This window comes from Manacus vitellinus, unplaced genomic scaffold (assembly GCF_001715985.3).
Source record: "Manacus vitellinus isolate BGI_N305 unplaced genomic scaffold, ASM171598v3 scaffold_62_pilon, whole genome shotgun sequence".
NCBI lineage: Eukaryota > Metazoa > Chordata > Aves > Passeriformes > Pipridae > Manacus > Manacus vitellinus.
Genome location: NW_021940704.1, coordinates 1,727,022 through 1,867,347, shown reverse-complemented (window position 1 = coordinate 1,867,347; position 140,326 = coordinate 1,727,022). Strand labels below are relative to the sequence as shown.

General features: G+C 44.8%; 5 protein-coding genes and 1 non-coding gene across 9 annotated transcripts; 4 read left to right on the top strand and 2 right to left on the bottom strand.

Annotated features, from left to right (window-relative positions):
• Window positions 1-4,445: 4,445 nt before the first annotated feature.
• Window positions 4,446-14,559, bottom strand: MAGT1 (magnesium transporter 1). Its single transcript, XM_018083340.2, is given in 11 exon segments — window positions 4,446-5,928; window positions 6,841-6,931; window positions 7,394-7,468; window positions 8,582-8,645; window positions 10,030-10,119; window positions 10,447-10,587; window positions 11,037-11,177; window positions 12,124-12,241; window positions 13,103-13,272; window positions 14,459-14,518; window positions 14,521-14,559. Coding segments are annotated over 11 exon segments (1,002 nt in total). The 5' UTR covers window positions 14,557-14,559; the 3' UTR covers window positions 4,446-5,912.
• A 1,672-nt stretch (window positions 14,560-16,231) lies between these two features.
• TRNAL-CAA lies at window positions 16,232-16,348 on the bottom strand. Its single transcript has 2 exons — window positions 16,311-16,348; window positions 16,232-16,277 (listed from the first exon to the last, which is right to left on the bottom strand). It is a non-coding gene; the product is annotated as a tRNA-Leu (tRNA).
• A 187-nt stretch (window positions 16,349-16,535) lies between these two features.
• On the top strand, window positions 16,536-18,878 carry LOC103764942 (cytochrome c oxidase subunit 7B, mitochondrial). Of its 3 annotated transcripts, none has more exons than XM_018083247.2 (3): window positions 16,536-16,663; window positions 17,997-18,121; window positions 18,679-18,878. In XM_018083247.2, exons 1-3 carry the CDS (start codon window positions 16,627-16,629, stop codon window positions 18,751-18,753), a joined length of 237 nt encoding a protein of 78 aa, XP_017938736.1. In that variant the 5' UTR covers window positions 16,536-16,626; the 3' UTR covers window positions 18,754-18,878. The 3 variants fall into 3 exon arrangements, with proteins under 3 accessions (XP_017938736.1, XP_017938734.1, XP_017938735.1); XM_018083245.1 differs by having other exon boundaries at window positions 16,612-16,663; window positions 17,964-18,121; XM_018083246.1 differs by lacking the exon at window positions 16,536-16,663 and adding an exon at window positions 17,019-17,049.
• A 7,534-nt stretch (window positions 18,879-26,412) lies between these two features.
• ATP7A (ATPase copper transporting alpha) lies at window positions 26,413-48,915 on the top strand. Its single transcript, XM_018083300.2, has 22 exons — window positions 26,413-26,548; window positions 29,463-29,952; window positions 30,689-31,420; window positions 32,761-32,967; window positions 33,973-34,136; window positions 34,776-34,937; window positions 35,547-35,623; window positions 35,796-36,021; window positions 36,444-36,677; window positions 36,966-37,057; window positions 37,467-37,594; window positions 37,745-37,899; window positions 38,165-38,299; window positions 39,141-39,335; window positions 41,215-41,397; window positions 41,694-41,907; window positions 42,561-42,707; window positions 43,171-43,313; window positions 43,603-43,806; window positions 44,381-44,498; window positions 45,027-45,129; window positions 45,483-48,915. The coding sequence occupies exons 1-22, from the start codon at window positions 26,441-26,443 to the stop codon at window positions 45,757-45,759; spliced, it is 4,494 nt and encodes a 1,497-aa protein (XP_017938789.2). The 5' UTR covers window positions 26,413-26,440; the 3' UTR covers window positions 45,760-48,915.
• A 10,018-nt stretch (window positions 48,916-58,933) lies between these two features.
• PGK1 (phosphoglycerate kinase 1) lies at window positions 58,934-70,510 on the top strand. Its single transcript, XM_008931839.3, has 11 exons — window positions 58,934-59,112; window positions 61,577-61,627; window positions 62,310-62,465; window positions 62,574-62,718; window positions 64,855-64,958; window positions 65,675-65,794; window positions 66,746-66,860; window positions 67,155-67,334; window positions 67,884-68,061; window positions 68,328-68,426; window positions 70,057-70,510. Exons 1-11 carry the CDS (start codon window positions 59,048-59,050, stop codon window positions 70,095-70,097), a joined length of 1,254 nt encoding a protein of 417 aa, XP_008930087.1. The 5' UTR covers window positions 58,934-59,047; the 3' UTR covers window positions 70,098-70,510.
• Window positions 70,511-73,392: 2,882 nt separating this feature from the next.
• On the top strand, window positions 73,393-135,917 carry AMOT (angiomotin). 2 transcript variants are annotated; one of them, XM_018083312.1, is made up of 13 exons: window positions 73,393-73,562; window positions 99,112-99,277; window positions 101,724-102,642; window positions 108,994-109,447; window positions 111,221-111,365; window positions 112,729-112,821; window positions 115,458-115,603; window positions 124,973-125,122; window positions 126,637-126,827; window positions 128,725-128,847; window positions 129,495-129,727; window positions 130,560-130,784; window positions 131,827-135,917. In XM_018083312.1, exons 3-13 carry the CDS (start codon window positions 101,771-101,773, stop codon window positions 131,925-131,927), a joined length of 2,733 nt encoding a protein of 910 aa, XP_017938801.1. In that variant the 5' UTR covers window positions 73,393-73,562; window positions 99,112-99,277; window positions 101,724-101,770; the 3' UTR covers window positions 131,928-135,917. The 2 variants fall into 2 exon arrangements, with proteins under 2 accessions (XP_017938801.1, XP_017938802.1); XM_018083313.2 differs by lacking the exon at window positions 73,393-73,562 and adding an exon at window positions 85,328-85,798.
• Window positions 135,918-140,326: the final 4,409 nt, after the last annotated feature.

Sequence of the window (140,326 nt, the reverse complement as noted above, 5' to 3'; positions counted from 1 at the left end):
ATGAAAAAGGGATCCTAACATGAGAATAAGGTTTGAGATAAAGGTGGAAATGTTTCCATCTCCCAGCAGTTATTCCAGTAGACAAACCCTGACATTGCCATGAGGTTGTCAAAAACCAGATGGTAGAAGCACACTGAAGTCCATGTGACAGATACCAAGTGCATCTGTGGGGAAACATTTTGCCCACCCCAGGCCTCCACCCAGCTAAGTTTGCCCAGCACACAGGACCCCCTTCCCCCAGCACTCCCACACTGCTGCCTGCTCCAGGATTCACAGCTCAGTTTTCAGGACAAACCAAGGGCCACTGTAAAGTCTCATCACACCGATTATTTCTTTTCATAATGATAGTAATTAGTTTTCTTAAGTACATATTAGCCTACTTTTAAGGAAAATGGCTGAAAGACATGTATAGCTATAAACTGACAAGAGAATATTTTAATAACTTGATGTGCTTCTGACCTAGAAATACAAACTACATATATATCTTTTGCACATTATCTGTGATAAAAGCAGCATAATTAATCCAGACCAATAAAACACTATGCCTAAATTAATTTTGTAGGAATGGACAAGATCTGAGCTGTTAAATGGAACAGATTATGTGCAATGAAATTCCTTCTCTATTCATCAGACAGAAAGCATGACAAAACTGAAACCAGATGATGCTCACTGAGGGGCCTGGGTTTGCTCTTTGTTTTGCTGTTACTCTATTCCCCTTGGTAAAGCTCAAAGTGACAGCATGGAATCAGTTGAGCAGCAGTTTGTAGCTGACAATTGAACCTTTTCAGCACTAGAAAGCAGCAAACATCAAGGCCCAACACAGAAACCAAGTGCCAGTACTTTTCCAAGTGCTCTGTGAGAATTATTTCTCGCAGCAGATGAAAGCATGTGTAAATTTTTACTTCTTAAACCTAATTTAAGCCTAAATGGTTTTCCGTTATCAAGTGGATATTTTTAAAACCAGACTACCACAAGCCACTGCCATTAAATCTTGAAGGAACACTATGGATCATTATTTTCTCCCAACAAAGTTTAGCTACAAAACGCCACGAGATTTGGCATAATCTGATGTCCTGGGCAGCACATCCAAACAGGCACAAGCCATTCAGGCATCTGATTTTCTTTGGATGTTCCAAATGCTTAGGAAGTTCAGCAATTGACTTTCTTCAGTACTTTGATTTGTCAGGAATATAGATGTCATGGTTTGAAATAGCCCCAAAATCCAATTCCCTAGCTCCATTCCTCCTCCCACATCTCAACCTAATGTGAGATGGGTTTTTTCAGACAAAACACACCAGACTCAAGTGGGGGAAAGGGAAATATATTACAATGACTGTACAAATAAATACCATATCACATTATACACATGATCACAAACTATCTCTACCATGACATATGTATTTACAGTGGATCAGATCTCTTCTCCCCTCCAAATAAAAGTCCAGGAGGGAAAGAAGGACAGATCCCTTCCAGTCCTTAAGCAGCAACATCTTCTGAGGCAGCAGTCTGTCTGTCTTCTCCACATGCAGCAGCTGATAGCTGGCTTTCTGCCAGCACTCACGAGGGAGGTATTCAACCTCTCTCGGCCCCATCGCCTCCAACCGAGGGGTCTTCCGTGGGCTTCGTAACCCCAGACAAGGTCGTTTCACCACGTCATATCACGAAGACACAGGGGGGTCTCCGTGACGGTCTGGTATCTCCAGGAGACTCAGCTCCTTGCAGGGCCTCTGTGCCCTGTCTCTCAGGCTGCCACCGTGGCAGCAGTGCAAGGGGGGGAAGAGCCAAGGTCAACTCCCCCCGCATTCCATCTGGCCGTCCCGGTCCAGCTCCGGGACGTCTTTTGAGCTTCTCAGCTCCTCTCTCTCTCCAGTGCTGCATGTCTAAAACTCTTCTCCTTAATAGGAGTCCATCTCCCTCTTTTCTCAGAGGGATCTCAAAGGAGTTTGGGGGGCTGGTACAGTCTTACCCCAAACTCTGTCTCTCAGGCTGCTGGCTCTCTTTTTCCCGGCTCTCCTTCCAGGAGTCCTTTCTCTGGTGCTGCATGTTGCTTCTGCTGCTCCTTCAGTTCAGGTTCTTATCTCTGGCTCTCTGCCACCGTTTCTCTGGTCAGTGCCGGCTGCTGCTCTGTGCCCATGGAGAAAACATCTCCCGGCATAACCACAGGCACCTAGCCCAGCTTTATGCTGTTCCAGGTCCCTGCAGCCCCCCAGCCAGGGGCTGGGAGGGCCCAGAGGGCCCAAGGGGCTCAGAGCCCCTTCCTCGTGGCTCTACAACATGGCCACCTCTCCTACAACAACCAAAAACTACAACTCATCTCTTCCGGTGAGCTTGTGATATGTTTACATTTCTGCAGGAGCGCCCATTGGGCAGAACTTCAAAACTTCCAGGGGTTTCCACCCCTTGGGGTCTACCACTTAATTTAGCCTCTGGGGGAAAACAAGATTCAAACCACGACAATAGACTAGGAATCAGGAGGTCCCTGCTGCGTTTACTGTTACACAGTTTTAACGAGGCTCAGAACAAGCCTTGCTGTAAAATCATTGAAGAGTCGTGACCATAAAAGCACCTCCATTTTTCTCCTGAAGCCTCTAGCCAGCCATCCTCTCATTAAGACACGGATGGGCCTCCCGTTGCCTGCCAAAGAGCATAACTTGCTCTTACCCTCACGGCTGACTGTGAATCTTATCCAGTGACTGCGCCTGTACCCTTGGCCACAGACACCACCAGCCAGGCGACTAATTAAGGTTATTTGCATGAGCATCAAGAACAGACTGATGCAGAGCTGAGCACATCTTCCATCTTGCTGGAGGACTGAGCAGTTCTGCCCCTGAAGAGCACCTGCTCAAGGAGCATGTTAAAGGATTAAATGCAGGAATGACCACTAGGCACCACCATCATGGAATCATGGAATGGTTTGGCTGGAAGGGATCTTAAAGCCCATCTCATTCCACCCCCCACCATGGGTAGGAACATCTTTCACTATCCCAGGTTGCTCCAAGCCCCGTCCAACCTGGCCTTGGACACTTCCAGGGATGGGGCAGCCACAGCTTCTCTGCCAACCTGTGCCAGGGTTCATGAAGCAGCACATTCTGTGCTGAACACTAGAATGGTCTGAAGACAGGAGCTTACAGCAAATTGTACATAATGCAAACCATTACACAGATTAATCCAACTAAATTTACTGTCTTTCCTTGCACTTAACCCAGAGAACTCCCTAAATTATTTCTAGCTATTATTCCGAAATATCTTTTGAATACCCCACAGTTCCACCTCAAAAGCAGAAGAAAGTAGCAATTTCTGAGACCAACCACAGTAACGAAACCACACAGCTCATTTTCAGCTACAGAATATGCCATTTCCTCCCTTTAAGTGTTCTCTCAAGGTGAGCTTTCAGGGCATTTCTGAGCTGTTTAATGACTCACCCTCTGAGGAGATGGCCTCAGCAATACCCAGCTTTCCCACACCAGATCTCCATTGCCTCATCCCCCTTTGTTCTGCTGGTCCAGGCTGTGTCACACTGACCAGTGAGCTGCAAGAGCCAGTGTCCCAAAGAGTCACTCCAGGCACCAATTAGAGCTGCCCATTACCTGCCAACTGCTGCACAAGTCAAATTTTTCCAGAATTCATCCTCTACCTGCTACCAGTCCTGCACTTGGATCTTCTGCTCCACTACCACACTTTTTCCTTCCTCTGTGCACTTCAGTTTCAGCCTAGAGAGCAGAAAAATTGTTGGAGAAAGGAAACATTACTTTCATCTCATATGTCAGCATGGAAAAAGAGGAAAATCCAAAACTCAGTGTCTTGACCACCTTAAGTGGAAGGCCAACATGACTTCACCACTCACCTGGATGATGTGCAAGTGTTTGACCCTAGTCAATGTATGACAAGATGGTTTTAGAGGGACAGAATATATTATGAACCATGTCAGAAGAATTAGAAACAATTCTGAAAGTTTTAGAAAAACTATTACCTCCTTAGAAAGAGACTGTAAGCCACTTTCACCTGTACTGCTCATGACTGCAGTACCACCAACCTAAAGGTTTACTGGGAACATTTTACCAACAGGGCAGGAAAATAAGCCACAGGCACAGCAGTACCAAGTTGTTCCAGGCAAATTTACAGTGCAGAGATTCCACCTCCAGAAACACTGTTAGCTGATCTGTCTAGGCCTCCAGGAAGCCAAGATTTTCACCACAGGACAGCTGCCAAAGACAAGTCACAACCATGCAATCTTTATGCTATTAGCTGGCTACATGAGCAGCTCCCTGGTGTTGAGATCCTGGGCTGTAATTTTCCACACAAACGCATCCATGCCACTCACACTCCCCCCATTCAGCCATCCTGGGGGTCTTTATACACTCTGTTATCAACACATTGAAGCAATAGTGGAAGAAAAGAGGTTGGTTTGATTTGTTCTATGTTAAAGTTCAAAAGACACAGGAGCATGGATTAGACTAAAAAATTTTATTGAGACTTGTCCAAAATCCAGCCAGGCACACAATTTATCCATTCCACTAAGGCTTATCATTCTGTATGGCATAGAAAAATGCATCTCAACAAGTTGAAACATCAAACAACTAAATTAGTGAAGTTAAGGCACTTGAGATGTGTGTTAATTTAGTACAACTGCGTAAGAATAACATTCTACTTGGAATGATATTGTCCTTTCCCAGAGTCAATCTAAAGCATCCAAATTCTGTAACCCCTTAAGACAGGGGAGAGGAAGAAGCAGGAGACAAAAGTCTCATATTTTCTAGTAACCTCCAAGGCCACCACAGCCTACAGAAGGAAGTGTTACTGAATCAGGCTGCAAAGATTTCCCGTAGCACACGTGCAGTTTGGGCTGAGGCACAAGGTATTCTTAATTCAGGAATTCTTAAGGCAAAATATCTTTGTAAGCTGAGAGAACAAAAGGAGAGAGCAAAAAGCACATGCATTCAATTGTAAGGCTAACAAATCTGTCCTGGGGGAGCAACATTTATCCTGGGACACAAACTGCTCTCTCCCATGTGCTCCCCAAGGGTAAAAACTTGGGAGAAAATGAGTGGAAAATGTAAGAACTGACACAGAGACCAGAAATCTGGTGTCTGTTGCTTTGCCAGAGCTCTGAGCAGTAACTTGAAAGCCAGTTAGCAACTTTTAATTCATGCCACACATAGCCAGTTACCTTTGTAGTTTTGGTTTGTATTTTTGAGTGTTGGTCAGCATAAGAACACTTTTTTCAGCTGAGACTCAGTTTACAACTTAAACATTGCAGTTTCAGCATTTGGCAAAAAAAGTTTTTAATGAATAACTGAATTATTAACTCAGTTCTACCTACTGAAAATTCTCCCTTCATCTGTGAAACAACCTCTTGCATCATACAGCAGTTAAGAACTCTTCTCAAAAATGAGACACAGCTCTAGGATATGCACATTCCACACTGGAATCTGTAGTATGCTCCAAGGGTTGCACACAGACTGAAGGAAAAGATTTCCAAGTACATGATGGTGTTTCCTCAACCATGAAAAGGCATGACAAGAGATGCTGCTGTCACCTGCTAGGTACAAACAGGAAATAAAGTGATAAATATTTGAGGGGAAAAGCAACAGATTATTCCAGTGAATTTAAAGTCCTGTTTCTAGTTAGTCTATGGAAATGCAGTTTTAAGCATTAAATTTTGAATTTCACTAGAAGTAGAGTTGCTTAAGAAGATGTAAAGCTTATGAAAGAGAGATTGCATCTTCATACTCTGTGTCCTTCAGAGCAAATTGCTTGTTTTATTTAAGGCACTACACGTGGTCTTTGGTTCAGTGTTTCACTAGCTCGTTCAGTGTAAGCAGAGGTAGCACGAACCACACATTTAGCTCTTCCTTCCATCACACCCAGCTTCAGAGCCACCACCTTCCTGATGTTACAGACTCCGCAATCCTTTAGCTCATTAGGAAACTGCAAGAACAAAATAACAAACACTGTTATTAATTTTGTAAGAAATAAAGGTGTGCAACATTCCACTTAGCTGTCATGTATGCCAAGAAAACCAGAATGAGAAACTGGGCCTGATGCAACTACAACAAAAACAGCTGTGAAGTTGCTCAAAAGTGTGTTTTCTAGTAACTGAAATACAAAGACATCCACATCTTCCCTACAACAAAGTTAGCAGGAGTACAAAACCATTGCACAAACCAGAATAAAAGCTGACCAGTTATTAAACAGGCAATAAGTTCAGCCCTTTTCTGGTCTTGAGAAACATATTCATGAAATAACAAGTTTTATTGTTTAGATATTTTTAAATAAAAACCAATTTCTCATAGAAAAGAGATATCTGCCTATGAGATTAGTCTTCCTAACAAATTAAACTCCTAGCAGAAGGTGAAATGATTAGAAGCTGGTCCCTCAGCATGTATTTATTCCTTCAAAATGCATAAAAGGTAGTAAGTACACTTAAGATATCTATACTGATCATATATGTATATAAAGCAGCCAATTAATAGTATTGGACTCTCTACAGAAGCAATCCAAAATGTAGGAAGCTTTAAAGCATCAAGAAACCTCCTTGTTCTCACAAAAAAAGGATTAATAATCAAGATGAGAGAAAAGTGGAGGTAAAAAGACACTTCTTTTTAGTATAAACTGGCTGAGATACCATTATGAAAATAGAAATATTTTATTGTATGCAATGACGTGAAAAGGAGAGTTCTACAATCTTTCCTTCGGCCAGACTAAAAAAATCACAGTATCCACTAAATTCTGTTATTTCTGGTAATTATACCAACCAGTACTGCTACTCTTTGAGAAAGAAGGGGCATTTTTAAAAGAGTGTCTCCTCCCAAAGGAGGCCCCAGAGCTCCGGTGCCGTACCTGTAGGGGTAGCCGTGGTACTTGGATCTGAAGACAGACAGCAACCAGCTGAAGAACAACACCACCAAGCCAATCCCAGCAATGCACATGACTGCAAGAGAGGCACAGTGAGAGGGGTAACCTGACAGCTGACCCCACAAACACCACAGTGACTGGCGTTTTCAAAAGCCTCCCGGGATATTTACAGATTTGGCCACATGAGGCCTCTCTCAGAGTCATTGAGAAAAACTAAATTAATAACCATTTGCTTTCAAATTCCTTCTGGAAATCAATTTTATACAACTGCTTTAAGAAAGAAGTCCCCTCTTCTCTCCCCTACTAAGTAAAGTGCTGCAAAGCATCTTTAGATCTTTCCATCTGCCAAGTGGGCTTGGAGTTTACCTTGCAATTTGCTAAGCAACTCCAAATATTGTCAAAAATCCAAAGGATTCTCTCTGGCTTAGGGGTGGAAAGTGTAGAAAACCCCACAGTGCAAAAGCATTTCTGTTAAATAGCATCTCAAACACCTTTACTGATTATGCCTTCCCTCAGAGAGAAAAGTATCAGCACTTACTCTTTCTTTTCCCCACATCCATGTCAGAAGTAGCAGCTTCATGGAGAAGGACCATTCCTAAAGTAACACCACCATCTACAAACACTGTTTAAGGATAAACCAACAAAGTTCAATAGACTCAAAAGAATACATTCCTAATCTCCTAAATTCAGCTCCCACATCATACCTGGAGCATTAAAACTCACTGGAAAAATAAAAGACTTCTCAGCCAAACCAGTAACTACGGGGGGAACAAAAGCAATGGAAAAGTATTCATGATGTCAACTTTTAAGAGAAGATAAATGTAAAGGTTAAAATACCAACTGGGAGGTCTCAAGGAAAAAATTAAAACTGTGCATTTATTATCTCAGCTTGTAATGAAGCAGCAACTCCTTTCCAGAGAGCTCGGTCCACTCCTACTCCACTGGAAAATCCCCAAAGGAATTCAGCCTCTGCATTTTACTCAGCTAACAGAACAAATTAAACACATACAGTATTTATTCTAACAGGTTATCTTTCAAGTGGCAAGATTTCTCTTCTAATTCTTCCATTAAAAAAAAATTAAAGCTTGTAAAATTAAGGAAGTGCAGATAACACAAAAAATCTGACATTTGCAAGGAATGAATCTTAGCAAAGCAAAATAGTGAATCCAATGGAACAAAAGTCAAAATTCCCAAAGATTTCATTGCATTTCACTACAGATGTTCAGTCACGAGTCTCCTCTTAATGAAAGGAGAAATATTTATCATTGACTGCAACAGGACCATGAAGAAATATTTCCATTTCAAAAAAAAATCCTGATTTGTTAGCATTTGGTTAGTAAAGAAGGTTAACAAATTGTTAGTAAAGAAGGTAAGCAAAGAAATAAAAGAAGAAAGTTCAGTAACAGAGGAATGAACTCGACACCAAAGCAAAAAATTAGTGAGACATGCTCAGAGGAACAGAATCTTCTGATTCCACAAAGATCCGTATTTTTAAGGCTGTATTCAGTTTGGTGATTAAGCAAAAAGTGGTGAGAAAGCTGCAAACATTTTTGTATTCAACTGAAAGATGACAGGCACAGGAAAAACACAGCTGTCAATGCAGAAAGGCTCTACAAGCTCCTGCATCAGTAGTGGGTGCCAGTTACAGCCATGACAAAGCACCATAGGAAAGGCAGCAGCCTAAGTGACCAGAAAATCATCCACGTGCTTCTCCCAGGAAGGATACTGAACAGCAGGACAATGTGGGTTTCTGCCACAAACTGGGCTTGGCTGCTTCCATGGATATAATTCTGTAAGAGACAGAGTAACTGAATTTAGAAAAGACTGGGGTCGACTGACATATTAATAACACCTACAGAGCCTGGCACTGGGTTCTGCACGTTTCTGTCAGGAGACAGTGCAAGGTGGAGCACAAGCAACTTCACCAGCTGAGCGCTGGTTGTGGGGGGAGTTGTGACAGCATCAGAAATCCCCTTTCTGTTAACATGGACAGTCAGCCTCAGGCACAATTCGGATTATGTGCAAGTGCAGCTACTGCCTTCCTGGTCCAACTCTCCCCTCAGCTGGGCAAATGCCATGATCAGGCCCTGCTGCCCCCGTGGGGATCCAAACCTGCTCCGCTCCCGCCTCAGATGCTCAGGTTACACACACTGGCACTGAGCTGAGGAGCAGTTCCCACGTGAACCCGCCTCGCTCGGCTCCAGAAGGGAGCATTTGAAATCTTTTTCATGGCATATCAAGAAAAGAAACATCACCACCAATGCCCCTGGAGCTTCATTCTTCAGTCTCAAGAAAGTTGAGAAATGATGTAAACAGAAGAAACAAAAGGAAGTGTTCTCAAGAAAACACTTGAAATGAGAACTTCCACTGAGTAATTTGGCTCAGTTTATTTACATTAATAGTTTACTAACCAACTGGGTTAACAAACAGATTGAAATTTGTGAAAGAATACTATTTTTGTATCCCTTATGGCAAGATCTACATTACTGTTTGTGATGTTGTACCTAAGCAGGAAAAACAAGGTTTGATAAGCAGTTCCACTTTCCATGGAAGAATAAAGAGGGCCTGACCCACCTAACCAGCCACAAAAGGATTTTTCACCCAATTAATTCCCTGAGTAAAAGCATCAGTAAAGCCAGTATGTGAAATGTAAGCACCTGAGGAGATGCAATGCTCTCAGAGCATTCTGACTACTTCTACAGTGCATCTCATCCTGTATTACAAACAGAACAGGGCATTTCAAATTATGTTAAAACGCATTTTTCCCAAGAAAGAAATTTCACAATCTGAGGTCACTAAAAATTAATTTACCTCAAGAATCTTGAAGAAAGATGCTTTTAAATGGAGGTCATTCAATGAGTGTACAGTAAACATGACCAAGTTGAAGATAAAATTGGCAGGCTCAGCAATAGGACTGTTTATCATGTAAGACTTGACACAAACACCTTTATTTTGCTGTTAGCAATTTAGAACTATCACTTCATCATGGAAGGTGCAACATACACACAAGACATATGTTGATTTGCCTTGCTCAGTGCAGCAGAGGTGAGCCTCTCTCACTCACAAAGAAAGAAGCCAAGTGGAGAATTTGCACTCTGATTTGTCTCTTAGTATCAGCCTTATTCTACAGAAATACAACAGAAATACAGAAAAGAAAATAAAGCCAAGACTCACCACTTGTCCTGTATGGGGGTTCTTATGAGCATAGGGGGGGCCTCTAATGTGGTTCCACATCTGGCCTGATGTCATTGCCAACACAAAACACTAAAAAGGAAAGGAGAAACACTATTTCATAAGGAATTTTTTTTCTAAATTTAACCCACTATCTTTTCATTTCATGCCAAAATGTACTGGTTTGGAATACAACCTTAGGTTAGACATGGTCCTACCTTTTATTTGTACAAAAGGCATCTAATCAAAAATACACTGAGCTGAAAGGACCAAGATCAAATAATCAGTCTACAAAAAAGTAAAATTAACTACACCTCATTTTCCTCTATCACGTGTAAGCATCTTTAAATACAGAAGCTTTTGAAGACTTGAATGCTCCAAACTGACGACGAGAGACAGACAGGAGCTGTGATGACTCACCAAAGCAGCAAAAGCCCAGCCAGTTTTGTTGTAGAGGAAATCCAGGTTGCTGCCCCGCAGGTACACGAGGCCCCCGATGACAGCCAGCAGCAGGCCCAGCATCAGCGGCCCCGCGTAGTTCGGGGGCCTGATCACACGGATCTGAGCAGAGCACAGCGGAGTCATTTCCTCTCAGTAGGATTATACACTACAGCTGCACTCCTGCCAACAAGCCTCACAGCACATTGGAGTGGAAAAAGCATCATACACGCACATTTTTTTATATAATAATTCTGACCTGGGAAGTAAGCAATGCTTCTTCCCCCACTACTGTAACTTCAGTGTTACACGCCTTTACTCTGTTAAAAGACTGTTTTTCTTCCACAGGAACAGAAGAGTGAGAAGGAAGGAGATGAGTTTTACCATCTCAAATACAGAATGACACAATGTGAGGAAACCGAAAGCTGCGGTCGTGTCTGAACTAGGTTTTGTAGACAAGAGCCCTTTCGAGCAGCTCATCAGGCACAGAACACAAGTGCCCCATTTCCCAGGTGGCAGTGCAGAGGAAGGGGGAGCTGCAGGGGTGGTGGCAGCTGTCCCTGGGCACTCACGTGGACGTCTGTCCTGTCGGCCACCCAGCGTGCCAGCTGCTCCGCCGCGAAGCCGCGCACCTGCAGCTCGTACGTGTCGCCCCGCTTGGGCTTCCCCTTGGCCGGGAAGTTGATGAAGGTGGGAGCAGAATTCATGTTGAGCTGCATTGAGGAAGTTCACAGGGAATACATGAAAAGGCCTCAGTAACAAAATTCCATTCCACATCTATCTTGCTACGTTGGCACTCACTGAATCAGAAAAATCACTCCTCAATTTAACTGACAATGACTTTTTTTTAAAAAAAAGTAAAGACAGCACACAGCTTGCATTTCTGTATTTCATACTCTTTTTTAATCTGTTTCTTCTCTAAATTCTACTTTTAATAAAGAAATCTGCAAAATAGGAATTCATGATTCTACAAATCTATAAAGGCCATACCTTGATGAATGCATTTTTAATTTAACACTAAGGAAAAAATTAACAGGAATAACAAAAAGACATCCCTCTTCAACTCTCCAGTCCAAAAGCTTCCACTTCCTAAAATATCATTGCCTAAAATGTAGCTTTTAAATAGACATTAGTATGTCTTAAAAAAAAAATTTAACATCTACAAGACTATAATGAACTATTAATGTGACCTACAATTCCAAGTGTACATGGAATGTTCTCACACATTTAGAAAAAATGTGGTAACATAATGTTAATACAAGAGAAAAATGACTGGGTACTTGAAAAGAAATTAGTTAAACCATACCAAAAGCCTAATCTATTATTCTCTACTAATTTAAAAATTGCAATAGCTGTTTTTAACTACATCAGTGCTTTATATCCTGGCTCTTCACGTACCACAGGAGAATTCCATTAACAATCACAGGAGACAAACTCAGAGAAACCAATCCATTCCTTGTGCCTATTCCAGATCTGTCAGTTCTGCTAATTTTCCTGCCAACTCCATGCTCCAGTCCTCTGCTCTCCTATTCTGAGAGTGGCAGCCTCTAACCTTTCATTCCTTTAATTACTGTAACACTCAATTTTGTATACATCTTTACCTTCTTGCCCAGAACCCAAGTTAAAAACGATGTTAGAAGAGAAAGAGAAAGACATTACCATCTGAAACACATCTGAGCCTTCATCAAAATCTACCATAGCAAAAAAAATCTTGTTGGTAAATGCACTGGAATATCTCCAGGAGTTTGCCAGAATCTGGTATTCCTCATCAGCTTGCCTGGAAAACACAGTGAGAGAGATGCTGTATCATGGGTTTGTCCAGAACACAGGTTATAAAGCTGAGGTAGCTGTGCCCACCCACTCTATTAACAGCTGTATCCCCCCTCCCCCCCCAGTTTTCTACTGTTAAAAAGGAAGTTTTACTTTCAGGATTTAAGAAGAAGTTTTAGCTCAAACACTCATCTACAGTCAGGTGAAGCATTTGGCACTGCTGCTTTTTCAAATGCAAGGGTAAGATCTGTGGAGTCCGTGACCACAAGCAGAGGGAATTTCTAATTGAAATGTGAAATGAAACCCAGCTGTTCCTGATTTGTTTGTCCACAGAACACCAAAACATGGCCAGGTGTGCCCTCCTTTCCATGTCAGAGAATGGCAAACCAGTAATTTCAACTGACAAGGTATAAAAATCACCCTCATAGACCTCTGCCACCTCCAGATTAATACAGGAAAGCCATAATATGGTTAAAGATCCAGGAAATTATAACTGTAAATAAATAAGTGCCAAACAACTTCTAGGCTGTATGGTCAGCAGTAATTCTACGAACATTTCTTCAGCAGCTTGTGCCAGGAAAGTTGAGCTTTCACCCTGTCTTTCTCCAGCAGTTATCAGTGTAAATACTGTTTCTGCAATGCAGGGATTATATTTTGTGAGGGAGATAAAACTAAAGATTATGTTGTTTTCTCACATACACATTACACATATATTCCCACACATTAAATTTCAAAGACAATCCTATTATAACTTGCCATTTATATTTCTCCTACACATGCGAAAGTTCAACCCTATTCTTAAATTTCATTTCCTACAAAGCATCTGATGACTTTCAAGTTCTAATTTAGGACTAAATGGAGCCCATACTTGCACACAACACACTGTCTGTGAGGCTGAAGAGCAGTGAACATCACAATCACCGAGTAATTTCTGGGTGGTGCCTTCACAAGGCGTCGAAATTTGTCTCCATTCATTCGGATAACAGATCTTTTACTGGCCCACTCCATCAGCTGGTTCACTTTTTCTGATAACACCATCTGAAAATAAAGTCAGAGGAACATCATCGTTTCTTTTGTGCAGTCTCACAGCACAATCCCGAAGGTTTTTAGATTTGATGTAACAAATATGTGCACTGTATTTCCTAACAACACGGGCCAGACGATGTGAGACTTCACTGAGACTCTGGAAGGCATTCACAGATGCTTTTGGCACTCGTGTCAGCATTCGTATCTCAACCACCCAGTAATGCACACAGAGTTAAGCACTTAGTGTGACACATGCTGGAGAAGTCCCTCAGCTCACTGGTCCTCCCTTCTGCTGCTAATTGCAAGATTTCTTTCAGCTGTACAAACTGCCCCAATCCCTCCGCAGCATTTACTCAAAACCAAGCATCAAACTGTTTCAGATTGCAAAACTTGTCGCAGTGGAATCAACACCAGAGACAGAAGCTCTACAGTAGTAAGCTCAACATCTCATTTTCAGCATTGCTGGAAAAAAAATTTGATTCAGAACATATTTGAGGAACTCAGGAGTGCTCAACACCAAAACATTCCTTAAAAAGGAGCCAACCAATTCTATAACATTATACAAAGATGTATTAGACTGACAGACTCCCAAATGTTACATTTACCATAAAGCACTCCTCTACTCTTTATTAAAACCCTTCTTGAAATAAATACTTCAGTGGAAAAAATCACAAAATATCCTCAGTTGGAGAGACCCAGTAGGACCATCAAAGGGCAACTCCTGGCCCTGCACAGGGCAACTCCAAGAATCCCACCACGATAATAATTATAAAAAAAATAAACTACCCTTCTTTGACTTACAACTTATACAAGATTAAATAGATATAGATATATATAAATAAAACTGACACAAGTATAAACACTTATACAGAGGGATCTTTCCAAACCCTAGGAGTCAAAAGTGTGGAAATAAATTGCACCTTCGTGATTACAAGCAAAGACCACCCATCCTCTCCGCCCAAAATCCCCTGCAGGAGGAAGACAACACTCAAACAGTGCTCCTAACGAGAACCGAAGAACCTGGAATTAAAGACAATCGGTCGCAGCCGCGCCCGCGGGTTCCCCTCAGAGCCGGCCGCGCCTGAGGGCCGGGGGAGCTGCTGTGGAGGCCAGGGCCGCCGGGCCCTGCCCCGAGCCCCCCTGGCCCGGTGGGAACCCGCCCCAGCAGCTGCCCACAGGGCTCCCAGCGGGATCTCACCTCCTTCCGCCTCTGGCCCGCGGCCCCGGGCCCGCGGCAGCCCAAGAGCAGCAGCGCCGCCATAAAGCCAGCACGGCACCGGCACGGCAGGCCGCCATGGCCGCCCCGCCTCCGCCCCGCCCCGCGGCGCGCCGCCCCGCCCGCCGCGCCACTGCCGAGCCGCCGGCACGCGCCGCGGCACCGGCCTCCATTGGCTGAGCCTAGCGGGGCGCGGCGGAGCTGGAGCGCGCCATTGCGAGCCCTGAGGGGAGGGCGCGCGCGGCCCTGAGGAGGGGAGCGATGCGGACACCGCCCCCGGCCCGCCCTGCCCAGCGCCCCTCAGGCGGCACAGCCCGGCCGGGGCCGCGGGGCAGCGCTGCACACCGTCCGTCCAACCCCCCGCCAGCGTGTTCTGAACAGGTGACACAGTGTTGTCCACAAAAATCGGATTCGTTACCCAGTCTGCAACAAGCCAATAATGACGCGCTCGGGACAGACACTGGTTATTTGTTTCAGAGTTGTGCGAGCCTGGGTACCAGCTGGTATCAAGCACCCCAGCTATCAAAACTTTTTACTATTTATACATTTTAGCAAAGAAATGAATCAGTGTTCAGAGGCTACAAGTTACATAGTCTCTTATTAATTAATATTAGTTAATTATTCTCTCACTTCTCATGCTAATTAGTCCACATGCTCAGTTTTTCTCTTCTTTTGGGTTGGTGGGTTTCTTAGCTCGGTGGTCTGTGAGTCGGTGGCCAGGATCTGCCCCTGCTGCAATCACCCAGTCAGAGCTGATGCAGCACAGTTGCTGAGTTGGGTTTATTAGTTTCTTCCTTTTCTTGAGAATTCTGCCAGATGTCCTTGTGGCCTTGTGTAAATTCAGTATTCTTTGTTCCCACTATCTGTGGTACATCCTTCTTCCGAAGCTTTGCTAACTTCCCCACAGGTCTGAGGTCATTGAAGCATGTCCAGCCCTAGACTTTAACCATGCAATTCTATCAACAAGTAATTTTCTAACACCTGGACATCACTTACAGGTTGTTGGCTACTCCCTGTTTCACGGATTAAATCTCCCTTCTTGTTGATTAGGCTTGAAAGTATCCAAAGATCAAACATCAAAGAACATCCTTGCTTAAGAAATTTTACATATTCCACATTTTGCAACATCAGGAACTGTCCAGGTGGGTTTTGAATGTGTCCAGGAGGGGAGACTCCTTGCCCTTCCTGGGCAGCCTGTTCCAGTGCTCTGCCACTGTCAGTGTAAAGTTCTTCCTCACGTTGAGGTGGAACTTCTTGTGTTTTAGTTTATGACCATTGCTCCTCGTCCTGTCGCTGGGCACCGCCAAAAGGAGTCCAGTACCATCCTCTTGGCACCCATCTTTTTTTTTTGCACATCAGTAACTTTGTAATTTTGACTTTTTTTTTCCAAAAAAACCCCCAAGACCAGAAAAGAAATGTTGAATAAAACTCCACAGAGCTTAATTAGTAGCTCCCCAAAAGAGATGCACTTGCTTAATCTTATATATGCATGTATTTGCTGGGTTGCGTGTGACAAACATTGTTAAAATTGTAACTGCTCTGGGGTATTCCTCAGCTGGTGTGCGGTGGGTTATGGCTCTGAAACAAGAGCCATGGAGACACGGGGATTTACTCATGCTTCGGCTTTTATTTGTCTATTCGAGCACATTCTGAAAATTATTTCCGATTTCTATTCGCACTAAAATCCTTGACCTTAGCAGTTCGGCACTTTCACGTGTTTAAATTCACACCTTAAAAATAGGAAACAAAAAGTGGTGTCAGAAGTGGGATTCGAACCCACGCCTCCATACGGAGACCAGAACACCCAAACCCGCGGCGGGAAGGCGCGGAACGCCTTGAGTCTGGCGCCTTAGACCACTCGGCCATCCTGACACTGCGATAACTCCGTCCGCCGGGACTCCCTTACCACGCTTCTCAAGGCCGCGCCCGCTTCTGTGTCCTCCGGCCTCTTGCGGAGAGCCCGTCCGTGCCGGGGAGGTGCCGGGCAGGTGCCGCAGAGCCGCCGGTAACCCGCGCTCTGTCGCGGCCGCGGAGCTGCGGCCGCCCGCTGAGGAGGAGCTCGGCGTTACCCACAGGCCCCCCCCCCCGCCACTTCCGCCGCGACCATTTTGTTCTTCAGCGCCGTGAAGGGTACGCGCTCCGCTCGCACCATGTTCCCCGTGGCCAGGGCCGCGCTGAACCTCGCCGGTAAGGACGGGGGCGGCTCTGGGGGTGCGGGGGGTCCCGCAGGGGGTCTGCTCCGGGTCTGTGCCCTTCCCCGTCAGGACTGTCCTTCACAGCCCCCGGCTCGCTGCGCTCCCGGGAGGGTCGTGAGGGCACCTCAGGGGCTCTGGCGTCCTTCGCCTCCTGCTTTTTTTTTTCTTTCTGACTCTAGTTGGATTCCCTTCCTCGGCGGTTTCTTTTTCTTGTAACTGGAGGCACATCCGGATCTTGTAACCTGAGGTGAACAAAGCATAGTCAATACCCATCCCTTAAACTCAAGGTTAAAGTTACCTCTTCAGTGATGCAGATTCCCCAGTGCTTAATCTGGTCCTCGAAAATCTGGTCCTGGTTCATGATGTGCTTAGCCCTAGGTATTTGCACTTAAAGTAAACGTGTGTCGGTAGATATTCAGGCTTTTTTATGTTTTAAAAAACCCTAGTGCAGCCTCATAGAGCACGCGAGGGCTGTATTAACGTGATGTGTATCGCCATCATCTTCTCTGTTGATGGCTGGGTAGATGCAGACCACTGACCTGGAACTAAAACATTATAGTTTGTAAAGTCTGTCTTTATGCACATGTCCCTATCTCATCAAAGACTTTGTACACAACTATAAACAATATCTCTGTTTTGTAGCTGGTTTGATTCCTCACTGTTGTCTTCTCCTTAATAAATGTAGCCTTTATAGTGTACATTTATGATGGACATCATCTGGAGATACTTTTTTGTATTTTATTCTCTGTTATTTACTTCATGCCCACAGTTATTTCCACTTCCTTCTTCACCTCCCTCCCCTCCTTTAAAAAATGCTGAAAGAATGAGGAAGGTGTTACCCATACCTGCTATATTCAACCCCATAATTGGACGGTGAATTTCATCCTGAAAATGCTTATATTAGTTCCCATACTGACAGGATAGATATTTATATATGGAAATCTGAAAATGTTATGTGCTAAGCAAAATGTTTTATGAGAGAAACAGTAATATTTAAAAAGGTACTTCCACACTGAAGGCCCAAACAAAACATATCGATGAAAAAGGTAACTCAGAGGATTGGGTTTTTTTACTGGAATTAGATATAAGAAATAACTTTCTAGTGAGAAATTGAGAGGGCTAAAAAAAAAAAAAGTAAAGGATTTGTGCATATTCTTTGTTTCTGAGTCATTCCAGAGTTCTAAGTCCAAAAGATTAATTTTTTTTCAGCTTTTTTTAGTCTTTCAATGCTAATGCTTTCCTCTCTGTTGGTGGAAGATGAGGACTGTGAATGGTTCGAGTGTGTGTTTTAGTTGATTTCTGTGCTTCTCTTCATCATTCCTTAGCTCGTGGCATCCAGCACACTGCAGTCAGACAAGCTCATCGCAAGCACGAGCCGAACTTCCACGATAAATACGGAAACCTTGTCCTCCTTGGTGGAGCTGCCGTTTTCGTCAGCGTCTGGGGATATGTAAGTTGGTTTTTGCACTAGGCAGTTGTGACTCCAGCTGTAAACTTCAAAGGTATCAAGTTTCATGAAGGCTTACTTGTTTGAAATAAGTTAAGTGGTCAGAATTTAGGAGCTTCTGCTGTAAATGGATAGGGATGTGATAGAGGTGAAAGTTGTGTTAGTTCACGTCTTGATTTTGAGTTGTTACACGAATTTCTGTGTCAGTCTGTTGCCTGATTTGAAAATGTATGAGAAACACAAGTGATCTCTGTTTGGCTTGGGATATCTAACCTACACAGCTACGAGTTTTAGTAGAAAAATTTCTAGATTAAAATACCAATATGGTGATGGGATTTTAAATTCCAGATTCTTTGTGCTAAAACTGGGTATTTTGAAAGAGAAAGCTGAAATATTTAAATACTGTTCAATATAAATATATTCCACTTGCTTTATTAGAAAATTAATGAGGTGTTGTGTTCTAATACAAGAAATCTAAACTGAAAACAATAGAAATAGCCCTCTTTTGGAAGGTTTCCTTAATTTCAGAGTTAGTAATCTTGGGTTTTATGCTCTTACAGGTGCTAACACAGCTCGGAATGGAGTGGGGCTTGTCACCTGTTGGCAGAATCACTCCAAGAGAATGGAGGGAGTAACAGCCTCTGCTTCTAATGAACTGCTCTGAACTTTCACTGAGAAAATGGTCCTGTAATGGCATTTGTTCCCTGATTACCACTTGTGCAGTGGCATTCCTGGTCTAATAAACATACCTAGAAACCTGTCTGGCTCTTCCAGGTTTCCTCTATGCTCAGAGTCTGATGAAGTATAAGAAGTAGTGTAAAAATTTAAAGTACTTTTAGGTAATCCCAGTTGTTCCTGTAAAGTTCACCAGTGGATTAAGGAAAAATCCAGAACTTTGCTGAGTTGGCCACTTGTGTGTGTAAATCAACCTCACTGCGTTCTCACTGCAGAGTGCACATCCCTTTACCTCTGGCTTGTAATGACAAAGCTGAGATCCCTTTTTTTTCAACAGAAGGACTCTTATGTCTTGAATCACTCTGTCAGTAATTGCATCTGTGGCCTCTGAGGTGTGAAGAAACTAAATTCAATTTTGAGTCAGGCTCCATGGAAAGAGGCAGTTTTGAGAAATGTGACTTTCCTAGTGAAACTCTTACGGAATCACAGACTGGTTTGGGGTGGAAGGAACCTGGGAGCCCATCTTGTTCCACCCCCCTGCCTCTGCATTTAACTTCTGTGTAGGGTCAAAGTTATTAGAGAAATGAGGTGGAAAAACAACAGTTACTGGTTCATGCTGGTACTTGATTATCAGAGAATCTCAGGATGGTTTGGGTTGGAAGGGACGTGAGAGCCCATCCAGTCCCACCCCTTGCCATGGGCAGGGGCATCTTCCACTAGCCCAGGTTGCTCCAAGCCCAGTCCAACCTGGCCGTGGGCACTCAAGATTTGTTAGGAAATAGATCTGAGGTGTATGCAGACTCTGTAACCTCCGACTCAGTGTGAATCCCTGCAAAGCACCAGGGTGCTGGTTTTCATACCGCAGAGATGCGTGAAACGGCAGCGTTCGCTCCTCGGAGACTGGAACGGGGGTTCCTCGCCGAGCGCTGCTGCCCCTGCCGAGCCCTCCCTGGCCGAGCCCCGGGCGGTGCTGGGCGGCTGCTCCCGAGCGAGCCTCGGGTCGGAGCGGCCCCGCAGCCCGGCCGCGGCTGGTCCCGGGCGCACTGTCGCGACTGGGACACAGCGAGCCGCGAACTCGGCTGCGCCGCCCCGCCCCCGCCGGCACGTGCCGCCGCGGTCACGTTGACCGGGCGGGGAAGGCCCGGCGGGGCCCGGGCCGGGCAGCGGCGATCGGACCGGGAACATCCCGGCGGAGGAACGATGAATCCCAGTGAGTGCGGAACCGGAACATCCTATCCCGACGGAGTTGCGGACCGGAACAGCCCGGGAGGTCGAGATCCAGTGAGTGCGGACCGGAACAGCCCGGGAGGCGTATCCTGGAGTGCGGACCGGGAACAGCCGGGGAGGCGATATCCCGGGGATGCGACCGGGAAGTATCCCGGGGAGGCGATATCCCGGGGTGCGGACCGGGAAACAGACCCGGGAGGCGATAATCCTGGCGAGTGCGACCGAATATCCCGGGGAGGCGATATCCCAGTGAGTGCGGACCGGAACAGCCGGGGAGGCGATATCCCCGGGGAGTGCGGACGGGAATATCGGGGAGGCGATAGTTCCGCGAGTTGCGGACCGGGGGGGCGATATCCCAGTGAGTGCGGACCGGGGATATCCCGGGGAGGCGATATCCCGGTGAGTGACGGACCGGCGAATATCCCGGGGGCGGGGCGGGGCGGGCGGCGAGGCGATATCCCGGTGGTGCGGCCGGGGTATCCCGGGGAGGCGATATCCCGGTGAGTGCGGACCGCGGATATCCCTGGGGGAGGCGATATCCTGGTGAGTGCGGACCGGGGGAATATCTCGGGGAGTGCGGACCGGGGGGGCGATATCTTGGGAATGCGGACCTGGGACTATCCTGGGGAGTAGGGACAGGGGGGGTTATCCCGCTGTCCCGGGGAGTACGGACCGGGGCGGGGGATATCCCGCTGTCCCGGTGGGTGCGGACCGGGGGGGATATCCCGCTGTCCCGGGGAGGTTTTCCCGGCGCTCCCGCGGGCGGGACGCGGTGCCGGGACACGGGGGGGAGATGGCCCGGGGAGGGTCCGAGCCCCAGAAGCCCTTGGCTCGGGTGGGGTCTGTGCAGCCCGCGGAGGGGCCGTGGGCTGTGTGAGGTCTCCGGTGACCCCGTCCCGGGGCCGTGTCCTGCCCAGCCCTGCTCAGCCCGGTGTGCCCGGCTGGTCAGGGAGCACCCACATTCCCTTCTCCTGGGGACGCGGGAGTGGCTGGTGCACTCTCACCGGTGCTTTCGAAAAGGCCCCGTCCAGCTCTTGGCGGTCGGCAGAGCAGGACTGGTCGGGAATGTGCGGGCACACGGAGCTTCTGCTCCCGGGGCCTTTTTTTCCGGTTCTGAGCTGCTCGACTTGTCCCTCTGAAACATCTGACCTAGCGTTTTACCTTATGTCACCTTATGCCACCTTACGATGGCAGCACTCTGCACAAGTACCTCTTTTCCAGTGTTTTCATTAAAAGCATAGTATAAATGTTCTGGAAAAGAGCAGAAAGTTGTCTGTGATGCTTTGGGGTAAAATCTTGTGAAAATGAGCAAGAGCAAAACAGCTGTAACTGTTGCCTCTCTGTGTGCCTGTTCTGGAAATTGCACATAATTAGTGTAAAGTTGCTTAAAATCTTCCATGCAGTCAGCAAAGATTGTATTTCTGTACTTAAATACTTGTCGAATTGTGTTTCTGGAAGTAAATAGGCCAAGACTTGGTAATGTGGGAGGTAGTTGTGTGTATTACAATGCACTGTGTGAGCACAAACACAATTTGATTGGAAATTAATTATTATAGTGTATTTCGTTATAGAGAAAAGTCATGAAGGTGTTTTACTTTCAAGGTGGCAAATCAGGGAAGCGAAAGTTAGCATTGCATGTCATTTACTCTTTTATTCTTATTTTCACTTGTATAATGCATTTCACATTGTTCTGCCAAGTAGTTTGAGGCCAAGCTGAAGAGTGAGAAGTCCTAGTTGGCCTTAGTATGCTCACATAACAAGAGCTTGTACATTATATTCTACTCCTAATACTTGCTGTGTTTCTTCCAAGGGAACATTCATGTTCTCCAAAAATCTGACTTGAAGAGGTAGTGGAAGCTTACAAAAAAATAAAAGGATTTGCAAAGGATTTGTCTCAAGTGCTATAAAACTCCTGCTAGAAATGAAGCAGAATGTTTTCAATATGTACTTTTTTTCCCCATGCAGTTTGTATAGAAATAAATTCCCTGAGAGCAATTTCCATTGTCTGCTGACCAAGCAAGGCTTGTTAGAGTCTTGAGCAACATGAAATGCAGCCTGTTTAGAGAGTCACGTAGCTCTGACATTTATTACAGATGCACAGTTTCTCTCTCAGTGATTAAGCCTCGTATATCCATGAGAGTATCCAGAATATCTCCTATCTAGTCATGCTTTCAAATGGCTCTGTTTGCCCATGAATCCTATAAAATCTCGTTCTGTGTTGGATGCCATCTTCTGGAGCACTTTTTAAGTCCAAGTGTGAGATGATGCAGCTTTTTCTTTCTTGCTGCCCTTTGCTCTTTTCCACAGGTCCCTGCAGACCTTTAGGAACAGGCACCTTTTTTCCATTTAAAGTAATTAGTAATTTAGCTTTCTGCTGCCATTAATATAGTGAGCTAAGTAGCACTTGGCCATTTGGAAATTTAATAAAATCCAAAGGCTGTAATTAAACCTGACAGATTCTGTTTCTGGTGTTTGTGTGATATTTACCTCTAAGTTTCAGCAGCTATAAATTACATATAAAAATATAAAATCTAATTATATACAGAGAACTTTGGTGGAAGCTGGTGCTGTACTCTTAGCCAGAAGTGTGGTGTCCTTCCCCCTTCTGTGTCCCTGCTGATCCCAGAACAGAACACTGTGCTGCCTGGGTTAGCTCGGATGTGAGAAACACCAAAGTGTTTTTTGTGGGGTTCAGTGGGACTCTGCAGTTTTACCAGTGTTGTAACTTCCTCTTTGTGTTGCCTCTTTATGTTTTCTTTTAATTTTTTTTGATAGTGTGGGTTTATGAATTACTTACCTCTGACTTCATCAAACTTATTTGCTTCAGATATTTTACTTACAGTGACTGCTGTTAGCACATCCCCAAAAAATATTGAGATGAATATGAGTGTCTCAGTCACCTTGTGCTTTTTCACTGTTGAAATTTCCTTTCCGTAGGAAGAAATTACTGTTGGAAGTAGAAGTTACTTCTTTCAATTGCTTCATTCTTCGTAGAAACACTAGCTGAGTTTCTTCAAGGAATGAAACTAAATACAGAGCTGTTAAATTGTCAGGGGAACTGCCATTCTTTGTGTTGTCAAATCCTAAAATGCTTTACTAGTTGATGGTTAAGGTGTTTTATAGATGATCCAATGCCTTGCTTAAGATAGAACCTTTATTTTTCTCTAAAACACATGCAATCCATAACTTAGCTTCTAACTTAAAAGGATATATCTGTGATAACTTTAAATTTACTTATTAGCAGTCATTTGCCTTGAAGTCAGTAGTTGAGACCTTTGGTCAACTTTTAAAATACTTCTCAGCACCTGCAAAGCTTTTCAGATGTTGAAGAAGTTTGTTGGCTGCTTCAGCTGCATCTGCCAGAACCATAACTGTCCTTTGTAGGATGGGGTTCTGTTTTCAGATAGTGAATATATATATATATATATATGTATAAAAAATGGAGTGAGGAATCACACAGATGGAGTGATGGATGGCAAGAGTGAGGACACAGCGTGTTCCAAGTTCAAGCAATTGCTGTGGTATCCATGGATTGCTGCACAGTCTCATGCAGATCTTTTGACTTCTACATCTGCTTTAATGTGAACTTGGTAAAATATTAACACATACAAGGAAAACTAGGATTAAATACACCTCTTGTGTGCATCTAGTTATGGTTTATTGGTGCAACAGATATTTTTCAGTCTGCTTAGTTATGAATTTTCTTAATTTCATGCTGTCAGGAGGAGGAAATATGACAAAAATATTCCTTTCAAGTTTCAGCTGAAGTATTTTTTCCAGGAAGCACTTCTGAGGGAGGCAGAGCATTAGAAATGGAATGGAATATGACAAGGTACTGCCTCAGCTGTAAGCATGTATTTAACTGCTTGTCCTGGGCATTTTGTAAGGGGAGGGGGAAGGATGTGTGTATTTTTAGAGTCACTGTTAAACCCTATACTTTGTTCCAAGAACAAGATTTCTTTGAAGCATCAGGAGCACTGGAAATTCAGGCAATGTAGTCTTCAGAAATTTCATTAAAGCTGTACAGAAAACTGAGATTGTTAATGAGCTGGTTCTTAATTCAGTGTTAATAATATAATGTGACTGATGTGAAGAGGCAGTAATGCTCTCAAATGGCTTATTTAGATTTGGACATGTCTCATTCTTTAGAGAACAGCCTGTTTTTAAAATTAATATAAAAATTGTTAGCAACTTTGAACAATGTCAATAAAAGTCCCTGTTGGTCGTATTCCCCACCAGCAGGGAGCTGTGAGTGATGCACATGTCACAGACAGCCAGGGTGGTTCTGAACTGAAAGTCAGAGAACAAAAAGAAGAGACAACTTGGTCCAACAGAGGAATTCTGTTGGTGGAAGTTCTGGATTCAGTCCTGGTATTCTGGGGCCTTGAGGGGTAAAAAAGGAAAATGAGATTTGCCTTTTTTTCTTTCCTTATGTCTTTCTGCTTTTTGCATGTTTGAATTGCAGTATCTTCCAGGACAGGGTATTCTCTGCTGTGTTTATGAATGAACAGCAGAAAGGCAAGGAAGCAGACTGAGAAAATGGAGGAAATACTTTGTGCATACAAACTGTGATAATAATAGATAGGGAAAAAGTGTGATGTTATTTTCACATATGTAAGCAGTTGGGTTTTTAATGTGTTGGTGGGCATTTGGTAGCAGTGCTGATGGTGAATGTAATCTCTTTAACAGTGCTGGTTCACTAGCCACAGGCTGCTGTTACTTCCTCATAGGACCTCAAAAAAACTTTAACGCAGTATCCTAGTTTCTGTAAAAATGAATATTTTTATGCTGTAGTTTGCCAAAGAACAGGCAAGTCAGCAGGCTCTGCCTTAGAGCTGTTTCCCGGTCCTAAAGCATCATCTCACCAACCTTTGATTGTTTTAGGTAGCAACTCACAGTTACAGTATTTCCTTATTTTTGTTTTCCAAATACAGTAATTGTGCAAGTTGTCAGGGCAGTTCAAGTTGATCATGTACCTGAAGTGCTTTTAAACTCCTGTCTATCCAAAGCTGACTAGAGGACAGGCTGTCTCTGTCTGACAGTCTATTGTGTCTCATTTCAGTTAGTCCTGTGTGCCTGGTTGTGTTCACAAAGTGCACTCTAAGTCAAGTACTTCTTGCAACTTTATTTGCACTTCAGGCTTGTGGGAATATTCAGTTTCTCCCAGACTGTGGAGTTACAATGATGTCTTTGTTTGCTCTGTGTGGACTGAGAATTCCTTGGGGAAGAACTGAGGTAATCAGGGAGGATCACATTTCAACATGACATGAAAGCAAGTATTTTCTTGGGTGACTTACAGAGTTTTTTAAAGTACCTCCAAGTGTGCAGATGAGTCTGAGAAAGGACCTGCTATATGAAATTTGCTTAAAATACACTCTTCTGCTGATTGATAATTCTTGTGTGTCAAGTGACAATTTTGTATTTCTGTAGTGAGTGAATATTTACATACAAACATTTGTGTGTGTGTGAGAAGTGAGATCTGTAATAACTCTTCAGTTGTACTTGTCTTATTTCTGTTCTTAGCAGGGTTGAGATGTATTTCATCTATTGAAAAAGTCACTAATTCCCAGTTTTATACTGTCTTTGCTCCTTGTTTATTAAGTTTCAACATTTAGTTTTGTGCATCAGGGAGGTAAAACCTGTTTCTATGATGAAACTTCTTGTGCTCTTACATGGTTTGCAACACAACTCAAAGTGAAACCAGAAACTCCCAGACCTTCTGTAACAGGGAACAGCTTGGAAATGTCACCAAGGAGCAAGAAAACTAATTTTACTCAACATTGTTGATGTAATTTAGTTTTCCAAGATAGGTCTTCAGGATAAGAAAAATGAGTTAAGCAGGTCTTAACTTCAGCTCTTCAATTAGGCATCACATTGTGCTGTTGATTCCATTGCAACCAGACATTAACTGTGATCATTTTCCTGCTCACTAACCTCTCTGTCATTGGAAAAATAATGCAAATTTTCAAAATGCTAAGAAAAAAAATCTGAAAATCATTTCTTTTACCCTCTTTCTCCTTCAGTCACTAAACAGTTTATTCATTTGGCAAAAGGAGTCCTTTGCATTAGCTGTTATTTCTACAAATTAATTTCATTTAGGTTCAGTAATTTTTTCTGGGCATGTTTTTATGAGAAAAAATAATAATGATACTCTTCAGAGTATCTTTCTGTACAGCTTTGCTCATATTTTAGTGTCTAGTAGAGTTACATGTGGCTAAGTATGACATTTGTTAAATCACAGACTCATGGAATGGTTTGGGTTGGAAGGGACCTTAAAACTCATCTTGTTCCAACCCCTGCCTTGGGGACACCTTCCACTACATCCCTGTTTTCATTTCAGTCTTTGTGAAATGATTTAAGAACTAATGTCTTACTTGTTCTTAGCCAACAACAATGAGAGGAGTGGAGTAGGAATTCACAATGGAGGCCAAATCCGTGGTCATCGGTGTGGAGGGGATGACCTGCAATTCCTGTGCTCAGACCATTGAGCAGCATGTTGGGAAGATGAATGGAATCCATCACATTAAAGTAAGTAATACTGCCACTGTTTCTTACAAAGCTTTGTTCTTATGTGAGACACCATGATAAAATTTCGCACCAAGGGAGGAAAATAATGTGAGAAGAGTATATTCTGAATGTGTCAGGGGAAGCTGATGTTGGAGATCCATTAGTGTAGTTCTGGTATATAAGAGAAAACAAGTGCTTACTTTCCTACAGTGGGACCTAAGTCATTATCTGTTGCTCTTAATTAATTTTCTACTTTACATTTAATTCAGTATTGTGGAGTAAAGGGAAAAAAAGTAAAAAAAGGCAAGAACAATAAACTTTAAAATAAAATAAAGCAAAAGCCCTAGAACTTGCACTGGTGAAAAAAAGGGAGCTGTCCTTGTCCCTCATACTGCACAAATGTCAGTATTTGCTCAAAAGCCTACAGGCCTTTTCTGTCCAGCTGATGGTGCCTGGAGGTCACTTGCACAGGCTCAAACATGCTTGTGGGCTTGAGGTGTCCAGTTAATTGGGGGGCAGTTGACTCACCGTGAAAAAAAACCTGTTCTGTTGTGATCCGTGAAATAAGAGTAGCAGGAAGTCTGGATAACACAGGAAAGTCCTGACAGGTCTTAGAAGTTTCCTTTCCTTTGTACTGTCCATGAGGAAATGAGAGAAAGGGCAGCAGAACTGTAATCTTGAACTGCCCACGGAGCTTAAGGTTTGCCCTAATCCAGGTTTCCTTGACCTATCTTGAGTTTAACTTTTTTTCTTAGCTCAGAGGAGAGATCAGTATTTTGTTAGTATTTTTTTTGTCATGGGCAAAACAATGGACTGTAGAGTATTCCAGAGTGAGCTGATTATCCCTACACGGTACATAATTTTACAGTAGATTTATTGATGGAAACAATTTAAAAGCTGGGAGATTGCTGTTAATTTTGTGACCCAATCTGTGGTAGAAAGAACAGTCTTATCAGTATCAGCAACAGAAAACTGCAAAGTTTAATTATTGAGTATCTATGTTCTGAAAACATGCCATAGCATTGCATGGTGGTTGATTTTACTCCAAAGAAAGCACTATCTTCCTGGTTTCATCAAAAGTTAATTTCTATTTTAGTAGAAATGCCTTTGACAAATAGTTTTCTCACAGGACTGGGCACATTATCTTAGTTTGGGCTGATGTGATCATTACCTGTAGCTGGCTTTGAAGGGTTCATTGTGGTGCCCTTTCCCTGCAGAGGCAAGAGATGCACTGGTTCAGTGCAGTTTCCTTTTGCCTGAAGTAGATGTTCCTGTACACACGTGGAAATTTTGGTGAAGAGCAGCAATATTTACAAGACACATCATTTTTCATCTTCCTTCAGCTGTAGTGGAGCTTTAAGGTGGGTCTGTGCTCTGCCAGCAGGACCTTGGAGCATCTCTGTGCGTGGTGAGATCAGTCACTGGGTGTCTGCTGGCATGGAGTCACAGGAGGGCTAAAAGCAGCCTGTAAAATACCCCCAGATAATTGGATTTCAGAATCCCCACTTTCTCCTTTTTCTAGCAAAAAATGTAATCTCGTCAGCCTTGTGTTTTCTCAGCTATTTCTGAGAATATACAGTTGACTTCAGATAGAAGAGGGAGGAGAGATTCAAGACAATGTGCATCTCATACTGTCTTTTACATAAGGAATGAAGCAGATTTTTAGAAGGACAATATTAAGAGTTTTATATTTAGATTTTAAGGTAAATACCTTATTCCAAAGCTGAACACTGTTTCAAAAACTGTATTACAAAAATGTAGTCTGAGTAGAACAGGACTCTAAGAAACATTAAGAGGACATATTTAGTAATTATCCTCTTTATAACATCAGAGCTACTGTTCAGTCAGATCATTTGACTCAGAAAATTCTCTGAGAACAGTAAAACAGGATTTTATTTAGTAATTATGAATAAGGTCAGCAAGGGGTGGGAATGTTAGATGGCTAATACAGACAAACAGCTGCTCTTTGATTATTTTACCTCCAACTGCAATGAAACCAATAAATGTCCATGTTTCTAATTCTACGAGGGCCCATAACTGGGACAGAAATGAGGAGAGGTGGTTTTTAAAATGATTTAACTGGTCTAATTTAATCATGACTGTGATGTTTAGGCTGTACCTCTGCCCAGAGGAAAGACAGAATTGAATTGGTAATGTGTGTTGGGCCTCTGGCAGGCTTCGTTTTTTCCTTTTGGAAACTGCAATTATTATATTTGATTTATCATCCCTTGGGAGAAAATTAAGTTGAGGATATTTGTACCATCTAATGGGAAAGGTTAATACCAAATCAGGACATCTCTGGATCACCAAAATGTACAGAGAGAGGAAAAACAGCTTCTTTAATGTTTGTCATATATCAGATTTCCAAACCGAATTTTGTTCAGTGCAGTCTGATGCAGGTTTGTGCTCACAGCAAGTTACCAGCCTGTGCCTCCCATGCCTGGAAATACTGGGCTCCTTCCACTGCTACTTAAAGCTGTGGTTTTTTTCAAAGACTGTTTGCTTCCATCCTTGTAGCCTGAGGGTAATTACTGCTAACTGCATTAGAATTACTGTTAACTGATTTGAATTTTTGCTGTGGGCTCTTTTGGGTTCATCATCATCATTCAGGAGAATTTGGCTCTGGAAGTTTCATTAAATGCGTTGGTGCTGTCTGGTAAGTAAAAGTGGCCAGACAGACTTGGAAAGGATTCTGAAACTGGGAGTGAGGAAGGGGTGGGATCTCTTCTTTCCAGCCCGGCTGTTGCACAGAAGAGAAGTCACTCAGTGGTGGCTGCTGGTATGGCTTTGCTCCTCAAGGTGAGGAGTGAGGGATGATTTTACACTGGCCAAGTGTTACTAATATTTGCAAGTAAAAGCAATTTCTAGTCCCATGCAGTTTTAGTAACTCTTTGTATTGCAGTTTGCTAAATTGTTGTGTTTATTGCCTCCCAAGGTCTCTCTGGAGGATAAGAATGCTGTCATCATTTATGACTCCAAGCTCCAGACTCCAGGGACACTGCAGGAAGCCATCTATGACATGGGATTTGATGCTACACTGGCTGATTCAAACCCACAACCTGTTATACCTGACACTATTTTCCTTACCATCCCTCCCCAGTCAGCCCTAACACCCAGACAGATCTGTACCATGCTGCTGAAGAACAAAGGGATCCTGGATGTGAAAGTCTCCTCTGACCAGAAAACTGCAGTGGTGACTTTCATTTCTTCCATCATAAATGGCAAACAGATTATCCAGACGGTCCCAGGAGTAGATTTAAATATCTCTGCAGCAGAGGGGACCCCTGGAAGTTGGGAAGATGCGGTCTGGTCTCAGGCGAGCAGTGCTGTGCTGCGCCTGAAGGTGGACGGGATGACCTGTCACTCCTGCACCAGCACCATCGAGGGCAGGCTTGGAAAACTGCAAGGAATTCAGCGGGTTCGAGGTGAAACCTTAGTGTATCTTCATGTCATTTGGCCATGCTGTTCTTTGATGGCATTGTGGAGATGCCTTGTGTTTACGTGAGAGAGCTGAGTGTGTGACTGTTTGTGGTACTGGCTATTTAGTTACACGTTTAATTTGAACTAGAAGTGAAGAAATGGACCCAAATTGTGGGGAGGCTGTTGCTGTTACATGTGTGACAGTATTCAGTGGTTGCTTTGTATCTCAGTTGGGAGTAGTTGTGCTCCATAACTTTATTACCAGTTACAGAAATCTCTGATACAAGATGTCGTTTTTATATTTTAATTAATATTAATTTATCTTTTCTGTTAAATTAAAAATTTGTATTGTCATGTATATAATTGTATCTAAAAGGCAAGATCAACTTATCTGTATAATTAGCTTTGGCATTAATGTATTGCCACAGAACCTAATAAAAGGGTAAATTTAATAAGTACCGATGCCATTTGTGAAAGTCCTGGGGAAAGAGCAAAAAACTGAGGAAAAGAGGAGTTGAAAATTATTGTAGTACTAGACAAAAAAATGGTTGAAGAACTAACTTTTGGTATTTACCAAACAAATGAAATCTCCTTTCTGTTGCATTTGCTTCTATGACCATTTAAAGTGTTCTTGGAAAGCCTTGACAAGACCTGTTGATGTGCTCGTTATGTTTAGGGCAGTAACACACACTTTTGTTCATTTATTTTATTGGTTAATTTATTTTATTGGTTAAATTTCAGTGTCTCTGGACAATCAGGAAGCTGTTGTTATCTACCAGCCTCACCTAATTACAGCAGAAGAAATAAAACATCAAATTGAAGCAGCGGGTTTCGCAGCATCCTTCAAAAAGCAGCCCAGAGCCCTGAAGCTCAGTGCCATTGACCTGGAGAGGCTGAGGAATGCTCAGCCCAAAGGCTCTGAGCCAGCACAGAGGGAAAGCTCCAGTGGGACTGGGACCAGGGCAGTTGTGTTCAGAGTCGATGGGATGCACTGCAATTCCTGTGTCCTCAACATCCAGGGCACTGTGTCAGCACTCCCGGCAGTCACAGGGGTCGTTGTCTCGTTAGAGAAGAAATCTGCTGTTATAAACTATAACCCAAACTTAATTAGCATAGACAGGCTGAGGAAAGCCATAGAGGCCGTGTCTCCTGAGACGTTCAAAGTCAGCCTTCCTGAGGAGTGTGAAAACCTGGCACCTTTCCCCCCGCTGGCGTCTCCCCTGAAGTCTCACGCAGCTCTGAAGGATCCCAGCCAGCCACTTACTCAGGTTGTCGTGATCAGTATTGAGGGGATGACCTGCAGCTCTTGTGTGCAGTCCATCGAGGGAGTCATATCCCAAAAGCCAGGTGTGAAATCCATTCATGTCTCTCTCTCGAATGGAAACGGGACTATAGAATATGACCCGCTGCAGACAAGCCCAGAAGACCTGCGGTCCTCAATAGAGGACATGGGATTCGATGCCTCTTTTCCAGGTAATAACATATTAAACTTTTAAATTCAAAAGGATCGTCCATTTTTTTAGCCTTTGGTACGACCCAGGATGAAATTCAGCAGCTGACACGCACTTTGTGCTTGCCAAGCTTTCTGTCTTCTCTGCCACTGAGATAATTAGAGATACATGCACAACCTTTAATGCATCAGATTAATTAAAATAATTGAGATGCCTGGAAATATAAATGTCAGATATTGATGTTCCATGTTCCTATTTGCTGCTTTATAATATTCATGGCATGAATATGGAATTGTAGCTTTGCTAGCTGTGAAGAATATTATGGATTGCTGTGCTGAAGTTTCTTTAATGCTGAATTATCTAAGTCTTGGCTTCTGTGGACTAACTAATGAAGGGAGATTCAACCAGGCTCAGGCATGACTGAGGAGTGACAAGAGTCTGAAGAGAGTGGACATCACTCAGAATGTTAAAATTGATGATGCTGTGGGAGAACCCTGGTCAGCAGCTCAGCACCAACCACCCACTTGCTCACTTCCCCATGGTGGGAGGGGGAAGAGAAGGGTATAAGAGAAAAACTTTGTGGATTAGGTAAAGGTAAGTTTAATAGGGGAAGCAAAAGTTGCCCCTGCAAGCAAAGCAAGGAATTAGTTAATGACTTCCCGTGGGCAGGCAGATGTTTGTCCATCCTTGTGGGTTGGCTGTCCTAGCTGTGCCTCTCCCAGATTCTCACCCCCACCTCCAGCAATATGAAGAGAGGCTTCCTGAGGGAACAGGGAAGCTCCACCTGTTGATTCAGTAAGATTAAATATCAGTAAATACAGTACATGAGCTATTTTATGGCTATAACTGAAGAAGTGGTTGGGTGCTCCCATTTTAGTTCCTTTTGCGCTGCTCCTGCACAAACACAGCATTCCCTGGATTGCTGTAAGGAGCAGATGTCTCTAGTTCCAGAGCCCTTCTCTAAGGTCAAAATCACTGACTTTGCTTATGAAACATGCACTTGCTTACAGATTCAGCTTTGTGCTCCAGGTAAAGTCAATAAAATTGTGTGTAAAACTAAGGTTGCAATGCAGACATTCCACTTACAGCCTAGAGAAGAGGACAAAGGATGTGCAACAGAACAAAGACAGTGAGGAAGTGCAAAAGGAAAACTGGTAACAAACCAGTGAGTTAATCAGTGGCCCAACTCTTTGTCTTGTTTTCTGTTGCTGACTCTGAATCCACAGACAGGTGGGTGGGTCTGACTGACAGGGCACACACAATTTCCATTTTCAGTGTTAAGTGCAGAGCAGTCTGTAATGCCAGCTCACACCTCATTGCAATGGCTGCTCCTGAGGTCATGAACTGCAATCTCCTTTCCAGCAAAGGCAGAACTGCCTGTGGCCACAGCTCAGCCCTCACCTGAAGCACAGCTGGACTCTCACAAACCTGAGCCATCCTCCAAAGTGCCCCCAGCCCACCTCGGGAGGCAGGAGACAAAGACCATCTCCAAGTGCTATGTCCAGGTGACAGGAATGACATGTGCTTCGTGTGTAGCCAACATCGAGAGGAATTTGAGAAGGGAAGATGGTAAGATGTGTGTCAGTGTGAGCTGCTACATTTCTGTTTGTTTTGGAGAATCCACCTGGCTTTTGCACAGCGTTTTTCATGGCTGGGTTGTCAGGAGAAGGACATTGCAGGTGTTCCAGGTGTGAGAACAGCCTGCTCACCTCTGGCCCAGGGGAGGGGAACAGGGACATTCTTGCTGCTTTATGGACATGCTGACCAGGGACTGCCCTTACAAAAACAGCGCCTGAGTGCTCCAAAGAGTGTAGGGATCAAATATGGATCCTTTTGAAAGGAAAACAAATCTTTCCTACTGGAGGGAGGTGCCCAGGTGTGCAGCTGAAAGACAGAAACAACTGTGTGTGTGCTGGGGAGGGGGTTGTTAGAGGGGGACAGTATTAGTGTGGATTAAAGAGACACAAGTTAATTTTAGCTCTGGCAGTCAGGGCATACCTGTCTGTCTGATTGTTTGCAGGAACAAACAGCTGCATGACTGTGATGTAGCAAACAGTCATTAATGCAGACTGTGTTTAATTATTGTAATGAAGGTAGATGTGTTCCAGGTTAACCTGGATTTTAATTTTGTCATCCTAGAAAATGGATGAATCTAAATCCTTTCAGTGTACAATAGGATTGACTGTTAGATGTGCCCTTTCTCCTGCATGTTCTCCCTTGAAGAAAAGGCTTCTAGAAGTAGTAAATGCAGATCAGAAAAAGATATAGCACTGTGTTTTAGAAGAACTACTTTGGAGTAAAAATAGATAATCTTTTCATATAGCATGGACAGAATGTTTGTAATTAGACTGTTAGAAACATGCCACTCATGGGGAGCAGCAATGCTTTCGTCAGTCACACCTACACTGAGGTGCTGTGGTTGTGTTGTTGGTGTATCTTCCAAAAATGAACATGTTTTTCTTGATTTGCAATATGGTACCTTTCCCAGTTTCAAATTGTGTCATGCCCTCCTGTCACCGTAAGTGCAGGATTTTTCCTAAACCTGATCTGCTGCTCACACATTTTGTTCCCCAGGAATACACTCCATCCTTGTTGCCCTCATGGCAGGAAAGGCAGAAGTGAGGTATAATCCTGCTGTCATACACCCTTCAGCTATTGCAGAGCTCATTCGGGAGCTGGGGTTTGGAGCCACCGTGATGGAAAACTGTGGTGAAGGAGATGGAATTCTGGAGCTTGTTGTAAGTTAGTAATTAAAACCTGACACCCTCAGCTTCTGTTACTTTTATCTACTGGGTGCGCTTGTGCAAGTGTTCCTCTTCCTAAAGTTTAATCACATAATAGAGCTTAATTCACAAAAAAATTGAAATATAAGAGTACCTCAGGTCTGTATCACAAATGGTATCTGGTCCTGCAAACTCTTCTGGCTCACTACTACTACACTGAAGTCGGAGAAATATTCCTGTATTTTTCTGATTTCTCTACTTATTGCCAGAATTTACTTTTTGAAGGTTAGTCTGACTCTGTGTACCCAGCTCTGAGCTTGAAGAGCCATCAGAGCCTTAGCAGGGCTTAATAACCTTGTCTCTATGCTCTGCTTCCTCTAGGAGGGTTGGATGGGCCCCTGAGCAACACGATTTTTGGGAGGCATCCCTGCCCATGGCAGCAGGTTGGAACTAAATGGTCTTTAAGACCCCTTCCAACCCAAACTATTGTGATTCTGTAGTTCATCCTTAGCTGGAGCTCCAGCTCACTGCTTCAAACCCCAGAACAAAGCAATAAATAAGGAAGGATAGTCATAAGGACTTTTCCTGCTTTTTAAGGTGCATTTACCAGATAAGCTGTGGTTTTGATAACAGGAAGGAACCTTTGTTTTTCAGGTGAGAGGGATGACATGTGCTTCTTGTGTGCACAAGATAGAATCCACCCTCATGAAGACTAATGGTGTTTTATACTGCTCAGTAGCTCTTGCAACCAACAAAGCACACATCAAATATGACCCTGAGGCTGTTGGTCCTCGAGATGTTATACAAGTGATAAAGGTGAGAGTCATTCAGGTGCCAAGTCTCATAAAATATCCAGCATCCTTTGAAGAGTTACACACCCCAGAAACAGAAGGGAAGGCTATTAAAGCAAAAAAATAGATCTGTCTTCTTCCATCTGTGTTCTTCTTAGTACAGGTTTTTGTAACTAATACATGTGTTCTGGCTCAGAAATGCTCTGTTACAACTTTGCCTAAAACCTTTAAACAGCAATACTGTAAAAAATAGGCTATGGTAGAGTTGGAGATACCAGCTATAGGTTTGTAGAAAAATAAATCACATTTATTTAAAAATTAATACTGTAGCAGGTGAGAGGTGAAATATGTTTCTTAGCTTTCTCCCTCCATTTCTCTATGTCTGTGCTTCAGGAAAAACCATTTTGGAAAGCCACATTTTAGAAAAGCATTTTATTCTAGAAAGGTTGATTTTTACAACAAATTGCTTTTCTCTCTTTAGAAGGTAACTAAACAGTAGTAACTATTGTATCAGAAATGTTAATAAAGTAAATCAAAGATAAGGCTGGCACCATACCAGTAATCTGGCAATAACTGACCACAAAGTGTATTTTAAAACTGACTGTTCTCTTTTTTATTATACTTTTTTCCTTAGGATTTAGGTTTCACTACTTCCTTAGTCAAAAAGGATAGATCTGCTAGTCATCTGGATCACAAACAGGAAATCAGACAGTAAGTATTCCCAAACATATTTAGATTCTGTAAATATCTTTGATTCTTCTTTTTTAATCACCTGTAAATCTATGGGGGTTTTTGTGACTGTCCAGAGTTGCTGGTTAAAAAGTTCTCCAGCACCTGACTGCAATACAAGTTGTTTTTCTTCTTTCTCTTTTTAAATCCAAAGGTGGAAAAGGTCTTTTGTCGTGAGCTTTGTTTTCTGTATCCCTGTCATGGGGCTGATGATTTACATGATGGTGATGAACAGTCATCCTTCGGATGCTCACACACATCACAACATGAGCAGCCAGGAGAGGGAGGCCCCTCACTCCTCCATGGTCCTGGATTACCAGCTCCTGCCAGGATTGTCTGTTATGAATTTTCTGTCATTTTTGCTCTGTGTCCCTGTACAGGTAAGTGGGATTATGACAACTCCTGGTTTGTTGGGTTTAAACACTCCAACTGGAAGACTGTGAAGAAAGTAAATTTGAAAAGTGAGTGTAATGCTGATGCAAAACGCTTTTGAGGTTGTTACATGCTTTTGTTGTTGCCAAAATAATTGGTGCTAGAGACTGTCCTGGGCAGGGCAGTCACTGCCCAGGGGTTGGGCACCCAAAAAGCACCTGAGGCAGCTGCTGAGCCACACCAGTGGACACGGGGAGGAGATGGGAGTGCCTTAGAGTGCTGTGGAGGAGATCACAGCCCTTGGCTGGAGCTGGGATTTTGCTCAGGAAGAGACAGTGAAGGCAGATAACACAAATCACACGTGTCTCCCTCTCTTATGGAAATGCTGCTGTGTGTGTTACGAGTGTGTGTAAAATACACTCTGTTGCAGGTGTTTGGAGGGTGGCACTTCTACATCCAGGCGTACAGGGCACTGAAACACAGCACTGCAAACATGGATGTGCTCGTTGTGTTGGCCACCTCCATTGCCTTCCTCTACTCCTTCGTTATTCTCCTGGTGGCAATGGCTGAGAAAGCAAAAGTAAACCCTGTCACGTTCTTTGACACCCCCCCGATGCTGTTCGTGTTCATCTCGCTGGGCCGGTGGCTGGAGCACGTGGCAAAGGTAAGGGAAATAAAAATCCCTGATAGCTGCAAGCTGCTAGACTAGGAATCATTTCAGAATGTCATGTACATTTAAAAAATGTCCCGTGAAAAAGCTTTGTTAGGTTCTTTTAACCTTCTTTGCTGTAAAATCATCTTTAGTAACTGAACTAGTAAAAACATGAAATGACTTATTATCAGTCTGTGTTTTCTTAACAGGGTAAATTGCAACACATGCAGTTGTCATTTACCCAGCTTTTTTTTTTTTTTCAATAGTATAGTCAGAAAAATATGAAAATTATTATTCTAGGGTAAAACCTCAGAAGCCCTGGCAAGACTAATTTCATTACAAGCTACTGAAGCTACTATTGTTACCTTGGGCCCTGATAACGTTCTTTTAAGGTATCTTGCTTTGTCATTTGCTTTTTCTGTTGTTCCTTTTTTGCTGTTTATATGCCTAATTCACAGATAAATGTTACCATTCGATAGAACCATGAAGCAAATAACTTCAGATTTGCTGGCAGATAAAAATGTTAAAATGCAGAAGAATTAACACTGCTCTAATTTAGTTTATTGACTTACTGCTGATTTTTGCTGTGATAAGACAATTAGTGGATTTTCTTAACTGGATAGTAAATAAAATTATGATAAAAGTCATAGTCTTCTTTAAAATGGCCTTTTTTCTGTTTTAATTTTTGTATGCATTAGCTGTGTCAAGCAGTGGGATTGTGCTTTGTGTGTAGTGACAGCTCCTTTTGCACTGGGTCACTTCAGTTACATCTCTTACTAAAGAACATTTCCATCCCTCCAGTGAAGAGCAAGTCGACGTTGAGCTGGTTCAACGGGGTGACATTGTCAAAGTGGTCCCAGGAGGCAAATTCCCAGTGGATGGTCGTGTTATTGAAGGACACTCCATGGTAGATGAATCTCTCATCACAGGTGAGCATTTGCTTTCTGCAAATGTAAAAACATTCTCCTTTAGACCAGTGTGAAGAAGGGCAGGTGGAACTGGTGTTCTCACTCTCATGAGGAGGTGGTGGCTGTTACAAAGGTCTGTTTTTCAGCACTCTGCTGTTGCCCTTCCCTCAGGTGAGGCCATGCCTGTGACCAAGAAGCCTGGGAACACAGTCATTGCAGGGTCCATCAACCAGAACGGGTCCCTGCTCATCGCCGCGACCCACGTCGGGGCTGACACCACTCTGTCCCAGATTGTTAAACTCGTGGAGGAGGCCCAGACCTCAAAGGTAGAGCATTGTCAAATTCACATTAGACAGCAGCACACCACATCACTTGAGGAGTGGCTGAGTTTGTTTAGATTTGAATTGCATAATGAAGGTTCTTGCTGATTAAGGACTTTGGTACAGGCTCGTGTGCCAAACCTCCTCCTTTTATGAAGTCAATCTCTAATTATAAACTGTGGCAAGCCAAGTGTGCTGCCCAGCTGTGACTGTGTCTGGCACAGAAGGGAGTAACCATGATGCTGCTGAGTGACCTGTTTCTCCTTCCCAGGCTCCCATCCAGCAATTTGCAGACAAACTTAGTGGCTACTTTGTTCCTTTTATTGTGGCTGTCTCTGTGGTTACCCTTCTTGCCTGGATTATAATTGGGTTTGTAGATTTTGGAATAGTGGAAAAATACTTTCTGGTAAGTAAATCTCCTTAAACACCTTCTGAAATATTTAATAAATAGCCTTACAATTCTGTTAGACTGCAGTGGTTCCCTTTCTGAATTGTCCTTGCAGGCAGTTGCTGACTATTATTGTTCTTGTTATTACAGTTTTACATTATGTATTTTTTTACACTGTATCACTCCTACATTTATACTTAAAGAAAGAATCCACAGTAATTAATCAACTCGTGGAAGTTAGTATTAAAAAAAAAAAGTTAATTAAAAAAATTAAAAAGTTAATCAAAAAAATTTCCCACCATCCATCCCTTCTCTGTGGAGAAAAGAGGTCCCTTATGTCACAAGCTCCAAGTCTGCATCCAGCTCTGTTAGCAGAGCTCTAGGTGAATTCATATTGGGAATCATCTTCATTACAGATGCCAGAGGAGGGTCAGGATCCCAGCCTGGACTTTAGGGTTGCTTGGATCACAGGTCTCTTGGTTCAAAACTACTTCTGATTAGAATTTTTTTACTTTCAGGAAAGCAATCTTCATGTAATATCTGGTTGTGGTTTTTTCCTTACTGTATTGATACAGTATCTTTTATTACATTAGAGGGTGAAAGTTATGGCATGGTGTACCTTGTTTAGGAAAATATCCTATAAATGAAACAGTCATGGGTATGTGCAGTATAGAACAGAACTTAGTCATGAATTTACTCATTACTCTGAGCTATTTTATAATTTGCCCGTGCTTCAGTTTTAATATGAATACTTTAGCTGATGAATTTGCAGGTTTTTCCAGCACCCAGGGCCATGTGCAGCTGGATGTGTTGTCCTGTTGTCCAGCTCCTCCTCTGAGCAGGCTCTGTCCCCCCGCAGGGTTACAGCGAGAGCCTGTCCTCGGCGGAGGTGATCGTCCGCTTCGCCTTCCAGGCCTCCATCACGGTGCTGTGCATCGCCTGCCCCTGCTCCCTGGGCCTGGCCACCCCCACGGCCGTCATGGTGGGCACGGGCGTGGGGGCCCAGAACGGCATCCTCATCAAGGGGGGGGAGCCCCTGGAGATGGCACACAAGGTGAGGGGGGCACTGCTGCGGGGGCCGCCCGGCCCGGGCTCGCCGCTGTGTGCCAACTGCTGCTGGACAGGCTGTGCCATGCCCCAGGGGGCAGGTGTTAGGAGCCACCTGTCCTGGGGTACCTGTCAGTGGGTCTTGGTCCGTGGGGGAAGAAAGACACACGACACACAGTAGGGTGAGGAGACAGAGAGATGCCTGCCTGCTCAGCGTAGCAGGCAGCTTTTGTTGAGATCGCTCCCTCAACTTTCTCACTGTGCAAGTTTGGAGTTGGTTTCCTGCCAAATCTCCGAAACTCGACAACAGGGTCTCCTTCCCAGAGAGGGAAGGAAAAAAAAACGAAAAACCAGGCAGCCAAAGTTCTAGCCAAAATATATATATATTATGTATAAAACAGAGATATACAATGAGAATTATATATATGAATCTATGACCCCAAATAGCTTCCCGAAGTCGAAGGGAAGAGGGGGGAAGGGAGAAGGGAAAAGGATAAAATAGGGTGAAAAGGGACAAATAATAAAACAGATCTACACAATCTAAAAACCCAGCAAAGCTGAAGAATTGGCAAGAGCTCACCACTTCCCTTGAGAGAAAGCAGTACGTCTGGACACGGCCCAGCACTCCCCCCTCACGCGTGGCCGATAACAGCAGTTACTGTAGGCCTCAGCTCCAGATAAGCCAGGCCCAGACAGGGACCACCGTTCTCCAACCTCGCCGGAAGAGAAGAGAGCGAACTCTCTTATCAATGCCTTATTTATACCCTAGGTTACGTAAAGGAATAGCATGGAATACTTCCTTGGTCACCTTCCCAGCTCCTTCCTGGTTACAAGCTGGTTTCCAGGAAGGCCTAGACTGAAACCATCACACTCATGCATACAATATAAACATATTCTTGCAAAAACATTTAGGCATGCAGCACCTGCACTCAGCCAAACAGCTTTAACCTTGTGCTCTTTATAACTCAAGGCTGTGTCCACAGGAACTATCTAATTAGCTTTACTGCTCTCATGGAAAACGGCCCAACACTTTGTAATATTCCAAACCCCTCAAGCTTCAATTGTGGGGCTGCGACTTCACCCCACACTCACCCCAGAAAAAGGAGAGGGGGATAACCCAGGTTCTTGTCAATAACTCCCCTGGGGTGGATTAGAGTGAAACGACACTGAATAATCGGTGTCTGAAAACATATCTAGGTAGGGTTTATTTTAACAGTTTTGTTTGAACAGGTATGTCAGCATTTTGGGTGTTGTCATCTATATTATCTATCATAGGGATAACCTCTGGGGGGAAAATGCATAAGGGAGAGAAAGGAAAGAGAGGATAAGGGTAAGGGAGAGTAAGGGAAAGCAAAGCTGAGAGTGAAAGATGTCCATAGTCACCGCCCACGGGGTCCAGCGATGGGACTTGGGAGTTGCAGCTTCCAGGTCTGTCAGTTGAAGTGGTGGCCTTGATCCATTGGGGGTGGGGGAGGGAAGCCTCCACATTCAAAGAAGTTATGAGTTACTATATCCATGGTTAGTGTCACAGGCCATGCCAGGAGCCTCCAACATCTCCTGGGTCTGTGCTGAGTTCCCACCAGGGCTCTGGCAGAAGGGTTTTTCCTGCCTTTCAAGATTGGGGGGGGGGGAATGGTTTTGATGGGCCATCAGAGGTATGATGCAAAAGTCCTGCAGAAGCCTGCAAAAGTCCCTTGGCAATCCTAGAATGCATAAATCATGAACCATTTCAATCTCTGGAAGCAGGGACCCCGGGATTGTTCTGTGCACATCACTGGTGTCAGTCGTCAGTCCCGTCAGCAGGTTTCTCTAAAAGCGGTGGTTTCCTGAGGAATCTGTACCTTAAAGTTTGTTTCACTGAAAAAAATCTTCCTGTTGTGCTGCAGGTGAAGGTGGTTGTGTTTGACAAAACAGGGACCATCACCCACGGGACTCCAGAAGTGATGCAGGTGAAGTTTCTGGTGGAGGGTAACCAACTACCTTGTCATAAACTGCTGGCAATAGTGGGGACTGCAGAGAGTAACAGTGAGCACCCCCTTGGAGCAGCAATAACCAAGTACTGCAAAAAGGTGAGTTAGTTACACAGGGGAAGAGCAGTTTGTGTTACAGAAGAACCTCTCTTGCAGTACTTCATAAATAACACCAGACTATCCGTACATATGAAGTACTTACTGTATTTATTTGGGAAATCTGAAAATGGTGGGACCACATAAAGCACTTCATGCCATATTAGATGGGTACTCAAAGTTAGATTTTGATGATTCCTTCTGTTTGTTCTAGTGCACTTTATTTTGTGGGCTTTGTAAATAGAACATGCTTTTATATATGTTTAAAAACCTCCTCTGTTTCCATCCTTTTTCTCTAGGAACTGCACTTGGAAACCCTTGGAACATGTACAGATTTTCAGGTAGTTCCAGGCTGTGGCATTAGTTGTAAAGTCACCAATATTGAAGCATTACTCTACAGGAAAAATAGAATGGTTGAAGAAAACAATCTTAAAAATGCAACTCTCGTGAAAATTGAGGAAAATACAGATGAATCAGCGCAGCCTGCTTTGATTATTGATGCTGAGCTACCAAGTAAGTTAATTCTGGCTTAGAGGATAAAATGAAGAATTTTTGCTTTTGTGCCTTTAGGATCCCAAGAGTAAGGTCACTTATTTTTGTCCCGAAGAACTGGGCTGGCATCGAGGCACACATTATTTGGTTGGTCATTAGTTTATTTTGTGCTCACACATCACTCCAAACATTTAAACTAAATACAGTTTCAAGTTATATATTGAATATGGGGCTGGAAAGTCATACAGGAGTTCTCTGTCAGCTCTCTCTAGTTTTACTTTACTTTATCCCAAGTTACCACTTGCTTGCCAAAATTATGTACATTTGCACAACTGAGTGGTTTTCACTCATTGTTAGATCTCTTTCAACTGCACTGGGCTGTTACATAGATATTAGAAGGGCTGAGAGGGGAACTTGGTCCTTTAGTGTTGTTTGACCTGGGATTTTTGGTCCTCTGACATGGTAACTACCCAGCACTGAAGAAATGTTGCTGTCTCTCTCGTCAAGAGCACATGAGGAGTTCAGGAGGGCAGGAATTATTAAGAAAGACTGTTTCTGTTTGAACTCTCTGCAGTGCTATTTCACTGCACGCTGGGAGAACACGGGTGGGATTAGCTGAAGGGAAGCTCCCTGGTTAATCCATATGATGGAAGGACTGTGTTTTCTTCCTTCAGCTACCATGACTTCTCAGAAATACTCTGTTCTCATTGGGAACCGGGAGTGGATGACCAGGAACGGGCTCCTTGTGAGGAGTGAGGTTGACAAAGCCATGATGGAGCACGAGCGGAGGGGCCGCACGGCCGTGCTGGCAGCTGTGGATGGTGAGTGTGGTGCTGCTGCTTTGTTCTGAGCTTCATTTCTCACTAAATACCATGTGAAATATCCCATAAATAGGAATTATTAACTAGTGATGTAATAGCAGTTATACCTGAAGCAGAATAATGGGATGAAAAGAGATCATTAACTAGTTTTGCAGCACTTTCCTATGAGAAAGACCTTGTCATGCCTTTCTTAGCTGACAGGAGAGTTGGACATGAGCATAGAATTCAAAGAGAGCAAAGGGGAAGAGAGGAGAGAAAAGGTGGGGTTTTTTTATTCTGGTTGGATAGTCAATGGTCTGTATTGCTTTAAACTTTGCTGCCCTGATACCTGTTCTTGTTCTGCTTTTTATTGTCAATATTACTGGTTTTGGAACTGGTCTTACTGGGGGGAAAAAAGTTACTTTTTTGTTTCCTTCTGAAGCAGTAAACATCTTCATTACAAACACTTTCCTTCTGTTTTTAGGAGTGCTGTGTGGCTTGATAGCTATTGCTGATACTGTGAAGCCAGAGGCAGAGCTGGCAGTCTACACTTTGAAGAGCATGGGGTTGGAAGTTGTCCTCATGACTGGTGACAACAGCAAAACAGCCCGATCCATTGCCTCTCAGGTGAGCTGCTGCTCCTGTGCCTGGGTTTGAAGCTGGGCTCATTGTGGCACTTGATACTGCTGGTGGCTGGCATAGAACTGGGCTGTTGTGAAAGATGGCAACGTAAAAAAATTTGGAATAAGGAGGAAATGCAAGGAGCCTTTTTGAATGAACCCATCCACTGTGATGGGTTTTGTCTTTAGCTCAAGAGTTCACGGGTTTCACCCTTCCCAGTCACATTATTCCAGGCAGAAGCTTTAACAGGTGCTGGAGGAGCTGCCACACAGTCGTGTCCTTTCTCTCTCTTCAGGTTGGCATCACCAAAGTGTTCGCAGAGGTTCTTCCCTCCCACAAAGTGGCCAAAGTGAAGCAGCTGCAGGAGGAGGGGAAGCGGGTGGCGATGGTGGGGGACGGGATCAACGACTCCCCGGCCCTTGCCATGGCCAACGTGGGCATCGCCATCGGCACCGGCACCGACGTGGCCATCGAGGCAGCTGACGTGGTTCTCATCAGGGTGAGAGGGAAAAGTGCTTGGGTGAAGGGAGCTGACAGGAGGGGCTGGATGTGCTGAATGATGCAGATCTCCCCTGAGGTGTACAGCCTCCATAAACCAGGAGAACTGGAGCAGAGCTTGTTTTCATCCTGTCTGTTCAGTGTGCTGGTGATTATCCTGTGAAGGGAACTCCCCAGTCTTCTGGCTACTGTGCCTTTTGGGGTAATTAAAGTTTGAGAATGGGCAAACAGGAAAAAGTGACCTAGTCTTTGGCAAACATAAATTGTATTTGTCCCACAGCACCTCCAGGTTTACAGTCACGAGGTTACATATCAACAACACCTGGGCAGAGACTGTGGTCAGTGTTTAGAGCTGCACTGGGAGGTGCTGTGTACATTACTTGGATTATGATGACATCTGGAATAAGACTGGCACTGACTGTATGGGCTCTGCAGACAGACTAGAGCAGCCTATAGAGTGCTTACTACAGTCTGTGACACCTGGTGTGTGGGACTTAGCTTTAAAACAGGAGTATAAAGACACTACATGGGGGCCTTTCTTTCTCTCTGACTTCTCCAATAAACATAACTTGCAGGATGACTTGATGGATGTGGTAGCAAGCATAGATTTATCAAGGAAAACTGTGAAGAGGATCCGGATCAACTTTGTCTTTGCTCTGATTTATAATCTCATTGGAGTTCCCATAGCTGCAGGTATGTGAGTGTCTCCCTGCACTAAGAAGATTGGGCCCAGTGAGTAGCAGATTGCAGTGATTTACTGCTGTGGGGGAGAGTTTCCATTTTCTTTGCTTCTGGCTGTTGGTAAGGGCAGAGGTCTCTGCCTGGGCACGTTGCAGTGGGTATTTGTGAGCTGTCCTCCTCCCACACTGTGGCTACTCTGGATATGCTCAACACATCAAAATAACTTCAAGATAAAAGGTTTATTGAATGAGCCTGACCTTGTGAACAAGCAGTTTACTGCAGGGTGGGCAGGACATTTCTCCTCCGAGTTTCAGAGTGTGCAGGTGACACACCCAGGTGTGAATTCACCTGAAGTTGAACCTGAACCTGAGATAAAACACAAATCCTTATGTATTAAATATTTGTCGTTTAAATTAAAATCCTATTTATTAACGCATTGGGATGCAACTAAAACTAGGCAGTCTGTGTGAAATTTTAGGTCTTAATAGATGAATAATGGAGTGTTCCTGCTCTGAACTTTTTGTTGTTTGCTTTTTCTAGGTGTCTTCCTGCCCATTGGGTTGGTTTTGCAGCCCTGGATGGGATCTGCAGCAATGGCTGCCTCCTCTGTCTCTGTTGTGCTTTCTTCTTTGCTGTTAAAGATGTGAGTTGGGACAGATTCAAAGCTTGGATCTTTCACTTAGAGTGGCAGAAGATAAGGGTGGGACTATGAGAGATTTCAAAGCCTTTTGAAGAACAGTTCAGGCAGGTCTGTTTAGCAGGCAGTAGTGCTTAAAAATGTCATTTCTAACTTGAAGAGGGATGTACAAATCAGAAGCGTGTTCAGAATGAAAATTCCTTATGGCCTTTGTGGATTTGTGAGAAACCTTGTCAGTCAAATTATAAATGGCTCTGGCTTGGGCACAATCATACACATAGGCAGGTTTTATCTGTATTTCAGTGTACTTCACTTCAACCTGAGAGGTGTTTGTTATATTTTGTTTTTTCCTTCCCTAGGTACCAGAAACCAAGATCTGAGAAACTGGAGCTCAGGGCCCGTGGCCAAATGAGGCACAAGAGCCCGTCAGAGATCAGTGTCCACGTTGGCATTGATGAGGCTGGGCCTGGCTCCCCCAAGCTGAGCCTGCTGGATCGAATCCTGCACTACAGCAGAGCCTCCATGAACTCCCTGTTCTCAGACAAGCGCTCCGTGAGCAGCATCGTCCTCAACGAGCCAGACAAGCACTCGCTGCTGGTGGGGGATTTTGGAGAGGACGATGACACGGCCCTATGAGAGACTTGAACCCCCTCCTCCCACCCCCACTAGGGCAAAACAAAGAAAAACACCTGGAACAAAATGAAAACACAACCAAAACAGCTCTCTGAGGCCTGTGCATGTACTGATCCCTCTGGAGGTCTTTCTTCTTCAGTGTAGAGGTACTTTTTGCAGTGACTTTCCAGAGTATTTTTTGTTGGTTTTTTTTTTTTTTTTTTATCTAGACTTACCAAAAAATCTGGTGCATAGCTGTTGATGCTGACAAACAGGGCTGTGTTCCCATTCCATGAAGCTTGCAGTATAGCATTTATTTTGGCAAATTGTCAAAATACAACTAAGGAAACCAAGGAACCAGAACAATATTTCCCAGCCTTATACCAGGCTGCTTTATGCATAGTCGAGTTCAGTACTGTGTTGAAAAAGTGTGAATTACTGCATCTGCAGAGTCTGGAGGTTCTGTTTGCAGAGATGTGCCTTACTTCAGAACTTCCTGAACCCCTCTCGTTTCCATAGCCTGCCTTCTGCCAGAAGTGGTTCCTCTCAAATGCCTTTTCATTTTGTAAACATCTGGCTTCAGCTTTTCACACTCTGAGCTTCAGCTGATCTCCCCGTGTGATCCTGCACAGCACAGAGAGCTTTGGGCTCACACCCACACTGAGCTCTGCCCCTCGTGCCCTGGGACACTCCTGCTACTGACACTGCTTGAAGGTTGGCTGGGTTGGGAGGTTTGTTCATTCCCAGCCTCTCCTAAGCCAAAAACTTGTGCAACATGTGAATGCAATATCAGTGCCATGTGGTATTAGCCAAAGTGTTCAGATTTAGGAAGGCAGTGTAGTTACTGCTCACCATCAGTGGCTGCTGGCACTCCTTAAATGAACCAGGAGAGTTTGTCACACAGACTACCTTTAAAATCTTCACAGTTCAGTCTTTCCTTCTAAAGATAAATGTCTGTGTACCAGGAATGGTTCAGAATCCCTCCATGGGTTGGTGCAAACCTCCTTTGCTTGCACTGTTCAGATCCAGGCTTTGTGAATTGAGACAGTCCTCGTTTGCTACTGAACTGCAATATCAAAATGCAGGTTTTGATCATGAAATCATTAATACTAAAAATACCCTTGGTGAGAAAAGAGGTGTTCATCACCCAGTAGCTGGTTACCTGTTGGTTACTCCCTGAGCCTGCTGCTGAGGTGGCTGTTGGCAGCAATTCCTGGGATCAGTCAAGTTGGATTTCATTAGGAAGTACAGCCCGTGGTGTAAACATGTACCAGTCGTGCTTGTGGAGGAGAAATACTCGGTTCAGTTTGGCATGTGATAAAGAGATCTCTGTAATGTTCTGGTTCTTAACTTGAAGCCTGATGTCAGGGCATAGATTGTGTGTGTAAAAAGTCATGAGTAAACAGCTTTTGCATTTTATCTGAGACAAGTCCTGCTGTATGAGAGCAGAAGAGCTGTGCTGTGGCTGTTGTCAGTAAATCAGTGTACTCACATTGCAGTGAGGAGAACAACATCATGTGTTGCTTCTGCTAGTTTAAGAAACAAAATATTTCTGTTGCAGGATTTTTGATTTTTAATATTTCTAATGAAAACAGAGTATTTTTAAAAATTAGATTATAGCTGTATGTAATAGGTAGTATTGTTACATGCTGAGATACATCACTGCAAAGCCATTCCATGAGGTGTTCTCACTTTGCAGCAGCAGAGCTGTTCTTACAAAGCAGGTTGTTACCCGACAGCTGTTAAATCATGTTATGATGGGTTTTAGTGCTTCACAGTCATGCCAACTGTTTCCAAGGATTTCAGTTTCCTTGTTTATCCACCCTCGTTCTCGGTGTTGTTCTTGGCACAGTTCTGCAGGTGAAAGGGAAGTGTTTAGCTGGTTTTGACTGTGCTGTGGGTGGTCTCAGTCACTGCTCCTGGCGGGAGTTTCAGGGCTCCAGGTGCTCGTTGTGGAGTGGATGGCATGGAAATGACACATCAGGCTCTTCCTGCTGGAAATGGGGAGGTGGTTCAGGGCTAAATTCCTGGTTGGTAGATAAAGCAGCATGAAGAACTTGTTATATACTTGTTATATACTTTCCAAGTATATTTTTAGAGCACTTTGCCTCTTGTTGTCCAAATTGTATGTAGGTGAATGTTTACAGCAGGCTGCTGCCTTTATCTCCAACTTTGTCCCAACACAGATGTTTTCCCATGTTTACCATTTGCTGTGAAACTCAGTGTTTGATCCTGTTACAACAAAATAAGGCTCCTTTTCCAAACCAAGATACCTAATGATGTGCAGAGATGATTATCAGGGAAAAAGGAGCAGTAGATGCTGGCTGGGAGGGATGTGAGAGCAGCTTGTAGGGACAGCCAGAGGACCAGACCCTGGGGAGAGGAAATAACTGAGCCCAAGGATGGATGGGGACGAGGTGGTTGTGATAAATTCAACCCAGATCTTTGAAAGCAGGTTGTCTGTCCAACACTCCCCAAAGGTGTGCTAATGACTTCCACAATGTTTATCTTGTGATTAAAATATTACATAAGGTGCTTTATGTTGAAAAACCAAAATGTCTTTCAGTTTGAATGTACAGTGCAAATGGAATAATGTGGGAGCTAAATGTAAATGTTTTAATATGTAAATAGGTTTATTCCTGTTGTAGACAGTTTGGATTCAGAAATTTAAAATATCACTTGGAAACACACAGTTACAAACAAAATTGTATTACTCCTTTGTCTATTTTATTTTCTGTGTCTATTTATAAAACCTGTGCTCTATTTAATAAAAAAGTATATTTGCTCCAGGTTTTAAAAGTTGCTCTTTGAATCTTACCAAACTTATTTAAACTTCTAAGAGTTAAAAACACTTGAAATTTTATACCAAAAAAAAAGAACGTGAAGTTGACAACAAAATTGAAGCAAGCAAACATTTTTATTTATTTAAAAACTATGCCTATTTTTTTGCTTAGAACTTCCAACAAAATGTTTTAAACTTGAGAATTTTTTTTATTCAATTTTGCTACGAAGAATGGAGAAGTGAGTGCTGGTGTGGAATGTTAATGCAGGGCTGTTACAGTTCTTTGCATCTAGAAACATTTTCTCATGCTTTCTATTCTTTTAAGACTGTGCCTCCATCATTATAATGGCAATTACAAGTCATGTAATAAAAATGTGACTGAAGGCTGTTTTAAATCATGTTCTGTGATCTCTTTTAAGTATTTTTTGCTTGGTCAGCACAAGGCCAAGGGTTGGGGTTTGTGTGTGTTTCCAGCCCTGCTTAAACACAGCCTTAAGCAAACACTGAGCCTGCATGAAAAACTGTAGGGCTGGGAGCAAGTGGTGTCAGTGAGAGCTGGGAAATGGGGGGATAATCCCCCTGTGGGAGCATCCCCGTGTTAGGGGTCGGGATCGGGGGAGCAGCCGAGGCTGGAAGAGGCTGCTGGAGGTCACGGAGTCAAAACCTGTCACAGCAGGTGACCCAGGGCTGCTTGCCTGGGACTGAGGTTTTCAGCTTCTCCACAGCCTTTGGACAGGCTTTTCCAGGGGTCAGTCCTCCTCACAGTAAAAAAGGGTTTTCTTGTGCTGGGATGAAATGTCCCATGTTTTGGGTTGTGCCCCCTGCCCTGTTCTCTCAGTGGGTGTCACGGAGCAGTCAGGCTGAAGTGCAGTTCTGTGTCCCAAAGCAAAGTGCCACGTGTGAAGTGGCGGGGGGAAACTGCCTGTGAGTGTTCCTGTGCTCCTCTCCTGGAGCTGGCTGGGCTCCCTGCCTCAGGATAAGCATTTGGGTCAAAATCTGCCAAAGCCCAGACACTTTCCTGGGCAGTGTTTGAAGGAATGCAGAGCACTTACCCCCCTGATGTGCCCTGCTGTGGTCTGTGAGGGCCAGCACAGCTCCAGGGGGGTTTATAACTCCAATTTGTCAGGATAGAAAAAAGGTGAGAGGCCTGAATTTTTGAGTTTTCTAGAAGCAGCTCTCAAGCATTTTAACTAAACAATGAGTGAATGCTCCAGTACTTCTCTGAGCTGCTTTCTTATTTTCATTTAAAAAAAACCCAACAAACTAAAAAACCCCCTCTGCTCTGTTCATTCCCCCACGCCTTGTGCCTGTTCACAAGTAGGTTGGCCAGGCTGCATGGGCAGAAAAAGAAATCCTGATTGGTTTTTTGGGATTGCTCAGGCTGGGGTCCCGCACAGCTCCCTGGGCCCTCAGCTCATCCCTGCCCAGTGCTGGGCTCAGCTGGACACAGGGCAGAGTTTTGGTGTGATCTGAGTGCTGGAGGCCCCCCCTCGTGTGTCCTTCCCTCCGCAGCTGACTCAGTGCTTGGCTGCAGCTGGGTGGGCAGATCCTGCTGTGCTCGAGCGTCCCTGGGACGGGCAGTGGGAACGGGGGCCCTGAGCCTGGGTCTGACTAGGACGGGCAGTGGGAACGGGGTCCCTGAGCCTGGGTCTGACTGGGACGGGCAGGGGAGACCCCCCGGGCTCTGCAGGCACCTTCAGTGGCCACTCGGTTTAGGCAGAGGGACTCTTTACCACCGGCTCTGCTGTGTGTAGAAGTTTGCATCCAAGTCCTTCCAAGATTAGTTTTACTTTCCATTAAGACACAACCCTGTAATTTCTTCCTCTTGGACTGTCTCTTTGGCCTGGTGTGCCCCAAGAGGTGTGGAAACCTGCAGGTTTAGCACTTGTGTTTTGGAAGATACAGGTTTGTTGCACAGAAATAGTAACCAAAACATTTGGGTTTGTTTAATTTAGGCCTTGAGTCGTTTTGGGTTAAGAGAGTGTGTGAACCTTCTTGTTTCAGTCTGAATGGTTCTATTTTAGCTCTGACTGAATTAAAAACAAACACCAAACCAACAAAAATTAGCTAGAATTTTATTTTTTTATTTTTTTTTAACATATCTATCCATCCACAGCTTTGTGGCAGATTGCTTAGGGAAATGGATCTAAAGCATCTTGGTCTGCAGCCTTGGGCTTCTGTCACTGCAGGACAGACACGATACCTGCCATGTACCACACTACCCTGATGTGAAGCTGCACAACCTCTCTGAACAGAAAACTCACCAAATTAACACATCTGCATCTTAAGATTATCTCAGCTGAAGGTTCCATAGTTTCAGGGAAGATAAATCTGCAGAACCCTGATCTGGATTCATTGAAACATCTTCTTTATGCAACCTGTATCTTGTTGTTAAAACCAACCAACAAAAAAACCCCAAAAACTCACATGTTCATCAAGTAGCAAGAAGGCCCCAAATACTGTGTCAAGTGTTCTTAGGAACAAGGTATGACACATAAATCTCTTTATTCAGCTGGCCAATGTATATCACCTGTGATTCAAGATTAATATATAATTAGAAATCATTAGGATCCTCCTGGAATTTGACAGTGCCTCTCCTTTCCTGAAATCTGATAAGACAATGAGATTTCCAAAGTGAAAGCTTTGAGTTACCCCAGAGTAAATGCTGTTACAAGCCACTGATTCCAGTTTTACTTTAGCTCATACAGGTGTCCAGTACAGCAGCCTCTCACCTGCCTCTCCTCCCTTGGTGGCAGCAGGCACCTTCTGAGTGGTGAGCAGAGCTCTGGCATTCCATATCACTGTTCTGTTGGGGAAAAAAAGAGAAAGGTTAAATTATTTGGATCAAATATAAGTTCATTCTACACTGTACAAAATCAGTGGACCAAATACCAACTTGTAGGGCTCTGGTGGAAAACGCTATCATATATAATGGCAGGATTAATGTTAGTTTAAAACTTCTTTTCTTGGGCACTACAGAAGCACAGAGAAGTCCTGTGTTCCTGCAGCCTGTCGTAGCCAGGAGCTCCAGGGGTTAATCCTGGAGCCTCTGATGCCTCAAACATCGTTTTCAGGCTTGACAGGATCCATTTTACCAGCACGCAGCTCCTGCATGGATTTTTTAACCACTCCCTGGATGCTTTCATCTCAGTATGGCTGCATCATCTTTTAAAGTGCTCTTTCATTTTCTTTTTTCCTTTTTTAGTAAGTTTTTTAGTAACATTTTTAGAGCACATCTCTGCAGAACAATTTAACCAGCCCTTAAGGTCAGGCTCTGATTTCAAATTCAGCATCTGCCTTGATACCAGAGCTGTGCCACTGGCAATGTTAGAGTTTGGGGTTTTTTTCCTTCCAGTTGACTGGATAATTTAAGTAGTAGCTGTGACTTTGTACCACATCTGCTCAGTCATGAAGGAAAACTGCTGATGAGGTAAGATTGGGCTGTTTGTATTCCATTAAACACATCTCTAAAATTAAGTTTTTAAGGACAGTTGGAGAGCTGTACACACACACACACAGATGCAGGAAAAGGAGACACAGAGTGGGATTCTTCAGCATTTTTGGTTTAACTCCTCATTGAATGTAATCCTTGGACAGCCCTGAAGCCCTTTTTCTCTGCAGATGGTAGCAATGGGACTGTGTGCTGGCATTGGGCAGGTGAGGGCAGCAGCCAGGACACATTGACCTTTATTCTCTTAGATCTGTGCCCATTCTTCAGGCAGTTTTTCCCACAATCCCAGATTGGCTGCTCCAACTCCTTATCATGATAGATGATTAAAAGGAAAAGCAGGGAAGGATTACAAAACCCAGACAAAGCAAGAGCAGGTGAGAACACACGGAATGTGCATTCACATTAATCTCCAGAGCAGCAGCAAGCTTGGGGGTACAAATCTTAATATTTTTTCCTAATTTGTCCTTAAATTCTGATACTCCCAACCTGGCAATGCTCACAGTGCCCACGATCACACATGGAGCAGTCAACTCCAGCCCGAAGCAGGGACAGCTCCTCTCTCCGAAAGGCCTGACCCGCCGGAGCACCTGAGGAGCCTCTTCCCAAGGGCAGTTTCAGGAGACAAAATCCAGGTAGAACTGGTGGGTGCTTCCTCCTGTCTCCTCTTTTTCGCTGGGTGCTGGGCTGGCTTTCCAGCGGGGTGTCACCTCACAGCCTGCCCTGCAGCACCCAAACTGGCCTGTGCTGTGAGAAACTACCACCTTAAGGAGGTAGGAGAGAAACAGAGGAGAAAAAACACAATCTGCTTGTTTCTTCAGTGCTTGGTGGTTTGGGAACCCAGTGAATGACAACTTAGCAAAGCAGACATGTGAGTACCAAAGTTTAAGGTAGGCACAATTAAAGAAATATTTAATAAAATAAAAGCAAATCAGGTAACTTGAAACAGGGAAAGCACAGAGTTTTGATTTTCTGTGTGTGGTCCAGCTTAACCAAGGTTTTGGGTAGTCCCTGCTGTAGCAGAGGGCTGAGGAGGAATTTGGGGGGCAGAAAAAAGCCTTCCCTTGCACTTTGAGGCACTGTGAAACCACTATGAAATATTGGTGGAGCATAAACGTTTCCCAGGGAGTCCTTGCCCACCTTCCCTTGAAGGGCCCTGCTTCTTCAAAGCTCCAGAAATGGCATCTTTTCAGAAATTCCTAAGTCCCAAGAGTGCTGTGATTGTGCTGGAGCTCCATCCAGTGGGGAGCAGGCAGGGGGCAGGTGCCCCAAACCACTCTTCCCCCGGGTTATTCTGTTCACTGAAAGCCCAGCTCAGTGGCAAATCTACTGGAGGGTCTAACTGGGGATTTGGCCTTTCATTAGTTGGTGATCAGTGTTAGAATAATTTGTTACCCATTTTTAAGCAGACACTATTAAGGGGTAAACCAAAGGACAGGAGCTGATGCATTAGAATAGATAAATGTGCAATTAAGACTGATGGAGTATGATATTTATGTTGAATATCAAAATACATGCCCCAAACAGACTCAGCTTTGACTATCCAAGAAAATCTCTACTACAAATCAGTTCAAGACGTCTTAAATAATATCTTTTTAAAAACCATTTTTTTAAAACTGTGGTATTAAATCTCCATAGTTAAATATGTGATATGTGTGTAAAAGCCTTTTAAAATAACTGGTCTCGCTCCAGACTCCTTCAGTGATACTCTGTTTCTGGAATCTGGACACAGAAGGCTGAGAGCCAGTATTTAGGGGAAAAAAGTGTGCTGTTTCTCAGCCTCCCTCCTGAACTATTTCCATCTCTCTCAATCTAGAATGTTCTTACCCTTCCCACAAGATCCCTGTGTTTGAAAATCATACTACTACAATGAAAAAAGACAGCTTAGACCTTGTGCTGCAGCCTGTTTTTAAGTGGAAGCTTCGACTGCAGTGGGTGGTTATAAAAGCAGGAAGTTTCTGCAGCCCAGGTCCCAAGACACAGATGCAGATTACTGGTCTCCAAACCACAGCCTCCAGTTTGTCTCACATAAACGTGCACCCCAGGGCACCAAAGCCTGGTCTGTCTGAACTTGCCACAGTCCCACTCCTCTTGGCTAAACAGGGCTGGCAGCATCGTGCAGGTGAGGGCTATGCCAGTCTAAAGTACAGCTGCTGCTTCCTATTCCTGGGAATGACTTCCCAGGATGGTCACGGGTCTAACCCCAGACCTTTGTTATTGCTGTGGGTTTTTCATTACCAGCCTTTTGCCCTCCTGGCTGGTTAATTTAAAAGTATAGGGTTTGAACTGATTGCATGGGCCTTTTTCTTTAAATATTTGCAGTATATTCTAAATATTTCACAACAGGAGGGAAGGACAGGGAGGTGACTCAAGCATGGAAATGAGCTTTGTGTCTTGAATGTGTGTCTGTATTACTTCCCCCTTTCTTTGTAACTTCTTTATAACACACAAGTTCAGGTGCCTTGGCCATATCCCATCTGGAATTATGTTCTGCCACTGCAAGTTCTCGCGTGACATCCTCCCTGTTCCCCTACCTCATGTTCTTCACAAAACAAAGCTGGAGAAAAAGCAAGCAAGGATGAAACCACAGTACATCTCATGAACGATGGCTGCAGTTCTGCCAGAACAATGATCCTTATAAATGCACTGAGATTACTACAGACTTCTTACCCAGTACTGTCCTAACCTATTGGGTGGATATAGCCATAGAAGAGTTAGTCCTCTTGAGTAGAGAGTACTCTTGGTCATTTTTATTTATTGACTTTTATTTATGGCTTGCTTAGTCCTTTATTCCTGAATGCTCACATCTACCTGGGGATTCCCAAGTGTCCCTTTGTCTCCTCAGTCAGCTGTCCTGCACTGCTGTGGGTGCTCAGGTTACTTTGTGCCACACACCAGGACATTAATGGTCCGTGCTTTCTTACCCCTAGGAGGTGATGTGCAAGCTTTTTAAAATAAAGTCTTGTACTAATGAATGAATCCATTTCCCAGGGAAAGCACTGGGTGCCACAAGGACTGGATTGGGGACTACACCTGGGAAGAGCTTTCCTTTCTGAGTCAGCATTAAGGAATTTAACCTTTGCCTTTGGAGAAGACAGCACTGCACAAAGTAGAACATGGAGAAGGAAATGGATTAATTTCAGAACAGTTAAATAGTTACAGCTCCCATGGATCTGCAGAACCCCTTCCTTATCTCCTCACCTGCAGTCCCTTAGGGTGAGTGTTTGTTCACCTGCTGTCACTCCTGCTTCTGGCTCAGCAGACAGGAGCTGCTCTGGGCAGCCCTGCTCATCTGAGCTCTTCTGCTCAATAAACCCTGACAGAGGATCCAAAGGTGGAGTGCTCTCACCTTGTGGGAAGGCTGCACCCAGGACCACTTTAGGCTTTGACTCTTGGGCCTTGGTGAAGGCTGTTTTAGCATCCACACTTGCAGATGTCCCTGCCCGTGGGTGAGGCTGCAAGCACTGTCCAGGTGCTCCGGGTCACAAGGACCCACTTGGTCTGGGCTGGTTTGCTGCATCGCAGGAGGGACCACTGGGCACACCCCAGATTTATTCTGCAGTCAAGCCATTACCAGACCTAATTTAATTTGAACCCTGATTGTATGATTTATAGCAATAGATGATAAATTAGGGTGACACACACTGACAAGCTAAGCTGAAGTTTCCTCATCTCATCCATCTGAACAGGTGACCACCTGGAGTGGGTTGACCCTGGCTAGATGCCAGGTACCCACTAAAGCCACTCTTTCCCTTCCCTCTGCAACTGGACAGAGGAGAGAAAATACAATGAAAGACCCATGAGCTGAGAGAAGAGCTGGGAGAAGTCACTTATTGATCACCATCACAGGCAACACAGACTAAAAGAGGGGATATTAATTAAATTTATAACTAATAGGATCAGAGCAAAAGAGATAAGTAAAATAATCTTACCTTACCCTCACCACTCCTTCCTTCCAAGTTCTCCCTCCTCCCTCCCAGCTGTGCAGGGGGACAGGGAATGGGGGTTACTGTCAGTTGTTGTTTCTGCTGCAGCTCAGGGAGAGGAGTTGGAATCCTTCCCCTGCTCCCGTGGGGTCCCTCCCATGGGAGACAGTCCTTGAAGGACCTCTCCAGTGTGAGTCCATCCCACAGGCAACAGTCCTTCACAAACTGCTGCGACATGGGTCACTTTTCCATGGGGTGCAGCCCTTCAGGAACAAGGTGCTCCAGCCTGGGTTCCCCCCCAGGGCGACAAGTCCTACCAGGGAAACCTGTTCCAGCAGAGCTCCTCTCCCCATGGATCAGCAGGTCTCTGCCAGGACCCTGCTCCATCTTGGGCCTCCTATGGGGTCACAGCCTCCTTTGGGCATCCCCCTGCTCTGACATGGGCTCCTCCCTGGGCTGCAGGGGGGTCTCTGCACCCTGATGCTCCCCCATGGGCTGCAGGGGGGTGTCTGCACCCCGATGCTCCCCCATGGGCACAGGGGCACAGCTGCCTCACCCTGGTCTGCACCACGGGCTGCAGGGGAACCTCAGCTCTGGCACCTGCAGCATCTCCTGCCCCTCCTTCTCCACTGACCCTGGTGTTTGAATAGTTGTTCACATGTTCTCACTCTGCTTTTCCCTGGCTGCAATTTACATCTGCCCAATAACGTTTTTCTTTCCCTTCTCAAACATGTTTTCCCAGAGGTGTTACTGTCACTCCTGATGGGCTCAATCTTGGCCAGTGGTGGGTCCATCCGGATGGCATTGGCTCTACGGGACATGGGGGGAAGATTCCAGCAGCTCCTCACAGAAGCCACCCCTGTAGCCCTCCCCACTGCCCAGACCTGGCCACAGAAACCCAGTACACTACCTGAGAGGTGATTTCACATCACCTGCCAGTTTGTTCCCAGTTGTGCATTTCAGTGTTTGGTGCTGTTGGGATTGGCACATCACCTGGGTGAACTGACATCTCTCTCATGTCTTGGAAGCCCAGCCAGGCTGTTCCAAGCCTTCTGACAAGTCTTGAAGCAGGAGACTCCCACCCTTCTGCCCCGGAGCCATGCAGGCACTGTCTTCACCCACGTGAGCAATGCATTTGTCTGGCTTTCTATGTATCTTCATATTTAATTTCTTGTCAGTGCATGCTTGTTTGAATCACAGAATCATTCAGGATGGAAAAGATCTCTGAGATCAGAGAGTCTAACCCATGCCCTATCCCCACCTTGTCCCCCAGCCCAGAGCACTGAGTGCCACAGCCAGTCCTTCCTTGGACACCTCCAGGGATGGGGACTCCACCACCTCCCTGGGTAGCCCCTACCAATGTTTAATCACTCTTTACACGAGGAAATTCCTCCTGATGTCCAACCTTGGGCCTCCCTGACACAGCTTGATGCTGTTTCCTCTTGTCCTGTCCCTTGTTCCCTGGGAGCAGAGCCTGACCCCCCCTCCCAGCTCCCCCCTCCTGTCAGGGAGCTGCAGAGAGTGAGAAGGTCCCCCCTGAGCCTCCTTTTCTCCAGGCTGAGCCCCTCCAGCTCCCTCAGGAGTTCTCCAGCCCCTTCCCCAGCTCCGTTGCCCTTCTCTGGACACGCTCCAGCCCCTCAATGTCGTTCCTGAATTGAGGGGTCCAGAACTGGACACAGCACTCATTCTGCCTGCACTTCACTTACCTTTTGGGGACTCTCCCTTTGCATTTGCCCTCACTGTCAGCAGAGAACCGATTTTTTTTCAGGCACTCAGCTCACCATCACCATTTTCTCAGCAGTGTCTGTACATTTTGTGAGCGTGGCAGAAAAATAACCCCGTCAGCAAACAGAAAGGCCTATCCTATGGGGAAAAGACAAAAGACCATGAGCTCCTTTTTCAACCAGTGGAGCCCATTGCACTGTGCTATTGTCACCCAGTGCACAGCCCTCTGCACTGCGCTAGGGGCTGCACGTATGTTGGGGCAGGTGATTTTTTGACACAAACCTACTGTGAGGGTATGGAATGACAGGACAACAGGGAACAGCTTTGAACAGGCAGAGGGCAGGGTTAGTGCTGCATTCCGCTCTGGGATCCCCGGCACAGGAAGGACCTGTTGGAGCAAGTCCAGAGGAGGCCACCAAGTTGATCAGAGGGAGGGAGCAGCTCTGCTCTGAGGAAAGGCTGAGAGAGTTGGGATTGTTTGGGATGGAAAAGAGAAGGCTTTGGGGTGACCTAATTGTGCTCTTCCAATACCTGAAGGGAGCCTACAGGAAACATGGAGAGAGACTACTTTTGAGGGTCTGGAGTGACAGGACAAGGGGGAATGGCTTCAAACTGACAGAGAGCAGGGTTAGATGGGGTATTAGGAAGAAACTCTTCCATGTGAGGGTGGGGAGGCCCTGGCACGGGTTGCCCAGAGCAGCTGTAGCTGCCCCATCCCTGGAAGTGTGGAAGGTTAGTGGGGCTAGCGGAAGGTTAGTGGGGCTAGTGGAAGGTGTCCCGGACTAGTGGAAGGTGTCCTGGGCTAGTGGAAGGTGTCCCCGCCCACGAAGGGGTGGGACTGGATGAGGTTAAAGGTCCCTTCCAAGCCAAACTGTTGTGTGATTCTATGAAACCATGCTGCCGGAAAGTTGTTTTTTCCCCAGTTGACTTGGAAAGTATTTATGTAAGTCACTTAAAAATATCCCGGGTTTTGTTCATCCTTTAGTGGAGATGCTTGGCCTGCCCCAGGCCTATGGCTCAGCTGCGGAGGTGCCTGCCCTTCATCTGAAGGATTCCCACCAACCGACACACTTCTTTGCCACAGTTATGGGTAATTTACGCTCAGATAAGACGCAGAACTGTTAATTCCGGCGCTCTCCGCCCGCACCCCGCGCGGCCCGGACGCCCCTCAGGGAGCAGCGGCTGCGTGCGGGACGTGACCGAGCCGCGCCGCAGCCCCGCCCCACGGCGCGAGGCTCCGCTGACGAGCGGGCGGCTCTAACCAATAGCGACGCGCGGTGGGCGGCGCGGCCAATCGTGACCGCGGGGCGGGGCTCCGGCGGGCGGGTGGCGGCGGCGCGGGCGGCGCTGCGGCAGAACGCGGCGGCGGCGGAGCCGAGTGGGCTGAGCGGGAGTTGAGCGGTAGCTGAGCGACTCGGGCCGGTATCAAACATGTCTCTCTCCAACAAGCTCACCCTGGACAAGGTGGATGTGAAGGGCAAGCGGGTCGTCATGAGGTGAGGCGTTGTGGGGGGAATGTGCGTCTCCCGAGGGCCGCCCTGCCCCATCCTCCCCGCTGGGGCCGAGCGGGTGTCCCCAGACAGCAGCGCTGTGCCCAGGCCCAGCACGTTGCGATCTGTGGGGTTTTGGTTCCGTTTTTTTCCCTAGTGGCCTGCTGTAGAGGCTCCCCCGTCCCTCAGCGATGGGCCGTGGCGGCCGGGCGGGGTGTAAATCCCGGCCCGGCTGCGCCGCCCTGGATCGCTCCGCTCGCACGTGTGTCGGCCACAGGCGGCCTGAGGGCAAATCCAGCCAGACTGCCGTGCTTTTGGGCGGGAGAACTACCCCAAAAGGACTTATTTCCGAGGTGGTTTTTTTTCCTTACTGCAAATTTAGTAAACGTTGTAATAAAAAAGCGAAGCTGTGGCTCTGTCCAGCTACCCAAATACCGCTAATAATTCAGCTTTTTGCAGCAGGAGTCGAATCACAGATTCTTGGAATGGTTGGAAGGAACCTTAAAGTTCTTCTCTTTCCATCCTCTTTGGGTTGGAAGGGACCTTAAAACTCACCCCCTTTCACTAGACCAGATTGCTCCAAGCCCCGTCCAAGCTGACCTTGGACACTTCAGGGATGAGGCATCATCGCAGGTATTCAGCACATCCTGCTCTAAAACCATAAAGTCGAAGTTCATAGCTTATTTACAAAGTATCAAGGCCTGAAAGCCTAATGTTGGAATTGCTGCCAAAAACTGGGAGATAAGGGCAGCCAGGTACATCGTGATACATGTTGCTCGAAATACTCTTATTAGGGGATAGTTTGTTCAAGGTCACTATGATGTGGCTGCTGCATGTCCGTTAACTATTTTGTGAGTAGGCAGGGATAGCAAAAGTATAATTTCTTTTACCTGTAGTTTGTCAGACAACTTGCTCTTTTCTTCTTGTCTCTGTAACTTAATTTTGAAGTAGTTCCCTAGAAATTTGATTACCAGAAACCAGCCCCTGTAGCGAGTACTGAAGAAGCTTGCTCAGGATTTCTATGTGCTTCCTAAAGCTGGTACAACAAAAGATCTTTCTATCTCTGTAGCACCCGATTTTTATTTTCTCTCTGACTGTTTTTTTCCCCTTTTCTGAGACGTTTTACAGGGCAGCCGTGCCTTGACAGAGGATGGGTTGGGTTTGCCCCCTTGAAATCTCCAATAATTAATGCACAAATCTACCTTTACAATTCTGTGAGGGGCTATTCAAACACTGCAGGTGACCTGCCAAGCTTTGTGTTTCATCTCCCTGAAATAAGTCGCCATGTGCTCTCAGTAGTACTAAAATCGATACCTCTTCTTTTTCTGCTCATGTCCATCATAATTTAGGTACACTCACACCCTGATTAGCTTCCGGCCCATTAGGAGAAGTTGGGAATGGGGAGGAGAAAGGGTTCAGGGGAGCTCAGATTTCAATTATCTGCAGTGGGGAAGAAGGCTGAGCTGGGTCTTTCTTTTGTAGTTCTGATGGCTCTGTAAAGCAAACTGTTCTTTTATTCTCTCCTTTTAGGATAATGGCACGATAATGGTGCCTTTCTTCCCCTTTCTAGAATCAGCTCGCTGTGCTCTGGGGCTGCCAGTTCAATCTCTTTCTGCTCAGCTAGTCCTGTTTTGCTGGCAGCTTTCGTCCATCTTCCCGTTTGTTTCACGTGCTGAGTAGGCTGTCAGAGGATTCTTTCGTGCAAGTTGCTGAGTTCGGTTGTTGTTCAGTGTATAGGACTAAAGGTGGGCTGTAGCAGCACGCTGGCCCTCCTCGCTCGGGTGCACTGTTACAGTCCTGGGGGTTCCTTCCGGACCTCCCAGCCATTTCTGCCTCTGTGCTTACGCAACGAGGCTTCCTGCACATGGGCACAAGGGATGCCAGTGAGACTCCTCCCTCCCATCCCTTCAGCTGGCACGACTAAGGAAGTTACCTCTAGATGGAAGTCAGGTCTTCCAGGGAGAATGTGCTAAGCCACAGCACTCAGCTGCAGAGAGATTAGAGCTGCAGAGAACAGAAATGAAAGCTTCCTTGAACTGCCTGCTCGCCACAGTAGTCCAGCCAAGCATTTTAGAGACCTCCTTAGAGAACACGAGGTCATTTGTCATTATTCTCTTCCTTTCCCATGGAAGCTCCTCGTGTGGGATCCGAGATGGTGCTGTTTAAAAATAAAAGGTTCAGTCTCAGTTTTATTTCCTGTGCAGCATCACTGCTCCTGAGGTGCGTTAGGAGGTATTGATGGCCCAGCTTTACTGAGTCATTCCAGCAGTGTTTGTTCTCTGTGTTTTGTTATCACAAGCAGAAATGGTTGATAACACACTGATTTCAAAAGGGAACTTGAGTACAAGGCAGAGCTGAACATCTTACTCTAATTTGATCTAGCCAGCACATTTACTGACAGGTTCCCTCACTCATTATTAAATAAATTTGTTGAATATGTGATTTTATTTCTGGTTGCTTTTTTTCCTAGGGTTGACTTCAATGTTCCAATGAAGGATCACAAAATAACCAACAATCAGAGGTGAGCCATAATTTCCATCCCAGATGGAGGCCCCAGAGTCTGCTTCCTGTCTTACTTCAGCCCGGTACCTGGAACATTACAGTGATTAAGCTGCCATTGCCCATCCCAGAATATTAAAGGTGTCTCAGAGCAAGTCCAACAATTGTTAATTAACCCTCCTGCAACTATTAGCAAACTACACTAAGTTGTTGGCTTATGTTAGAATAATTGTTGCAGTGCAGCACACAAAGACTTGGGGGTTAGAAACAGTGATACCAGATGTCTTGTCCTGCTGGTCTCCCACTTGCAGACAGTTTTGCTCACCACTGTGTGCTCACTGTGCAGTATTCCCATAATTTCTCTGTTGGTGCAGGATCACAGACTAACCCAGGAAGCCTGGTAATGTTCAAGTCTGTCCTGGCATTTCTTATGATAGCTGAGCAATCAGCAGACTTTGGATGACAAAACACATTTTACTTCTGTGTCCTACCTCACTTGGAATATAACAGTGAAACATGAAACAGGCTAGGATGGGGAATTTTGTTGATGCTTTTTTAAGGAATTGTTCTGTCCAGCTCTTTTGCTCCGTTTCTTTTATCATTTTTGAGGGACAACTCCCAGGGCTCTTGTGTAAGTGATTCTAGTCTGTTTGCCTGGTAAACTGATTGAATCCTTTTTAATTTGTTCTTCTATACCATTACAGAATCAAGGCAGCTGTTCCTACCATCAAGCACTGCTTGGACCATGGAGCCAAATCAGTGGTTCTGATGAGTCACCTGGGTCGCCCGGATGGTGTTCCCATGCCTGACAAGTTCTCCTTGGCCCCAGTAGCTGTGGAGCTGAAGGCACTCCTGGGCAGGTAAGGTGGAGGAGCAGTCTGGTGGGCATCAGGCCCTCCCTGGCAGTGGACCTGGATGCTTTCCTTTCCAACAGGAAGAGTCACACAGTGTCTGTCTTGTGTTTGCAGGGAGGTCTTATTCCTGAAGGACTGTGTTGGCCCTGAGGTGGAGAAAGCCTGTGCTAATCCTGCTGCTGGCTCTGTCATCCTGCTAGAGAACCTCCGATTCCATGTAGAAGAAGAAGGGAAAGGGAAGGATGCTTCAGGGAACAAGGTGAAACTTCAAGTCTGCCTTTCCTGTATGCCTGCTCTGGTCTTACGACCTCCTTTGCTGCAGATTGACAAGGAACCAGCAGCCTGTCTAAAACACTGATTATGATTTTCCTCTCAAAAGGATGTCACGGATATTTAGTTCAGCGTGTCCCACTGCTATGCAAAAGTTAAGTGGAATGCATTGAGTTTCCAAGATGAAACACTTTAAGTGAAAGGCTATAGATGACTCTGGAAGGTGGTGTAGTCTGTAAAAGAAGAAAAAACTAACAAAATAGGACTGTACAGGAAACTGGTTGCTGCTTGTTAGACTTTATTTTTGGATGTCTAGAATGAAAACCAAGGTCTGTTGGAGATAGTTTATTATCTAGTTTATTATCACTAGGCCTATAAGAATGATACTTCTTTCTTGGTTACGTGGCTAATATTTTAATGTAATATTTAAACATTCTGCAGCACAGGCATTATCAAACCCTTCTTTAAGCCTGTCTACTCTTAGGAGCAGTCATCTAGAACCAGGCTGCCTTGTACCTCTGACCTTTACTTGAAGGTCAGGAGGGGTGCTTGCTCCAGACAGCTGCTTTTCTTAGCAATGCTGACCCCGTTGGCTTTACACAGGCCTTGGCTCCATTCAGGTCCAGTGTGTGGAGCGGAATGTGACACGGAGTGGTGCCCTTTATGGGCTGACACAGGACTCCTGTACCTTAGGAAAGCAGCTCAGAGAGTTAGTGGGCCTGTGCAGATGACAAGGAGAAATGAGGAAGTCAGGAATTATTCACTGGTAGAACTGCTGCAAGCCAGTATGTGGCAGGGAGAAGAGCAGGGTCAGGATTTGATTTTCTTTGGGAAGCAGTCCTTTGGTTTTGTGCATTCCTCTAATTCCCAGATGATTTAGCTGGGTGTTTGCATACAGACACACACTGCATTGAGCACAAGAGACGTGCCATTGTCAGACCTGCTTCTCATCCTGCCGGAGCTCAAAGGCAGTGCTGTGGAAACAGTGATGCAGCACAAGACTACATGTTACTGACTGGTGCTTGAGCTGTGGCTTTCCAAAGCAAATGGAGTGGTAGGGGTTCCTCCATTGGAACCTCTTGTGTTCTGCTCACAGATGGCACTGGTTTTGATGGGAGCACTTAGTCTCTGCAGAAAGCCAGGCAGTTTACTGAGTGAAGGAGCAGTTAGCACTGATGTAGAATCTGTGTAGTCCCTTTGGCTTGTCTCCTGCTCAGGCTGGGCTACAAAGGGCACCCAAAGCTGGGCTGAACCCACCTGCCATATATTGCAGTGCCTTCCTGCCATTGTTCCTGTGGTGTCATATCTGGGTGCTGGCAGGGGCCTGACATGAGCTGATTAGAGCAGAAAGCACTCGGAGAGGTGATGGCTTCACTGCCAGAATGGGCTGTTCCCCAAGAGCAAGTGGCTGAAACTAGGTCTGAGCAGTCACTTGCTGTCCCAGTGAACTCTGCTGTCTCTTTGGGAAGGGAAGGAAAACTGCTGCATAAGCCATTCCAGAAGGATTTGGTAGGATGCTTGAGAGATGGAGAAAAAGTCTTTTAACAGAAATATATCTGTTGTTGCCCACTACACACTGTGCCTGTCTCTAGCTTTCCAGAGCTGGCTGCTTTCACTGTGGCATGTTGTAGTGTGCAGGCTATTTATCAGACTGTTTATCAGTTAATCCTCAGTGCAGTTGCTAAATCAGTCCTCCAGGAGCTCATCCTTTTACCTGTGGCACTTGGAGACTATGCTTGCTTTCTTCAGTAATCGAGCATGACTTTGTTTAGTCTGATCTCAGCGTTGCCCCTTCCTGTGTTACCTGTGTGTGCCACACAAAGCTGGAGAGAGACACTGAAAGGTTGGTAGTGCTGCAGTTCATTCCTGCTCTGTTTATGGAATGGAAACTTGAAGTGGAGCAGTCTCAGGGAGTTTAATCTGGAATTTAAACCACTTAAACCTTTTTGTTACTCCTGCTGGACTGGGAAAGAGGGTCTGAAATACAGTGACCCACCAGATGAACTGATGAGTTCCTCCTGTTGACCCTTCTTTGCTTTGGGCTTATGAGTCAAGTTGCTGACTTTGACATTAGATTCAGACTCAACTCTTAAGTATACAAACTTGTCCTTATTTCTCTTTTTAGATCAAGGCTGATGCCCCGAAAGTGGAGGCTTTCAGAGCCTCTCTTTCCAAACTGGGAGACATCTATGTCAACGATGCTTTTGGAACTGCCCACCGAGCTCACAGGTGTGTACCCATTTCCCTTCCACAGGCACAACTGCAGAACCATGGCTGCCATGGAAACACAGACAGCTTTACCTACAAGGAGTTTTAACTTCCTTCTGGGCTTATCCCAGTACTGTTGTGCTGTGTTTGTTCTTGAGTAATAGATTTACTGGAGGTATTTGTCATCAGTGTATGCTCTTTCAAGTTTGCCTCTGGGAACAGGAGACAGCTGAAACAAGAACCTAAGACTTGCAGTGACTTTTAGACGTTGAAGATATAAAAATTACTTGCTTAGGGCTTGTGTAAATAGTCCTGCAATTGCAACAAACATCTTCTCCAAAAGATTGATTTCTCCTTGGTGATTATTCTCATGAAATGTGTTTAGATACATGTACTTGCAAACTGTAGTGGTTGTCTTGGAAGATGAAATCTCTGCTCTAGCTCTGCTTATTTGTCCCTCAGTGTTTCGGATCACTAGTTAATACTATGAATGTCTTGCATATCAATATTTGTGGGCAAAACCAATCTCAGAACATAAGCACGTACAGCCATCTTATCAAACCAGGAAAACAAAGCCCCTGTGTGTGTTTTCATGCATGTATGTAGTTTCATGCAGCTGTTCTTATTGCTGCAGCTGACTGAAGGATTGGCTTTGTAATGCTGTGAGACACCAGGATGTTTGCACCTGCACTGATAGAAAATTTTCCCTTTTCTCACTTTTTACTTTTATTCTGCAGCTCCATGGTAGGTGTCAATCTGCCTCAGAAGGCTGCTGGCTTCCTGATGAAGAAAGAACTGGATTATTTTGCCAAGGCTCTAGAGAGTCCAGAGAGACCCTTCTTGGCAATCCTTGGAGGGTAAGACTCAACAACATAGTGACTGTATTTGTCTAACTCCTCTGTAAGAAATTAAAAGTTGTTTTGTCTTGCTTCAAACAAGTGCTTTCCTTTCAAGCATACCTACAGTTCAGATTTGTAGCTGAGTCCTGAGATCTCTGTAGGATGTGCATTAGAGAGGAGCTTCCTGACCGTGTCTGTTCCTGTGGACATGATCAGGGTCTGGTCATCATCTCTTGACCTCTGGCATTCCCCAGGCAGGGACAGTGCCCAGCAGCTTGTCTGGCTGCCCTGGGAGAGCAGTTACAGCCACGGAACGGCCCTGGGACATGGGCAGTGACCTTCCCTCCCCAGTGCAGGGTACAGGCTGCAGGCTCAGCACTCTGTAAACTGACCCGACCTGGCATTATGCAACGGTGCCCTACTGCAGCTGGGCAGGCCCTGCTCTGCCCTGGCAGCTGCTTTGCAAAGGGACTTGAAGGTGCAAAGCAAGTAACTGCTTTTGGGCAGAAATATTTTCCAGTTGAGGCTGTTTTCATCACGTCTGTGCCCAGTCTAGGGGGCAGCCCTGTGGGGTGTATGTCATCAGGTGAATTAACTTTGCTGGGCAGTCAGGGGAAGTCAGCTCTAATGTGCCAAATGAGGTTTATATTTAAATAGAAAAAAAAAAAGGAGAATTGAATAATGCTCTGAGAAGTTGATGTGTAATGCTGGCCTGTTAACTCACCAAATTCCCTTTCTACCCATTCCCAACAACTCCTTTGTTGGTTCATTCTCTCAAAACAACCATGACATGCCACGATCACGACACTGGCATTGCCAAAGAGCAAGTTGATTAATTCAGCTTTGATCCAAAAAGTCCTTACAAGGCTTCATTCTGTCTTAGCTAAAGATTACTAGATAGTAAGTTTTATCTGAGGAGTTTTGGGCTGTGGCTACATTATTCATTCTTTTCTTTTTCTCTCTTGCCAGAGCCAAAGTTCAGGATAAGATCCAGCTGATCAATAACATGCTGGATAAGGTCAATGAGATGATCATAGGTGGTGGAATGGCATTCACCTTCCTCAAAGTGCTCAACAACATGGAGGTAAGAAGAGAGCAATTCTGTGGTCGCTCCTAGTAAAGAACATGATCTGAGTGCCCCTGTGTGTCCTGATGTGGGGCACTGGCTGTCTCAGCTCTGTGGAAGGGTAGGAAGCACTGAGAAGTTACTTGAAAATCCCTTTGCAAAACTCAGATTACTGCCCATGTCTCACTAGATCCTTTAAGAAAATAGGCTTTCCAGAATTGCTGAGCAGTTGGGCTTGGCTGCTGCTGTTCTCTTCTGTAACGACCAGGAACTAAACAAACGTTTTTCTCTTTTCCCAAATAATTTCTTTAGATTGGCAACTCTCTGTTTGATGAAGAGGGGTCAAAAATTGTCAAGGACCTGATGGCCAAGGCAGAGAAGAACGGTGTGAAGATTAATCTGCCTGTTGACTTCATCACTGCTGACAAATTTGATGAGAATGCAAAGACTGGGGAAGCCACAGTGGCTTCAGGCATCCCTGCTGGCTGGATGGTAGGTTTGAATAGGCAAGGGACCGAAAGGAGGCACTGAAGGGCAGCAATGGGGTGGGCAGGACACCTCCTAAAGCAGCAGGAGGAGTAATTGTGATCTGTGGCAAATGTTTCTGAGGGCGCTCAAGCTGTGTAGAGTTGGTTGATTTAGTGAAATTGAAGCCCTGTTGTTTGTCCTGAATTTCTAAGTCTAAAGTAGCTTTTGTGAGATTTGGATTAAAACAGCAAAATTCCTCCACAACTTTCAGATCTGATTGCAGTAGAAATCCTTTTATTTGGAATCCCTTTTATTTGGAATTTAAGTAGAGTTGGCAAAGGTTTCTAACTAAGGCTTCAAGCATCTGACATTGGTTTAAAATTCACTTACTGGTATTAGGAAGATAAATACCACACCAGACTCTCCTCTCCTGCAGCAACTGCTGGCAAATCTGTCAGTGCATACAGAGAAACTCTTGCTTCAGATCCAGGATGAGGGGATCCCAGCTGGACATGGGTCATGTGAGGTGAGGGTTGGCAGTGACCGTATCTCTGGCTTCTCTCCCTTCCTTAGGGCCTGGACTGTGGCCCTGAAAGTGTGAAGAAGTTTGTTGAAGTTGTGGGAAGGGCCAAGCAAATCGTGTGGAATGGTCCAGTTGGGGTCTTTGAGTGGGACAAGTTTTCCAAAGGAACCAAAGCCCTGATGGACAAAGTTGTAGAAGTAACTGGAAAAGGCTGCATCACCATTATTGGTTAGTAGTTGTGTTTGTTCTTGTTTTTCTAAATGCCCCAAGGAAGCTTCTGCTTGCCAGCATCATGTTGAAAATACTTGTCAAATTTTTTTTCCCTTCCTCATGTTTTCATCTGTTCTTCAGCTTGGAGATGGGACTTTAAAAACTGCTGCATGTCCTAATGCTGAGTGTTTGGGAGCAACACCAGCTTGTAGCAAGTCTGTGGGCCTTCAGATGAATCAGATCTGAATTTCTTGTGTGTCTCATTGATTCTGTTTGTGCTACAGGTGGTGGAGATACAGCTACTTGCTGTGCTAAGTGGAACACTGAGGATAAAGTCAGCCATGTCAGCACAGGAGGTGGTGCCAGCCTGGAGCTGCTAGAGGGTAACTACTCTTTTATCTTCACTATGAGTAAATCCAAAGTTCTGGGTGCTCTATTATGTGTTGGTAGTCAAGAAAGCACAACCACAGAGTGAATGTCTTCTCTGTCCAACCATGTGGAGTTTGGACATAGCTTTGGAGCAATGAGCTCCTCCTGCTGCTCTTTTGTAGTCCTCATAGAGGAAGGAAAATGGAGTATTCCTGCAAACAGCTGAGTCTGCCTCTCCCAGAAAACAAAAATGCTGGAATAGAAAACCAAACTGAGAGTGGGCTTTTGTAGGTGATTCCTCAGGACATGCTAACCAGCCCGTTACAATGCCTGGTTTCTGTTAAGGAAATCTCATCAGAGTAGTCTGGAATTCTTCAGAGGTCTTTTTCAGCCCTTCGTATGGAATTCCCTGGTTTTGGGGAGCCCTCTAGTGCTCGGGGACAACCCTGCAGGAGGGTACTTGGAATTCAAAATGGTGAGGGTTGGCAGCATTCTTCTAACGAGTTACAGTGTACTCTAAACGAGTTTTCCTTTCCTCTGCTAATTAGCTGTTTCCCAGTGTGTGTAAATCACCTAATGCTGTCAGCTTCTCTGGAGAGGAGAAACTGCAATAAACTGCCTTGCAGCTGCTATTTCCAGCAGTTAGATGGGAGACAGAGCTTTTGTTTCTGTTGCCTAGGGAGTGATGGGAAAGGGGAGGAATGCGGATGGCTCGAAGGAAACACTGTGTATTCAAAAGGACAAACTTGGCTAAGTTTTGGCCCAAAATGTGGGTTTGTGTGTGTGATCTTTTAAATGTAACGGAAGTCTGGCTAATTAGAAAAGCTTCTGAAGCTTAAAAAGGGGAAAAAAAAATCCCTGAAACCCCAGCAAACCATGAGTTGTTAACAATGTTAAAATTCAGTCCTGTTGCACAGCTTGAGCATTAGAAGGTCAGTTTTCTGAAAAAAGGCAAAACCAGAGTGGTGTCTCTTCATTATTAAAGTAGGACAAAAAGCTAAAAATGCTTTAGAAAACATTGCACTTGAATAACCTGGGCCCTCATACTCAAAGGTGAGCATATTCCTTGCTTCCATCACTTGGATTGAGACATGTAAATATCTTGATCTGGGTGTTTTAGTCTCAGTAAAAGACTAGACTTGTAGGAGGCTTTTTTTCCTTAATTCTTAACATTTCCACTACACACTCCAAAATTGTAATTTACATACCACTAGGGATGGAAGAAAACATGCAGCAACTCCTTAAATCCAATAAAAAATCTGTTTGCCATCAAATGTAGTGGAAAAAGATGCTGAGTGTTTGGATGTGACTTTAGCAGAGACTTGGATAGAAATGTACCCTTACTGTTAGTTGAGAACTGATGGCTGGGTGTGTTGGGAATCTCTCTGCTGACATCCAGGGGCAGCTGTGCTCTGGGACTGTGGGGGGCTGCAGGAGGACTTGCTGTGTGCAGCAGTGTCCATGTAACCACAGTGGTCCTCAGGAGCATGTGTGGAGCCAAGCTCCTCCACTCTCAGCCTGGGAATTCTGATTTACTTCTGTTTTAATATGTATAACTGTTGCAGTTGCAAGCTGTAAAGGAAAGCTTAATTGTTTGAGCACAGAGGGGTTCTTAACTTTGTTGGTGTGTTTACCTGCTCACAGGGAAGGTTCTTCCTGGTGTGGATGCCTTGAGCAACGTGTAGAGAGCAGAGCCCCACGTCCGTCCTGTGCACAGCCCCTGAGATCCAACACTTCAGCTTCTGTATTCCAGCTCTGCCAGAGGCACATCCCAGAATGTAAACGGGACAGGCTTGGAGGAGGAGAGAGCAGAGATTTTCCAACTGCAGTTTACATGATGTGGGTTTGTCCACTGTTATCCCACTTAAATTGATGTAGTGAGTTGAAACTGTTGTTGTGAATTTAGAGTGTATATATTTATATTTTGCCTTTTCAAAGAGATTAATCCCTGTTAGACATATATCTCAGAAAGGAGTGCACTGTTCAGCTTCCATCTTAGAGGCATTTTCATCACTTGACACGGTTCAGAAACAAGAGGGGACTCCAATTTTTTGGAGGCTTGTTGTAATAGCTGCTGAATAAACATATTTAAAGTGCTCCCAGTTTGTATGTTGTCCTTATTTCAGATTTTACAATTAAAATTTCTTCTTCCTAGCATTGGGAATCAGAGCTAATTTTCCTACTTTAACTACTTATATTTCTAAATCTCCTTTTTATGTTTGTCCAGTGGATCTATAAGCACCCAGTCATCAACAAAGGGGACTTGGTTGGTAGGGAAGTAAATTGTTACAGATGTGCTGTTATGTTAAAACTTCCATACCATCCAGTAATAAAGAAAGATGACAATTTGAAGTGTAAGTCAAGTAAAAAAAAATAATTAAAAACACAAGTTTTGAAGTGTTTCTCACTTAGAGAACTTGTCTAATAGTAGGCAACTAATGTATTTCATGTCAATATAGGGGAAATTTTGAAAACAGGCTGGTAAAAATGAAGCTACAGGCAAACAAATGCAATGAGCCTTTGCTCAAGTTTGTGGTCCTAAAAGCAGTAGAAGTAGCATAGTTAAACTGCACAGTTGGACAGTGAGGTTTGAGTGTGGCTTAAAGCACATGCAGAGCCACAGGGACTGTGAGTGGAGGCCCACCAACATGGGTCCTGTGCTGGATTCCCATATTGGCTGTCATGTGTTGGCTCCTGTGCTTGCTGCAGGACCCAAATGTGAGCACAGGGTGGCTCTAAACCAAACTTGAGACTTCTCCAGCCTCAGCCTGGCCTTGGGTTTGGACAAGGTCAGCAGGCACAGCCCTGCCCCCAAGAACTGTGAGGAGATGCAGTGCTCCAGCTGAACTGGTGTGTCTTCCTGCTGGATCCAAGAAAAGTGGTGTGGAAGCAGTGATAGATAGCCTGTTTTGATTCCTAGCGAATCCCCTGCAGTGGTGGTGTTTCTTCCCATGAGATTTTGCACAATATAAAGCAGCCAGGATGAACCATGGGGGGAATGTGAGACCACAACACAGACTGTGCTTTTACGTTAATTTCTATGAATGGACCTGATTCTACCAAACCAAAATGAAGGTGCGTGTTTCAACAGATACAACCTCTTGGCCAGATTTTACTTGATCATGGTGGGATGCAAATTAAAGCCCAGTAGTGGTGAAACAAGTATGAAGTACATAATTGTTACATTTTACAGCTGAAAGTGACTATTGCAAAGAAACTAGAAATAATGCAAATGACTACAGCGCCGTGGTTTCCTCCTCCTCCCATCCTTTGTGACTCTTCCAAGCATTGTCTGGTCGTGCATGAATGATTCAGGTTTTTTCTGGGAGGGCTTGCTTGCTGTACTCGTGTTCCCCAGGCAGGAGTGCAGACCCCCGACAGCTGCAGGGACTGCAAAGAAAGGAGGGAGCTTGTCAGCCACAAAAAGACTGGATTTCGGAAATCAAGTACTACAAAACCAAACATTCCACCATGTTTTTTAATACATTCTCCTTGTCTTGCTTTTGCAAACAAGGCCTTGTGACAGCACAGCCCATTTTTGTGTCACTCTTATGCCCCCATGCTGCTGGATTCCCATGGAGCAGTAACAGCCTTTCCCTCCATCCCTCCCTTCTGGATGTTTACAGTGGAAGCTGGTGTGTGGCCACTAACTGCTGAGTTTTTCCTCTCTTCATCCAAAGTAACAAAACAAAGCTGTCTTTAATCAAAAACAGCAAGGAGTAATAATGTTCTGTGAGTGCAGATGTCTGTGCTTAAAAGCATTTTTCCACCTGACTTTGGATGCTTCGTACTCGCATCTCTAAAATGTCCTTTTATTTCCACATGGCTTGTTTTATGCATTGTTCTGTGTGCTTAACACAGCAAACCTTGCATGGCCAGAGAGATACTTTATGGGTTGTAAATAAAAATGGATGAAACACTTCAACATGAGATTGCAAGAGCTGTACACTTGATGACCAGCTGCTGATTACTTGAGTAACAGGGTTTCCAGATTTTTTTAAGCTTTACCTATTAATACTTTTTAGCACCTGACTATTGCCAGGTGCTAAAATGTTCTTAAGACATCTAGAAATTTCTTATTAAATTTTATATCCTCTAGAGTCATACTGGTCTTCCTAAATTATTTTGACATGGCAACCTTTCTAGGCATGAATCTTTGACAGTCTGGCTTTTACATTTTTATTGCTTTCGTTGAGAATCTTTCTGGGGCAAGGAATGGTGCTAGTTAGAAATATTGTAGAAGAAACATTAAAAGCAGGTGGCCAAGAAGGCCAATGGCATCCTGCCCTCTGAGGAATAGTGTGGTCAGCAGGACCAGAGAAGTGATTGTCCCTCTGTACTTGGCAATGGTGAGTCTGCACCTTGAATCCTGGGGGCAGTTCTGGGCCCCTCAGTTCAGGAATGACATGGAGGGGCTGGAGCGTGTCCAGGGAAGGGAAGGGAGCTGGGAAGGGGCTGGAGCAGCAGGAGCAGCTGAGGGAGCTGGGGGGGCTCAGCCTGGAGAAAAGGAGGCTCAGGGGGGACCTTCTGGCTCTGCAACCCCCTGACAGGAGGGGGAGCCGGGGGGGGTGGGCTCTGCTCCCAGGGAACAAGGGACAGGAGGAGAGGGAATGGCCTCCAGTTGTGGCGCGGAGGGCAGGTTGGACATCAGGCAGGAATTTTCTTCACGTAAAGAGTGATTAACATTGGCAGGGGCTGCCAGGTGAGGTGGTGGAAGTCCCATCTGGAGGTGTCGGCAAGGCAGGACTGGCTGTGACACTCAGCTGACATCTGGGCTTGGGGGATAGGGACAAGGTGGGGGATGGGCACAGGTTGGACTCGATGATCTCAGAGGTCTTTTACATCCACGCTAATCGATTCTGGGATTCTCCTCGCTCAGCCGTGGTTGCCCGAGGCGGCGGCTCCCCCGAGCCAAGGCCGCTCTGGCCCGGGCGAGCAGAACTACAGCTCCCGGCCGCCACCGCAGCGCGGCCGGCGGGGGATGCCGGGTGCCGTAGTTGCAGCCGCCTGGTGAAAGTTAATCACTGGATCTGGGGTGGGCACTTCCCAGAGCTCCCTGGTGTCCCTCATAGCCATGCCGGCTTTGTCAGCCCGGAGGGGAGCGGCGCAGGATGGATGAGCGGGCGGCCGCCGGGGCAGGCGCCCGCGGGGTAAGAGCGGAGCGGAGGCTGCGGCGCCGGGCGAGGCCGCTCCGAGGGGGCTGAAGGCCGGCGCCGTCCCCTCCTCGCACCGCCCGGACGGTCCCCCCGAGGCGGGGAGGGGAGCTGCCCTGACGGAGATGTCCTCCTCCCGGGGCGGCTGTGGGGCGGTTCTGTGGGTCATCCCGCAGCCTCCGGGACCGCGGACACTGCTCGGGGGTCGCCGCGGGCACCCCCGGTGGTCTGGGGAGAGTCTGGTCGCGGGAAGCGGCGCTGAGGGGCTGTGGCGGCTGGTGGGCGTGTGTGGCAGTGGGGACGGCGGGGTCGGTGCGAAGGGGACGTAGAGCCCTCCTGCCCCTTCCCAGGTCCATTTTCAAGTGCAGGCGCTGTTTTGTTACCCACAGCCCGGGGCCTCTGCCCCAGCTGCGGGAGATGGCCCCTGCTCTGCCCGCCTCTTCCCGCGCTCGTCCCGGTCCCACAGGAGCTCATCCGCACCTGACCCAACTCCAAATTAACAGGAACGTCTCCAAATCCTCCTGCTTTGATCTCTGAGGGAACAGAATGCCAGTCCGAGGGTGATAATCCTCAAAGAGTTAAAGGCTTTGCCTTGTCGGAGAGTGGGATCCCACCCCAGCCCCCTCGAGGCTCTGGCTCTGGCCGTCCCTGCTGCTCCCTCTGCCCTCAGGCCTTTCCTTAGACTGAGTCGGGCAGGGCCATGAATATTCACCGTGGTATTTGCCGCATGGTCTAAGCAGCTCAAATCCCATCTGCCTCAGTTCCAGGCTCATTTTTGAGGAAGGTGAGTGCTTGGAAGGCCAAATCTTTGATGTGGAGGAGCTGTGGTGGACACAGGGACTTGTGTGATCCCAGGCACTCATTGCTTTTCTTGGTGCTGTAACCAGCCAGAGCCCCACCAATGTCCAGCACGTGGTGGGACAGCCCAACACTTTCGTATTTTAGGCTCCTGGCAGGCTGTTTGGACTTCTCACAACATCCAGGCCCAGATTCTGGTCCTTGGCATTCCCACCTGCACTCTCCCATCATGAGATGCATCAAGAAGATCCTCACTCAGTTTTCAGGTTAAAATTTTCAGTGTTGCCTCTGATAAATGATCCTCAATTCAGCTCTAATGCAGTATAAAATAGCAAATTCCGCTTTAGTTCATCTTTACTCCACTTTTTAATGATAATTTTTCATTAAACATGAAAAATTCTAATCTCCCTGATCAGAAGAGTATCCCATTATCCCACAAATCTTCCCTCTCCTGACTTGTCTGCCCCAGCAACAGGTACTTCCAATTGCAGGACCAAGTGCAGGGTGTTTCAGTGACCAAAGCAGTCTGGAGACTGTTCTGTTGTTCCCTTATCTTGTCATTTGAATACAGGTCTCGTGTTTACCAGAATGTCCAGCCTGAGCTGAGCAGGGTTGGGCATAGAACTGATTGAATTTTTTAGCAGAAATAGGGTTTGGAAATTAGAAGCATTGCTCATACCAGAGTCCAGGAGATATAAAGAAGATTGTAGCCTGGATCCAGTTCATCCATGACCTAAATAGAATTCTGACCCTGAAACTTGCTCTGAATGCCTTGTCAGATTTCATCAAAGTTGGACATGAACTTTCCTGTTTGGGAATTTAGGCTCTAGATTGCTAAACTGGGTCTGTGTATCCCGACACCTGTGTGTGGGGAGCTGGCTGTCTCAGGGCCTCTCTTTATCTGTATAATTCAGCAGCAGGGCTACGTGGATGAAATCTTGTTCTCATTCCAAATGCCTCCTGTCACATATTAGTTATTCTGTGGGAATGTTTTTGCTCCGATTTGTGGTTACACAGTGTTCAGTGATGACCTAATTGCAACGTTCTCATTAGGCAGAGAAATTTCTGAGTTGGGCTTTACATTTCACCTTCTCAGAAAGTAAATCATTCCTCTGTTACACCATCTGCATCAGTACTTTGCTTTAGCCCAGTGTTTTATGAGGGACAGTGAGACTGGTGAAGGCACTTTGAAGTGTGTGTATCTACAACACTCCTCCCACTGTACCATTGCAATGTCTAACAGCTCAGAGCTGGCACATCTTGTTGATGAAAATTCCTGCATCTGATGACCTGTAGCAGCTTTCTTACCACTAAAGAAACTGCACCTGTGTTAGTCTGGTGGTGTGTAATTTCCTTGAAAGTTGGTGATATAAGAACAGCTACAAATCAAGCTGGAAAAGCCCAGACTGCTGTTCTACCTGACCCTGATGGGGCTTAATCTTTGCCAGGGAATGCTGTTGTAATTTTCAAATGTAGCTCAAAGGAATGCTGATTACAAGTTACTTTAAAATGAGTCCCTAAGTCCCCTAGGTCTTGTAGAGACCTATATCTTGATATATCTGTGTTGTAATTTCTTCATTTGTATTGTGTTAAGTGTAATTCCTTCTCATATGCTGGAAGCTTTGAGCAGTGGGGCATGACTGGAGCTTTGAGTACTGGAAATGTGCTACAGATGAGAGGAGAGAATCTGCAGAAATAAGCAGGGAATGCAGACATTTTGAGAAGCAGAAAGAGGGAGGGTTGGAGCAGAAGAAAGTAGTGAGGGACAAAGGAAAGAAAAATCTAAAAGAAAAATCAGGAATAAAACTAAACCACCACCGTTGTAGGTGATGATCAGTGTGGGTGAGGCCTTGCAGTTGTACCAAGTTTCCCTGAGAACATTATATGTGACTTATGGGAGGGAGGAGAAGGGTAGAGGGCTCCTGGAGAAGTGCATATCCACACGATGAAGCCTTTGGTTTCTTCCCTTGCATATTTGTGGAGTGCTCATGTTTTTCTCTTACCCCAGGAGACATTCCCATTTCCTTTGATTTTCCAGTGTTTGGAAGGTGGAAGGAGATGAAGCCCTGTTGGGTTCCCTTATTAACTTAATCTGTGGAAAACCCCACATAAATCAGTGGCTTTCCTGTAGAAGGAGGTGTTCCTACGGTGAAGTCAAACAGAAGGTGGAGGGAGAGTTTGACACTGTCCCAGTCCTGTGCCTGTGACTCTTAGCCGTGCATTGCTTTGAAGTCTGAAGCTTAGGAGTCTGTGCATTAATGATCAAGGGACAGAGCTGAATACAGAATTCCTATGGTACTAAGGTAAAGGTGTGGGTAGAAATGTGGGAAGAGAATATTTAGGAGCAGTCTGGCATGTATAGTTAATAACATTAAAAAAGTAATCATGTTAATTTCCTGTAGTTACTCAGGTTCTCAAGGCTTTGAGCATCTTCTCATCCTTGTAGATCACTGATCTCTTGCTGGGTGCTGTTATGTCCACAATATTAACTTCCTTGAAAAGTAGAAAACTTCAGGTTTTAAACCTTTTGTCCTTTTCTGGGACGGGAAACTTGCTGCGATCCCTTAGGCAGGAATGTCTGTTCCTCCCGCGGTGTTTCGGAGCTGTGTTTGGCATTTGGCTGTCACTCTGTCCTACTCTGCCAAGTGTCCGTGAGCCCTGAATGCTTAAAAAGTTTCTTGGGACTCTCAGCAGATGTGAAGCTCTTCTAAATTTGAGATTTGTCAGGAGCAGAATGCATTACAACAATTATTCCTGACTTTGACTTACGACTATGTTAAAACTCACTTTTTTACCACTGTGTGTATTCCTTTTAAGGCTCTAAGCTGTTTCTGCAGCTTCTCTCTCTGTTCTTCCCACTTTTTACTTCATAAAGAAAAATGTTTGAAAGTGCTGTGTATCTTGCTGCACTGAATAGACAAATATCTTCTGACTGAAACAGTGAAACAGCCCCTGGGTTTCAATTTCTGACCCCCTATTTGAACTTCCAGAACTTCACCTTAATCGCTGCAGTTTCTGGATTGAGCACTACACCAGTTCCCCTCTAAGCCCCAGGATTAGCAAAATTCAGATTTTTCTGAAGAAGCAAAGGTCAGATTTTCAAAATTTGGCTTATATGTGGGGACATAATGAAGCAGATCCTAAGGTGATATTTATGTCCTACCAGACATGAAGCTGCTTTCAGAATCCTGGCCTGGGCACCAGGGGATTCATAGTCTTGCTCCAGATGTCTCCCATGTGATGGAGGGGTACAGACCCACCACGGGGCTTTGGGAGCTCTTGCTCCCACACCATTTAATGCAGCTGTGGCTGCACCCTCTGCCTGCTCAGAGGGCCAACTCTGTCCCTTTAGGTGGAAAAACCAGAGACCTCAGGCCCCTCCCTGGGAATGACTGGGACCCCTTTTCCCAAAGCATCTCTTCAGCATCCCGAGTACTTGAAGCCATCCTCATTAACAAGCTCCTGAGTGCCTTGCAGGTATTGAAAGGTGCTTGTGATGGCAGGTCCAGCCTGGCCCTGCAGAGCTGAGCCCTGGCTTTGCTGTGACTCAGGGTGATAGGACTGCATTCTGAACTCTCGTGTATTGGTTTTTGGTAAACATTGGATTTCTTTATGTCTTTAATACTATAGTGTAAATGAATATTTGGGGAGCTGACTGAGGTCTTTAGATCAGTTTTGTCAGGTAAAGCTCTGATGCAAATCCTGCTGTAGTCCAGCAGAAAAACCCCAGCTTTGACATTGCTTTCCCCTCCTGCCCCCTCAGTGTGTGCTGAGCTTTAGTTCATCAGCTAAGAAGGAATATGATGTCTTTCCATGACTACATTTGAAACTAAAGAACAAAAAGCTACCTTGAAAAATGGCCTTTGGGAAGCAGATGGCAAAAGCCAAGAAACTCAAGCCCTTTGCTAATGAATACTCTGTGCTTAACATTGTCTCTTTTGTTTCCCACACTTCCATGAGCTGCACACGGATTCAATTTGCCAGTTTTTACCCTTCTTACTGATGCCTGATCTGAGCAGTTTGGGAGCTGGGACAGCTGTCAGCTGGGTACTTGGCCTCGGGTTTATTTTGTTGCTGCTGGTCTGTTTGTCCCTCTGCAGGCTCAGGTGTGGTAAGGTAATCCAGGAGAGGTGTGGACAAGGCTTGGGTGCATCCTGGGGAGAGGAAATCAAAGCCTTTCCAGCTTCCTGGCAAAGGGTGGAACAGAGACAGGTTTGGGAGCAGGTTTGCTTTGATTAAAGCAGCAGCATTTCCACTGTGACTCCTGTTGGGGAAGGTGTTGGAGCTGTACTAGGACTTAATTTTAATGAGAGCTGTTTTTCTTGGCATGACTCTAAAATTGATGGAAAGTCAGGGTGGAGCCAAAGGATTTGGCATCATGAGAATTTCTCACACCAGCTTGTCTTTGTGCTACAGCACCACAGAAGTGCTTTCTGCTGAGAGAAGCATCTGCATCAGATGTTTATTTGTGACAGTGAAATTTATTCCAGTGAGTGATGATTGCCCATAGTAAGTGCAGTTCTTAGTAATGACTGTGTTGTTTCCAAAAACATATCTAGCTCCAAGATCTAATTAATCATCCATTTAAAAGAAAAATGGCATTTCATATCGAGAACATAATGCATTTTCATTCCTCATTTTTCTCTCAATAACTGTTGAACAAAGATCACCAGCAGAGAGTGCTGTGGCTCTTCAAGAATATGGCAGCAGCTTCTGAATTCGATTTTAAAATCTAATCAGACTTTGTTCCATAATTCTATTTTTAGTTTTTCATTTATGTGAAAACAAAATGTTAATCAATTACCTGTAACTTGATACCTTGCTGTCTCTAATTATCAATATTTTCGTAGCTTACTACAAGATTGTTTTTAGGAGCACAACTGACTATGTTCAGAAAAATTCTAATTACCACTTTTTGAAGCAGTCATTTAACAGAAATTAATCTATTTTGTTCCAATGCGTTGACCTTTTTTGCTCATAAAATTATTTCTCCTTTAATTTCTGTTCTTTAATTTCATGTTCAAAACAAGCTGTTTACTCTTTAGTACAGCTTCTCTGTGCTGGGGGAAGATGGTCCTGCTCCTACAATTTGTAGAGCTCTAGCATGTGTATGGCACTCAGTGTTTCACTGAGACCATACCTTTAAACTTCCCAGGCTATGGAAGTTTGCTTCCAGCCAACGATTACTGTTGGTTGGGCCTCTTTCATTTCTCACTCCTGAGTCTGCTTGACATCAGCATTAAAAAGAAGTTGCAAGAGCTTAAAATCAAAAAGCACCCCCTCTCCCCCATCCCCATGGTGTTTATCAGTACAGTTGTGCCATTACAAGGCCTGGAGACTTGGAAGAGGTTAGGCTTTTTGGTTTAAATCAGCCGTGGTTGTCCCCTCACAGTCTTTATGATCATTGCAATATCAGGATTATCAGGTCTGGTTTTTGCTGCAGAACCTGCTGTGCATCTTGTTCTTCTCTAATTTCATCGTTCTTTAGTCACTGAGGCCAAACAAATGCTATGTTGAAGTCCAGGGCCTCCATGTCTTACTCTTAGGGTTTACTCTGCTCTGAATCCACTGGACGTTGAAGGAATCTTTTCATTCATTTCAGCAGATTTTTTTAAAGAGACATGAGAGGCAAGAGTGCAGGTAAGCAAGGGAGATGGTCAACTTTTTTACATCAAGGTTGTTAATATATAATAGACATTAGTTAATGGCTTACAGAACCCTCTTTGGGAGAAAAATAGCGTCTTGTAGGGAAATCCCTTTGTCCAGACTAACCCTGCTGTCCTTATTTTGCCCCAAGTACATTTAGCTGTAGGGCACTGGGGTGTGAATGTGTTTAGGGCAAAGCTGAGACGTTTATTTTTTCATAGTTGGCAGTTGTTTATCACTCTCCTGGTTACACGTCTTTCTTCTGAAATTCTGCATAGAAAGGGGCCAGAGTTCAGCAGTTAGAATAATTCTCCTTACAGGTGGTACCTGATCAATCACCTCACGGGTGACATGAGACTGCTGACCTCTATATTGCATTTCACTGTGTAAGCTGTTCCTTTGCTGCCCCTTCCTGTGCAGGCCCTTTCTTCTCCCAGGAACCATGCTGCACTTGAGTTACACTCCATTAGAGGTACCTCCCAAGCTGACATACTTTTGAAAATCTTCACAGGCAGTAGCATGCAAAACCTTAGATGAGCGGGAGCTGTGTTACGATGTAAATCACAGTATAGACAGGATATTAAGTTGGCTGTGCAAAAGTTTCTGTATCAGTTACTTCCCTCTCAGAAGTTATGTGGTCATCAAAGTTTGATTATATAGAATGGGCAAAATAATACATTTGTGTAGAAAGACACAGCAATCACAGTGAAGGCCAGAGGAGTACATCGTGTGTAACTATTCCTGCTTGTGTGTTTTGAGAAGGAGAATTTTTCTAGTGATTTTGTGCATGTCAAGTTTCATGGTAGTAATTTCTGGTGCTGTTGGTCTGTGAATACCTGTCATTGCCATCTTGGTGAATGATAACTGGGTTTACATATAATTCATGCCTCAATCTCGTGTCTGTCAGATGGATTCTGTTTCTCTTCAGAAGTCACAGCTGGTCTCCAGCTGTACCCAATGGCAGGACCTGAGGGAGTCCTCCAGGCTTTGTTACAGCTCAGGGCTGGATGTAGCAGCAACACCAAACCTTCTGCATATGACTCTGAAATGGCCATGACCACCCTGAAGGCTGAGTGCTAAAAGCAGGTGGTAAAACTGCAGCAAAAGCTGCAGTGCTGCAGGTCCAGGCTCACCATAAGTGTGGGCAGCAAGGCAGGGCCTGTGCCCTGTGACTCTGAGACTCTCCAAATCCAGACTGAACTGACTTTGGACAAACCACTCCTATACCTTGGTACTTTCTTCACCTGTTTCTTGTGCTTCTTACCAGGTTTTGAAATGTTTTAGTCTTGTTTTGGTCTGTATCCCCTAATGTGTTGGTTCACTTTTTATCTTTAACGAATCTATCTGTCAAACTGACCTGAAGTGTTCAAGGCCAGGTTGGATGGGGCTTGGAGCAACCTGGTCTACTGGAAGGTGTCCCTGACCATGGCAAGGTGTCCCTGACCATGGCAAGGTCCCTTCCAACCAAAACCATTCTGTGATTCTGTGACTTTTGCATCCGTGACAAGAAATACGATCTCCCTTTTCAGAAATGTCTGTTCCTTGCTCCTGCTCACGTAGTAAATGTACTCAGCTCCTCTTCTTTGTCTTTTTTACTATACTATTTCTTGCATTACTGTCTATTTACAGTAGGGTCCTTATTTCACCCAACAATGTGTTTACAGACTGGGCAAAGAACATCCAGCTTTGGTGGTGGTGGGGATGTACTGTCTGGTCCCAAGAGACAATGGCACTTCCGAGCCCTGCTAAGGGTTTACTTTTATGTGTAAGAAGAAAAGCTCTGTTAAACTGGCCCAAGAGCAGAGATCCATGGAAATTAATTTATGCCCCTCTCTACTGACTGAGCGGTGGTGTCTGTACAGGAGGGATAATATCAGCAGCTTCCTGAGCTCCAGCTGCTGGGGACAAAGGGCAGCAGAGCTACAGTGATTCCTGGAGGGAGGAAGTTTAAGATGGAGGAATTTTAAAGAATGTGAAGGACAACCTCTTAAAAAATTGTGGGTGGAGCGATTCCCGGTCATCCAAACAGCTCCTGAGCCCAAGATTTATTTTCCTGCTTTGAACTTAGTTGCCGTTGTGGAGTTTATCTTCTGTGCTTTCTAACACAGCTACCGTCACCTTTGTGCGATTGCATAAATTGGCCCCAGTGCGCTGGAACAGTTCTTAGGAACCCCTTTCTTGTGTTGTTTCCTGAATTCCCACATTGTGGCGTGATGTGTGTGTGGAAACCGCTCACTTCCTCTGCTGGCAGCCGTTCAGATGAGCGCTGGAGCTCCTGAGGGCTGACTGGGCGGGAGCTGGGTGAAGGGAGGATACAGCGGGAGAGTATTGGAAGGGAGAGAATTTGGATTTCATGCAGCTTTGTTCTTTTGCAGTTCGATAGTGCTGGTATCTCCAACTGGGGGTTAAACACGAGCAGTGCCCCTGGAATAAACAGCGGCAGAGGAGCTGGGGTTAACACGCCTCAGGCAAGGCTCACCCCTTCCCAGTGCCTGCATGAAGCAAGAGTTGTGCTTTCCTGATGACTCTGCCTTCTCGCCTTGCTCCCATATTTTCTTTGAGCATGTGGGAGGGAGACAGGATGTGTGACTGAGGCACATTTTCTAACTCTTCACTCGCTGTAGCTGTATTTCCCTTACAGCTCTACCCCACAGCATCCAAGCAAATATGTGCTTCAGTAGCTCCTTCTGCCTTGCCCTTTTCCTTTGGCGTTTTCAAATTGTAGGGTTACATGTGTGTTTCTGCATTTGTTCCAGTGAAATGTTCCAATGAATGAATGTCGATTATGAGGCGAAAAAATAGATGTTTATATATATTCTGCATTTGGGATTTCTGCAGTTTGATTTCCTGAACTTTTGTCCAGAGCTTCTTTTCAATGTTAAGAGTTGAGAATGTCAGAAAGGATTTGTTTGCGCAGAGCAAGTAAAAGGTAAATGGCTGAATCATGTCATGTCTCCTCACATGAAGGCAGAATTTCACAGTGGAAGGATTTGACATGTGGCCAGTTTTTTCACTTTTAGTACTTTTGGAAACTGGTGGCATCTTACGACCACACCTTGTCATACTGGGACTACTTAATGGGCTTCATATTTGCATGGTTATGCTCTATGTATTAAATCAGCTGTGGACACACTGTGACAGTTTCATTCATTTTTTTTGTTTCACTCTTTCTTGAAATTCCAAGTTAGTGACCAGGAGCCAAGTGAAAGCTGTCACTGGGAGATCATTCTCCTCCTGAGTTCAGGACAGGAGTGACCTCACTGGGGAAGGATTCTACTGCTTTATATGCAAAAGCTGGAGGTGGACTGTGAGAAAGACAGGGTACCATTGTTTGTACACAAGTAAGTCCCAATTGAAAGACCAGTTTGTTATCTCGGCTTTGTTTAGGCTGGGGATTTGCCCTGATTACAGGGATGGGGCAAGGAAAAGTTGGTGTTGCTTACCCCATTTCAGAGCAAGAGCTTTGCCTCTCTGATGCAGAGGCTGGTTCCACTGCAGAGCTGACAGTATTACTGTCATTCCCAACTCCTGTTAGATCTAAAAGAGGGAGACTGGCTTAAGTCTTTCTTTTTATTATCATTTTGGGGTCCTTTTACTGGCTTTTGAGTGGGGAGACATGCTTTGCTTTAAAGGTTGTGACATATTTAAAGATAAGCTATTTTAGAAGTTGAAATTCTACAGTGTGATTCCAGGCTTTAAAGCCTTGGACAGGAGATATCTCTGAGCATGGCCATCATCTTTTATTATGCGGTAAAATGCTGAAACAAAGCAAAACCATGGTTGTATTTGGGGAAAAGAACTGAAGTCTCTTCTGCCTCCTCTTCCCACACTGACCATTCAATCCAACTGTGGTAGAGTGGTAGAGGTCTGTGGATAATTCCTGTTAGGATAAGCTGAGCCTTGGAAGATTCCGTGATGTACATTTTGGTTTTAAGCAGAACACTACATACGGGGAACTCCTTTAATATACTGCCTGTGTGCAGTTAGTCATGATCAGTTCTTGCTGCACTTTCAATTATTTTCAGCACTTGGCCGTGAAAAAGTGGGTGAGTCAGCCCCTTGGCCGGTGTACGTTGGTATAAACCTGTTTCACTCCACTGGCTCAGTGGGTCGGGTGTGAGACCTTGGGTCTGACTTCTGTGGATGCTCCCACAGGTGCCTGGGTGACTCGTAGGGTGAAGCCCTCACAGCCCCTCTGCGGAGCACCGGGACTGGAGCGCGGCCAAAGCTCAGGCTGGGCCAGAGCTCTGCCACTTCCCCAGGGCAGGGACAGCGCTCAGCAGCTGCAGGGAACAGTGGGGACACTGGTGGGGCAGCTCTGTGGAGGGACCCGGGTGGTCCTGGGGAGCATCAGGCCCAGCATCGCTGCTGGGCGAGAGGGGATTGTCCCGCTCTGCTCTGCACTAGGGCGGCCTCACCTGCAATATTGGGGCAGTTTTGGGCACCACAATGTAAGAAAGATACTATGCCATTCGAGAGCATCCAAAGGAGGGCAACGAAGATGGGGAAGGGCCTTGAGGGAAAGCCGTGTGAGGAGCAGCTGAGGGCACTTGGTGTGTTCAGCCTGAAGGAGACAGAGGAGACCTCATTGTGGTCTACAACATCCTCCCGAGGGACAGTGGAGGGGCAGCTCCGGTGTCTGCTCTGTGTGACCAGTGACAGAACCTGAAGAACGGCTGCAGCTGTGTCAGGGGAGGTTTAAATTGGGTATTAGAAAGAGGCTCTTCCCCCAGAGGGTGGTTGGGCACTGACCAGGCTCCCCAGGGCAGTGGGCACGGCCCCAAGGCTGCCAGAGCTCCAGGAGGGTTTGGACAACGCTCTGAGGGACGGGGTGGGATTGTTGGGGTGCCTGTGCAGGGCCAGGAGCTGGACTGGCTGATCCCCGCTCGTCCCCCCCAGCTCCGGACCCTGCGGTTCCGTGCCCGCACACAATAAGGCGGGCGGGGGGCGGGGCGGGCCCGGCCGTCGCTTCCTGCCCGCCCGCCAGCGCGTCCCGCGGCCGCCGAGCCCGAGCAGCGGAAGGAGCGGAGCTGCCTGCCCTGCCCTTGCCCTGCCCCGTCCCGTCCCGTCCCGTCCCGCCGTGCCGCCGCCCTGAGAGCCCGGCCCCGCCGCGCACAGGTAACCGGGGAGGGAGCGAGCGGAGCCCGCGATGCCTTGGGCCGCCCTGCCCTGCCGGGGCCGCGGGAGCCCCGCGCCGCGCTGCCACTGACAGCCCGGCGGCGCCGCCAGCGCCGGGACAGCCGCTCTGCTGCTTTTTGTTTATTCCGCCGAGCTCGAGGCACCGCTATCCTCCTCCCAGGCACCGCGGGCAGGTCCTGCCTGACCGTGTTGGATTTTAACCCTTCTGTCTCGGTCTCCTGTCTGAATATATATTGATTTTTAATAAAAGAAAAAGTCCAGCCACAAATCCAGTTCGTATCACATTCCCCTTTCTGTGGAGTCCGGTGTATTTCTACAGATAAAAAAGTTTACCCCCCCTCCTCCAGTTTTATTGACACTGAGGATGAAGAAGGATTTGCAAATGAAAGCGCCTTGAAATACAGCATCTTTTGGAGAGAGCTCTGCAGTTCTCCAGCCTGTTGAGTCTCGAATTCCACCCTTTGCCCCTGCTGAATCCACTGTTCTGCCCTTTACTCTCTGGGGTAAAAAAACCAAACAACAACAACAAAAACCCGAGGGGAAAAAGAATACCTTTGGCAGCAGGGAAGCTTTGTGTGACTGACCCGACGAGCTACAAGTGTCCAGTTTCTGAAAAGAAGAAAACCCTTTTGTCTTCAGCAGATCAGTAGGTAAGAGACGTGCTCACGGCACAAGGGACTCTGCATTCATTCATCAGCCTAAACCTGGGAGTTAGACTGGCTCTCTGTCAGCTTTTGCCCATCACTTCTCTTTCCTGTAAAGTTTACTTTTCATCTTGCAAAATTCTTACAAGGAAAAAAAATTACACTTGTCCACTACCACTGGTAGTAAATTGCCAAATCAATGGGGATGTACTTGTGTGTAACTGGATCAAGTAAAACTCGGTGGAAGTCGCTGAAGTGGTTTTGTGTCAGGCTGTGTTTGAAAGCAGCTGCGTTTCTTGTGGTGCTCTTTTTGTTGGAGAAAATAATCACAATCATTGTGCTTGTAATCCACGTGTTGAGATTGTCTTTGCTTGTTGTGCTCCACAGAGGAGCACGTATGTGCCTTTACGTATCACGCGTGCAAACAGGGCTGCCACAATTGGTTGGCATTTCTTGTTTCACACTGGAATTTGTTTTACATTAAGTGCTTTACTACTGTGTCACAAGGTGTAAAAGTGTTGGATCTGTAATTAACCTGCCTTAACAGATTATTGAACATGGCTAGGAACACGCTTGGCGTTGTGCAGAGAGAGGAGATGTTTCCTTTGTTTCGAGATTTTTTTTCAAAGTAAGACTAAAAATGCAGTGGAGACATGCACATAATAACTGGATGAAGGCCCAGTCTCCGTGCAGGGAAACATATTTCGCAGAATACTCCTTTCTGTAGGGGCCAAGTGCTGGAAGTGTCCTCGTTTACAACTGATAATACTGCTGTGATTGTCTCATTTTCCTTCTCCCCCAGCTCTGTAACCGCATACCCCCTTCCCAAAGGCCAGAGTTTCATCACTAGCAGCCTTTCTTGCAAGGAAAGGACCTGTGGAATTTTGTGTGGCTGGTAGTAGGACTCCTTGTGTCAGAGAGGATTATACTGTTCCCTGTGGAAACATGCAGCATCCCCCAGCAGGAGGAACTGCCTGTTCACATGGTGAAATCAGCCTTAACATCAAGCTCTTCCCCACTGCGTGGGTTTTTCCTGTGGATGATGCAGGAAAAGCTACATTGTAGTCTATCCTGGTCCTGGTCCTCATTCCTCTTTCGTTTTTAATTTTTTTTCCCTTCCCCTTCTGTGGAGGGATTTCTGTGGGAAAAGAAAGTGGAAAAGGTGTCCTGTTCCTGCCTTAGAGGAGGGGCAACAAGTCAGCATGCTCTGAGCTGCCAGAGCTTCAGAGAACTCAGTCTCTGCTGAGGTGCAGCACGAGGGGACTGGGGCAGGTGACTCTCCACTGTCCATCCTGGGGCAGAGGACACGCCGGAGGTTTTGGCTGCCGTCTCACTTTTTTCTGCCACCCTTGACTTCTTCTGTGGACTGAACTTTTCTACCAGATCTGGGTGGGAACACAAGAACCATATTCTCGAGCTTTCCCTGCACCCTTGTGCTGCTCCTGTGTGAGTGATGGGCAGCATCAGGTTGGTTTTCAGGGCTGATATGAAAACATGAACCCTACCATCAGGACCATGACCCTGTTAAATCTTTGGGTCAGACTTTCACCAGGGTTACCTCAGTGACTGCTCCTCAAGGGAAATAGGGTCATGAGCTGACCCTGGAAAAATTTGTCCCGTGGTTGAAGATGCAGATTCATCTGGGACACTTGGTGTCCCTCTCTTTTACTTCCAGGACACTTACATGCAACGTAACCCCTCTCCTTAAAACATTCCTGGGAGCCCCAAACACAACACAGAATAATTTCTTTTTCTTGAGGAAAGTGAGGGATTTACAGGTGGAGGAAAGGGGGTACCTGGTCTTCTCCCAAGCTCTTTGTCTTTCTGATTCTGGAGATGTTTTGCAGGCAGCGCTGCCTGCCCTGGGGAGGAGGCTGGAGGCAGAAAGGAAGCTGGGAGTGGGAGTGGGAGTGGGCAAAACGGGTCACGTAGTGGGACATGGGATTGGAGTGGTGCTGGCACCTCATGGCTGGGCCTGGCTTGCCATGACACTTATTTCAGTTGTGCAGGCTGGTTAATGTACTGATAGGGTGGTTCACCATTCTGCCTGTCCATGGTGACACACACCATGGGATCCTGCCACAGATGTGGGAGAACCAGAGTGTTCCTCTTTCCTGAAGCCACTGTGGACTAAAGCTTTGTAGCAGAGAATGCTACAGCTGGACCACAAGGTTTTCATATGGCTGGAGTACAGATGTATAAAAATTCTCTGCAGTCTGTAATACAGCTCAAAGGGCAGCTGATTTAGATGTGCTTGAGTGTTAAGGTCAGGAGATCACATTCCACAGGTTACTAGATGAAAGTGCTTCAAGAGGGCATAGCATAAATATTTGACTCATATAGAAGGGATTGGTGCAAATCCTTTTGTCCCTTCCCCAAAGATGTTCTGTAGGAAAAGCACTGTTAGGAGAATAAAACCCATCAAACAGCAGAAAACTTGTAACTTCTTTGTGCTGGAGGAGGTTGGGTGGTAACATAGTATATTATTGTTGAATTCCACTGAAAATCCCCTCATGGGATACACTGTCTTCAAGAACAGTGAAGGGAACTAATGTTTTTAAGTGTAAAATGACTCATAATGCACGGGCTCTTGAGGTTGGGTTTAACATTGTATGCAAACATGGCCAGCTGGGGATCTTTTGGGATAAATAAGAACTATATTTGTACAAGAAGGCTTGAATGATGCATTTCAGATGCATCCTGATTAGCATAAGCCATTCACTTTGCAAAAGAATAGCCAGAATCCCAGAAGTGGAGATAGTTTAATAGTTCTCTTGTTCTCTTTAGTCTGTCTTGCATCAGCAGACCGACCACTCTTTTTGTTTATTTAGAGATACGGTTGCATTGCTTTACTGCCACATTTTCCTAACCATGACAGTGAAATTGAGAATTTGCAATCCCCAAGTCCTCAAAGCATAAATGCTTCTCCCACTTCTCTCCCTTCCTTTAGTCTCCAGTTAAGTGTAATGTGTTTGGGTTTTGTTGGTTTTTTGTTTGGTTTGGTTTGGATTTTTTGTGTTGGTTTTTTTTGTTTTGTTTTGTGTTTTTATGGTTTTTTTTTGTTTTGGTTTTTTTTTTTTTTGTTTTGTTTTGTTTTGTTTTGTTTTGTTTTTTTGTTGTTGTTTGATGGAACGATTTGCACTATTTAATTCTTTATAGGGCCCAGCACAATGATGCCTTGCTCTATGCTGGGGCTCACTGTCACTGCAATGAATGAACAGCTCAAGTAAAATTTGAGCTCATTAAAGCTTTATTTTCTTAACATGGAGCAAAATCTGATGTAGGATTAGGTTGTTGCTGTATTAATGTATACACAAAGATAGGTCTTTAATTCTAGATTTAGCAACAGTCCAAGATTATTTTAAAGTATAAATACTTATAGCTGTGAATGAATTTGTCTGTTCATACCCCTCGTGGGGCAGAACTCCGTTGTGCAGTTCTTGCTTCATTCTTACTGATGGCTTTTAAATAGATGCAGAGCTGTACCCTGCTGGGAAGACAAAGCCCAATATAAGAAAGTTCTGACATGTTCAGGGTATGTATTGAACTAAAACCTGGCTCCAAACACCTGTAAAGGACAAGATGCAGAATATGCTGTGTGTTAGGTTCTGTTCTGAATTAAAAAGAAAACAATGACCCTGTTCTTGGCAAAAAGGTTCATGGATTAATAGGTGTTCCCACTTTGGGCTGAAGTGTAAATGCTTTCAGAATAAAGTAAGATGCCTCTTTTCCCCCATCTGACTGTTGTTGCACATTCCCATCTTTCAAGGTATTTTCAGACACTCACTTCTGAGGAAGTCCTCTCAAAGGGTTCCTAATCAAAACAGCCTTATGGATTTTTTTTCTCCTTGTTATTGGGGACAATATAGTGGGAGTGGAATGTCCTTGGTTGCCAATGTTTGCTGCTAGGTATTCTCCTTCCATGGAGACCAAATGTTTGTAATAGTGTGAGAACAGCCATTCTTGGTGATTGGCAAAAAGGTTCAAGGCTCTCTTTCTCCTTTTCTGTCCCCCGAAATACAAGAGAGGACTTGGATCTCTTAGTTCTTCATAGAAGTGTTCCAAATTGCCTGTTACTGGGGTTATACAGTTTCAGGAAGCACTAGAGGATTTGTCAAAGTGATTTAGTCTGTTGTGTTGAATCTGGGCCACAACCCATTTCTGTAAGCTCTTGCTTTCAGGGCTTCTTTGCTTCTCTCACTTTCTGATGAGTAGTTACTTTCTCGGTTAGACTTGCACCTCCTCTTGTGCCTCATCTTCCCTGTCTGCACGTGCCCCGTGTCTGTGGCACCATCACCCTGCTGTAGACCTAAATCACTGTCTTTTATGAAGGAGCAGGCACATGGCTGCCCTGTGAGTCCCCATGGCTGCAGGAGCTCCTCAGTTGTTAAACCCTTTGACACAGGAGAGAGTGCATTCCCAACCAGCTCTGGAATGCAGTGCTGGCCACAGGAAGGATTGCTATGGCCGTGCCTTCAGCTTTTGCAAAAGTATTTGGTTCATGCTTTGGACAGATCTGATGCTGAAATTGTATCCATGTAAAAGTAATGGACTGTATGGAGAACTCTAAAGTCAGCAAATATCCAGGTCTTGCATATTACTTGGCTCTCCAGAGTAGCCTTGAAATGTAATCTTCAAGACAGAAAAAAAATCTCAACAACTTTGGGGAATAATAGTTTAAACTCGCTTCTAGGAGCAATTAATTTTTAAATCTGCAATATAATCTTTGTCTTACTTGCCTACTATGCCTGTAAGTGAAAGGAGTTTTTCAGGATTGATGAAATTCGTGTTTACATAGACACTTGGATGTAATTTTTTATGTAAGAATGTATTTGAAATTCTGTGTATAAATGGCCATTCAGGGCAAACCAGACATTTGATGTCAGCAGGAGATCAGTGACTGAGGAATGAATAGGTGAATGAATAGGAATGGAAAAGTCATGAACAAAAAAACCCTTGAGAACAAAATAAAAAGGCTGTGGAAACAAAATTCTCAAAGCCTTAAAATCTTGCCTTAGTAGAGTAGTGAGGTTAATGTGAGGTGCTCATCTTAAGGGAAGGAAGAACGTGTGTTGGAGTCTCCTGTGGTGCCTGGGGGTCATGAGCACTGGTCATCTCTCCTGATGGTTGTTGGATGTGTCATTCCTTGTTGTGAGCAGCTCCCATGTTGCTTGGTTGGCACTGGAAAAGTGAGGGTTCCCTCCCGTTTCTAGTGGCTCAGTCGTCTCCTGTTTTGCTGGCATGCAGTCTGCATTCTTGGTCCTGAAGAAGGGCTTCAGACATAAATGCTGCCATTCATACTCGTTTTTTTACTTTCTCATCCTCTCTGAGAATGACTGTTGTCTAGTTTGGTTGTGTCTAAGCTTAAAATAAACTTTTGGATTTTTTAAAATACTAAATATCTGAAATTCTTTGGGAGTTTGGAGAAGTCTTTGGTCACTTTCCGTGGTAACTACTGTTGGGCTATATAAGGTTCATCAGTATTGGTTTCAATATAGAACCAGAGTTTAAGTGACAAAAAATTTCACTGATCTAATAAAATTGGTTTTTAAAGGCCTGTTTGTATTAGCAAAGCACTTACAGTGTCTAATTGTAGACCAAGATGTTGTTGAGCAGTTCCCTTATAAGAATGTTTATGAATTAAGCTTATTTAGGATTTTGTTTAGTGAATTAATTAGCATTTGTAAGACCTTGTCTAAGAGTTGTATCACAGTAATATTTGTTTGCTTTAAAATGTTTTGTGTCTCTACACAACTTGTTTTTTAAAAGAATTACTTATTCTCTTAGGATTAGTTACTGTAACCATCAAGGAAAGCAATTCCACATTTCAGTGACTTTGTTCCCATCAGGGTTTGGTGGACTTTTCCTGCTGTTGTAATTTGGGTGGTTCTGTGTTCAGCTGAAACAAATTTGATTGCTTCATACTAGGGCTAGCCTGTCTTGTTGTGGGGCTTGGGAAAAACAGGGTGGAAAAACATATCTTCCTAGTTTTCCCATTGTCTTTTTGAAACAAAACAAAGTTGAAACCTCCTCCATATTTCTGGAGAGACAGAACTTAAAACCAGTGGGACATGGCATCCCTGCCCATGGTGGGGGGGTGGAACAAGAGGGGCTTTAAGGTCCCTTCCAACCCAAACCAGTCTGGGATCCTGGGATAGCCTGTGGAGGTACACAAGGAATTAGGAATAGATAATTTTCTGAAATCATCCCCACTGAGTGCTGATATCCTTATTGGGTAAGAACAAATTGGCAAGTCGTTTTACTGGAGAATGATGGAGGTTGCAGAGACTGAGAGCAATTATGTAGCCTGTCCCATCCTTCCTTTGAAGATCAGGGCCATGGGGAGCAGGCAGAAAAGAGCACTCCAGAGTTACATGGAAAAAAGCAGCTTTTGCTGTGGTCGAGTTGGGATTGGGTTCAGAACATCTGAATCTTCTTTAAAAAAAGAAAAAATAATAGAAAAATCTTAGCACCCCTGGAGGTAGAGTGGATTTACCACCTGGTGAAAGACCAGTACCTTTCTGATTTGGGGAAGTAGGGCTGGCAATAGAAACTGTGTGAGAGACCACTGGCCCCACCCCGTGCTGCTCAGGTGGATTTTGGGGGGATGTTTCCATGGAGCAATCTCCAGTGGTGGAATGCAGCTCAGGGCAGTCATGCTGGGTTTGTGCCCGAGGGGCCACGTGTTACCTGTGGGCTCTGTGCCTTGGTCAGGTTCCTTTGCTCAGGAGGGAATACTGCATGCCTCTAAATCTTTAACTTTGTTTTCTGCAGCTACTAGAGAGACCTGGCAGAAATATCTTCTCCAGCTGTAGAAAACATTCAGAAGGTTCCCCTGTCTCCTGCTTGCACAAGGACTGGGATGCCAACATCCTTGATCCAAACCTTTTAGGCAGGATCTGTACTCACTGTTGCAGTTACTACAGAAAACTGGCAATGAAGTTTCTATCAGCAAGGAAGAGGTTGTGCTGGGATGGTTTACACAAGGTTTCCTAAGCAATACACCTAAAACCAATTATTTCCTACTGTAACTGCATCTGCTTTGCAGTGGTGGTTGGAAGAGTTACATTGAAAGAAATCAGTTCCCTCAGTGACATAGTTGTGGCAACAAAAAACATAAATGTAGGCCAGGACTTAGCCAGTCATTGCTGTGCTAGAATGAATGTACTAATGTCTTCCTCCCAGTGTGGTGGTGAGGCTCAATTAATCATCTTACGAGTAATTAAAGGTTTTTTACAAGGTGCACATGAAACCCCCAGGTGGTTATGATAAAAGAACAACACTAAAACCACTTTTGTAACATCGTCGCTTTCTAAAAATTTGGTGGTCTGGATCTTCTGTTGGGTTTCACTGGAATTCATCTTGCTGATCCATGGCACCCACTGAGATCACTGTGGAATTGGGCTATACCAGTACTGCAGTAGGTTTGTGCCCTTCCTTGAGCCACAGCATCTCAGAAAGAGCATTACCAGCTCTGTTGGGCTGACTGACTGATAAGGTACCTGACAACTGATAAGGTACCTGTATTTTAACTGTTTGTTTTTATAAAGGGAAAAAACCCCAGCCCTTTAACAAAAAGGAGGGGCCCTGCCTACCTGTGTTCTGGATTCTGTGACTGGTCCTGTTAAATTCTGTGAAACTCTTTTGTGAAATAAGAAGAACCCCTCCACATGGGGGCTTAAAATAGTTTAAATTGTGGTATTGCTAGAAAAAGCCAGAAAATTCAATTCTAAAGTTAGGCCATAGTCATTGTTTTCTTCTCTGCATCCTTCTCCACCTGAGGTTTTTATTTATGTCAACTTAATATATAAATTTTCAGGATGTCACAACTGACATATGAGAAAAAACTCCCTTAAGGTAGTATAAAATGGATATATCTGTTTGGGGATCGTATCTGGGTTGTTTTCAGGACTACTTAAGCTTTTAGGTTTGAATTTTGACTTTATTTTTAACATAGATGGTGATTCCAATCTTTTTCTTTTTTTTTTTTTTTTTAATCTCAGCAGCAATTAAAAGAGCCTGATCCTATCAGTAGGGACAAATGATGCACTGTCAACATTTTGCTCCCTTCAGATAATGCACATGAAACTGGTTTGTGTGTTTGAAGATTACATTTTACTCTCACATGGTTTTCGTTATCTGAGAGCCCTGAGGAGAGGCCTGGACTAAATCAGGGAAGGAATGGAGAAACCACACAATGCAATGAAAATGGTGCTGAGGCATAGCTGGGATACTTGTGGGACAGGGGCTGCTGAGACAGAAGTGGGGTGCTGCTGGAGCATTCAGGAAAGACAAAACTAAACTTGATGGTGAATCAAAATTGCAGCTCAGGTTTGCAGCCATTCCCCAGTTCTACAGGGGTAATAACTGGAGATCTGTGAAGTTCTGAGGAGGTGGATCTCCCTTGGTCTGGGAGGCAGCACTCTGAGATGAGACCTGGTGTGACTCAGCCTTTGTAAGAGGGAGCTGGTTCTAGCAAGAAGACATCTCAAAGGTGAGACCTGGGCCTTTCTGGAGTTGGTAGCAGAGCTCCCATTGCCTGTGCTGGAATTTGTGTTTCATTAATGATGCAGAAATTCCAGTACCTGCCCCTAAAGGGTTGTGTCTCTGCAGGTGTGTGAGTAGTGTTAGGTAGCTCTGCATAAGAGTTTAAATAACTGATGTGTTTCAGTAGAAATATTCCCAATAAGAACAGCTGGACTGGTTTGGCTATTAGGACTGGTATATTCAGAATAAATCCTCCTGCCCCTGTGACTTTTAAAATTTTATGGAGGAACTTGAAATTCCATAGCATTCTTCTCAAAATGCTTAAAAGCCATGACACATTCCTATTTATACCGGGCTTTGTAAGTGTTTATTCTTCTCTTTTTTTTCCCCTCCCTTTGTAATATAAAACCTAAATTATGTTGCTGAAGATTATAGGAACTTCCCTGTGAAGAAATTGATACTTTTTAGTGAGGGAGCTTTAACTCAAAGGTCAAGTAAGGTCTTCTCAGTTTTTTCCTCAGAAATGTTATTTAGGGAGAGTCTTTCTATGTTGATGTCTTGACTTATTTATCTCAGTCTAGGCTGAGCAACTTGCTGCCTTTTCTTTAGGCCTGTCAGGCTTTCTTGTGCTGTTCTGTGCCCAGATCCCAGTGCCATGAGTGTTTGAGGAGAAGGGCTAGTGGCTGTTGTTGAGGCAGTTCTAGTCCTTGTTCAGGTGGACTCTGTTTGGCCCAGAGAGTTGTTAGAGTTGTGATCAATCTTCAGGTATTGTGGTGGCCTCTCTCTATGGTTGCCCCATGATCTAATATAAAGGGCATGCATATTATTTGTCCCCCTCCGGGTGACATTGTTCTTGTTTTTCGTTAAAAGAAGGAAGTTTTTCTTGTTTGCCCAGTGACTCTGGCCTTCTGGTATGAAGATGAGTAATGTTGGCACTGCTCCATGCACCTGCTCAGTGCCACCCTCTGAGATCACCTGAGCCCGAGGCAGCAGATCAGGGCAAGCAGGGATGGGACAGTTGAATGGAAGCTGAGGAGGTGTTTGTGGTTGGAATCTGAAACCTCCTCCTGGTTAGGAGCAGGTGCTAAAATACTCTCACAGCGCTGGGGTTTGTTGTGTGCTGCCTGGCAGGTTTGGGTGTTGGTGCCAGACATTGGGGACCTTTATTCCCAAGGACTATCCTTGTGAGTATTCTCTCCCTTCCTCCTCCTTGGGTAGGACTTAAATGAAGTAAAGAGCATTCAGTGATAACCTGCACTATTCATTAAATAATTTGGGACCTCGCCCTTGGGAGTCTGGTGCTCCCAGCCACTTCAAAGTGAATGTGTGTGCAGAATAGCCATGTTGTTTCCAGTGGTCTTGGAGACACTGAGGTTAAGTGAATTTTGCAGGATCAGGCGATCAGCCTGCTGGGGTTTGCTGGGCCATGGAGCAGCAGCATGTTCCCATTAACCAGGGGGTGACTCAGCATGGGAGCTGGTCCCTGCAATTGCCTGGGGACCTCACAGCCAGTCCTGTCTGTGCTGTCTCTGTTTTGTGTTCCCCTCCTCTATTATAGCGTGCAGGTATGTCTGAAGATAACTCTGCACCTAAAAAACCAACCTCAGACTTCATCTAGCTGATAACATCCCATCACCTGTTGCCAACCCAGGACAAACAGGATCACATGCACGCCTTCTAAGAAAAACACAGAATTACTTTGCAAAATTTGCTGCTGGAGTTTGAAGTCTGTAACTGGATTGTTTTGTGTATGAGTGACTCAAAATTTAGGAGTAAAACTGAAAGTGCTTAACTGTCCTCCAGCCCTATTGAGGTGGTGAACCTGTTCTTGTCCCACCTGATGCATAAGATAATTAGCTCCTTGGCTAAGCAGTAATTCTGGGCAAGTATGCACAGGCTGTCCTCACAGGGACTCTTGCATTCCTCTTAGTTTCACAAGCTAAAGAAAGATCTTTCTCTTTGCTTGTGAGGTTATTATTGCTCCATGCAGGTTAATTGAGCTATAGCATTAGAGGCACTCATCAAACAGCGGTGAGTCGCTCACTTGTCTAAGCTTGTTTATTTTTATAATGCTGAAAAATATTTGCATACTGTACAGAAATGTGCTGCTTTGATTCCCTACAGCCTGGCAGTATTATCATTTTTAATTCTTCATTAATCTTTCTTTCTCATGAGGGACTGGCAAGGTTCCTGTGCATAATTACATGATCTTTAGGACAGAAGCCTCAGCTACTGGGTTTTTACACAAAGCCTTACAAATATGAGGCTTTTCTTCCTTAAATAGTACCCACACTACCTCCCCTTTTGTGCCCGTTCTTGATCTCAGCCTGGTGAAACACTATTTGCAATTCCTTTGTTAGTTCTACCAGCTCTAGGTTCTGATGTTTCCTCAAGAGCTTTTTCCTCAAGTTACCACGGATAATTTCAGACCAGAGGTTAGAATGAGGTGTCAGAGGATAGAACTGCATGCTCGGAGCAAATTGCGAAATCGGTTCTTCCTGGGAAATCTCACAGTGGTTCCTTGGGTTAGAATTGATCTAAACCTGAATTTTCCACTGCAAAAGCAAGGTGTTTCTAGGCTTTTTGGCTATGGAGAGTGCACCATCTAATCCATAAGCCAGTACAGTTTGGCAGAGTTGTTGGAAGTCTGATTTCAGCCCTGTCCTTCGTAATAGATTTAGACTAACCTCCCAAATGTGTCTGTTTAAAATGTCTACAGAACCTTTCCAATTTCCTTCCAGGTCTGTCGTAACAACCTTTCCAATGCATTTCACTAATTTCCATCTTTGGCACACTGCAAACTGAAATTGCTGGAAGAGCCTAACACAAATTGAGTTTGGGTCCAAATAAATAACACATGGGCTCCAGCATCGCTTGTACTGTTCATTTTTGTGTTTTGTTAATAGAAAAGTTAACTCACTGGTTCTGCCAGGAGTTTCCAGCTTGCTCAGAAAGCAGATTCCAGGAATGCTGCCACCCAAGTTAGTTGCACAAGATTTTCTTTGTTAATTAAACATAATGGGATAAAACTGGAAAAAATAGCCTTAATGCTATTAGTTGGTATTTGTTAGCCAGAATATTGTTATAGTGTATCTCAGTCCACCTTTTGTCTTGGATTTCCAGGCTGATTCCAGGTACATCCACATTAAAATTAGTAGTATTCAGTTCCAGCAAATGTTTTCGGTGTGAACTGGGGCCTCCCTTCATCGGCTCAGCAGGATAAGCTGGTAGTGCTGAGGAGTGAAGCTCTGTGTGTGAAATGGTTCCTTGAGCATTTGAAGGAGTTAAACATGCACAGATTGGATTTGTCTGTTGAGAAAATCCGTAAGGCAGAGAGGCAGAATCTCAAGCTGGGTTGTATCTTCGTATTAAAAAAATAAACAACGCTCCCCCCACCCGCTTAGATTTTTCCAGTTGAGACAAAAGAAATCTTTGGGTGGAAAGGCAGCATCATATTGCATAATAAAAGCCTTTTTATGCTCTAATAAAAAGGGTTGCTCAGGGCAGCTTGGTTTAAAAGAAATAAAAAAAAAAGAAGAGTCAGTGATGACCCTGGTGTGAGGGGGATGAGGAATCCCTAACTTCAGTTGTGTAACACTGGGAAAGAGGTTGGAAATTGCTCTAGTTATCTGCTATCTTAATGCCTGGCTTAAAGGTTCTTTACTGCATATTTGCTGGCAGCTGTTTTCAATATATCCCTCTTGAACTAAGTCACCAGTTAAGAATTTGACATTAGCTCTTTTTTTTCAACCACCATCTTGAAGTACCACACCACACAACACTGCCTTGTTCTCTCCTTAGATATTGTTCATGTGCCTTGAAATTGCTGTTGACACCTCAAGTATTTAACTTGCAGATCTGAGATAATTTTCGTTGGGTGTGGATGTGTGCCATAATAAGTCAGAGACAGAAGTATCCATGTCTGCATTCCTTCACTACATCTGTTCATTTTATTTTTTGCAACATTCCAGGAAATTAGGTTAAATTATACATATCAATGAATAGTTTTAAGTTGTGTTTTCATTACCTTCCCTTTAAGTATGAATACACTGAGTGCACAAGTATCTTTCTCTTCTTTTGCATTATTTGCCTTTTTCTTTAGGACACCTTCAGTAGTAGATTTAACTGCTTGAATAACACACCTAAATACACATTTTTTTATGTTCTCCTGATTTTCCACTCAATGGTTAAAGTTTCTTTACTGCTTCATATTCTGAAAGAGAAAAGTCACGTAACTAAAGAATGTTTTGGGAATTAGAGCTGTGCTCTGTATTATATTTCTGGCATAAACCCTGTGTCCTTTTCCTCTCCTCACATTCTCAGTCTGTAAAATAAAGCTAATATTTGTATACTGATCATTCTCACAGTCATTTCTGAGGCACAGAGTGTTGAAGTTTATAAAGTATTTCACTATCACCATGGTTCATCAAAGCATTTCTGCTGATACAGTTTGAAATGCACAGCACCACAGGCAAAGGAGCCATAAGCACAGGGCATCCTCATCTGTGTTGCAGCTTTCATTCTGAGCAAAAAATGAAACAATGGAGTTAAAGAATTAGCGGGTTTTAATCACTGTTTCACTTGGAGGCACAGATGGGACAGAGCATTACTTGGCAGCGTTTAATCTTGGAGCAGAAATGGTCATGATTAAAGCAGCAGCTGGAGTAGATTGCTAGGGACAGGGGGATTCATTCATCCTAAAGGGATCAAAATTATTGGGCTCTGGGAGAAAACAAGAAGCTACAAAAGGAAAATCTGAAATATGGGCCAAGGTTTATTATCTGTAGGGTCTCATCTGCTAATTAAAATGATGTTTTCAATGCTTTCCTCAGAATTATTTTGGAAGGGAGGAGAGTATCAAGTGATCTGGCCTACTGAAGAGGAGCCTGAAGCCATCCCTGAGTGGAAATTTTGGACTTGGAGGAGGAAGGCTGAGTGTGTCCTCCCATGTGGCAGAACTGCTTCTCCTTACCAGGGAACTCCAGGTGAAGGACATAGGTATGTGCCTCTTCAGACTTCAGAAGAGTCATGTTCCAGGCCAGGTAACAGGGCCTGAACTCCTCCTAGCTTGGTGAGGCAGCCCGGAACAAGGTGGATTTTAACTTTCTCTTCCTTAATATTTGTAGAAGGCTTTTGTCTCTGTATTTGAGTCCTTGTGTTTCAGGGGTTGGCTGTGGAGATGCAGAACAAAGCAGAACCTTCAGGTGTTGACTCCTGCAGTGCATTCCTGATTCTGCCACGGAACTTGTTGGAAGCAAGTTACCTTTTGCCAAGGGACAATGTTATATAGGAAAAAGGTGTCAAAATAAAGTGCTAGAATACCAACATGTGTTCTGCTGTCAGGGTAGAGCCACAGTTTAGCCCACAAGTGAGGCATACCCTCTATTCTGAGCTGCTCTAGCTCAAAAGTAGCTCTGCTTTCAGTTAGATGTCTCAGAGGTATTGTTAATTTTTGATATTTCAGCTCATGCAATACCAATGGGCTTGAATTTCCATGACCAATTCCTGGTTCCACTGGGAGACTGACTGAAATGTAATCCCTGTTGGTCACTGGCTTAATCTGTATTTAGGATGTGCTTGACATTGGCTCTTTGTGTTTCTCTCATTTGGACACAGTGGTTTTCCCTGCCACTCGGAGGTCTTTTTCTGTTCCTTAGATCAGACGACTCCCTTTCCTCCCCTTGCATTTGCATGCATTCCACTGACAATATTTAGATGTGTGAGGATTTGGTTGCCTTTGTGTAGCAGGAAGTTGCCGAGTCCTCACTTGCACCATGGTGGTGTTTTCTGCAGCAGGGAGAATAGGTGCTGATCTCACTCTGGGCATTTCATAACTCTGAAAACCTGCTGGCTAACGAGGTATTCATTAATTGCTTTAAACGATCTAAGCGAAGAGATTTTTTTCCTTCCTTTGAACCATATGCTATCTCAATGGGCCTCTCTTTTTTTTCCTTTTCTTTCCCTTTGTAGCAGTTTGAGCCACATTAGAAATCCAAAATCCAATTTCTAGGCCTCCCTCCACCCCTTCCCACAATTAATCTCAACACCAGAGAGAAACTTACAGGCCAGAGGCTTCTATAGGGGAAGGGGAAGTATATACATTTATTTACACAAATAAATATACTGTACAAACTAAAAGCAACTATATATATATATTTACATTTCTATCAGTCTTTTAAGCACCTCCCCTTAACTTTGGTCCAGAAGCAGCCTTTCAAGGCTGATATGTAACACAGTCTTTCCCTCGTGGGAGTGTTCTGGGCCCGACCGCTCCCCCCTCACCAAGCTCCAGCTGTTTGTTGCAGTTTTTCCTCCTCACGAAGTCCAAGAAGATAGCTTTGAGTCCTTTCTCCTCTATCCTGTGTCATTTCTGCTGTGTGATCTCTCCCTCTCGGTCTCACACCTCGGTTCTGTGCTGCTGCAGTGTAGTTCAGCTTATCAGGCGTCCTCCGAGTCGGTTTTCGGCTGCCCCCGCTCAGCTTCGACAGGCAACCCCCGAGCCTCTCTTGGCCCATCTCCAGTTTCACCTGGGATCCTTCTCCCGAGCGCTGAGCCTCCTCCTCCAGCCCATCTCTTGGCTCAGCTTCAATGCTGAACCTCTCCTCCACTTACAGTGCAGGGAAAGGAAAAGCCCCCCTGCACAGCTTCACTGCAGAAAAGGAGGGGGGAGAGGGCTTGGCTGCAAAGCCTGCCTCTCTCCTCTTACCTCAGGTGCTGTGAAATCTCTTCCTTCACAGCACACACTCCAAATGCTGCCTCCAACTCTGGCCCAGGCAGAGTTGGGGGGCTGCAGGGCTCTTCTCTCCCCTCCCTGGGGTGGGGGGAAGGAGCCCAGCCACCCCCTGGCCTTCTCCACCTACACACAGCAGACACCAACAGCAGAACACCAAGACTGCCAACAGCTTCTGGGGCTGTGGTATATGATTTTGAGCAGAAGCAAACAACGTGGATGGTGATTGGCTCTCCAGGGAACACTGCCCTGGCACCCATTCACCCCTGAGCCCCCTGAACTCTCAAGGGGGGGCCAATTTCAAACCATGACACCCTTAAAACTGATGAATTGCTGATTTCACCCTTTAATGCTTGTCAGCCTGCAAATATGGGAAGTGTGTTTCACCATTGGCAGCTCTAAGAGTAAAGGGAACAGGTCTCAGGCATTTTTGCCATCATCCTGTGAATTCCAGGCCTCCCTGTCTGAGGTATTTGGCATGCATCCCTACACTCAAAGTTGATAGATTTGCCTATAAACTTGCAAGTCACCGTTCATCACCTTTCTGAGGCTTTGCCCCCTGGCATGCAAGTCGTTCTTAGGATCTTAATGACTCCCATTGTTGTGGGAACCTTTGGTAATGGAACCTGCTTCTTTACTGTATTTCGAGCCATTGCTCTTAAATATCTCTTGCTTGATCCACCCAGGCGCTAATAACGTGTCTCCTTCCCTTAGGTCAAGGGCAGCTTTTACATTCCACCCAAAAGGCACCAGAGTTTGAGATGAGGAATTCAGAAGAGCAAGCAGCTACGACAGTTTTACAGCGCCTGCTGCAGGAGCAACTCCGATACGGAAACCCAAATGACAACCGTAACCTTCTTGCCTTACACCAGCAGGCCACAGGGAATGCCCCCCCTTTCAGCAGCACCGGGAGTCCAGCATCTCAGAACGAAGGGCTGAGCTCCCAGGACCACCAGCTTGTGACTCATGCTGCCCGTCAGGAGCCCCAGGGCCAGGAGATACAGGTGGACAACAGCATCATGGAGAAGCAGCTCTCCCCGCGGCTCCAGAACAGCGAGGATCTCCCGACCTACGAGGAAGCCAAAGTGCAGTCCCAGTATTTCCGGGGTCAGCCTCACGCCAGTGTCGGGGCAGCCTTCTATGTAACGGGGGTCACCAACCAAAAGATGAGGACTGAGGGGCGGCCCACGGTCCAGCGGGTGAGCCCGGGGAAGGTCCACCAGGATGAAGGACTGAAGGACCTCAAGCAAGGGCACGTGCGCTCGCTGAGCGAGAGGTTGATGCAGCTGTCCTTGGCCACCAGCGGGGTCAAGGCCCACGCGCCGGTCACGAGCGCGCCGCTCTCCCCCCTCTCTCCACTTTCTCCTCAGCAGTCCAGTGACCCTTATAAAAATTCTGGCTCCAATGAGTTCTACAAGAACTCAGTGCAGCCCCCTTCCCAGCCCAGCATGAAAGGAATGGAGCAGCGGGGTCCTCCTCCCGAGTATCCGTACAAAAACGTGTCCACCCCGTCTATGAACTGCAAACCGCAGGACTCGGGACATTTCTACAGTGACCATCGCATGAGCCAGCAGGGAAGATCTGATGGGCCTATGATGAGGTATCAGCACCCCCCTGAGTATGGGTCAGTCAGGTAAGCAAGATCTTAAGTTCCATGACAGCCACATAGGGAAAGACAGTATAAAACTCACTCCTGAAGCAGGTTTTCTTTCAGCAAAGATCCCATCTTTATTGTGGGAGTTGACATGTTGTGTTCATCCACAGACTGACTGGAAGGACTGTTACCTGGTTCAGTTGTTGACTAGAGAGGACTGACTGGTTTTTATTAAAAAACAAACCAAACAAACAAAAAAAAAACCAACTAAGCAAACCCCCCCAAAAAAACCCTCAAAACAAGCTGGCTTGATTTTATTGCATGGGAAGTCTAATGCTGAGGCTCCAGAGCCTTACAAAAGCTTTGCTACAAAAGCCAAAGTTATGGTGTGATTCATTGTAGAAACTTGCAGTTAGTTACTGTGAGACTTAAGCTGTTGTTTAATTATGTCTGTCCAGAGAAAAGATTTTTTTAAAAACTTCATCACATAGAAAGGAGAAAGTGAGTGAAAGCGATAAAGGTGCAGGTAACAGAAATCACCTGAGCTTCCTGTAGAGTTTTTCAAATTTTGTCTTCAGTGGACTGAAGTGTAGGAGTGGAAAATGGAGTGTGCTTAGTACCTCATCCCAGACCTGCTTGTTTAGCTTTTGCTCATTTTCCTTGCCTCATTTGAAGTCTCAGCCTGTTCTGGTTCGCTCTAGATAAGGAGCTGGACTTGGCTTGAGTCAAACTCTGATGTCCATGTGGGGGAAGATGAAGTTTTCTTAAGGTGGGCTTAAACCCCAGCTTTACTTTAGTTTACCTGTTTCCATCCCATCCCATCTCTGTCCAAGACCAGGTGGGATTTGGTGTAATGATTTTGGGCTCATTTTGAAGCTAAAAGGCTAATACAAAGGAGCAACAGGATGGCATTGCTGCAAGAAGTAAATGGTGAGGTCTCTGTGGGTTTGTGTTTGCAGATATTATGTTGTGTTCTGAGGGGAGCATGATGAAGAAACCTGTCAGTATTTGGGAGCAGATTCTGAGCTTTGCGGAATTTGAATCTGCTCAGAATCTTCCTGGTCCTACGAGGAGCTATTTTCAGAGTTTGTCCACCATTGTTTGTGATCCGAAATGACTTCAGCAGCATACAAGCCTGATGAAAAGGCCCTTTGATCTGGCTAAATAAATAATAAAGAGGCCAGGAAAAGGGGAAGTAAAGGGTTTAGGGGGGGTAATGATTGTAGAAGCTTGTTGCAAATGTTTTTGAAAATTCAAAGGCCTCAAACCTCTGTCACACAGGACAGGGAAACAGATCCTCGATGGTTATGCTTCAGAAATACTCCAAATATATATGCAGTGAAAGTGAGACTTAGCCTGCTTGCCGTTTAAGGGAGAGGTATTTGAAAACACGCCAATAGTCAGCTCCTCTAGACAGGGTGATTTTTGTCTGTATTGGATGGATCCTGGCTGCTTTGAAAGAACATGGTGGGGGGGAGCGGGGGGAGGAGAAAGGTTCAGCTGGCAAGGTTTCCAGTAGGGGAAGCAACTGAAATTTGTCTTCAAAGCATTGGGAATCTAATGAGGTTACTTTTTAACCTAAATAGCTGCACAGAGAAGAGGTTTCCTTTGCAAGCAAATGCTGAAGTAGAACAATTGCAAGACTAATCCATAAATTACAGAGCAGCGTAGCAAAGGAAGGGAACGAGTCCTCTATTCCCCTCCCTCTCCCACCCGCTCTAAGAGAAACTCAGACAAGAAACCTTCTGTGTTACTAAAGGTGCAGCTGGGTGACGGTGTGGGGATTTTAAAGGCACACAGCTTTGGGGAGAGAGTTTGCCTCGCACGGGGGGTGCCTTTGCAGTCTTCAGTTTTCCTGTGCTGCAGCTCGGTGTTTATGGGGATTCATTCGGGTTGGTAAATGTGTGCATTTTTTGAACTGTGCGTCAAGGAAACAAAGCCCCTTCTCTCTGCTCCCGAAGCCACACCCTTTTCTGCGGGTTTTTCCCCTCATTGTTCGGGGGAATTTGAGGGTGACCTAATGATGCAGTTAAATAAAACTCGTTGAGCAAGATAAACATTGGGGAATTCACAGCATTCTCATGCTTCACCCTCCCCAGTCTGGGAAAGGAATGGGCTGTGTGGTAAGTTTAAACCAGTCTGCAAACAGTTTGCCTCACCTGCTCCTGGGCGGCGTAAGTTTGGGAACAGTGTATGTTGGTAATGATGTTGGTTTAATGTAAATACCAGGCACGCTGGAGGCATGTGTGCTGTTATTTGGAAATTTTCAGGAAGGTTCAGAAAGAGGACTGGCTGCATGCGAAGATCCAAAAATCTTTCCTGTTCTTTCCCTAATATCTCCACTGCACTTTGGTGATGAAAACAAGCCTCCAGGCCTAACAGGGGAGGACGGGTGCCTTGGACTCGGTGTCCAGGGGCTTGCAAGGTCTCCTGTGAGAGCACAGCAAGAGCTGGTGCAGTTTTGGGTGCAGAGGAAGTTCCTGTCTCTCCGATTCAAGTGCCATCCTCTGTTTGCAGCCCAAGCGACTGAGCTCCTGCTGTGGTGATTAATCCCATTGACTTCACAGAAAGTTTTTGAGAGGGAGGTCTGCAGAATTTGTCCCATAATTAGTAAATCACTTCTGTGCACTGCGTTCCCCTGAGCAGCATCAAAGTGGGGGCTAATCAGGTATGACTGGGAAGCAGAACAAAAATGTCTGGCTTTGATTTCGGCTGTGTAATGGAGTGGAGCCTGCTCCCTCCCGCAGCCAGCGCTTCCTGGTTTGTGCAGGAGGGCTGGGGAAGAGAGGAGAACTGGAGCTTCTTGAACACAAAACAGGCAGGAAAAATCTAACAAGCCAGAGGCCTTTCCTGAGCCCTTCATTTTTCTGCCTTCCCCACTGTGTTGCTCTACCCCCAGATTTTCTGTGTGACTCCGCAGTCCTGGCCGCCTCAGCACTCCCGATAGCTGGGTCTGCTTGCAGAGCTGCCTCACTCCCTATCTCTGTCTTCATCACTTAAAAGCTGAGGTGACCCTTGTAGTTGCAGAACCATAAATCCAGGTTTGTACTTGGCCCATGTGGAGTGTTTCTCTGATACTCACCAGAGACTGTCAGAGAAGCAGAGATTCTTGCGTGATACAGTCTGCAAAGTGAAGTGGTGCTTAAAGTTATGCTTTCAAACTTAAACACTTGTTGGAATTATTGCTCTGAGGTCTTTTTTTCCTGCCTTTGGCTTTTTCAGGTCTCTATGACACTGAGGCAAATGGAAGCAGATTGCATAGTTTTGTTTTCCATGTATTTTGAGAGACTACATTTTTTCTGAAGTGGTTAGTTCAGATAAACTTTTGATTACTAGTGGCAGGTTTATCCAAGGACTCATTCTGTTGTGAAGGGAATTTTCTACTTCCATTCTATCAGCAATACTGTTGGGTGACACCAGTAGTCATTTGAACCTTAAAATTCGCAGTCTGGCCTGAAAATCTTGAAAAGTCCAGTTGTGTTCATTTACCTTTTCTGAATCTCTCAGCTCAAAATTGCTTCACCAGAGGAACAAATTCTTCCGTCTTCACGTTAATATGAAAGAATCTCACAGCCAGGTATTTTGTACCCACAAAATATATGTAAGTATTTTATAAGACAAAATTGTAAGTGGTGGGGATGCTAAAAAGTTCTTTGAATGTGTATGTGAAAGTTTACATACAAAATCTTAAAAGGTCTAGTGTCACTGTGAGGTTACTAGGATTTTTAAATACATTTTTTTAAAGGTAGGATGTATTAGCCCAGCCATGTTATCTCGTTCTGCTGGGAACATAAATGCATTTGTGACAATCAGAAGCCCTAATGCTGTTGGTGATGCCACAGAACTAGAGGTTCCCAGCTCTCATGTTTTAGCTTGAGCCCACAAGATCGCTATAATTTCAAGATTATGGGAGGCTTTGGATGTGAGTGCCAAGATGCTGGATATCTTGGAAATATATCTTGTTTAGAAATACCCATGATTTCCTAGAGTTGTTCTTTACAATAGGTGTTTGGTGGTTTTTTTAAAATCATTGCTAGGCATGTCAGCACGACTGTCCCTTCAGAATTTAAGTGCTGCCGTTGTTTTTCTTTGGTCATCATTTTGTGCCTTTCATTAGTGCTCAGGATGGCAAGATTCTGCCACTGGGTTTCTGAGTGCAGAATAACAGATGTTTCTAGTCAAATAGCTCAAATTGTTAACATTGGCATCTAAATAGTCCTCCTTAGGCTTGTAAGATTAACTCACTGAGAGCAGTGGAATCAGTCTCTCTGAGTAACTGCTTCGGGTTGTTTTCGGACTGGAAGAGAGTATTTTCTAGGTTGAAAACTGGTTTTTTGCATCCATGAGGCACACTGGCAACATAATTCTTTTGATCTAACCTCCATAGGTCTTCACAGATTAAATGTCACAGCAAGGCTATTCCCTAATTGATTATAACATCAAAGCAGAGCTGCTGGGTGATAGGTAAAGAACAAGCTCAAGGAGATGAGTGGTTTGTGAGGATGCAAAGTTTTAACTCTGCATACAAATGGGTGAGCTAAGAATGGAGCTGGAAACCACCTAAGACAAACCAGATGACCTTGAGCATGGCCTGTGATGGTTTTGCCTCATTCTTCATTATGAGAACTGACAAATAAAGTTGATGAAATCAATGCAACAATAAGTAGAGCTGCCCTCCTGGGAGGGGAAGAACCAGATTGCTGCTACTAAACTGAACATTCCTGAGGAAATTAATTGCACATCACTCTTCTGCATGACCCTTGAAATCCTCGTGCTGCGTATGATAATTTCTGGGGAAATACAGCTCCTGAAATGATGTTGCTGGCAGGGACCACAGTCACCTGTGAGTGTGGGAAAGAGAGAAACAGAAGCTGGAGCAGTGATTCTTTGTTTTTTCCTAACTGACAAAGGCTAGATTTGTTTCCCTGTTAAGGAATTGTCGCATGAGCTTGGAGGTTTCCATACCCCTTGTGTGCTGGGAAGCAGGGAGATGAGCCATAGGGTGCCTGTGCTGGGCTGGGGACGTCTGAACTCCCCGTGCACTGCCAGCCAGATGTGAGTAACGCCGGTAATGCCGGAGAGGAAGCTCCTCTCGGACAGGGATGAGGAGTGGATTCCTTCTTTCTACGGAGAACAGGAAGGATGATGCTGCTTCTCTGCACTTGGGCTGAGAAGCCCGTTGTGTAACCCTTCAGTTCCCAGTTCATGCTCGCTGTTGTCAGTTCTCTAAGGCTCCCGGTGTCCTTGTCCAGCCGGGGCCCTGCAGGGTGTGTTGGGTCCCTCCCGGGAGCACAGAGAGCCGTGGGGATATTTTGTAGCAGCCACGGCCAGGTGGAACAACAGTGTGTGCTTTTCCAGCTGCAGGGTTGAACTGCATCCCAAAGGGTGGGAAATTTTAGCAGAGCAGCAGGAGTGTTTCAGAATATGTTTAACTGCCAGACTGGGTCTGCACCAGGCTGAGCTCCGTGCTTAAGAAGAGACTGGCTGCAGCATGGAGGGGATGTGACTTCAACTGTTAGAATAAAGAACATCCAGAGAAGTTAAAGGTTGAATGTCTTGGGAGAAGAATGCAAAACCTGCCTCCTGAGGTCATCCAAGCATGATAAATCCACACAGTCTCCTAAGAAAGATTTCTTACTTGGCTAAAGCAGCAGAAGTTGAGCTGGGGATCTCCAGAGCCTGGGAAATGTGAGCTGGTGTAGCTTGGAGTTAGTTCTGTGATGGACTCAGGTTGCTAGATCTGTCTTTGATATCATGCAGAGGTTATTGTTAGGAACAGTAAACATACCCACTACATAGGACTGAGGAGGGTTTGAAATCAAAAGGCTGCTTCTGATTCTTAGGTTGGTTTTCAGATCTTTTAACTGTCTCATGTAACCAGGCTGCAGCTTCTTGGTTGATAGTTCAGAAAGCTCAAATCAGTAGTGCTGGCATACTAGCATCAAGCTTAGCCAATCCTTTTAGCTCTGTATCCTGAATTGCAGAAAAAATTCATTATTTTCTCATGAGAGATGGCCCTTAAGGCCATAAGGGCAGAACAAAAGAGCCCGTTCCTAACAGTCCTCAGTTGAGCAGTTTTATCTGCAAAGTATGGTGAAAAGTTATGAAAATAATTTTGGTCAGTAGTTGTTGCTGGACTTTCTGTTAGTGTTTGTCTAAAAAATAGTCTCCAGAGGAAAGACCTTTGTGCACTTAGAATATATTTTCTGATAAAGATTTTATTTTGAAACATTTTTAAAAACAAACATATAAAATTGAAGAAAACCTCACACGAGTCTTTTGTGTAGGAAGGCCTGTGCACAGGAGCTACCTGGGTCATCCCACACCTTGTCACTGGGTTTTTGCACCTTCTACATGACTGTGATGGAGCCTCTGCTCTCTGTTTTCCAGGCAGAACCCAGATGTGCCACTGCAGTTACAACAGAGACCACCTCACCACCACAGCCCGACGTCTTCCTTGACGTCCCTGGGATCTTTGACTTTGCTTCAGTCTCCGCCACCATCTAGGCTGTCCCCTTCCCAACATCAGCAACCTCTGACTCCAAGCCAGGCAGATCCTGGCATCCTGCCACGGACCCAGCAGCCTTTCTTGTCCAACCAAGTCCATCAGGGAGATTTGTACCGGCTATGCCAGCCCTTCCTTGGCCCGCAGCAGCAGCAAGGCGACTCCTACTCAGTGATGCCCCGGGCTCAGCAGATCCCTTCCCCATACCAGCAGATGCAAGTAGATCCTTTTGCCATCGTTTCCAGGGCCCAGCAAATGGTGGAAATCCTGTCGGAAGAGAACCGGTCCCTGCGGCAGGAGCTGGATGGGTGTTACGAGAAAGTAGCCCGGCTGCAGAAGGTGGGTGTGTTTGTAAGAATTCAGGCACTCTCCCATGCCTGGTATAGTCCACAATTGAATCACCTAATCTGTGACTGTTACATTCCTTGCTTAACAAATTTATTAACTACTTCAGAGTCTTTCATATGCAGATTGATTGGTCTGTATCCTGTCCCTTTGGACATCAGCTTAACTTTGTCAGAAGATAGAAGCAAAGCCTTCAGTTTTCTGCTAAGGGTTTATTGACCATGCTCAAAAGCACATCCTCATCAGCTGCTAAAGAGGTTGACTGCTTGGCTTGCTTGGTTAAATTAAGGTTTGTGTCCAGGATAGCAGCAGGTTTCATTTCCCTTAAAGATTTTGGAGGCTGCAGGAAGGGCCTCTTTGGACTAGCACCAGACCATAGTCACTCTGGAGGCACAGGGGACATTGCTACAAAACTGGTCGTCAGGACAGAGTGCAGTGCAAGTAGTGCTGCTATGGCTACATTAAAGACATTTGGACTGCAGGACTGGGACTAAAACTTCTTTTGTCGCTGTCTCAATGCTGCACAACTTCCCTGAAAACTTAATTTCTTGATTTGGACCCAGCTATTTGCCACCTTTGGCTTTATGAAACAAGCAGAGTATATGATGCTAAAACATTTAAAAGAAAATATCCCAGTGAGACCCATCATTAACGTGCATGTGTGGAGGTGTTTTCATGCTGCCTCATAGAAATAACTTCTTGATGACCAGTGGTTTAAAGCTATGCAGCAGGTCAGCTTTGCTTTTGCTTTGCAAGTGTGGAAAGGCTGATGCTACTTCCAGTTTAGGACTTTGTGGGCCTTGCTGTGCTCTTTGCACTGACCAGTGTCCAGGGCCATAAAAATGTGTGACTGCTTGAAACACGTGTTTGAGTTCAGGTGACCAGCATGGCTTTCCACGCTCATTATTTGCTATGGTACCTCTTTTCAGGGACATAAGTTTGTTTTATTGTATTTTTAGAGGGTTCTTGACAAGGAAATGCTTTAGAGAAGTATTTGACAGCTTTCTGATAATGACAGAAGGATAAAAATGCACTTCTCTCTACCTCCCTGTTGATCACTTGCTGTAGACAGTGCTAGTGGAGTTTGCTGTAACATAAATCCACACTTCCATGGCAAACCATGGCTAGTGAGGAGAGTTAGAAGTGAATCTCCTTCTGCTCTGAACGATCAGAGAAACTTTGCACTGAAGGCTAGAAAGAAGGATAGAACATATTCTACTGCAAAGTTTCCCTCTCCCCATTTATAATTTGCATATTTAAAAGCACAACTAAGTTGTAGGAGTGTAATCAGGAGATTTTATTGTGAATTTTGGACCATTACAACTATCTACAGAGTTCCTCAGAAATGCAGGGTATGTCACTGGGGTTTTTTGGCATAGTTTGATCTACCTTTTTTTTTTTTTTATTTTACTTACCTGATATTGCATTAGCTATTTATATAAATGCTTTTTGCCCAAAATAACTGTAGTGTCAAACTGCCCCAGTCTTGGAAAAAAAATAGATTACATTTGCACTTCTTCAGTTTGCTATATCCATGTTCTCATCATATTGGGGAACCAGAGTGAGAGTCTGGAAGGAAGGTCCAAAACTCTGTTTCAGACACTGGTATTCTTTATACAGATGGATCCAGACCCGAGAGTGTTGTTTTACTTTATAAGCGTAGGTTTCTCTCAATAAAGAACACTTGAGAGAAAGTAATCTCGTCTGAGACCGAACGAATATTGTTGGTGATAAAATAGTAAGTGCTTGTTTTCACTTGCACTGCAGCTGGAAACAGAAATTCAGCAAGTTTCAGAGGCGTACAAAAACCTGGAGAAATCATCCTCTAAGCGGGATGCCCTGGAAAAGGCCATGAGAAACAAACTGGAAGGAGAAATTCGAAGGCTTCATGATTTCAACAGGGATCTAAGAGGTAAATGAAGTAAATCTTCTGTTCATCAGTGTTGGTTTTTTTATTATACTTACTTGGCAGGACAGCATTTTGCTGCAGAATTCACTGTGTCTGACACAACTGGAATATGATGGGATACTCAGGAGTGTTCAGTAGTTGGAGATTTGAAGCACTTGCTGGGAGAATTGAAAAAACAGGTTTAGGAGAGTGCTGTAGTCTTTCATTTCCAGCCTGTTTCTCATTGACAAGAAGCATGTGATAAGCCAAATACCATAAACCAGATGCAAGCCTGGAATTCTCTCCTGTCTTATATCCTAGAGATAATTTGTACAATTTGTTCAGTTTGCACAAATGGAAAGAGGTTTTGCTGACTGCCTAATCCCACACCGGGCGTGTTCACTTGATTTCCTGTCCAGTGACCCTTTTGCACTTGCATACAAACTGCAGACTGTCTGTTCTTCCTGAAGGTCTTGTCATTCCTTATCAATGTAGGCATCTGGTTTTTTGGATCTCCCTTCCTTTTCCAGAGTGAGATGTTATTAGTGTCTGGCTCTTGCTGAGAGGCTGAAGCAGCATGATGGCTGGCAGGGGAGAGTGGTGTTTGACCTTAACAGGAGTAAAAGTTTAAGCATTAGTTCAAAAGGTGAAGGTGAAAAACATCCACAATTTGAGGTGTTTGAAGGTGCACAAACAGCCTTTTAAACTTAAGTTTAATTTTTTATGGAAGCCTTCTGATTGTCCTGCATGTCATCTACTCTCACTGCTAAGAGAGAGTCTGTGTCTCTTGCTAAGAGCCTGCTCCCAGAAATTTTGCATCCAGGAAGTAAAGCCATGCAGTGCCCAGTGCCCTTGAGAAGGACAGTACACAAACATCTGCATTAAATAATCTTATTCAGAGTAGAACACAGCATACACATTTTATTCTGATTTTCATAGACTGATACATATTTTTAGCATCTTGAAGCAGCAGAGCTGTTGAGCTGTTCTTAGCATTTCACACTACTCCCTCAAGTCAGGTAATTGGACAGCAGTGATTTAATCTTCTGTAAAGTTTTAGTGGGTAATTATAAGATAATCTTTTAATTGTGTGGAAGAAATAAAGGTATAAATTGAAAAACCAAACTTCTTCTGTGTTATAATTTTTTAAAGTAATTTCTTTGGAACTTCATTTAAACTGTTTTGTCTCGTTGAGCATATTTCTTCAAGGACATCATTAGAAACATTTCAAAAGTGAGTGCCAGCTTCTGATGGGCATCTTACTTTAGACTGTGTAGAATTAGGAGATCCAATCCCCCAGCTTGCATTAGAAATGCCCTGAGCAGATGTAACTTAACGCTTGAAAGTTTTTATTTATTTAGTTTTTTTTTATTGAAAATTTTTGCAGAACGTATGGAGACAGCCAACAAGCAGCTCGCAGAGAAGGAGTTTGAGGGGTCTGAAGACAATCGGAAAACCATCTCTCAGCTCTTTGCACAAAGTGAGTTGCACAATCATAATGGGTCAGTGGAAAGCTCCAGCCATCCTGGGACAGAGGACAGTGCAGCAGGTTAATTATCAAGACAGAAATCAGCTCAGTGACAGTCCCAAACTGGCAGTGGAGAAAGGAGGAGAGATTCAAGAATTCCTTTTCTGTCAGTATGTAAAGTCCATCTGATGGGATTTATTAGAGATTGCAGAGCAAAGGTAGTTTGCAGTTAAACTGTAAAATTAATGTTTACCCCATAATTTACAGGATATTTTATCCACCTGTTTTATTCCTTGAAAGCTTTGGAATTAAACCTTCCCAGAATGACAGGAGTCCTGGCATGAGTTAGGGCCAGTGGGACTGGAGCCTGCTAGGTCTCCTGACTCTTTCCTCTTTTATTTGCCCCTACCCTATCCTGTTCAGCAAAAGTAAAGGGGATGAACACTCCTGCAGTCTGCTGGGCTGGATGAGGGTCAGGAATTCTGTCCACAGCAGTGGATTTATCACAAGGCAAACCAAAATGACGGATGTGAAATGCTGCTTTTCCTTTGTACTGAAATGTCTTGGGGCTGATGGTGACGAGCCAACTTTTCTGTCATCCCATAGTGTACTCCACCCTTCTGACAACGCTCACTTTTCTCCAGTTGTTACATGAAAAGGTAGCACAATAAAATTGCAAAATAGAGTTTTTCTGTAGTGCAACACACACTGCTGCTACTCTGACAAATGCTGGTATTCCTGTCTCATGTCATCTTTAGCTTATTCCTTGTGGCTTACATTGCAAACAAATGGCTGTCAGGGGGTGAATTCCAGACTCCTGGTGGTAGGGGAAAGTCTGTGAGTTTAGTCTCTCCTTCAGACTGGTTGGGTGGACATTGAAGTTCAGAGGTGCCTCCAAAGAGATGGGAAGGTCAAAGCTGTGAGGCCTCCCATTCCATTTCTGCTTTTGAAGGAACATGGAAGCCATAATGCTACATTTCATCAGTCCCAGCATTTCTAGGAGTGCTGTAGGCACTTGTCAAGTGAAGCAGTTCTCATTTGGGGAAAAGTCTGCACCAAAACTCCAAAAGGCTCTCTGCAAGCACTTAGAGATTAAAAAACAGCCTGCTGGCACTGACTGATACCTGCTGGCATAATGCCACCCTGTCTCCTTGCAGCTCAGTCTCTGCAGCACACTTTAATGTGCTTACACTGTCAGCAACTCATTCCTGGGTGGAGGAGAAATGCTGGGAAAAGATGAATTAAAAAATAGACAGGTGATGTTAGCCTTTGTCCTTGTGTCTTGTGTCATGGGCTGGCTCTGAGCTGCAGTCAGGGTTTGCACCAGTTCTGGGTGCTGGTGGTGGACAGGTTTGTTTTGCAACCTGTGTGTGGGCTGTGCTGATTCCCCAGCAGAAGGGAATCTTTAGCTTCTCCATGTTGCTAAAGCTTTGCTCCTGGCTTTTTGCTGGCAGAAGAAAGGGAGTAATTGTGGTGCTGTAAATATAGTTATGCACATGCTTGCACAAACGGGCCCGTGTGCTCCATATGCAGTCTGTTCTAACACCCAGCACCTAGTTCCTGTTTTTCAAGCCTTCCACTCCTTGTCCTCATTCCTTTGTCGTGGGATATTGGTTTCTGGAATGCAGTTTCTCTGGTGTCATCAGTGCTGGGTGTAGATCACTCCAGGGAGTATTCTGTGGTTATGTATCCAGCAAGTGGGTTAATGTTATCGTTGTTCCTGGTTGGCTTGAGCTGGGAATGACAACATACAGAGGACATCAACTCTGCATTGGGGCTTTGCCTTACACCCCTGTGTGATAAGTTCTCCTGTCCACAATTATTTTTATCCTATTTAGTTTTTTTCTGAAGGCAGTTGCCCTGTTCCTGAAACAGCATTGCTGCTTCACCTTGATCCAGGTCTTTCTGGAGAGCAGCAGAAAAGAATGAGCTGCTGTGCTTGGGGTGGCTTTAAAGCATCAGACGTGAACTCTCAGTGCTGGGCAAAGGGCTTTCTTAGCTGCAGGTCTGCTTTGAGCAGTGACCAAACAGATATATGTGCCTCAGTTCTGGCCCAGGGTGTCATTTTTAAGGGGAAGACTCAGGAGTTCTCATTGTTCACTTGTTTTCTGACTCCTCTGATGGTACTGACAGCAAAGTGGGACAGCTGAGGGTTCCTCTGAAAAGGGACAGTTGCCCTGGACAGAGCAGCCTTCCTGTTTGTGAGGTCAGTGTGGAAAAAAGGAGCACAAGTTTTTCAGGCACAGAAGTCTGCCATCTCTCTCCCCAGCCTGAGATATTACAATTACTCAGTTTGTTTTCCACCACTGAAAGCTCAGATGTGAAGAGGTGCCAAGTTTCACTAACCATCTGCATAATCACAGCAAATTACCTCACTGACTAACTGTACTAAGTGATGCACCTTCTATTCCTTCTTACTATCATTGTGGCACATTGTTACTTGAAGGTACCATGCTTGTTTTTCAGGGTTATAAGTCTTTCTCTTCCTTGAAAGCCATGTCCTTTTTTTCTGTCCTTAGCACTAGATTTGCATTCCCTCCTGTGAGAAGTTCCAGTGCAATCATTCCTTCACCTCTGGAGTGAAATACTCCTGAAAGCTAGGCAGAGACAAGTGCTGTCCATTGATAACTCTCTCTTTGTTTTCACAGACAAGGAAACACAGAGGGAAAAAGAGAAACTGGAAATAGAACTGGCTGCTGCACGTTCCACCAACGAGGACCAACGACGACACATCGAGATCCGAGACCAGGCCTTGAACAACGCTCAGGCCAAGGTGGTGAAACTGGAGGAGGAGGTAAGGATGCTGGGAGAGAGAAATTAGGGTAGCTTGGGTTCCAGTAAAAGTGACTGGGGGAATGAGTTTGTCTTGTGGAAGTTTTAAGGAAATCTGCTTTCTTCGAAGCTGTTTATATCTGCTTAGCTTTGTGTCGAATAGCTAAACCACTGAACTGTGCACAGATAAGCCACAAATCTGTATTTCCTTGGAAGTGCTTTTGTCTAAGCAGCCATATTTTGTTTTCTTTTTGTTTCAACTTGTAAAAGTGGGCTGGAACTGAGATCTCAGCCCTGGCAACCTCCTGAACTTGGCAGAAATTCAGATTTGGATGGACTTTCAAATAGTATCAGATGAATGCAGCTTGTCCCCTTGCCAGGTGTGGGGACAGTGCAGAGCTCTGGATGTGCCCAGCATTTGTAATAAGCTGGGCATGACCTTAGTTGTTTTCTCTACCTTTCCTCCCAGGAGGGGATAATGCATTTTAGCTGCTTAGCTGGGCAGCTTTCACAGCAGTAGCTTTTGTAGCTTTGTCCCTGCCACTCATGGCTCTCACCTCGCTGCCCTTCTGCGTCACAGCGTCCATCCTCTTTCCTCCTGCCTGCTTCTTTCCTCTCAAAGGCCCCGTTTCCCACTCTCAGCCTCTGCTTCCTTTACTCCTACTCTTCCTCCTTGGAGAGTCTCAGGAGGAAATGTCATGACCAAGCACACTTCCTCACTGCTGATTTGTTCTCCAATTCTGCCCTCTCCCTGCCTGCCAGCACTCAGCATCAGCCTCAGCTGAGCGCTGTTCCTACATGCACCTGAATTTTGCTGCTTTCAGAGACATTCCTCAAACCCTCCCCTTGTCTGCTTCTACTTTTCTCTCTGTTCAGGATCCCATTGTGCCAAGAGAGGAGGAATGATCAAAGACAAAGGGAATGTCCTCCTCTCCCAGGTATACACATGTAGCTGCTTTCTTAATTTTAGCCTGTTCTTCTCTGACTCTGTATTTGCCTCAGTAGCCCTTCCCCTCTTGTGTCTCTTTACCTGGTGTCCTTAATTTTCGCCCCTTTCTTTAATCTCTTCAGTTTCATGGAAGCCTTCCCTCGATGTCTCTCCTCCTGGATCTGCTCTGCTCATCCAGGATGTTGTTGTAGGGTTACCTGCTCTCATAACCTTATTAGCTGGCTTACACCTTGGTTACTCAGGGGACAGGGAGCATTAGGTTATAGGGTAATTTATTTACACGTGATGTGATTCTCTTTGGCTCTAGAACTATTCTGTCATTGACTCTGCAATGTATTTGAGCTCTTTGGCTTTTGTTCAAATTTCAGCACCTTATTACACTAAAAGTCTGGTGTGTCACTAACTCCAAGTACATGGGACATCCTTGTGACTTCCCTGAACTATTCACCTGCTTGGAGTCAATGTGTATAGAAGGTGCTGTGATCAGCTGCACCAGCACTTGCCTGGGTTGAACCTCAATGCAGGCACTAATTTTGGCTCTCTCACAGTACAGCTGAAGCGAAGTATCGCTGCCTAAGTAGATTGGTAAAGTAGGGAAGTGACTCTGGGCTAGATTGCATGATAGCTTAAAAAACACATGTACACTAACACAGAGTGAAATGCCCTGCATGAGGGCTCGTGGTCATATGCATCCAACCTTTGCTCGAATCCCAGGGCGTGCAGGAAGTGCCACCCTTCCTGTTGCAGATAAATATGGAAGCATCTCAGTGAGGGAGCAGGAATTAACTCTCCTAAAGGTGAGAGAGGAAAAACGGGAAACAAAGGTTAAAGAGTCACTTTTGCAGGTTTCTCAAATCATTTTTGAATTAAATACTTAGGATTATAAAGCATTTGTTGCCTCATTAGTGTTAAATTGTGGAAAGTTCTCAAATCCCCAAGCTGTTTGGTAAATCTTCGAAAGGCAGCCAGACCTTCAGAGCTCAGGGCACGGTTTAGAGGGGGCTGGAAACATTGTTCTGAGTGAGTGACATTCAGTGACCAAGATATGGACAGTTTGTCGATTATTTCTTTTATTCCTGCCATCTGAATGCCTACTTAATCTGAATGACTAGTCCCTGTAATTGTCTCTGTAACTAGTCCAGCTGAGGAGGGTGGAGTTTCTTATGCTCAGGTTTGGCAGCTACTCTGGCTCAGGGCCTGAGGGGGGTGTGCACATTTCAGTTGTTGCATCCTGTAATGTAAGTTTTCAGCTTTTTTGTTTTTCCCTTTCCGTTTTGACTTCCTATTAAGCAGAGTAACCCTGCCTTGTATGCACTAGATTCTTTATAAAAAGAATATTTCCGTTCTAAGGAGAGCTATAAGTCTTATATCACCATAACAATTTAAATATTGCGTTGGAATTGCAACTTTAGATTCTTTTAAAAATCTTTTGCTTGAATTGCTAGTTTGGACAAAACCACCCATCTGTAAATGTAGATACTTGTCTACCCCTGTGGTGCTTTGAGGGTTTTTATATATATTGAATTTTAACATCCAACTTGGAGCAAAAGGAGAGGTAAAGGGATGCTAAATGCAATGGAGAAAGGGATGATCTTGGAGATACTGAAGTATAGTATGAAGCAGTTGGAAGCAAAAGTAGACATTCACAGAATACTTTCCCTGTTTGTAAGGGTGAAATGACTCTTCAAATTTAGAACAAGCTGCCATTAAAGTTTTCGAAAGTGTGGAGTTTATTTCTGCAAAGTGCAAAAAAAGGGTGATTGATCATAAATATTTAAAGCAAACTTAAATATGTCTAAGAACAGAACTGCTACATATGTATGTTTTATATATGATATTTATACTTCTCTACTCTCCTTAAAGGTACCCAGTTATTAACCCCCTATTTTCACTTCTGCATTTTCATTCTTCCCTTTAGCAGATATTCCACAGTTTTGCATAAATCATCAGCCTATTTAAATTGTTTTGAGTGAAGTGTTAGTCTGTGGTTTTTCAAATCAAAACTTCAGATTATTTTCATTATGTGTAATACATTTGAGATCAATTGAACATATGTACATTGACTTAAAAACCTATATCACAGTCGGAAATGGTCAGTGATAATAACTGCAGCTAAAGCAATTGGAAAATTCTCATTTTGGAGCATGGATTGCTGTGATGGTCTCAACTCTGATGGAAACACTGGAATGGCAGCAGGTTTGTGGCTGGTCACAGATGCCTGGATGTGTGAGCTTGTAAAATAGTCACGGTACCGTGATTTAAACAACACCTGCTCGCATACACCTTGAGAGCCCTCAGCAGATGGAGCATTTAAACCTGGCTTTGCTCTGGGCCAGAGGCAGAATGGCTGTGTTTGCACAAAGGATCCTTCTGACCCACCCCAGACTGAGTAAATGCCGACTTACTGCCAGTCCTTACCAGGCTTGTAATGTTGCAGGAAGGACTTGGATGCCAAATACTTTATCTAACCACAGCTGCTGGGTGCAGAGGGTACAATTGCTACTGGTTTTACTTTTTTTTTTTTTTTTTTTAAAAAAAAAGGAATTCCCAGGGCTTTTCTTGAACTTGGTAATTTCTGGTTAAATTCATACCCCGGAAGACCAAACTTCAATTCAAAGAAAGTTTGTGGGTTTTGTTGCAGTAGTGTAGCTTGTACTCCTTTGCTCCACCACTTTACAAACCACTGTTTTACTGAGTGCCTTGAGACAGCTTTGAAAAATAGTGACTACCTCCAGGAAGATAAAAATATCTACTCTTTTGCCATCCTCTTTCACACAACTTGCAGTGGAAAGAGGAGAATGATGTCCTCTTATATGGGTGGAAGTTGAGGGCTGACAGAGAGAACAAGTTTGAATGAAATATCTTTTCTAAAAATGCTTGTATTTATAAGGTCTTTCAGCCATCAGAATTCAACATAAACAGCTATCAGGCTAAGATACTGTCTTCATTTTTCACTGTTCTATTGGTAGGAGAGAAATAACCTACTATTTCTGATAACAGCGAGGGTTCTGTCTATGGGGAAATGTGAAAATGCATTTCCCAATGGCATCTACTGTACTTTATATGCTTTGTCTGAGATACTTTCAGAGCAGAGCTCTGGCACAAGAGGAAACCCAAAGGAGAGCTGTGTACTTCAAGGCTTGTCTGTTTTTTTTCCAGTCACTTCTTGGTCTATAAAAAGATATTCCTGGTCTCCATAGCTTTCTCTCACATAAATGCTCAGACTCTGAGAGCTACAAAATACTCTTTTCAGGACAGAGCTGCTTCTAAAGGGGACCCTTTTTAGATGGCTTATTGTTCCTGGATGGGTAGGGTGCAGAGGAGAGAAAACTCCCTCTCTTCCCTGTAACTGATATGTGTGTGTCTAATGACCTACATTCTTGTAACAAAACAGAACTGGCTTTTTGCTGCTATGTCACTATCTCACATATTCTGCCAGTTAGTGATTTTCCAGAGGTGGCTCTGAGAGTTAGAACTTATTTTAGCACAAACAAACGGAGCCACGACATTATAACATTCCCATGCAACAAACACTATTCCCTAGCAAGAGGATAGTGTTACCAGATTGTTTCAGCAGGAGCTCTTGCTGGGGCCAGTGGTGTCTTGTTGGGCCTGAATTCAAACCAACCAAGGGTTCAAAGGCATCCTAGAGGAATATATTCCAACTGCATGAGGGAGAGGTGGTTTGAACGTGCTTGCTGTCTCATTTTTTAACTACATTTCTGCCATAGCAGGCAAATTCTTGTGGGGAAACACATTTTCAGCTGTGTGTGAGTGGATTCAGCTTTAGGATAAACCCAGAATGTAATGAAAACACCCTGAATATATTAAACCAAGGACTTTGAAGACATCAGAAATTGTGGGTGGGAGACAAGCAGATGCTGATGAACGTTACCAGTTGGCTGAAACAGGAGCTGTCCAAGATGAAGAAGGTAATAGCTGGGTTTGACAAAATGCCTGGGAGAGTTCTGAATCATTGATGGCTACGCAGGAAATTTTCTCTTCTTCCCCAGAAAAAATGTTTGCTGAGTAATGCATCTGGAAGCAATGATCTCTACAAAAAGATCCTTCCTTCCCCCTCACCTGCTGCGTCCAGGACTGCGTTTGTCCTGCACAGGCAGCTCCAGTCGAGGATGTTACAGCCTCCCCTGGGACTTGACAGTGAAAATTCATTGTTCCTGTGTACCCCTGCTCCCTGTGCATGAAACCTCTGTGCCCCTTCCCAGCCTTCCTTCTGCAAGAACTTGGGATCCCTGAATGAGATTGTGTGGTTTGTCAAAGCCTGAGTAAATGGAGGAATAGGATTTGTTTGGCTTTCAGAATGTTAATCCCCCTTCTGCTGGACAGTTGTAATAATAATCAAGTACCCCTATTTCTGAGAGGAAAACTTTATCCTTGGCCACTGGGTTTAGACCATGCAAAGAATGAGGAAATAAAATGAAGCCAGAAATACTTGATCAGGCAGCCAGGAAATCCTGGGGTATTCCCTGCTTCACTTTGCACTTCGTGTACCCGATTTCTGCAGAGCCCAAGCCACTCCTGGTCCTCTTTATTTTTCTTGTCCTTGGTCCTGTTGCAGAATTTACATAAGCTTTGTAGTAAATGGGAACTGGAGAGTGAATGCTCTTGTTTGCACTAGTTTAGTTAGAAAATATTATTGATAAAATTATAGCCTGATCTCTGATTCTTGGTTAGGACATTTTCCAAAGCAGTCAGGGATTGACCTGGAGAAGATAATGATATTAATAAAGTTGTGCTCTGTGCTGCAGGAAATGCTGGGAAGGGATACAGTCATGCTGAAGTGCTCTGCTGTGCTTCCAGACATGCACTGAGGTTATTTGAGATCTTACATCTTAAATAGCTGTTATAATAAAGATATCCTCATGAGCAAAATGCTCTGCATTTTCAGAGCACCCTTTGAGGCAAAGCAGTTATGATACATTATGTGACCATGAGTTTGCTTCTTAGTTAAATGTTGTACCATCAAAAGAAAAGTTACTATCTTGTCAAATTTATTTAAAATTACATACTGAAGGGTGTGACTGCATCCTTGTAAAGCTTCGGGAATGAACTCTTACCTAGAGCATGTGTTCACTGCAAGGCCTGATGCAGAGGAGAGAATTCCAGCATCCTTTGATGCCATCTCTGCTGTGGTAGATGCTGTTGTGACCCTTGGCACTGAGCCAAGGTTCTATGATGGAAGAGAGAGGGTGGGGAATCCATGGCAAATGACCAAGAACAAGCCTCAGCATGCTGCCTTTTTTTCCTTCCTCCCAACTTACTTATGTCTTCAGCACCCTGGCAATACTCAGGAAATTGTTTCCAATTCCTGTCTTAGGAAAACAAGATCATACTCTCAATTTATGGTAATGAAATCCCTCTGTGCTTGGGAAAATCATTCCCGATCCTCTTTACTTTGAGAGGACAGATGAAGTCATAAAGTTTAAGAAATAAAAAATATATAAATTAGATTTCAGTTCTGCCACTCCTGGAGAGTCCTGGTCCACAGAAGGGTAAATTGTTCTCATGAACACTCGCAGAGTGGCAGAGCTGGAAATGAAAGTACCAGAATATGCAGTGAGTTGACAGTGCAGGAAGTGTGTGAAATGAAACAATCTTATAGATAAAGGATAATTCTGACAAAAGACATTGGGAAAGCTGAGTTGTGTGGAGCACATCCGTGCCTTTAAAGCTTATGGAACATCTGGGTTCCAAAAAACTGAAAATTACTTAAGGAATTCCTGAATTAATTCTCAGTTTTACGTTGTTAAAAAAATACACACACGAGTCCCAGATATTCTAACATTCCTAATTCTTCCTGATGCTGGAAGATGAGGTGTACCTTATGAAGGGGGAGAAAATGTCTTTCTGCAAAGCCACTGAACAAGCTGTGCTTGTACGTTGGGTCTGGTGCCCAAGTCAGGCATGTGCAGGCAGTGCAGGAAGTTGGGCAACAGCTTGTGTTGCAACTTTCCACCTGCAGGTTTGGCTGATGGGAGCATTTTCAAAGTGACTGTTTCAGTGGAATTTCTGTGTCCTGGTTCTGTTTTCTGGCTGGTCTCTTGGTGTTCTTTGAATGCAGGCCAGAACGTTTATCCACGCATACCCATACTCAGGTTTGTTCATTTTGAAACCAGTAAAATGTTGTCAGTGGCTGCTTTTGCAGGGAGGATTTTACCTGTGTGTTAAAAAACTTTTCAGAAATTTAAATGCTTTGTAGTAGGTAATAAGAGACCAAATGTGCATCACTGCATCCTCAACTCTTTTATCCCCCTGTCCAGAAGAGAGGGGGAGGAGAGCTGATTTGCAAGATATTATTATTCAGCTTGATGCATACTATTTCACTGCTAGTGGGTTTATCAGGTTGTTCCTTACTCTTGTCCAGGTCAAAATTCAAGATACTGGGTGCTCTCCCTTTCTAGGTTCTGCTGCTAACCCCATAGTTTCTCTCTTTTGGCCACTTTGAGCTGCTGTTAATCTAAGTGTAGTGTTGCTTGTCCCTCCCATTCCAAACAAGCTTGAAATCTTGAGCAATCGAATAAAAATACCTTTCTACTGTACATGCACTGGTGGGAAGTCCTTTGGCTGGATTGCTCACTGTTTATTGTAACTTTTATTGTAAAATACTTGTTGGGGGAAAATCCTCTAAGGCAGCAACATTCATGCTGTGAGATTAGATGCCTGCTGACTTTATGAAGAGAAGAAAAGGATACCATGTCTGGGATTAATAGTGTTTGGGGATTTTTCTCTCTCCGCTATTCACATTGCAATCTCTGCATTGCCTCGAGGAACGAGGAGTGAGAAAAGGGAAAAGTTTTGAAGAAACACATGATAAGACCTTTTTGGAACAAAGGTGCAATGTAAGAATGGCTCATGTTGTTCAGATCAAAGTATCCTATGTCTGCTGAAACTTAGAGCAGATTCCTAGGGAGCGTTATCAGAATGGGGCCAGCAAGCAGTGATACTTTCCCAGAGTATTTTCCACTTCCAAGAAGGACTTCCTGAGCCCAAAGTGGTGTCTTTTGTCTTTAATATCCCTCAGTGGACTTTTCTTCCATGAAGCTGTAGAGCAGCTCTTTGAACTCACATAAGGGAGTCTGTGTTTTGCATTCTCTGGACTTCAGCTCCAACTGTTGGGAAAAGTTGCCTGCTTCCTGCTGTTTTTGTATTTCAGGGTTTATGACAATCACAGCTACAAAAGCAGTATCCCAAATTTGCTGCAGAAGGCCAGCTAATTGCAATTGTTAGTCTTTTCCTTAATAGAAAGTAATGTCCATAGGTGTCCAGTATTCCCTATATTAAAATAGAGCTGGGCCCTGGGTGTATTTTTATTCTTTTTTTGGTTTATTCATATATTAGTTAGGTTTTTTTCTGCCTGAACTCTGTATTAACCTTGCTAATACAGTTATTGGGGGGGCTCAGCATGGTAGTTTTTGTTGCTTGTTGTGAGACAGCTTAGTTTGCAGGATGAACGATGGAGGAGGATGGAAGGGCAGGGGCAAGAACAGAGCAGGACCTCTCAGGTCACTCTGGGCCAAGATTATTCCAGGCTGCTGGAATAAACCTGGTTGCAGCATGGGGAGAGCACGGGACATGGCTGGTGTGTGCTTTCATCCTATTATTTTATTATTGTGGGACTGGAATAGAATCCTACAAGTTTTGAATCAGTTTCTGCTTAACCTTGTAAAAACACTGCCAGCAATTTTCAGTGTCGCACTGAAAGTGTTCCCAGATTGTGGACCAGCTCTAAACACTGTCTTTGCTGCAGTTACCTTGGAAACATGTCAATTCACTCAAACAATATTATGAACCCAGGTGCCCTTTCTAGTCTGTTGCTGCTCTCAGAAGTTTGCAACAGGTGTTTTCCTCAGTCTCCCCATCGTTACTATGGGGTCGCCGAGGTCAAAGAGGACAAATATACCCATCAGGAAAGCAGAGATGGGACAGGCCTGTAAAATCCTGAGGGCTGAGTCTAGAGCAGGAGTCTGAGGCTCACTGACAGCAGTCATAGAATCATAGAGTCAGGGAATGGTTTGGATTGGAAGGGACCTTAAAAACCATCCCATCCAGTCCCACCCCTGCCATGGGCAGGGACACCTCCCACTAGCCCAGGTTGCTCCAAGCCCCCCCCAAACTGGTCTTGGACACTTCCAGGGATGGGGCAGGCACAGCTTCTCTGGGCAACCTGTGCCAGGGCCTCCCCACCCTCCCAGGGAACACTTCCTAATATCCCAGCTAACCCTGCCCTCTGTCAATATGAAGTTATCCCCTTTTGTCCTGTCACTCCAGGCCCTTGTAAATAGTCTTTTTCCATCTTTCTTGTAGGCTCACTTCAGGTGCTGCAGGTCATCTGGACATCCTCCTGGCTGCTGTGCAAAGCCAGAAGTTCACTCACTCATTCTCATTATTTAATTTATGTTGCATTTTCTTCCTTTATTTCAGCTCAAAAAGAAGCAGGTCTATGTGGAGAAGGTGGAGAAGATGCAGCAGGCCTTGGTTCAGCTGCAGGCAGCGTGTGAGAAGCGGGAACAGCTGGAACACAGGCTGAGGACACGGCTGGAGAGAGAACTGGAGTCTCTGCGGATGCAGCAGGTACCCCTGTTCCCCTGGGCTGGACTGGGGCTCTTGTGGGATTGCACACCACACCCTGCACCACACAGAAAAGAAGGGCAGTGGCGTTTTTGTCATCTTGTATTATTAAGGGATGTTTCTTTTGCTAGCTAGAGTCGTGGATTTGCTGGCTGTTGTATCGTTTTTACCTGATTTTGTACTATTTTTATCAGAAAATTTAGGTAAGCAGCAATAGGGGATCCATCCTGTGCTGGGGTGCAGACACAGCTGTACAGCTTAGATGCTGTTTTATCATTAAGTATCCTGGTTATATTTGCTTTGAAATTATTTTTAGTATCTTGTTCACAGTTTGGAATTTTATATAAAATTCCTTAACAACTGGTCTGAAGAGAGGCCCTTCAAAAAACTTTTGCATTTAAAAAATCCCACACAAGACTAAAGCAGCAAAACCAATTCTATATATGCAGTTGATGGAAATGTAGGCTATATTCTTGTGAGTGTAATGTGAGTCTTTTTCAGTGAAAAGAATGAATGAGTAGTAGATTGTGCAGGGGTGTTATGAATTGGATGTGAAGTTTTACTTCAACCTGGGTCAAACACAGGTGAACTGTCAGGTGTGTAAATTTTACTAGAAATAGGATGCAGGCCTGTGTTCTAAATCACATCTATTTTCAGGTTATTTTTATCCCCCAACTTCCACCTCTGCATACGAATGGATATTTGAATCTTACTTGGGGTTTTTTGTATTGGTTTTAGTAGGAGTTACAGTAATTTGATAAACTTTTCTGTGTTACCTTTGGAAGATTAAGAACTCTAAACAACTTTTTACATTGAGCCTGAGTAAACAAAATAAACTGCTTTCTTGTCATGGTTAAAAATTCTGAGCTGAGCATAAAAAAGCTTGTCCACCCAACTTCTTTTCTTTTAAATTTTTTAAAATTTTTTTAAAGTCAAATATCCTGCTAATCCCAGATTATCCATTGAACTATTAGCTCGGCAAATCTCCACTCTTGTTTTGAAAGGGAACATTACCTGTCTTCCAAATATTGCTTTAGAAATGAATTATTTTAATCCCCAGCTACTTAATCCCCAGGTATACACTGATAATATTAACTTAGTGACCAAATCCTTTAAAAATATTTTGGATGTATTTTTTAAAAGGGGTGATAGCTCTTGTAAACTAGTTAGTGTTTTGGTAAACACTGTTGGAAGTAGGTCGATGTTACTTTAGGCATCATGGGTGGGCTGTACACATCACACCTGAATAGCATGATCTAGCTCTGGGATGCACATTTTGGGCTTTGCACATGGAAAAAGGCCTTAGGAGTATTTTCTATCTCAGGCATTTGCTTATTAGTCTGCCCAAGATTGCATAGACAACTGCATTTCACTTGGGGGGTTCTTTTGTCAAAGCAGTGCTGCTCTGGAGCAGCCTCTGTCCTTCAAACAAAAAGCAGACCAACCAACCCTGATTCTTACAGATGCATCCTGAGACTTCTCTTTGTGGTTTTGTTTTTTTTTCTCTCGGGACTCAGCGTCAGGGCACATCTCAGGCTGCCAACGTCTCCGAGTACAACGCCACGGCGCTCATGGAACTCCTGCGGGAGAAGGAAGAAAGGATTCTTGCTCTGGAAGCTGACATGACCAAGTGGGAACAGAAATACCTGGAGGAAAGTGTGATGAGACAGTTTGCTTTGGATGCAGCTGCAACTGTGGCTGCTCAGAGGTAAATGAGACTTTTCATAGTACTGGGATTGTTTACTTTTTCCAGTTGAATGTCATATTTCCCACCAAGGAATGTTGTCATACCACCCTCCCATGATCGCTTGCCTTGTGTTCTGAACGGCTCCTCAGACTTCTTCATGTAAGTGGAGCTTGGCTGCTTTTTCTGGGAGCTGTGGAATTGCCAGCAATTAGAAACATTTTTCCAGAGGAAGATTCCTCCACGTGCAGGAGCCATTTTCCAGACTAGAATTGTTCTGAGCCATTCCTAGAAGCTGTTGATTCAAAAATAGGTGTATGAGAAAGGGTTTGTTTTTTTATTTTTAAAGCAGGAATCAATCCTTTCTGAAGTCATGTGAGATGGGGTGAGCTTGGTGATTCACATCATTCACCCTGAATGGCTTCCTTGTTCTCCAGAATGTTTTTGCAAATTACTTTGTGGTATTGTCCTCAACATGGTTACTAACCAGAAACATCTACTTGGAAATTCTGCTCAAAACATTCTGCTGTGTATGGAGAGCACTGCTTGTGGGGGTGGGAAGGGTGTCTGAAATTTGGTAACAAGCTCACATTCCAAGACAACTGCACAGAAACACTTACTATGGCTGTAAATAGGCCTGAGTGCCTCAGCTGGTTGGTGAACGGGAGCTGTGTTGGAGTGCAGCTCCTTAGCGTTGGGTATTGTGTACATGGAATTTCATTGCTCTCTAGTTTATGGTCCTTGATGGCAGATTTTACTGTGGATTGTTTCATGAGCCAAATCCAGATAGGGCTGTTATCACTGCTGGCTTTCCAGCTTGTAAGATCATACTGGAATTACAGGGGTAAAGTTGCAGAGCTGCTGTGTTAGCGTTTAAAGACTTATCTTATCTTGCTCCAGAAGCAAGCTGTTATTTCAGCATATTGATGCTTCTTGTGCACTGTTTTCTGCCTCCCTAGAGATTCCCTAAAGGCTTTTGCTGCTGCTTGCCCTTAGAGGCCATGTTATATTTTCAGCATGGGCTGATAAGTAGGGGCCTGGTCTATTGTTTATCGGGGAATGAGAGGGCATGTGTTGCTGGTCAGCTTTTGTTAAATGAACAAAGATGCTGTCCAGTCAGGAAAGAGCCAGCCTCTGCTTTTCCATCTAGCTGCTGGGAGGGCTTCCACTAGTTTCGGGGGCAACCTCATCTACGCTGTGTACAGATTTCTTTCCCTTCTCTTCCCTAGTGGGAACTAGCATCCTGAGGTTGCAGGAAGGATGCTTTAGAGCACAGGCAGGAATCTGGGTCACATTGGGTTTATTTGGTAAATGACCTTCTCATGCCCTTCACATTCACAAGTAGAATGAAATACTCATTATGTTTTGGTTAGTGGACTGAACAACTATGACAGTGTTAACATCAGGCACTGTACAGAATGAGCCTGAAACTGTTTTCAGCCCATTTCAAGTGTTTTGGACCAAGCTGCTTAGGACTGCTTAAGAAACTTCCATGCCTTGTTCCCTTTGATACTCACATTCCCTGTATGATACTGTTGGAAGGGGAAGGGAAAAAGCTTTATATCTGCAGTGAAGTTTGTGCTATTTCAGTTGAAGAAAAACACCTGGTGTTCTATATCCTTCCCTTTCCCCATGATTTGCCTCATTGATCCCTTTACAGTAGTGCAGTTAATCTACATTAGATTATAGACTGGCCTGAGATGGACAGGATATTGTTGTAATAACTTGCATGTTTTTATAATCTAATCTTCATTAGGACACTAATGAAGTTGGGAGTTGGATTTTTGGAAGACACTGAGCCAGCTTAAACTCATAAAAAGTGGATGTTCTTGTTTGTTACTTTTGAGCAATGATTTTGTGCTGCTAGGAGGAAAGCAGCAAACATATCAGGTCCTTGATCTGCTGTACTGCTTGTTCTCAGGGACACGACGGTGATCAGCCACTCGCCCAACCCCAGCTATGACACCTCACTGGAAGCTCGCATCCAGAAGGAGGAGGAGGAGATTCTGCTTGCCAACAGGAGATGTCTTGACATGGAGGGAAGGTAAAGTGCAGTTTGGCCCTATCTGGCTTCCTTGAGACAGGGATTTTACATTAATTGTCTGGGTAGACACCTCAGAACCAGCAATTCTTGTATCTTCACCAACAGCAACGATGTAGGATGACACACACTCATCTAGCCAAGGAAGTATCTACATAGCAATCCAAAATCTGTCTTGATACTGAGGGCTAATGCAAAAAAGTCTTGTCTTAGATTTTTTTGCATCTAGCTTGTTCCTCTTCACTCTTCAGGGCGTCTTCATCAGACCCCAGGCTCCACCACCTCTTAACAGAACTGCTTTCCCTGGGGTTAGGTCCAGTGCAGACTCCCCAGAGTGTGTCAATAATCCTCTTCTTTCTATTGGTCTCATGTCCTGGCCATAACTCTCAGCTTTGTCTCAAAGCCACTTCCATGGCTGTTTAGAGCAGCTTCCAGGAGCCAAAGGCGGGTGGGTGTCTCAGTGCATTCTCTTGTGCATAATTTGCTCTGTGGGCCAGTGAGCAGCCAGTGTCCAGGACAACAATCTTGCTGTCATCCTCTCTCCACCTCCCAAAATGCTAAGAGGGTCTTGCTCACAGCCATGGGGACACTGAGGCTTCAGTCCAGGGAGACAGGAGACTCATAAATTGTTCATTTTACTTCCCAAAAAGGATTAAGACTCTCCATGCTCAGATCATTGAGAAGGATGCCATGATCAAAGTCCTGCAGCAGCGCTCCCGGAAGGAGCCTGGCAAGACAGACCAGCTCAGCTCCATGAGACCTGCCAAGTCCCTCATGTCCATCTCCAACGCTGGCTCAGGCTTGCTGTCCCACTCCTCAACGCTGAGCAGCACTCCCATCCTGGAGGAGAAGAGGGAGGACAAGAGCTGGAAAGGCAGTCTGGGTAATTTTCAAGTACCAGTGGCAATTCAGATACACAGGTCACTGCTTAGAGGGGAGGAGGAGCAGCAGAGGAAGGTGTGTCAGACAGACAGACCAGCTGGCCTGGCATGTAGTAAAACTGATTGCAAGCAAGATGGGACACATTTGGAATAGCTGCTTGTTTTAATCACTTTTGGGAAACAGTGACTTCTGATGTCCAGGCTCTCTCATTAAAATGTGTGATCTTTATTCCCAGTTTGGTACCTGACATTAGGGATGTTTGGGATACAGTTTTCAGAGTTCTCAAGCACTTGCTTTTTGTTGGGTGTTATGGCTGGCTGGACGTGTAAAGTCTCCTTGAATAGGAGCAGAGATACTAATCAGGACTTCTATCCCCTAGTGTTGTGCCTGCACTAACATGACTCCTATCTGGAATGGCTCAACAGCATTGTTTCGAGAAATGGAGTTGTAACAAAGCAAATCCTAGATGATTTTTTTTTTCCAGGGAGGAAGTTAGGCCCAAAGGCCCCCCTCTGAGAGTAAAAGACCCTGAAATGTGAATGAGACCCTGTTGCAGGTGATTTCAGTGTGCAGTTTTACCCTGCCAAAGATGGGCCAGTGCTTAGAGCCAGGTAACTCTTAGTGCCCACCTGCAAACAGCAACATGAGGATACTGCTATTCCTCAGGTGCTTCAGCACCCAGTGGTGAAAGGTGCTATGGAAAGGTAAATTAGTGCTGTCTCCTGAAGCATGGAGCACTTTCGAGATCCTAGAGCAAGTCCTGCCGAGGGGCACAGGAATGATGCCAGTTAGTTTTCTGTGATTGTGACATTTCCTTCCCTTTTTCCATGAAGGTGTTCTGCTGGGAACAGAATATCGCTCCGAATCCATTCCCTCCACCCCCTCTCCCGTCCTTCCTTCCACGCCACTGCTGTCAGCCCACTCAAAAACAGGCAGCAGAGACTGCAGCACCCAGACAGACCGGGGAAGTGAACAGAGCAAAGCTGCACCTTCCCCTGCAGCTCCTGCCCCAGGACGACTCCCCAGCACCAGCTTGACCTACAGTGCAGAGAAAACAGGTAACAGGGCTCAGCTGCTGTCCCAGGGGGGTCCCTGCTGCCCACTCACCGTCAGTGCTGCTCTGTGGGGCAGGCCCTGATGTCCCTTTTTCAGTTCAGGCAAACCGGGGCTAGTTTTTGTGAGGGCAGGTGGGTTTTGGGGTCAAGCACAGCAGTGTTCTGAGAGGTCTCAAATGCTCTGAAGGAAAAAAAGCTTTAAGAGTGCTAGCATAAGCATGGACACACTGGTTAGAGAGGTTCAGTGAGATCTGAGAATTGGAACAGGGAGATGCAAATCCCAGGACAGTCTCTGAGTCAGTGTTGACTCTGAAGTCAGTGTGAGCAGCATGTGGGGTTTAACAGCATATGAAAACGGGCTGTTGAAAGTGGCCATTGCACTGAGTGGGTTTTCAAAGACAAGTGGACTCAGAAAAGAGGAGGAAGAAGAAGGAAAGGGAACTATCACGATGGGACTGTCTAGTTCACTGCCCTGGTTGCAGGCCCAGCCTCAGCCTTGGCACAAGCAGATCCAGTTGACAGTGACTGTCACAGAAGCTGAATTTGCTTCCCACAGAGCTCCGAGCTGGCAAGAGCTGCTCATTTTCCAGCCCACTCTGCCAAATCAATGCAGATTACACAACCTTGCCTCTTCTCCTTACAGACACATTACAATGGTGTTGTTCTTTATGGAAGAGTGCATTTGGCTGGGCTGCTGTGCACCCTGCCCATGCTATGCTATTTAATGGGTATCGAGGGAGATGGGGACAGGTTTGGTGGTGAAAGTCTGTGCTGACTGCATTGGTTTAAATGCAGTCACCCCAGTTTTATGTGGATTTGTGTATCACTGGGAGGTACCCAAAGGGAATTTCATAAAATGTCTTTATTTGTCTGGCTACATACGTAGAGAATGGAATTTTTAAAAATGAAGTAAGTTATTAGCTGTCTTTGGCCAATGATAGAAAATGACTTTTAAAATGTTAATGTCATATTTCTAACCTCATTGAAATTACAACTCTCTTGTTATAATTGTCTTGTCTGTCTCTTGTTTTTCCTCATCACGTAGATGGGCCACTCTTCCACTCCAGCACTCTTGAAAGAAAAGCCCCTGTTCAGACCATGGGGCAGGACCTTCCAGATGGAGAGATGGTAGAATACCTCATCTGAAAGCCTGTACCAAGATCTGAGCTGGATAACAGTAGCAAGAAATTTTAAAAGACATTTTTATTGGGAAAAATTGTAGTACCTGAGTAATAAAAGAACGGTCATCTGTTTGCTCTTGTATATTATGTCTCAAAAGTATGGACAGGTTAATTTATAATTTGTTCTAAATTATAAAAAACCCATAACACTTTTTCTTTGAAAGTTTCCCCCTTTATTTTTTAAATACTGTATCTGGAGGAAAAAACCCCTAGAACTTAGGTGTGCTACATCTGAGATCTCATTTCAGTATTTTTAAAGTCTCTTAAACAGAAGTACCTGCTCTCACAGGTGTTGGTTACATGTCCAGCTTAAATGCAGTAAGGTGAGCTTAATGGCCTTATAATGATTAGAACCAGGGACTTTGTTGTGAGCATCACTTAATGGTGTTCTGAGAAGCTTTTATAAATCTGGGCTGTGATCAAGGGAGATTTCCCTTTCACTTCCTGTTTCCTCTCAGTGTAAGAACTCAGAATAGGTATTTCATATTCACAGGCTGAAAAGATTTCCATTTTCAGTGCAGTAACTTTTTTTTTTTACTTCCCAAATTTCTTTCTTTATTATTTCTTTATTAAAAAAAAATTACTCCGGTGATTAATGTTGCATTTCACATTTTTAGTTTCATTGCAAGATTTGCCACACTTTTAAACTTAAGTACTTTTTCAGTAATTTATGCAGTGGATAGTAAATAATATATTGCATTCATGTTTTACATAAATTAAAAGAGGAGAGTTTACAGGCCTGGTCCTGATCTGTTAGATCAGATTTCTGTCATTGTAATTCCATTGGCTTTGGTGGAACTACTCCAAATTTACCATAGTGCAAGTGGGAAGACCTGTTGCTTTTCATTATTAGCAACTTAATCTACTACATCTGTGGAGATGTTTCTCTGGAGCAGATTTTTCTGTTTTTCAAATGCCCCTCTACTTTGTATGTCCCTCCTGTTTGGAGAGACTGGATTCTTTGTCTTATAGCAAAGCCTCAGAGGTAGAGCTTTAAGGAGAAACTCTGTGTAGAGGTTCAGATGGAAGGTTCTTTCCTTCCAAAATACTTTTTTAGTTCATCTCACTGGAGAGAGTGGCTTAAAGTCCCAGAGGCATCACAGAAGAAAGTTACACATTTAAGTCATGAGATTCACTTTCAGATTTTTGGGAACTAGCACAGCAGTGCTTTGGTTACAGATACTATAAGGAGATATTAAGACCAATAGAAGTACATGAGTATTTTTTTGTTACTGTCTTTGCATTTTATTAAAACACTTCAATATTAATTTCTATTAAAAACTATTCTTTTTGTACTTGAATGTTAAAATATTTCCTTAGCCAGTGCTCACACATGGGGAGCCTGGCTAGTTTCAGCTTTCTATGCAGCATTAGAGTAGCCAGATTTTTGTTTCTGATCATTTCATCTCAGAAATAAGGAAATCCAGCAATTAATCATCAAACAGTTAGTGAATGCCTTTGATTCTTCCTTAGTTGACATTACTGCTGTGATGTTCAATTGAAATGGCCTTATCAGATCAACAGATACCACATGAGTTTCACAGTGGAGGGTTGGGAGGGGAAAGGAGGTGCCTTCTGTCTGCTGCACGAGGGACTTGGTGGTGCCTAAAGGTCAGCTGCAAGGAAAACACTTCCCATCATTTCTAGCAGATTTGCTCCTTGTTAGTGTTCTTCAGGCCATGTCCCCAGTCCCACAGAAGCCAGAGATGGCCAAGTGTGTAAGGTAAGAGATGCACTGAGTGTGTATGGCTTTAGCAGTCACTGCTCTACCAGGCAGCACAAACCCCCTTCCAGCACCACTTCAGACATTTCAGAGCTGCCCTTCAGGGCTTGGACTGTCTGTGCCACATGGGACAACATCTCTCTGGACAGTTATGGACCTTCTTTCCCTCTGAATCAGTTCTCCTCTTTGTAGGCAAACTTTGTGGAGTTTGCCTTTTTGTAGGCAAACTGTCCACAGCCTCTTCCTTCTCATCCCTGAGAATGTCTTACATTTATTTCTCTTGGCTTAATCCCATCCCATTATATGAAGTTATGTCCACCCTGGACGACTTGAAGTGATTTCTCTTCCTCCTCCACAGCTGTTGGAAATGCAGGAGATTTGCTCATTAGCTCAAGGTGTCCCATCTTTTTGCCATTGCAGCAGAAATATATTATATTTTGTGGCTTAGAATGAACAAGGGAGATAAAATACCATTGAGTATCTGTCTCAGAGCAGGTTTGAGTGCTTTTCTGTTCTTTTAAAGTCAGGAAAAATTATATTCCATGTTTACAAATACTTCTGAGCAGTGTGAAAGAAGTTTTACAACCATAGGGCTCTAGATAAAAGGTTCCAACTCACTTGATTCACATTAATTCTAAAACATCTGGGGAAATTTGGATCCTTTACAGGTAAAATCTCTCAGAAAACTGATTTTCCCCAGTCAATATTGTCTCTTTAGGTAAATGTAATTTGGTTTATCCTCGTTGCAGCTCATTGTTTTCAGAGTGCCACTGTGATTTATTTTTACAAATAAAAAATCTGACATAATAGCTTTCTGTGAATAAAATGTAGATGATGGACAGCAACTGTCTCCTCCAAAAATGGAAGCCAGGTGGTCGCTGACGGCCCAAACCATCAGGATTGCAGGAGCCTTGGCAAGAGCCTGTGGAAGTAAAATTGGAAGAAAATGGTGCAGATTTACGTTGTTTGGGTCAGGTTCTTTGCCCTATTTTGTAGTTTTTATTTCTTTTTAAGCAAAACCCCGAAAACTTTTTGATGTGGAAGTTGGAGGTCATTTTCCTGTGCTGACAGACTAGGAGCCATCAGGAATGTATTCTGTCCCTCGAGCTTCCTCCCAGCCGTCCTGATGTGAATGTAAACGAGCCGCTTGCTTTGAGGAAGATGTGTCCTACAGCCTTCAGTCTCTGTACAGACCTTCATTGTGGTTTTAAACAGAAACTGCTTTAAGGAGACAAACTGCACACCTAGTTCCTTTGCCTTCTGTAGAGCTTATTTCTAGTAGAAAGTGATTTTTAACAATGATTGCAATGACCTTTGCAAACCAAAATTTTAGACTAAGAGTTTTTCTTAAACTCGGGTATTAGAAGCAGAATTGTAGCTTTTTATAAAGAAAGCCACATATTCTTCTTTGTAGAGCGAAACAAGAAAATTAAGTTTAGTTATGTTTCCTCTTTCCTTTCACTGCTTACAGAATGGCTAAACTCTCAAGTCCTTCCCTTGGGCAGTTCCTTAGGGATTTGGCGGCTCCAGGAACTGCCTGAGATCCAGAGACTTTTGTTCCCACCTGGCCCAGTGTTGTTATTAACTTACACAGCTCCTGCCTGGCAGCTCCTGGCGGGGTCTAGAGCAGCAATTTTGTGTCTGAGGACTCAAGGGGTTGTGTGAGTTGCTTCTCAGGAGTCTGCACAGGGGACTGAGCTCAGCATGTCTTATGGGGCGAAATTCTGTGCATGTGGCCTCTGCTGCTGCTGTTTGCAGCAGCTTTGCTGTAAAGAAGCTTTGCTTTGTTTTGAGACTGCCTGAGTGAGGGGACTTGCAGAGATTTAGGCCAGGCCCATTTCCATGGGCAGCTCCTGCTCCGGGAGCCCGCAGTGGTGAGCAGGATGTGTGACACCTGCACAGTGAATCCTGACAGCTGGGCCAGGCCGAGGGCTCTTCCCACAGGGACCAGAACTCGGTGCAGTCAGGGTGGGCAAAACCCTGGGGGTGTTTGTGTCCCTCCCTAGGGCTGGCACAGGTTATCCCAGGATTCACTGAACCACTGCTGGTGGGTTTGCTCCATGGCAGGGGCGGGCGGACAGGGGGCTGTGGGGAGAGGGGGATCTCTTTTCATGTATTTGTATAGGAACTCTTTTGTAAAAGCTAGTGGTTTTATGTCTAGGAAGTAAAAAAAAAATTGTAAAATGTAATTGTACTGTATTTATGAAGAAAATACATTTCTTTTCAAAAAGATCTTATTCTAAGTTGATTCTAGAGTCTGGCTTCCACCAATATCATCTCATAGGCTTTCAGAAGCATTGAAACCCAACTGGTTTGCATTGTGCTGTCTGACTGCAGCTTTAGGGGTGTGCTAAACCATGGAGATATAAGGAAAAGATGACCAGCTGCCTTCCTGACTTGAGCAGAACCCATGTTGTCTCAAGTTCTGAAGTGTTGGAACACTTGGTTGGTTCAGCTTGGGCTGTGCTCAGGCTCAACAGTGGAGATGCTGAAATAACTGGAGAGCAGCCTGGAGCCTCTGGAGAGAGCTGGGAAAATGCTGCCCTGTTGCTTTGGCCATGGAGCAGGGCTCATCCCGAGAGGTTGTCACCCAGGATGCCAGTCTGGTCATTTTGGTCTCTTCCATTTGTAGAGGAGGAGTTTTGGGGTGCAAATGGCTTCAACCAGTTTCCCTTCCAGCAGTGTTGTGGTCTAACAGGGGACCAGTTGTCTGCTTCTCTTCAGGATCCAAAATATCAAAGTATAAATTCAATACTAAAAGTTTGCCATTTCACAACTGTCGAAAGTGTGCCAAGAGAAGGATATTTCCTATATAACTCTATATTGAAGTGAATCACGTGCGTTATTTTCTTCTCTTTATTTGAACCATCGGATTTATTTTGTAATATGTGACTGAGCTGTTTTGTAATTCAGCTGTTGAAACAGCCCTAAAGTCTTTGAAGGTTTATGGCAGCTTTAACTCTAAGAAAGAAAACAAAATAGTCAGTGTAAATATGCACCAAGAGGCCTTGTAAATGTCTACCTGTGTATTTTTAAAGAATTGATCCTGTGTTTTCAACTTTTTTCCACTGCTTTGCTCATTTTGCAGTAAATTTGCTTAGCATGAAAAGCTTGTTGAATATAAACCAAAAACAATCTTCACCTTACCTACTCCCCACTGCTGCTCGGCCTCTGTCTTTAAGTTTTTGACTCCTAATTAGAGATTTTACAGGATGAAATAATTGACATTCCAGTCTTTTCCCTCAAGCATCCCGTTTTACTTTTTCCTTCTGGCCCACCCTGCAGCTGCCCACAGCTTTCACACCTTTCAATAGCCAGATTAACAGCACTTTGAGCTGCAGTGACAGTGCAGTCGCCTCTCCTTTGATGCCTGGACCCTTTTTCAGACATCTGAGGATATCAGCACTCTGGAGGGTGAGCAGCCTTCAGTCCTGAGAGTATTTTCTACATCACAACCTTTCAACAGACCCGTGTGCTTTCTGTTCGTGTATTTTTGGTGCATTTTGTTGCTTCCAATTTATCTTTCCTCTCTCATCCCACGGGTGGAAGGAAGGAGCAGGGATTAGGGGGAAGCTGCTTGGAAGTGGTCAGCCTTGATGCATTCTCACTGTTGACTTTTATCACTGAGTTTTATCTTAACATAGCTGTCACCTCCCCTGCTGTAATAAATACTAGCTTTACAAATCTGAGGCCAGTGGTCAGCTCAGCACATCCATCCCCTCTGCTCTCAGGCCTTTTGATGTTGTTTCTATAAATCTCTCTGGCATGCCAGAGTAGAAACAAGAAGACCAAAAAAAAAAAAACCCAGCCAGACAAAAGGCCCCAGCTACAGGAGCTGGCAAAGGGCTGGTGTGTTTGATAAAACAACCCTGGGCCACGTGCACACGGGTGTGAGGGGACGGGTTGGGCATCGCCCAAACCCCCCGGGCTGGGCCAAAGATCCAACCCCTGCCTCCTGGGGAGCAGCCACAGCCACGCAGGGAGCATCTGGGATTTCACATCCCCTTGCCTTTCATGGAGGTGTGCTGACTTGTCCATAACCACCTCCCAGAACCATCTCTGCGTGCGGACACGGCGCCAGCCCCTGCTCCGCTGATGCATCTGTTGGGCACCTGCATGGTAGAGCCATCTCCTGCAATCCTGTTACTGCTGTGGGCACGCCAGGGGTTGGGGCTTAAAAGGGAAATTAAATTAAAAGGTTGGCTGTTTAGGTTTGCTTAGGTGAAAAAGGGCCTTCACTCCAAATCCTCACTAAGTGCCATGTAGGTAGTGGTTGTTTCCATGACAGCCCCACAGGTGGGAGAAGGGAGTTAGAAGCTAAAACAGGGCACTGTGAGTACAGTACAGTCCCAAGGGTTGCATTATTCTATTTATTGTAAAGTGTTGCATGTTACTGCTGTTAAATACCTCTGGAGAAAAGCAAGACTCTGCAATACCACAGGACCTTTCCTAGAGACAGCTCTGTGCCTCCCCTTCCTGCTCCCCAAGACAAAATTTGAGCATTTTATATATTCTGGAACATTTATCTGAATTTTGCAAGAAAGAATAATATAAAATGGCTGGTAAAGGTGCTTTTAAAGTGCTATTTATGTTTAGTGACATGTTGGAATAAGATAATCTTCACTTTGTAATTTGGAAGTAAACTTGAGAGGAAAATTTCGCATTGATGCCTTGCCAAAAGCAGCACTAACCTTTTAAATATAAGGCTTTTACACACACACACATGCACCTAAATACATACAATTTATATAAACTGGTAATTTTGAGAACCTCATTGTGCAAGATGAAATTTTCTTTTCCTCCCTAGTCATTCTTTAACCATACGTGGGCAGTTTTGGAACTTCATTATTTCTCTACCCTTCTGTTTTCTGTTGCAGAAAATTAGAACCAAAAAATTAGAAAGAACCCTTCCTGCCTGCATCATTTCAGTTCTTTGTTTCAATATTTTGGTTGCCTTTCCTTTGCTGATGGGGCGAACCACAAAAGGACAGAGCAGGGATTTCCCTCCTGCCGAAGGGGCAGGTGGGGGTGGGGGTGTTGTGGGGGTTCATGTGCTGAGCAGGACCCAGGCATGGTCCTCCCGAGGGCAGTGCCCGGGGCAGGGCCCTGGGCAGCACACAGCCCTTTCCCCGGTGGGTTCCAGTGTTGGCAGGGCTCCCTCAGCCTGCTGTTCCCTCAGGGAGCATCGCTGCAGGCCCCAGGCACGGTCTGGGCTGGACTACTTCCACTGGGTTCTCATTTTGAGGGGCAGAGCTCTCAGATCACGAGAGCCAGCGCCAGTTTTTTGTTAAATTACCGGTTTGGGTGGTTGGCAGGAAGGTGCCACACGCTGAGGCTTCCCCGGGGCTGAGTCACTGATGCTGCACAGCAGAAAGCCCAAAGGGATCCAGCCCTTTCTCCACCTTTTCGTTTCTTTTGTTTGCAAGGATCTGAGTTTTCTGTGATTCCTCACCCCCTCCCACCCCACAAGGAGAAGCTTCTTCCTGGTTTGGGAAGAGGAACATTCCTGCCTGTTTCCTTGCTTGTTTCCTTCCTAACAAGCTCCCAGCAGCTCCTGAGTTGTGTTTCTTCTCCCTGCCCAGCTGCCCCAGCCCAGACCCCAGTGCTGGCTGCAGCAGAAGGAATCAAAAACCACCAACATTTTCCTCCTGGAGCCAACCAGCATCAAAGGGGCAGCCTCTGGGGCTGTGCCTGGCATTCAGTGTGCTCCAGGAAGGCATCCCTTCAGCCCCTCCTGCTCTGGGAAAGCCCATGGAAATATGGTAGGTCAGTTGATTCTTTTTCCAGATAAGCTTTCATCTTCTTTCAGCTCCTTCCCATCTCTTTGCCTTCCCCACACAAAGCTGGGAGAAGCCTGGACTGTTTTATCATTCTCATGAGCTTTCCTAGAGGGAAATATTTGCCTTTTCATTCAGCTCTGTGATCAAATCCTGAGCTGATGGAAAGACCAAATGCTGAGCAAGTGTGAGGGAGCTGATGTTCCAGCAGTTCTGCTGCTTTCTAACCTGCAGTGATGCATTTGAAAGGCTGCAGCAATTAAGATTGTTCAGCCTGGAGAAGAAAAGGCTCTGGGGTGACCCTTATTGTGGCCTTCCAGTACCTTAAGGGGCTCCGAGAGAGCTGGAGAGGGACTTTGGAAAAGGGTATGGAGTGATAGAACAAGGGACAATGGCTTTAAACTAAAAGAGAGTAGGTTTAGATCAGATATCAGGAAAATTCTTCCCTATGAGGGTGGTGAGAAAATGGCACAGGTTGCCCAGAGAAGCTGTGGCTTCCCCATCCCTGCAAGTGTTCAAGGCCAGGTTGGACAGGACTTGGAGTAACCTGGGATAGGGGAAGGTGTCCCTGCCCATGGTGGGGTGTGGAATGAGATCCCTTCTAACCCAAACCATTCTGTGATTCTATGATTCGGGGACTGCTGATGGCTTCTGGGTGTGTCCTTCTGAGGAGCTGACTGGGCAGTGAAACAAAGATTTCCCATCAGAAGCGATCTAGAGAGTGCAGGATTATGGTTTGTCCAGACTTTGGGGTTTTAAGTGCTGAAGAGGTCCAGGAATGTTGCTTCTTAGCAGGGGGACAGCAGTTTCTGCCCTACCACATGTCCTGTCTCCGAGCCAGGCAAGCCCCACACCAGGCCAGCA

What these genes read in the sequence shown, in the direction of transcription:
- LOC103764942 (XM_018083245.1), top strand. Translation starts at nt 16,627, where the DNA reads ATGTTCCCCGTGGCCAGGGCCGCGCTGAACCTCGCCG. An exon ending in GGCCGCGCTGAACCTCGCCG is followed by an intron (nt 16,664 to 17,963) that starts GTAAGGACGGGG and finishes TGTGTGTTTTAG; the next exon opens with TTGATTTCTGTGCTTCTCTT. An exon ending in TCGTCAGCGTCTGGGGATAT is followed by an intron (nt 18,122 to 18,678) that starts GTAAGTTGGTTT and finishes ATGCTCTTACAG; the next exon opens with GTGCTAACACAGCTCGGAAT.
- AMOT (XM_018083312.1), top strand. Translation starts at nt 101,771, where the DNA reads ATGAGGAATTCAGAAGAGCAAGCAGCTACGACAGTTTTACAGCGCCTG. An exon ending in CCTGAGTATGGGTCAGTCAG is followed by an intron (nt 102,643 to 108,993) that starts GTAAGCAAGATC and finishes TCTGTTTTCCAG; the next exon opens with GCAGAACCCAGATGTGCCAC. An exon ending in CTACAGTGCAGAGAAAACAG is followed by an intron (nt 130,785 to 131,826) that starts GTAACAGGGCTC and finishes CTCATCACGTAG; the next exon opens with ATGGGCCACTCTTCCACTCC.
- ATP7A (XM_018083300.2), top strand. Translation starts at nt 26,441, where the DNA reads ATGGAGGCCAAATCCGTGGTCATCGGTGTGGAGGGGATGACCTGCAAT. An exon ending in ATTCGATGCCTCTTTTCCAG is followed by an intron (nt 31,421 to 32,760) that starts GTAATAACATAT and finishes TCTCCTTTCCAG; the next exon opens with CAAAGGCAGAACTGCCTGTG. An exon ending in GAATTTGAGAAGGGAAGATG is followed by an intron (nt 32,968 to 33,972) that starts GTAAGATGTGTG and finishes TTTGTTCCCCAG; the next exon opens with GAATACACTCCATCCTTGTT.
- PGK1 (XM_008931839.3), top strand. Translation starts at nt 59,048, where the DNA reads ATGTCTCTCTCCAACAAGCTCACCCTGGACAAGGTGGATGTGAAGGGC. An exon ending in ACTGCCCACCGAGCTCACAG is followed by an intron (nt 64,959 to 65,674) that starts GTGTGTACCCAT and finishes TTTATTCTGCAG; the next exon opens with CTCCATGGTAGGTGTCAATC. An exon ending in AGGCTGCATCACCATTATTG is followed by an intron (nt 68,062 to 68,327) that starts GTTAGTAGTTGT and finishes TTTGTGCTACAG; the next exon opens with GTGGTGGAGATACAGCTACT.